The sequence below is a fragment of the Oncorhynchus masou genome, chromosome 8 (assembly GCF_036934945.1).
Source record: "Oncorhynchus masou masou isolate Uvic2021 chromosome 8, UVic_Omas_1.1, whole genome shotgun sequence".
In the NCBI taxonomy this organism is placed as follows: Eukaryota; Metazoa; Chordata; class Actinopteri; order Salmoniformes; family Salmonidae; genus Oncorhynchus; species Oncorhynchus masou.
The window spans coordinates 28379037-28500932 of NC_088219.1; the positions used below are offsets into that span (position 1 = coordinate 28379037).

The 121896-nt window shown below is 42.6% G+C and overlaps 5 protein-coding genes across 11 annotated transcripts; 3 read left to right on the forward strand and 2 right to left on the reverse strand.

The window, feature by feature from the left end:
- The first annotated feature begins 3916 nt into the window (after positions 1 to 3916).
- Positions 3917 to 7969, forward strand: LOC135544483 (B box and SPRY domain-containing protein-like). The gene is made up of 6 exons (XM_064972130.1): positions 3917 to 4489; positions 5165 to 5263; positions 5419 to 5649; positions 6337 to 6362; positions 6515 to 6639; positions 6843 to 7969. The coding sequence occupies exons 1-6, from the start codon at positions 4106 to 4108 to the stop codon at positions 7376 to 7378; spliced, it is 1401 nt and encodes a 466-aa protein (XP_064828202.1). The 5' UTR covers positions 3917 to 4105; the 3' UTR covers positions 7379 to 7969.
- A 50686-nt stretch (positions 7970 to 58655) lies between these two features.
- Positions 58656 to 85852, forward strand: LOC135544487 (TNF receptor-associated factor 2-like). 5 transcript variants are annotated; one of them, XM_064972134.1, is made up of 12 exons: positions 58656 to 58768; positions 60948 to 61156; positions 63670 to 63748; positions 63964 to 64062; positions 75507 to 75668; positions 75824 to 75898; positions 76667 to 76741; positions 78157 to 78396; positions 78659 to 78962; positions 79238 to 79386; positions 79638 to 79788; positions 85189 to 85852. In XM_064972134.1, exons 2-12 carry the CDS (start codon positions 60978 to 60980, stop codon positions 85251 to 85253), a joined length of 1578 nt encoding a protein of 525 aa, XP_064828206.1. In that variant the 5' UTR covers positions 58656 to 58768; positions 60948 to 60977; the 3' UTR covers positions 85254 to 85852. The 5 variants fall into 5 exon arrangements, with proteins under 5 accessions (XP_064828206.1, XP_064828209.1, XP_064828204.1 ...); XM_064972137.1 differs by having other exon boundaries at positions 79638 to 79700; XM_064972132.1 differs by having other exon boundaries at positions 79638 to 85852.
- A 1919-nt stretch (positions 85853 to 87771) lies between these two features.
- On the reverse strand, positions 87772 to 100620 carry LOC135544484 (F-box/WD repeat-containing protein 5-like). Its single transcript, XM_064972131.1, has 9 exons — positions 100310 to 100620; positions 99163 to 99358; positions 98646 to 98803; positions 97925 to 98108; positions 94866 to 95014; positions 94254 to 94565; positions 89527 to 89855; positions 89090 to 89302; positions 87772 to 88788 (listed from the first exon to the last, which is right to left on the reverse strand). Exons 2-9 carry the CDS (start codon positions 99347 to 99349, stop codon positions 88515 to 88517), a joined length of 1806 nt encoding a protein of 601 aa, XP_064828203.1. The 5' UTR covers positions 99350 to 99358; positions 100310 to 100620; the 3' UTR covers positions 87772 to 88514.
- A 12710-nt stretch (positions 100621 to 113330) lies between these two features.
- LOC135544488 (delta-aminolevulinic acid dehydratase-like) lies at positions 113331 to 118582 on the reverse strand. 3 transcript variants are annotated; one of them, XM_064972139.1, is made up of 12 exons: positions 118498 to 118582; positions 116838 to 116960; positions 116629 to 116679; positions 115752 to 115848; positions 115498 to 115633; positions 115310 to 115393; positions 115090 to 115178; positions 114876 to 114931; positions 114684 to 114771; positions 114485 to 114571; positions 114146 to 114275; positions 113331 to 113981 (listed from the first exon to the last, which is right to left on the reverse strand). In XM_064972139.1, the coding sequence occupies exons 2-12, from the start codon at positions 116951 to 116953 to the stop codon at positions 113923 to 113925; spliced, it is 993 nt and encodes a 330-aa protein (XP_064828211.1). In that variant the 5' UTR covers positions 116954 to 116960; positions 118498 to 118582; the 3' UTR covers positions 113331 to 113922. The 3 variants fall into 3 exon arrangements, with proteins under 3 accessions (XP_064828211.1, XP_064828210.1, XP_064828212.1); XM_064972138.1 differs by lacking the exon at positions 118498 to 118582 and adding an exon at positions 117507 to 117602; XM_064972140.1 differs by lacking the exons at positions 116838 to 116960; positions 118498 to 118582 and adding an exon at positions 117507 to 117590.
- Positions 117600 to 121612, forward strand: LOC135544490 (transmembrane protein 203-like). Its single transcript, XM_064972141.1, has 2 exons — positions 117600 to 117688; positions 119822 to 121612. The coding sequence occupies exon 2, from the start codon at positions 120122 to 120124 to the stop codon at positions 120536 to 120538; it is 417 nt and encodes a 138-aa protein (XP_064828213.1). The 5' UTR covers positions 117600 to 117688; positions 119822 to 120121; the 3' UTR covers positions 120539 to 121612.
- The last annotated feature ends 284 nt before the right edge of the window (positions 121613 to 121896 follow it).

Sequence of the window (121896 nt, forward strand, 5' to 3'; positions counted from 1 at the left end):
AAGGATCCCGGTGAGATCTATAAAACCTAGCGGTCAAACAATGAAATGGTTCCAATTGTTTTTCCACCATAATCGTTTTCCCCATAGGGGGCTTAGAAACCCTTCAAATAAGAGTTATGTTTCGTATATACTGTAATGACCTGACTAGATCATAAAGGAACAATTGTCCAGACAGAGGCTTGCGTGACATTTTGATAACCATGTGAATCTCGCTAGGATAAGGTTACTTATCAACATATTTGCCTATATTTACCCCCAAAAATGAAATACTGTTGCTATCATAAAAAACTACAAATGCTATGATGAACTGGACAAGACTGCCAAATCGAGGCAAAGGTGTGAATCTCTGGATTAATAATTGTTAGCTACATTTTGTAATTAATAAATTGGAAAAATGTCTTTCAATTGACAATGCTGTTTACGGTCTTGTGCAAGTTCACACAGTTGACACAATACCTGTTTTCAAAAGTTTCAGCTCGAGATGAGGTGCAGGATTTGTAATCTTGCATGATGTCTACTTTGATGCTAATTACAATTTTAGAATCTGAGAGTAAATAGAGCAGACTATATAATAAGTCACCTTGTCAGAGAGAGATTTACATGGTATCAAAACGTCATGCCAGGGTAAACCTACACAAAACACAGCCCTTATTTTAAGTGTTTCAAAAATTCCCTATGGTAAGACTAATTGGAACGATTTCCCTGTTTGACAGCTAGGTTTTATGGGTATTATGACACCTCCATTGTGGGGCTCTATTGCTTCTTCCTGTGTACTGGGGTGTTCAAGACAACTGGGAACTCGGAAAAAACGAGATCAGACTGAGAATTATCGTGACGTCAGTGTTCTTCAGATCGGAGAAGACGGATCTCTAGGCAGGATGATGTCAGAATTTCTGACTTGTATTTCCGAGTTGGATGACAGTTCAAACCGATTTTTCCCAGTCGGAGCTCTTAAATATTTTTACAATTATCTTTATTGTATTTGTATTTTTTTTTCAGGGGGTGGATGTTGCTTCCAAAAATGTAATTGTCTGCATAATTTACAAGTAATTTGTATGTTGGTTTTCCTGCTTACAAAGCATGTAGAGGTCTGTAATTTTTTGTCATAGGTACACTTCAACTGTGAGAGATGGAATCTAAAACAAAAATCCAAAAAATCACAGTGTATGATTTTTAAGTAATTAATTTGCACTTTATTGCATGACATAAGTATTTGATCACCTACCAACCAATAAAAATTCCGGCTCTCACAGATCTGTTCGTTTTTCTTTTAAGAAGCCCTCCTGTTCTCCACTCATTACCTGTATAAAAGACACCTGTCCAAACACTCAATCAAACAGACTCCAATCTCTCCACAATGGCCAAGAACAGAGAGCTGTGTAAGGACATCAAGGATAAAATTGTAGACCTGCACAAGGCTGGGATGGGCTACAGGACAATAGGCAAGCAGCTTGGTGAGAAGGCAACAATTGTTGGGGCAATTATTAGAAAATGGAAGAAGTTCAAGATGATGGTCAATAATCCTCTTTCTGGGGCTCCATGCAAGATCTCACCTCGTGGGGTATCAATGATCATGAGGAAGGTAAGGGATCAGCCCAGAACTACACGGCAGGACCTGGTCAATGACCTGAAGAGAGCTGGGACCACAGTCTCAAAGAAAACCATTAGTAACACACTACGCCGTCATGGATTAAAATCCTGCAGCGCACGCAAGGTCCCTCTGCTCAAGCCAGCGCATGTCCAGGCCCGTCTGAAGTTGGAATGGAAGAAGGTCATGTGGTCTGATGAGACAAAAATATAGCTTTTTGGTCTAAACTCCACTCGCCATGTTTGGAGGAAGAAGAAGGATGAGTACAACCCCAAGAACACCATCCCAACCGTGAAGCATGGAGGTGGAAACATCATTCTTTAGGGATGCTTTTCTGCAAAGGGGACAGGACGACTGCACCGTATTGAGGGGAGGATGGATGGGGCCATGTATCGCGAGATCTTTGAAGATGGGTCGTGCCTGGGTCTTCCAGCATGACAACAACCCAAAACACACAGCCAGGGCAACTGGCCTGAACCCAATAGAACATCTTTGGAGGGAGCTGAAAGTCCGTATTGCCCAGCGACAGCCCCGAAACCTGAAGGATCTGGAGAAGGTCTGTATGGAGGAGTGGGCCAAAATCCCTGCTGCAGTGTGTGCAAACCTGGTCAAGAACTACAGGAAACGTATGATCTCTGTAATTGCAAACAAAGTTTTCTGTACCAAATATTAAGTTCTGCTTTTCTGATGTATCAAAAAAATTAATCAAATTAATTACTTAACAATCAAATACTTGTTCTCCCCATTGTATGTGTGTGTGTATATGTATATATTTATATTCCTGTCTCTGATATTGCTCGTTCTGATATTTCTGAATATCAGAACAAATTAATACATTTTTATGGATTATGTTTGTATTGTTTCTTTTTTTATATTGCTAGGTATTACTGCACTGTTGGAGAAAGAAACACAACCATTTCGCTGCACCTGCGATAACATCTGTGTGCGCAACCAATAAACGTTGATTTTATTATTTATAAAGTTGTCTTTATCCTATTTTGTCTAACCGCCACCATGGGCTATGCTACATGTTAAAATATTTGTGTTGCTTTTTTTACTGCAAATATTCTTAGCCCCTTTCCCCTTTTTGTGTCTTATTTCTGTCAAGGGAAATATATTTGAAATTGCAATTTAAATACATTTGATATGTAATTTATTTAGGCCTAATTACCAAAAGTGCCAGTACAGTGCATTTGGAAAGTATTCAGATGCCTTGACTTTTTCCAAATGTTGTTTCGTAACAACCTTATTCTAAAATTGATTACATTGTTTTTCCCCCTCATCAATCTACACACTATCACATAATGACGAAGCAAAAACTGACATTTTGCACATTAATGTTTTTTTGTAAATATCACATTTACATAAATCTTCAGACCCTTTACTCAGTACTTTGTTGAAGCACCTTTGGCAGTGTATACATCCTATAATCTTCTTTGTTATGACGCTACAAACTTGGCACAGGGTTATTTGGGGAGTTTTTCCCATTCTTCTCTGCAGATCCTCTCAAACTCTGTCAGGTTGGATGGGGAGCGTTGCTGCACAGCTATTTTCAGGTGTCTCCAGAGATGTTAGATCGGGTTCAAGTCCGGGCTCTGGCTGGGCCACTCAAGGACATTCAGAGACTTGTCCCGAAGCCACTCCTGCGTTGTCTTGGCTGTGTGCTTAGGGTCATTGTCCTGATGGAAAGTGAACCTTCACCCCAGTCTGAGGTCCTGAGCACTCTAGAGCAGGTTTTCACCAAGGATCCCTTTGTACTTTGCTTCTTTCATCTTTCTCTCAATCCTGACCAGTTATGTAAATAAGGTATTTATGTTTTTAATATTTTATAAATTAGCAAATTTTTTAGATTTTTTTTTTTTCGCTTTGTCATTATTGGGTATTGTGTGTCGGTCGATGAGAGAAAAAAACAACATTTTAATCAATTTTGGAATTAGGCTGTAAGTTAACAAAATGTGGGAAAAGGGAAGGGGTCTGAATACTTTCCGAATGCACTGTATATACTCCAACACATTTAACATTACTGTGGGGTTTGCACAAAGGGATTTACCTCCAATATCATCAGTTATGTGCCTATGTCTCGAGAAATTGGCATCATTGTCATATAGGCCTATAGACTATATTTCAGTCTAACCTATAGGCTAAATGTATCCTACATTTTAAAATCCTGTTCTAGCCTATTCTAAACTATAATACATTTAGTCTAAAATTAGACAAGAGAGAGTCATTGATGGTTGAGGATGTTATGAGGTCAAATGACAATATGGAAACACTGTGTCATCTTACAGGCAAAGGAGGTCAAAACAATGGTAGGCTATAACAAGTACACGGGAACCAAAAACCTTAGAATTGAAACGGCCTTGTTGCTAAACTTGCTTTTCAGCTCTGACCTTTAGTGTCGGTGTTACTTCCGTGTTCATACCTTGATACACCTGTGTTATAGGTGCGGTAGATAGTGATACTTAAGCCACCTGCTACGTTCTATTGCTATTACTCTTGTAGACTATTTTATGTAACATGAGCGCGGAGCCAGGATCATGTCATTCAACACCTGGGTGCACTTTACAGGACGACCGAGACACTGAAGTAGAAGTCACAGAAAGTTCGAGAAACTTGACTATGGATTTACAACAGCCCATTTTATCCGCGTTGAATGTACTCCGGAATGAAATTCGATCAGCTAAAGAGGACTCCGGGTTGTCTGGAAAGGCTGCGGTGACCTCCTCCGACTCAGAATCGGGTATATTCTCCGGTGAATCGGAACTTTGCGTGGAACATGAATCAGACCTGGACTGGTTCTGCTGCTCCGAGCAGAAACTCATATGCTCGCACTGCACCATAGTGGGATCCTGCCAGGGACACACGGTGACAGCCCTGGCCAAAAGAGTGACAGCAGTCAGGGTGAGTGCCCCGACTTTTCCTGAAAGGAAATTATCTCTTGTATAGCAGCTTGTATAGCACTATATTAGAATAAACTCATATATATACTCATATTTGAGCAGTTACAAGCTGCTTGTGTGTCATATGGACCTTTGTCACAGTGAATGGGGCTTGGGGCCAGGAGATTGTTGACCTTCAGTTAGGAGTTAGAATTGACCAGGCAAACTGAGTTTACCTTTGGTCACCTGGGGTACTACAGTACAAAGGGCCAGCTGGTTTATGTTAGGAAAATGTGTGTTCACATGCCTGGTGGGTGTGTAGGGTGTGCCACACTTTTTCGACACCACACTGAGGAGTTTCCCCTGTTGATGTCTCATGGAATGTGAGGAGACAAGAATTTCAAGCTGTTGGGAAGATACGGGAAGCCTTTACATAAATAGTGTCCATTAAAAAAAATGCATTTAAAAAAATAAAGAAAAAATATAAAAGAAAATAAATTGTCATCAGTGCTCTTCCAAGTTATTATTATTTCAGGATACACAATGACATGTTGGTGATGGCAGTTCGACACTACAGAAATAGGCCTGTCAGGATAGTGCCCCTGCCTTTGAAACTGTACCTGATGAACTCTGTGGTTTTCAAGTCCAACACTGCTCTTCTTCATGCCAGTCACTGTGTGAGTGTTGTCCTGAACAGAACCACCTGGTTGACGTGTGTGAGAAAATGCAGCTGCAGGCCCTGCGCATCGAGCACTTTATCAACAAGACTCTGACTGCCAAAGAGCGGGCACTGCAGGTGAGCACACAGGCTCTGTGACACACACTCAGTCCCTTATGTGCTCTCACTCCACACAGCCTCGGAATCACAAGCTCTACACACAGATATGTAATGGAATCCATCATATGTCTTTTTGCTGTGACTTCTGCCCCCTCTGCCATGTGTCCATGCAGGTGGAGGCGAGCGGGGCTCGGGAGCGAGTGGTGGCACAGGTCAGTGTGGTGAAGGAGGCGGTGGAGGAGGAGGAGCAGCGTCTGCTAGAAGCCGTGCAGAGGGAGGAAGAGAGGGTGGAGCAGTGCCTCCTCACTCAGAGAGCCCACTGGGGCCAGGCCCTAGCTCTGCTCACACAGACACGCACACGCCTGGTGCACACTCTCACAAACACACCGGACATACAGCTGGCGGTGAGTAGGGGAAAGATGATGGGCACAGGGAGGGACAGAGGACGGGAAGTTGGAGAATACAGTGGTGGAAAGAAGACGAATGAATAGGGAGAGGGTCGAACAAGACTGAATGGGATGGTGCAAACGATGATGATGATTAACCATAACACTAACTTCATGTCCACACCCTGGCTCATCCTTAAGCCTAACTTCATGTTCACACCCTGGCTCAACCCTAACCCTAACTTCATGTTCACACCCTGGCTCAACCCTAACCCTAACTTCATGTTCACACCCTGGCTCAACCCTAACCCTAACTTCATGTCCACACCATGGCTCATCCCTAACCCTAACTTCATGTTCACACCCTGGCTCAACCCTAACCCTAACTTCATGTCCACACCCTGGCTCATCCCTAACCCTAACTTCATGTCCACACCCGGGCTCATCCCTAACCCTAACTTCATGTTCACACCCTGGCTCAACCCTAACCCTAACTTCATGTCCACACCCTGGCTCATCCCTAACCCTAACTTCATGTCCACACCCTGGCTCATCCCTAACCCTAACTTCATGTCCACACCCTGGCTCATCCCTAACCCTAGCAATAACCCTGATAATTCTGATGATGATGATGCTGATGATGATGTAATTAAGATCAATTTCATTCTCAGAAATTATTGTTGACTCTGTGTCCTGTGTTTTCAGACCTCTGGCCAAGAAATAGCTGACAGGTAAAAAAAAAAAAATGTTTAATCCATTTCTTAGTATTTTTTGCAAGTAGTAAGAATACATAGTTAAATAATTCACCCACTGAAGCAATCTTGCCGGTGAAGTTGTTCATTAGCCAGATTCACATGAGCTCTCTCTTGTGTGTGGCGATCAGGGTTGAGGATGCAGAGGGGGTGGGTGAACCCTGTGACACTGACCGGCTCAACCTAAATGCAGGTTGCAGTGACAGCAAACTCATGAGGGGCCTGTGGGCCAGCGCCATACTGCTGGGGCCAATTGGTAACTAGTACTACAGCTTTTATCCATTTCTCCATGATACAGGTCAGGACAACCTTAATTCGTTCAGGGTACTGTTGTTTCAAATAGTTGCAGTTATGCATTGTTGCCAGTTGTTCAGACACTATTACTATGTTATTAACAAAGCACAAGTGCTTAATTGGGGATGAATAACAATACATTATTCTCTTCCCTCGCCCCTTTAGCTCATGGTTCAGCACATCTGACATTTGACGAGCGCACCGTCAGCTCCCTACTGTCCCTCTCAGAAGACCTTTGCACTCTGACCTTCCTGCCTAAGAGGTCACGCCAGTCCCCGCCCTACGACCCGGCGCGCTTCGACAGCTGGCCCAATGCGCTGGGCACCCTGTCAATCTCCTCCGGCACCCACAGCTGGGTGATGAACGTGGGTGAAAGCGGGGCCTTCAAGGTGGGGGTATGCTACACCAGTATGGGGCGTAAGGGCTCGGGCAACAACTCCCGCCTGGGCTACAATGGCCAGTCCTGGGTCCTCTCCAAATATGATGGGGACTTCTCCTTCTGCCATGCGGGGAAGAACACACCCCTGCACGTGATCCACAAGCCCAAGAGTCTAGGGCTGCTCCTGGACTGGCCCAGTCAGACCCTGATATTTTATGACCCAGACTCCAGTGCCGTGTTGCACTCTGTCAGACACGCCTTCAGTGGCCCGCTGCTGCCTGCATTCGCCGTGGCTGACCGTAGTGTCACCATACTGCACTGACCTCCGAAGTAACCGTCTGTAGTGCCATTGATATAGAATTACGGATAACACGTTCAGAAGACATATCTTATGAGTTGATAATACAACATTGTAAGGGCCTATTAATGCTCATAACAAGTAATAATGCATTATACCTGCTGATAAAATCTTACTGAATTACTAATATTTGTATGTAATTCTAATAGAATAGAATACTAATCAAAGCTTCACAATGTATTTGAATGGAATCCAATTTCTGTCTGCATTGATGAGGTATGCAGCCAGTTCTCCTTTGTTAAGGAACATATTTCTAATTTATTCTTTGTTTATCTGAAGTACTGCTTCTGTATAGATTTCTGTAGATCAAATTATACTGTAGTCCTAATATGTCCGTGATTAATTTGTTGTGAAGTCTGTCCCAAACTCTTCATTTAAGTTTTAGAAGTATGCTATTTATATTTATTGTACTTTTATGATCTGATAATCATTTTTGATAACTTCAGTGAATGTTTTCTACCTTTTCGAGAGACACCTGTTTGCGGAACTGGTTGATCCAGAAGTTGCTCAGTGTGCTTGCTACCTGTCAAATGTATTAAAATATTTTTGATTGTCTGATATGCAACATATGCCTTTATTGAGTGAGTATGAACTCACATCCTGCTTTCCATCCATTCGTCATTGGAAAGAAAATTAATGAAATGCCCGACGCAATACAGACGACAATCTACAAATGAACAGCAGGGGGAAGTATAGTGTTTTTTTCCATCAATGGGGTCAAAAGTATAGCCTTTCTGCTCAATGTGGTGTCAAGCTTTTACCCTTGCATTCGCGCTGATTATACTGTTTAATTTTGGACCAATATACTGTGGGTGCCAAGTTATGGCAATGAATGATCAATGCCATAATATCACCAGTACTTTTGTTTTGACTGAGGTTCAGAGGGAACCAGGAGAGGGCAGCATAATTGCAAATATATTTATAACTAACCCAAGATAGTTCATCGCTGTCGTTTTCAATGGGAGCAAATGAAGTATAGTGGGCAGAACAAGGAAGGAGGTGAGCAACGGCAGAGCCGAGCGCGAGCTAACTATTTCTTATTGGCGTGTTAAATTATATATCTGCATATTCCCGTTAGGGAACGCCTTTTCTGTAAAGTGTGCTTGTGCAATTACTCAATTCGCCGTTGCACTCCTTGTAAACAATGCCTTTTTTTACTTTGGAAAGGGGTCACGTCTACTAAACTTAGTGGACTCTGTCCATAACATATTCTAGTTTTAGAGATCGGCCTTTTCTTCTATGAGAAAATCAGCAGAATGTCGACACAGTTCCATCTCGCTCCATACTCTCCCAATGTCCCACTGGTCTTCCTCTTCTTTTTTGAAACTTCTTTCTGAAGTAGGCCTTAGCTGTAATTTCATAGGGTTAAAGCTGCAATATGTAACTTTTGGGCGACCCAACAAAATTCAGATAGAAATGTGTGTTATAGATCTGTCATTTTCAGATCTGCTTCCGTAATGGGTCTGCGGTCAAGCGACCACCCCTCATCACTGTCAAACGCTCCCTAAAACACTTCAGCGAGCAGGATAATCCTGGAAGGATATTGACCTCATTACGTCAGTAGAGGACGCCTGCTTGTTCTTTAAAAGTGCTTTCCTCACCATTTTAAATAAGCATGCCCCATTCAAAAATGTATGAACCAGAAACAGATATAGCCCTTGGTTCACTCCAGACCTGACTGCCCTTGACCAGCACAAAGACATCATGTGGCGTACTGCATTAGCATCGAATAGCCCCTGTGATTTGCAACTTTTCAGGGAAGTTAGGAACCAATATACACAAGCAGTTAGGAAAGCAAAGGCTAGCTTTTTCAAACAGAAAGTTGCATCCTGTAACACTAACTCCAAAAAGTTCTGGGACACTGCAAAGTCCATGGAGAATAAGAGCACCTCCTCCCAGCTGCCCACTGCACTGAGGCTAGGAAACACTGTCACGACTGATAAATCTGCGTAATTGAGAATTTCAATAAGCATTTTTCTACGGCTGGCCATGCTTTCCACCTGGCTACCCCGACCCAGGTCAACAGCACTGCACCCCTCACTGCAACTTGCCCAAGCCTCCCCATTTCTCCTTCACCCAAATCCAGAGAGCTGATGTTCTGAAAGAGCTGCAAAATCTGGACCCCTACAAATCAGCAGGGCTAGACAATCTGGACCCTCTCTTCCTAAAATTGTCTGCTGAAATTGTTGCAACCCCTATTACTAGCTTGTTCAACATCTCGTACTGTCTGAGATTGTCTGATAACTACAAGTACCTAGATGTCTGGCTAGACCGTAAACTCTCCTTCCAGACTCACATTAAGCATCTCCAATCCAAAATTAAATCTAGAATCTGCGTCCTATTTCGCAACAAAGCCTCCTTCACTCATGCTGCCAAACATACCCTCGTAAAACGGACTATCCTACCAATCATTGACTTTGGGGATGTAATTTACAAAATAGCCTCCAACACTCTACTCTACTAAATTATTAAATTTAGTTTAGGCATTTTTACTTTCGGTTTTGTTCCAGCTTAATTAAGAACAGCTGAAAATACAATATTTTTGGTTATGGAAAATATATTTCACAGCAGTTTAGATGATACAATAATTCTCGACACTATACTTGCTTGTTTTGCCATATAAACAAAAATTAGGCAAACTATTAGGATTTTAGCAACCAGGAAATGGCGGAACGATTTCTGCATAGCACATCTTTAAATAGCTGACTAGGGGCGCTCAAATAAAATTGTATTTGTTACATACGCCAAATACAATGGGTGTAGATTTTACCATGAAATGCTTGCTTACGAGCACTTCCTAACGATGCAGAGTTAAAAAATGATAAAAAATAGAAATAGTAACAACAAGAGTACAAAACAATGGAGCTAAATACAGGGAGTACCAGTACCAGATCAATGTGAAGGGTTGCGAGGTATTTGAGGTAGATATCAAATACAATTTTATTGGTCACATACACATATTTAGCAGATGTAATTGCGGGTGTAGCGAAATGCACACACACAAAATATTTACAAGATGGCAGGGTAAGTGTTTGTGTGTGTGTATGTGTTGTGTTGGTATGTGTGTATGTGAACGTGTGTGGGTTTTGTGTGAGAGTGAGTGTGTACAGTATATAATGTGTATACTGTATATAGTCTTATGAGTGTGCATAGAGTCAATGCAAGACAGGGTCAGTGCAGATAGTCCGGGTAACCATTTAGTTAACTATTTTGCAGTCTTATGACTATTTAGCAATTTAATGGCTTGGAGGTAGAAGCTATCTCACCAATGCTTCGGTACTGTTTGCTGTACAGTAGCAGAGTGAACAGTCTATGACTTGGGTGGCTGGAGTCTTTGGTAATTTCTTGTGCCTTCCTCTGACACGGCCTGATATAGAGGTCCTGGATGGCAGGGAGTTCGGCCTCAGTTATGTACTGGACTTCCACACCACCTTCTGTAGAGCTTTGCGGTTGAGGGCGGTGTATTTGTCATACCAAGCGGTGATACAGCCAGTCAAGATGCTCTCGATGGTGCAGCTGTTGAACCGAGGGCCAATGTCAAATCTTTTCAGCCTGCTGAGCGGGAAGAGGTGCTGTTGTGCTCTGTTCAAGACTGTGCAGGTGTGGGTGGACCATGTTAGGTTCTTTGTGATGTGGATCGTAGAATGGGTGCCTGCTCTCCCCTCTCTTCTATAGTCCACAATCAACTCCTTTGTCCTGCTGATATTGACGGAGTCTCTGACCTCCTCCCTGTTGGCTGTTTCATCGCCGTCAGTGATCAAGCCTACTACCGTTGTGTCATTATCGAACTTGATGATGGTGTTGGAGTCGTGCGTGGCCAACGCAGTCGTGGGTGAACAGGGAGTACAGGATGAGACTAAGCACTCACCCCTGATAAGCCTCTGTGTTGAAGGTTAGCGTGGCGGAGGTGTTGTTGCCTACCATCACCACCTGGGGCTGATCCATCAGGAAGTCCAGGATACAGTTGCAGAGGGAGGTGCTTAGTCCCAGGGACCCCAGATTGGTGATGAGATTTGATGGGACTATGGTGTTGAACACTGAGCTGTAGTCTATGAACAGCATTCTCACGTAGTTATTTTCCCTCTTATCCAGGTGGGAGAGGAAAGTGTGAAGTGCAATTGAGATTGTGTCATCTGTTGGGTGTGGTATGCGAATTGGAGTGGGTCCAGGGTGATGGTGTTGATGTGTGTCATAACCAGCCTTTCAAAACACTTCCTATTTATAGATGTGAGTGCACAGGGCGATAGTCATTTAGCAAGAATTTTAGACCACCAATCTGTTGGAATATTAAATTAGGGATTATATTCCAAATGCAATTGTAATAAGGTCCTGTGTGTAGCTGGTGTAGAGAGTCAGGCGCAGGACAGTAATCAATATACTTTACTCAAAAGACAAAAAAAGAAGGCAAATTAATTTACAAGCCCACAAATAACAGACCGATATACAAAGAACAATCACTCACAAACAAACATGGGGAACAGAGGGTTAAATAATAAACAGGTAATTGGGTGGGTGAAACCAGGTGTGTAAGACTAAGACAAAACAAATAGAAAATCAAGAGTGGATAGGCGGTGGCTAGAAGGCCGGTGACGTCGACCGCAGAACGCCGCCCGAACAAGGAGAGGGACTGACTTCGGCGGAAGTTGTGACAGCAATCTTTATTTCTTAAATAGTGTTGTGTCCATTTGATTTAAATATTATATTAGAGATGTTGAAATCCAGAGTATTCAACCCCCCTCACTTTGGGTGCTACATATTACTGCTTTTCTTAAATAATGAGGTTTATTCCTCTGTCATGACGTTGGCCTGTTGGGGGAGGTTTATGACCCCCATAAATACCCCCAAAAATACCTTCTCTCTCTCTCTAATTTATAGAGTTGACTCTTGTAAAGACTTTGTAACATAGAGAGTCTGATAACATCAAAAGGTGGGAAACGGAACCATATTTCGGTAATCCAACCAGTTGAAAATATGCATTGGTACTTAATGAATATGATGTCAGATCAGTTGTTGTCTGAGACATTACTACTAATGATAGTATGACACAAACTGTATCTTGGAAAGTCTACACATTCTAGTTATCAGATTCACATGGAATTGTTGTGCAATTTAAATGTTTAAATATGAAACTATTTGTGAAAAGATTAAATGTAATTTTAGCTTCTTAATGAGAGAACAGTTTGTCATAGAGTAAACTCTGCTCACTCAGAGGCCTCGCCCAAGTGAACAGACATTGGTGGTAAACTATGAAACACGCCCTTCTCTTCACCACGATATAAGCCAGTTGACGAAAATCCAACTTTCTGTTCCAAGGACGTGGGGACTTGCGGTCCCTGCGTTTAAAAGGACAAGATCACCAGAACTAAGCCAACCTCAGTGTGAGCTCTGATTGAACGACAAGAACCTAACGAAATTAGCATCGAATTTCAACGTGAAGATGACGATCAACACGCCGAAAGGATTAATTTTGACTATACCAGCCAGAATATAGCATGAGCTTAAAGTATGGCAACTTGGTATGAACTTTGAACTCTTATTCACTAAAGAAGTGATGCCTCCTAACCGATTGAGTTAGCAACTGTAAATGTGGGCTAGGAGAGGACGGACAGAGTATCCATTCTACCACGCTCCAGTTCACCACGAGACATTCTTCAGAGGACAAGAGATCCATGCTGAAAACCCAGCCTCCTATCTATGACCAATCTACCCAAGCGCAGCTCAGAGTAAATATTTATTGCATTTTCCTTTTCCAAATGGGCGGTTATTTAGAATGCATAACATACCGTATTTACAATAGCATAGCTGCCTACGCCCCGATAGAGACACAAAACCTTTTTGTTCCTCAGTCTTCCCGCTCTTTCACTCAAACCCAACCCCCTCTCTTTGTGTAACCAGCCGTCATATCTGTTCCGTCCGCTAGGGACGTTTTCCTTTATGACATCATTTGTAATCTATGTATGATCCATTCTGTGTAGATGTAATTCTGTGTTATTTTTTAGGTATTTAGTAAATAAATAATTAAAACGTTTTTTTTATTGCTGATTCAACTTGTTAGCCAGGGTTCGGGAAGATAACAAAGAATATACAACTTTCAGATGAGACTGAATAAGGTGACGATTCATTTTTGACTGCTACTGATGTAAAAGACTACCAGGTCTTTAAGAGTTTATTCGGAAGAAAACAGCTCTATAAACATTATTTTGTGGTGCCCTGACTTTCTAGTTAATTACATTTACATGATTAGTTTAATCAGGTAATATTAATTACAGAGAAATGATTTTATAGAATGGCATGTCATATCACTTAATCCGGCATAGCCAAAAACACAACACCTCCAAATGAAGTTAATTTAGTATCAACCATATTAGTTACCAACAAAGGAACATCCAAGGCAAGGGAGGTATGAACTAATCTGGACAGACCTTCAGCTTTGGACAAAAGTACACATCCAGATAAAGAAAGATCTCTTAATAACCAGGAGTTAAATTTCTTTCCAATTTCCTTTACGTTTAAGTTGGCCCTTTCTCTCTGATCTTTGCTAACTTTAATACCAAGATATGTGATCACATCCTTTACAGGGATATTACATACTGAGTTTAAGTCACATCTTTTCAATACACATTTCCTAATATTCAGAGATAAACCAGATACATGTGAGAATGCATTACAGTTTTTTACAATCGCTTACACACTAAAAGTGGTACTTGAGGCACACTCAGTGAAACCATTAACTCATGTCCCTAATCTTCAGACCTGCAAGTCTGCAAAATTGCAAGCAGATGATCTGCTTTACACTCAGTTTGCAATTTAAAACACTTTTTGCAAAACACTAAATACAGTTCTCTACATTAGACTCATTATTCAAAACAAACAGGTCTTCTGTTTCATTAGGAAAACACTGCCATTCAAAATGCCACACTCATTTACCGATTACCTACACCCCGGGCTCCCGTGTGAAAAAACTTATAGCTAATTTCTTCACTTAGAAATCAGACCATGCGCACTATAAACAGGCTTCAGGTCGGCTTTCTTGGTTTGGACAACAATAGAGGCCAATATTGGAGAGAGAGTTAGAGGAAGAGGAGTGAGAGTAAGAGGGGGATGAGGACAAGGAGAAGGCCTGTGGTGACATAGACGAGGGGGCATGCCAGGGCTGGATATGCTACTCCAGATGCTACTTCCCCACTGTTTAGCCAGACAGAACACCGCTTGTGTTTGTTTTGTCTGTTACTGTTCATGCTGAAATCTGGATAAAAATACAATGTTTTGAGAAAGAAATACATTTTATTTTCCCCCACCTTGCATTTCTGTTTATAGTGTAAATATATAATGAATATGCATACATACTGCATATATTTGTGCACATACAGTTGAAGTCTTAAGTTTACATACACATTAGCCAAATACATTTAAACTCAGTTTTTCACAATTCCTGACATTTAATGCAAGTAAAAATCCCCTGTCTTAGGTCAGTTAGGATCACCACTGTCACGTTCTGACCTTTATTTCCTTTGTTTTGTCTTTGTTTAGTATGGTCAGGGCGTGAGTTGGGGTGGGCAGTCTATGTGTGTTTTTCTATGTTTTTCCATTTCTATGTTTGGCCTGATATGGTTCTCAATCAGAGGCAGCTGTTTATCGTTGTCCCTGATTGAGAACCATATTTAGGTATCCTGGGTTTCACTGTTGGTTTGTGGGTGTTTGTTTCCTGTGTCAATGCCACACGGGACTGTTTCGGTTATATTCACTTTGTTTGTTTGTTTGTTTGTTTGTTTGTTTGTTTGTTTGTTTGTTTGTTTGTTTGTTTGTTTGTATTGTGTCATGTTCAGTTTATACTATTAAAACATGGACACTTATCATGCTGCGTTTTGGTCCGATCCTTGCTACACCTCTTCAGAAGAGGAGGAAATCTGTCGTTACAACCACTTTATTTAAAAAATGTGAAATGTCAGAATAATAGTGGAGAGAACGATTTATTTAAGCTTTTATTTCTTTCATCACATTCCCAGTGGGTCAGAAGTTTACATACACTCAATTAGTTTGGTAGCATTGCCTTTAAATGGTTTAAATTGGGTCAAGTGTTTTGGGTAGCCTTCCACAAGCTTCCCACAATAAGTTGGGTGAATTATGGCCCATTCCTCCTGACAGAGCTGGTGTAACTGAGTCAGGTTTGTAGGCCTCCTTGGTCGCACACGCTTTCTCAGTTCTGTCCACAGATATCTATAGGATTGAGGTCAGTGCTTTTTGATGGCCACTCCAATACCTTGACTTTGTTGTCCTTAAGCCATTTTGACAACTTTGGAAGTATGCTTGGGGTCATTGTCCATTTGGGAGACCCATTTGCGACCAACCTTCCTCATTCCTGACTGATGTCATGAGATGTTGCTTCAATATGTCCACATAATTTTCCTACCTCATGATGCCATCTATTTTGTGAAATGCACCAGTCCCTCCTGCAGCAAAGCACCCTCACAACATGATGCTGCCACCCCCATGCTTCACGGTTGGGATGGTGTTCTTTGGCTTGCAAGCATCCCCCTTTTTCCTCCAAACATAACGATGGTCATTATGGCCAAACCGTTATTTTATTTTCATCAGACCAGAGGACATTTCTCCAAAAAGTATAATCTTTGTCCCCATGTGCAGTTGCAAATCGTAGTCTGGCTTTTTATGGCGGTTTTGGAGCAGTGGCTTCTTCCTTGCTGAGCGGTCTTTTAGGTTATGTCTATATAGGACTCGTTTTAGTGTGGATATAGATACTTTTGTACATGTTTCCTCCAGCATCTTCACAAGGTCCTTTGCTGTTGTTCTAGGATTGATTTGCACTTTTCGCACAAAGTACGTTCATCTCTAGGAGACAGAATGCATCTCCTTCCTGAGCAGTATGACGGCTGCGTGATCCCATGGTGTTTATACTTGCGTACTATTGTTTGTACAGATGAACATGGTACCTTCAGGCGTTTGGAAATTGCTCCCAAGGATGAATCAGACTTGTGGAGGTCTACAATTTTTTTTCTGTCTTGGCTGATTTCTTTTGATTTTCCCATGATGTAAAGCAAAGATGCACTGAGTGAGAAGGTAGGCCTTGGAATACATCCACAGGTACACCTCCAATTGACTCAAATGATGTCAATTAGCCTATCAGAAGCGTCTAAAGCCATGACATAATTTTCTGGAATTTTCCAAGCTGTTTAAAGGCACAGTCAATTTAGTGTAAACTTCTGACCCACTGGAATTGTGATACAGTGAATTATAAGTGAAATAATCTGTCTGTAAAACAATTGTTGGGAAAATTACTTGTGTCATGCACACAGTAGATGTCCTAACCGACTTGCCAAAACTACAGTTTGTTAGCAAGAAATTTGTGGAGTGGTTGAAAAACAAGTTTTAATAACTCCAACCTAAGTGTATGTGAACTTCAGACTTCAACTGTACATATAGTGTGAGTGCTATGACAAACTGCTGTGGACTCCACTGCACATGCAAAATACACAATATACACAGTAAAAAAATGACCCACGGGCTTAGTAAATCTTGCAAAAGAAAATCAATTATTCTTTCTTACATTAATAGGTTCCTGGTTTTTCTTACATTTTTGAATACAGTACTTCATTTATATTTGTTGAAAAAGACTGGCATTTGCAAATAAAAATCCAAGGTAATGTACTGCTAAATTTGAACGAATATTTGTAAGTAACAACTAACAACTTAAAAATATGATATTCAAATGATCATTATTGTGTTGGACTGACATGCCAGATCTCGTTATGAACGTCAATTGTGCTTGGAACATTTCAACGGACTTCGTCTTGATCTTTCTCCTCTGGAAAGGCCAAGCAGCAAGTAAGGACCAAATTATAACTTGGAATGTAGTGTAGCGACCCGCACAGACAGCTGTGTGTTATGTGTTAGGCTAGGAGGTGGTTGTGTTGTACTGACCAGTACCCGGTGTTCGCGGGGTCCGACATGTCAATCAACCTGCTATCTGCCAATCACGGGAATGCCTGGAATGTTCTGATGCCGGGCATCCTGGTGGTTGGCGGAGTGGCGTGGAGGGGGGGTGGAGCATTGGAAGTTAAGACCAGGTTCAGCTTTTTGTTCTCCCTCTCTTACGTCTGGGCTTCCCAAGAGAAGGTCACGATTGGCTTGTGGGTTATCTGTTATCTTTTTGGCGTGTGCTACGGCCCAAACAGTAGCCTGTGTAAAGTTGGTTTAATAAAACGTCAATTCGCAAACTCAAGCCTCTGTCTGGACAATTGCTCATTTATGATCTAGTCAGGTCATTACATTGGTGTCAGAAGTAAAAACGTTAATACAAGTTAGCCAGCTAGCTAGCTGACTTATGTGGCTAGCTACCGTAGGTGAGAACGGGGATTGAAAGTGAAGGTGGAGGTAGGGGACGATTATGGCCAAGGAGGTGCGTGTGAATGGACGTCGGGGTTCTGTCTGAGGAGATCGCCAGGGCGTCGGAGCGCAGAGGCCGCTTGAGGGAGGGACGTTAGAGCGATGGCGGCTGAAGCGGGCATGAGTGCTTCGTCGTCTGTATTTCGCGCGGATTCTGGTGGGCGGACCGAAGTGGCGACGTCGACGCGGCGTGACGAGGAATCTGGGGCTCAGGATGTAAACAAACATGGCGGCGCCCAGTTCCCGGCTGCGTCCGTATCTGTTAAGACCCCGAAGTATTCCGGTAAGGCGGATTGGGAAGCTTTTCATGCTCAGTTTGAACTGTTAGCTCATTTTAGGGGTGGTCGGATGAAGAAAGGGCACTGCAGTTGGCTTTATGCCTCACGGATGAAGCTCTGGCCTGTTTGATATTGATTAGCCCCGAGGACAGGCATGATTATGGTGCTTTAGTGGGAGCACTGAGGAGGCGCTATGGACAGTGTGTACAGCCCGGGCTACTGCGCTCCGAACTGAGTAATAGACGCAGACAGCCTGGAGAGCCTCTACGGGTGCTAGCTAATGACATTGAGAGCCTCTCTCGGCGGGCATATGCTCACATGCCCCCTCCGTGCAGAGCGAGCTAGCACGGGACCAGTTCATACAGGCGCTCTCTCCTACGGAGCTGCGCATACAGACCCAGCTGGCTCATCCTGAGTCATTGCAGACAGCCTTGGAGATGGCTTTGGAGAGGGAGCTGGTGTGGGCTGGGGCTTCAGCTGGGGCTTTGGTGGGGGTGCAGGGAGACACACCCTCTGTGCGAGCTGGGGGCAGAGCAGCCCGGAGCCGGAAAAGCCTGCTTGGGTGGCCGAAATGACAAAACTCATTCGGGCTGTGTCGCTACAGGCGGCACGAAACACAAGCCCTGGTCCCAGGGTCTGCTGGGGTTGTGGCCAGCCAGGCCATCTGCGCCGAGATTGCCCCATGTCCCCCAGAGCTCAGGGAAACGGCTCGGGGTCCGCATAGACCGGGTAGTGCGGACCCCTGGCTTTCTATCCCAACCACCATCATCTTCAGGAGGAGCCCACCGGCACAGACGGGGAAGCAAGGCTCCACTTCCCCCAGAAGCAGACGAGGGCAAGCGGATGGAGCCTGTTGTTGTGGTGGGCCGGACCTGTGTTGGGGACTTTTGTCATGTCCCTGTCACTGTGGAGGGGGTGCCCTGCTCCGCCCTGGTGGACAGATATTGTGCCAGGTTGGACTCAGTGTGAGCCTACAACTGTGCAGCTCCGCACAGTCACAGGTGAGCTGGCACCCATGAAAGGGAAGGGAATAATGACTCTGACAGTAGGGGGCAGGACTGTGCGTCATCCTGTGTGGGTGGCGGCTGTGCAGGACCCTTGTATCCTGGGGTTGGACTTTCTTAGGAGCACAGGCTGCCAGTTAGACCTTAATAGGGGCACACTGAGCTTCCAGGGAGGGACGGAAGTCACCATGGCTCCCCCTAATGTCACATTCACTCAACCCAACAAACCCTTTACTCCAACAGTTAAAGCAGCAGAGACTCATGGCTGCGCCCCTCCCCCACAGCTGTGTGTGACTTTTCCCCAGTCCCCCTGTCACCTACGGCGGTGTGTTACATTCCCCAGCTACCTCCATGACACAGCCCTCTGTGAGCCCGGGCCGCAACCCCCAGCCCAGCTACCCCAGATGGGAGAGGAGAGGACACTGTCTGCAGTGAGGGAGATATGGGGGAGGAACTGTGTTGGTCTTGACCCCGAGCAGCAGGAACGGTTGTGGCAGTTGCTGTTTGAATTCAGAGACAGCTTTGCGTTGAGTGAGGAAGAGGTGGGTCAGACTCATCTGGTGCAGCATGAGATCGACACAGGTGATGCTCGACCCATCAAGATGCATCCCCGCCGTATCCCGCTGGCACGCCAGGAGGCGGCAGACAAGGCTGTGTTGGAGATGCAGCGGGCAGACTTCATTGAGCCCTCAGACAGCCCCTGGGCGGCGCCAGTCGTCATGGTTCCGAAGAAGGGGGCAAGCTGAGGTTCTGTGTGGACTACAGGCGGCTGAATGAGGTAACCAGGAAGGACTCGTACCCCATACCACGTATCGATGAGTCGCTGGACCTGGTTAGGGGTCCTCCTGGTTCTCCTCACTAGACCTCCGCAGTGGCTACTGGCAGGTGCCCCTCTCCCCAGAGGCCAGAGCCAAAACTGCGTTCTCCACTAACAGAGGACACTGGCAGTTCAAGGTCCTGTGCTTTGGCCTGTGCAACGCTCCAGCTACTTTTGAGCGTTTGATGGACAGGGTGCTGGATGGCATCCCCGACAGCAGTGTCTGGTATACCTCGATGACATCCTGGCCCATGGCAGCTCCTTCCAGTCAGCCCTGGGGCGCTACGGCGTGTGCTGGAGAGGGTGGCTGCCGCAGGTCTGAAGCTCCACCCGAAGTGCCACTTCATGAGGAGAGAGGTGTCCTTCTTGGGCCACCGAGTGGGGAAGGAGGGGATCAGCACCATGGAGGACAAGGTAGGGGCTGTCAGAGACTGGCCCACCCCCACCGACCAGCGTCAGCTGAAGAGCTTCCTGGGCCTGGCCTCGTACTACAGGAGGTTTGTACGGGGCTTCTCAAGCGTTGCTGCTCCACTGAACCGCCTGCTGCCGAAGGACAAGGCTTTCACTTGGACAGTGGAGTGTGAGGAGGCGTTCAACACCCTCAAACGTGCACTGATCGAGGCCCCGTGCTCGCCCCTGACCTCACCTTGCCCTTTATCCTGGACACAGACGCGAGCAATGTGGGCATGGGTGGGGTGCTGGCCCAGGTGGGGCCAGTGGGGGAGAGAGTGGTGGCGTACTTCAGCAAAACATTTGACAAACATGAGCGCCGCTACTGTGTCACCCGGCGGGAGCTCTTGGCTGTTGTGGCTTCCGTCAAACACTTCAAGTACTACCTGGGTGGTCTGCCCTTTACTGTAAGGACTGACCACTCTGCTCTCCAGTGGCTCATGTCTTTCAGAGAGCCAGAGGGGCAGGTGGCACGCTGGTTGGAGGAGCTTCAGCCGTATGACTTCATGGTGGTGCACAGGGCAGGGGCACGCCACTCCAACGCCGACGCCATGTCCCGTCGGCCCTGTACTGCAGACGGCTGCCGCCACTGTGAACGGAGAGAGGGACGGGAGAGAGAGCTGCGGGCAGAGGAGGGTGTCTGTGCCACAGTGTGTCGGGCGGCGGGCCGGTCTGCTGCGAGCTGCAGACTGTCGACGTGGCTGAATGGCGGCAGCAGCAGGGACGGGACACAGACCTACAGCCAGTGCTACAGTGGGTAGAGGCGCAGGTGAGGCCACCATGGGAAGAGGTGACAGCGCTCTCACTCGCGATCAAAGGGTTGTGGTCGAAGTTTGAGAGACTGCGGCTGGCTGATGGCGTGCTACAGCGGGCATGGAAGGAGTCAGCTACGGGAGAGGAGAGGTGGCAGGTGGTGGTCCCAAAAGCATTGCGGGAGGCTGTGCTCCAGAGTACTCATGGAGGGGTGGGGACTGGACACTTTGGGGTCACAAAAACACTGCGCCGTCTCCGTCAGGGCTTCTACTGGGGGCAGCACAAGAGGGATGTGGAGGACTTTTGTCGCCGCTGTGACAACTGCACAGCGAGAAAGGGCCCCCCAGGCCGCTCTCATGCTCAGCTCCAACAGTTCCCAGTGGGGGCTCCCATGGGGGTGGGAGAGGGTGGGAGTGGATGTAGTTGGGCCGTTCCCCACCACAGACAGTGGAAACCGCTGGGTGCTCACGGCCATGGACTATTTCACAAAATGGCCCGAGGCCTATGCTCTGCCTGACCAGGAGGCAGAGACCATCGTCGACGCCCTGACAGCGGGGATGTTCAGCAGGTTTGGAGCTGCAGAGTCCATCCACAGCGACCAAGGCAGAAACTTTGAGTCCCGTGTGTTCGCCACCATGTGTGAGAGGCTGGGTATGCACAAGACCCGCACTACTCCTCTCCATCCTCAAAGTGATGGCCTTGTGGAGCGCTTCAACAAAACGCTTGGACAGCAGCTGGCCATCGTCTCTTCCAAACACCAGCGGGACTGGGACAAGCACCTGCCTATGGTCCTCATGGCATGCCGCTCCGCTGTCCATGACTCCACCTCCTGCACGCCTGCCCTCCTCATGCTGGGGAGAGATCCGCACCCCTGCGGAGATGGCGTTGGTCGGCCCCTGGATAGCCCTCATGTTCCTCCGGGGCCGGAGTATGCCCGGAGACTCCAGGACCGCCTGGAGACAGCCCACACCTTCGCCAGGGAGCAGCTGGTGAATGCAGGTGTGAGGCAGAAAAGGAACTATGACGTGCACACCCGGGGAAGGCACTTTGTGGCTGGGGAGCTGGTCTGGGTCTACAGCCCCCTAAGGAAAAAGGCAGATGCCCCAAGTTGGACAGTCACTGGGTGGGACCCTGCAGTGTCCTGGAGAGGGTAGGGAGGTTGTGTACCGGGTGCAGCTTCCTCCCAGGGGAGAAAGGTGGCACTGCACCGGGACAGGTTAGCCCCATACAGAGGGGCCTCTTTTCCCCAAACCCCAGGAACCCCCACAATTCCCCTCTCTGGCAATGACATTCTCCAGGCACCCACCCTCAGGTGCCGCAGACAAGGCTCCAGACAGCCCACTCCCCCTGTCTCCCCCCCTGTGTCACCGCGTGGTTCCCCAGAGCCACGGACTGTATTACCCATTCCCGCTTCCTTGTCCCCCATGCCTTCATCCCCTGATTCCCAGAGGGGCACTCTGCGACCATCACGGACACGCAGGCAAAGGAGACCTCCGGGTCGCTTCAGAGACTTTGTTTGTTCCCTCGGGGACGAGGGACTTTGTGGTGGGGGGGCTGTGTAGCGACCCGCACAGACAGCTGTGTGTTATGTGTTAGGCTAGGAGGTGGTTGTGTTGTACTGACCAGTACCCGGTGTTCGCGGGGTCCGACATGTCAATCAACCTGCTATCTGCCAATCACGGGAATGCCTGGAATGTTCTGATGCCGGGCATCCTGGTGGTTGGCGGAGTGGCGTGGAGGGGGGGTGGAGCATTGGAAGTTAAGACCAGGTTCAGCTTTTTGTTCTCCCTCTCTTACGTCTGGGCTTCCCAAGAGAAGGTCACGATTGGCTTGTGGGTTATCTGTTATCTTTTTGGCGTGTGCTACGGCCCAAACAGTAGCCTGTGTAAAGTTGGTTTAATAAAACGTCAATTCGCAAACTCAAGCCTCTGTCTGGACAATTGCTCATTTATGATCTAGTCAGGTCATTACAGTAGTTTGGATCTCTCTACACATATTTTCAACGAAATGTCAAAAATATTCGTTAAATAATATTATTCAAGTACAAAAAGCCTTTAACTAGTTATATTGCCAGAGTACGTTGACGTTATATATTTGCACGTTGATAAGTTAGCTAGTTAACGGCCATGATGTCTGTATAGTTAGCTAGTGGTGGGCATGCTACTAGCTAATACGTTTGCAGTACCTTTACGCACTGTTTATAACTTTTGTCATTTTTGTTTTATATTAACCGAAATAACTATTTAACATATTAGCTACCGAGCTTACCAAAAAAAATGCGTTGTCCGCAAACATTACAGTAGAACTGAACACAAGCTAACGTTACCCAGGATGAGACGGGTAGGAACAAATCGTAGCTAGCTAACTACATCTAGCTATCTAACTACACCTGTCCTTGCAGAAACCTTGTTGTTCACGTATTCACAACATGCTCAAGGCAGCACTGAAAACGTAGACCTTGTGCAGTTGTTATCTAGTCAATATCTAACGTTAATAGCCAAAATAGCTGAATGAAATAATTGGGCTGGTTAGTAAGATGGATAACAAGCAGCTCTTCCAAGTCAGCTTGGATTTCCGTTTTTTAGCTATCTAAACCTGATTTGAGTGTTATTTCCTGACATTGTCATAATGTTATTGCAACTTCTATTCTTTATGTATAATTCACGTATTCAGACGTTCCTGAGTACTGGACATACCATATTTTCCAGAATACATTGACAATGTATGTCAATATATTCAAATGCCTGTGTGTTTTCATTGTAACTCACATAAGGGCTTGTAGGGAAAACTCAGACGGAATCCAGAAATTTAAACAGAATACAGGTACCCCTCAGACAGGATACACAGGATATTTAAATTACAGTAACCCAACATTAGTGTGAATAATAGGTATTAAATATATACTGTATTTTTAAATCAACCAAATGGATTGAACACATTAGGCAACAAAAAGTTAACACAGAATTCTGGAAAATAAAACAGCATTTGGGGGAAGAAAAAATAATAATAAATTCATAGGGCCCTATGTGTTTAACACCAAAGCGATATTTTAACAGAAATGTAAATGAACGATTTGTCTTAATATACTTTCGCTCAAATACAACCTTATTCAAACTGTTTAAGATTAATCAAAACATGTTTTCAAAACATACATTGCAGATAGTTACAAAATATATGCCAAATTGTCCCTTAAACCTCACTCCATTTGCACTAGTGAAGCCCATATGGACATAATATTTTGACAGGTATAATCATTCTGGGTATAACTCCACCTTTCCTCCTTAGGTAAAGTTACATCCAGATAGCTTTCACCTGACTACAAATAATCTCAGAAACCCACCTGACTACAAATAATCTCAGAAATCCACTAGTGCATATGAAGTAAGTTTTAAAACAAATCTGAATTGACAATGTCTTATGATTTCACCTGAAAAAGAGCATCATTTAAATTGTAGCTCCTATACCACCTAGCAACTAGGTTTTCAGCTTACTGAGTATGCTCTAACCACTAGGCTACCGGCTGCCCCCATATGCTACCTCAATCTAAAATAAGGAAGTCACACATTGTCAATACCTGCCTGGGCGACAAATCATTGAGTTAAGGGGCACACAGACCACCAGAAAATGATTGCCAAAATGTACAAGATGTGAGGTCAAAGTGCTAATCCCAAACTATCACCTAAACTTTATGCAGTTGTGAAGATTTGAAATTATTTGTAGTCAGGTGCAAGCTATCTGGATGTAACTTTACCTAAGGAGGCAAGGTGGAGTTACACCCAGAATGCTTACAGATTACAAAATAATGAGCTCTTCACACATGCTTAAGGAGTAGGGTTTATAGGGAAATTTGAGATTGAAGTTTGAAGAAAACCTTTATTAAAAATAAAGGTGTTGAAGTTTGAAGTTGAACACTTGTTTCTTTTTTCATATTCCCTTGTATAGAAATTGTAATTTTTAGTAAATGATCCCAACTATATTGAGGTAACTATTTGCATCAGCTTTTTAAGTATAGTTGTGTGTAGTAGGAACCCAATTTAAATAGATTTTACTAACCTGAGTACCATAAGTAACTGAGCAAAAATAAAATTTGTAGATTAAACATAGAATATCAATTACGATACTGAGTAAATTCAGCAAATTAAATTAACAATATTAGTTCTGTAACTGATTACATTAAGTATATCAAATTTATATAACATTAGTTCTGGGACATGAAGGACTTAAGCAGGTAAAAAAAAAAAGTTGTAACGATCTGGGTGGAGTGGGTGCGAAGTCAGGCGGAGGAAGCAGAGAGTTCAGTGTAGTGCTATTTAATGCACAAATGGCGAACATAAGCCACCCCACGAAAACACAGGGCGCACACAAAAACAAATGCCCCAAACACAGGGACTAAAACAGTCCAGCAAAAAAAACCACGAACAGGGAAACCCACGTTAACCTGTAACGTGCACACTAGTCACACAAAGAACAGGCGGGCCGGCTGGCTAATAAAGCCCAACTAATCACCAAATAAACAACAGGTGTAACCAATAAACAGACAAGGAGGGGGAGGAAAGAATCAGTGGCAGCTAGTAGGCCGGTGACGACGACCGCCACCCGAACGGGAGCCACCTTCGGTAGGAGTCGTGACAACTGTTCTGAACCTGATAAAATTAAGTTGAATGAAAGGAATTTTTGAGATCCTGTTTGCACTTAATATATTTGAGTTTGTAATGCACTAAATTCGAAGTATATTATACTTAAATAATCCTCATTGTTGGATTTACTTAAGAGGCTGATGCAAATAGTTACCTCAATTTTTTAAAGTAAAAGGGGCACTATTTTTTACAGAGTAGTAGTCTTTTACATTTGTCACGTCCGTGTGTAGTTGACGTGTATAAGAGCTAATCATTTGATGGTTTGGTTGTATAGTTTTGATGCAAAAACACAATTTTGAGGAGAGTTAAAATAGTTTTGAATGAAGTGTTTGGTTTTGAAAGAGATGTGACGTTTTGCATGTTGTGTGTGTGTGTTTTGGGGTTTTGTGTGTAGAGTCTTGAGAAAAGGAGCCATAGTTTCAGAAATCATGTGGAAGCAATTGTCAAAACTAATACACTCTAGCTTTCCTGACTTCATTATGATCTTTCAAAAAAATGGTGGTGTCAGCCAATTGTTAACACTACCTCTATCTTCTGAATACCCCTAAAGCTAACCTTATTGAAGTGCAATAACTTGTGTGACAAAGAGAAATTGGGCATACTTTGGGCATTCCGAGCTTAATGTCGAATCTCTGTGAAGTTCCATGGGATCATTTAACAGAGCTGTTACTATTATTGTAAAGTGTCTTAACTGCACTTTGAAAATATTGACAAAAAATAAAGCTATCTTCCATTGTAATGAGTGTGCTGAGAGTCGGGAAGCAAGTTCAGGGAGTAAGTGTTTTAATAAATAAAAGCACCAATGAACACAAAACAAACAACGCACCAACATGAAAACAGAATCAATAACACCCGAGGAAAGAACCAAGGGGAGTGAAAGGTATAGCGAAGATAATCAAGGAGGTGATGGAGTCCAGGTGAGTGTCATGAGGCGCAGGTGCGTGAGACGATGGTGACAGGTGTGCGGAATAATCAGCAGCCTGATGACCTAGAGGCCAGAAAGGGAGTATACGTGACATCCATAACGTGCTCATTGTATAGTCTGTCAAGACCAATAATAGTCAAATATTATTATATATACTGTATGTCTTTATATTTTTCCCTTATTTAACTAGGCAAGTCAGTTAATAACAAATTATGATTTCCAATGACGGCCAACCAAAAGGCAAAAGGCCTCCTGCGGGTATGGGGGTTGTGATTAAAAATATCAAATTTAATAAAAATATCGGACAAAACACACATCATGACAAGAGAGAAACCACAACACTACATAAAGAGAGACCTAAGACAACAACATAGTATGCCTGACCTTCATAAAACCAGACTGGGTATCATCAATGATTTGGTCAAAATCTTTAAGTCTTTCTGCAAATATAGATGCAAGTAGCTTTCCATCATTGTTATTAACGTGATTGGTCTCCAATTTTCTAACATCATAGGATCTTTGTTTGGTTTGGAGCTTACAGAAAATAGGCATTGTATCATAGAAACAGGCAGGACCCCTAAATCATTTGATTCCTTAAAAACATTAAATAATAAATTCAACAATGTCCTCCTGAAAATATGCATCAAATTTACAAATAAAGCCATCATTCCCTGGAGATTTTTTCTCTTTTAACTTGCTGCTACATTTTTTTTAATTTAATGAATATAAATAAATACATCACGACTTTTGGAAGTCTTCATCTGTGAATTTTGCATAGTCTTTGACAGTGTCTAGAAAGGCAGATATGTCACTAGTAGGACAGGCATTGTTGGTGTAAAGATTACCATAGAATTCTGAAACATATTTTGAAATATCTTTGGGGTTTTCATTTTCTTTGCCATCTATATTATGCTTCTGAACAGAGGTAAATTCAGAATTTTTTTCTCTCTAATTGTAAAAGTATTTTATTTTTTTCACCTTCCTCCCACCATCTTAATCTGACAAATGCCCCATTTGCTCTCTCTTCATACATTCGGTCCATTTCTAGTTGTAAAGAAAATAACTGAACCTTCCCTTCTTCATCAAGGACCTCCACTGAGATTAGAGAATTTATTTCCATAATAAGTTTATTCACAAAAAAAAAATTCAGCCATTTGTTTAATTCTCTTCATGGCTGTTTATCTTATTTCATACTTCATTAATTCCCAATATATTCCATAAGTCTTAAATAGTTGGGCTTTCCTACAATTTTCCTTTATAATATCTTTGACATCCATCTTGAAATTATCATCTGCCAACAGTCTACTATTGAGTTTTCAAATAACTCAGATTCAATGTATTAACTTCAGAGCCATTAATGTTTAAAGATAAGAATATAACTATGATCAGTAAGAATTGATGGTTCAATGGACTTTGACTACAGTGTTATCTGATTAATTAGAAATCAACCAGAAGTAAATTCTTGACTGTCTGGACATGTCCTTGTTACTCCAAGTGAAGTCCCTTTTTTATCAGGATATTTAGATATTCAAATATCGACTAATCCAAGACCAAGACAGGTTATTAAACTCAGGATTAACAATGCTGGATCTGTTAGGAGGGGGGTATCTGTCAATCATCACATTAGATACAGAATTAAAATATCAATCTAAGATAATTTTGATATCCTGAAATACACCTATAACTCTATTAATCTATTCTTGAAATAATATCCTGTTGTTTTGTTTGTTGTTGGATGCATATATATTCCCTAATAAAAAAATGTCACATTTCAAATTCACTGTTAAAATGAACCAACATCCAGAGTGGTGAGTCTTACTACTTTAAATGCACCTCTTAAAACTGCTACACCTGCAGAGTGGTTGTTGCCATATGATAACCAGATATCGTTATCCCATAGATTTTTCCAAAAAGCTAGATGGGAAGAACAAGCATGAGTCTCTTGTAGAAAGTAAAAGTCTGCATCAAACTGTTTGCAATACAGGAAAATAGCCTTATGCTTGAGTAAATTACGAATACCCCCGACATGAATTGAACGAAGAGATAAAGACAAACCTCCACCAACAACCTTGTTATGCTAATATAAGCTTTTCCGAAGGATATGTAACTCATCCCATTATCAACCCCTCCAACAAAAAACGAAGAAATACTGGTCATAAAGTTAAATTATTCTTCCTCCCACAAGGGGGAGACATTGTGTAGACCTTACAATAAGCAGTTATTCACCCATAGTGTTTAGTTTACCAGTTTTAGGGTCAGCCTTTTCTCATTCAAGTGTTTGTGTAAATTCTTTACAATAAAAGGCTGCTTTTCACCTGACAATTAGGCAGTGATTAGGCCTACCAGTTCTGTCCGAGTTAGACTCTGACTCTCTCTCAAATGTTCTGATTCGGCCGCATTTCTTTCCCATCGATGATCACTCTTGCACCGACAAAAATGCTGTTTTCCCTGCCTTTTGAGCTGCAGCCACCATCGGCCACAGTTTCTCTCGTGTCACTTTGTCTGCTGAGGTCAGATCCTCTGTGAACCTCTAATTCTTGCCTGATGAGGAACTCAGTTTTTCGCTCGCCTTCAGAGAAAATCCGTGTAGATCTGTTGATGAACCGGATGATGGTTGTCCTCGGTCTCTTGTCTTGATCCTGAAGTTTCGGCTTTTGACTAGGGAATGACAGCTCCACAGATGTCAACAACTCTGCATTTGATGTCCTCACCCGCCTGCTCTAGAATTCCAAGGAGCCTCAGGTTCCACCTGCGCTGGTATCTCCATCTCATTCATCTTTTGCTCGAGTTCAGTCACCTTTTTATTTTCCTGGCAAGTAACTTCCACTTTCTTCATGTCACTTTTGAGGGTTTTCACTTATACATAGATAAAGTCAACTGATTTTTATGGCCTCAATTTTCATTGTATTCTCCCTAAGCCATTTGCCCTTTCACCTATCTTTGCTGTCAAAAGCATCACAATATTGTTTCACATCTCAAGAAGTGACATACCCTATTGCCCTCATCTTTTTCCCCTGGGGCTTGACTGGAGTGCCGGGGTCGTAAGGTAACAGCCCGAGCTTGGGACTGGATGGGCGCCTTCGTTGTCCGTGTTCACAGAATTTATCACACATAGCAGTATTTCTCCTCTATAGAGGAGTACCCAAAACCATTCCATCTTTTGCTGTTAATTGTCCATCTGATGATTTCTCCTCCATTTCTTTTCATTTGGTTTTGGTCGTGGAAGTTTACGGTTTTTGAGCTAGCTAGCTGATCTGGCTACCTAGTGTTGTTGCTAACTTAATAGTTTGAGGGGAATACATTTAAGAGAGTAATCAATTACTTTGGCTTGGCCTCCCGGGTGGCGCAGTGGTTAAGGGCGCCGTACTGCAGCGCCAGCTGTGCCATCAGACACATTGGTGCGGCTGGCTTCCGGGTTGGATGCGCGCTGTGTTAAGAAGCAGTACGGCTGGTTGGGTTGTGTATCGGAGGACGCATGACTTTCAACCTTCGTCTCTCCCGAGCCCATACGGGAGTTGTAGCGATGAGACAAGATAGTAGCTACTACAACAATTGGATACCACGAAATTGGGGGGGGGGGGGGGGGAAAGGGGTAAAAATGTACACAAAAAAATTACTTTGGCCTTAGAAATGACCAAATGGTCATATTTGGGTGAGGAAATCCAATTATTCCTTTAGTTACACATCTGCACTGACCTCCATCTTGCGTGCACCCCAGTTCATTAGTTACCAGCCTCAGAAGTTGCAGCCCAAAAAATGCTTCAGAGTTCGAGTAACAGACACATCTCAACATCAACTGTTCAGAGGAGACTGCATGAATCAGGCCTTCATGGTCGAATTGCTGCAAATAAACCACTACTAAAGGACACCAATAATAAGAAGAGACTTGCTTGATCCAAGAACACGATCAATGGACATTAGAAAGGTGGAAATCTGTCCTTTGGTCTGAGGAGTCCAAATGTGAGATTTTTTGCTATTTGACCAAGAAGGAGAGTGATGGAGTGCTACATCAGATGACCTGGCCTCCACAATCACCTGACCTCAACCCAATTGAGATTGCTTGGGATGAGTTGGATTGCAGAGTGAAGGAAAAGCAGCCAACAAGTGCTCAGCATATGTGGGAACTCTTTCAAAACTGGAAAAGCATTCCAGGTGAAGCGGGTTGAGAGAATGCCAAGAGTGTGCAAAACTATCATCAAGGCAAAGGGTGGTTACTTTGAAGAATATAAAATATATTTTGATTTGTTTAATACTTTTTTGGTTACTACATGATTCCATGTGTTATTTCATAGAATGTAGAAAATAGTAAAATAGAAAAATAAAGAAAAACCCTGAAATGAGTAGTTGTACAAACTTTTGATTGGTACTGTGTATATATAAACAAAGTTTACATTCTACAAGTAAAAAATTATTAAATAAAAAATAAACTTTTACTGTATCAACCACATGGTATGAGGTACTATTAATGGATGTTTCTTTGTGGATAAGAAAAACCTTCCTTCCTAGAGAAAGAAGAAAATACAGAAAACTCCCCACAATGATAATCAAAGATCGTTCTGTATAAGTGAGAAGTAGTTTGGAAAACTTAAGGGGCTTCACAGAATGCTCCCATCTTAGTGACACATTGCTGTTGACATTGTCAGTTCCGACTTCAAACAAACTGGAAAAAAACATCCAAGCAAACTTCAGCTCCAGCTGACTGAGCAACAAGTTAGACTAGTAGTAATTTGGATAATACAGTACTGTACTAATTATCGAAAAAGGTTTCAACAAAGTGCAAACAATTTATTGATAAGTGACATCTCACACCAGAGATACATGAACAGTGCTGTGCTTGTCATGAACACACACATTGTCAATCATTGACTGTGTTTTATTTGACAGTCATTACAGTACCAGGTGGGTGATGTACCTTGAGTTATAAGAGAAGGAAATGTCAGATAGAACCAGTCTCAGCGTCTGAATGATACCAGACATGACTCAGCCACCACTGGTGTAACCAGCAGCAACAGGCTCTTGCATGTCCTTGGTTTGTCCAACCTAGGTAATGACTTGTCGCTTGAAGAATGGCAGTGGGTAATACAAGACCCTCAACAAGGTTTTGTTCCAAAAATGTCCCTTCTACTCAATGTCAGGTCATAATGTACTTAACCATTGTCAAGGGGAAATGATCTCAACCTTGGTAAGGGGGTAACAATCTCTCTCTGGTAATGCCTCTGGAAATCCCCTGCCCCCATTTTGAATATAGACCTTTCCTTCCTTCACCATTATTCACTTTGAAACATGGGGAAGCTTGACACAATTGCCATAATATATTCAGCCCACAAAATTCCAACATTACATCACTCCAAAGAGTTCCTGCATCCTCTACCATCTGGTTGCACAGTGTGACCAGACACAGTGTGACATCAGAGGTCAGTGCTATGGGTCTGATGTGGTCTCTGGCTGGAAGCTGTGAGGGTCAGCAGGAGGGGCTCCATGTTCAGGTCCAGTCTTAGGTCCTACAGACTCTGCTCCCAGCATCGCTCGTAGAAGATGCTGTGGACACAGCGAGCCTGTCGGCCATTCCTCACAGCCCACGTCCCCAGGGACGTCACCAGGGATTCCAGACAACTGTGGGAGAGTCACAAGGAAACAGTCATGCCGAAATAATCACATTACTTTACAAATACCAGACTGATGCCAATAGTTATTGTACAACAGAGAAGGAAGCATTTACAGCTGATGTTAATACTCAGACAATACCCCCTTTAAATTCATTGAAACTTTCAGGAAATTCATTTTCAGGAAGTATTTAATTTTCATACGCAATTTGATTTAAATTCTAAAAACCTACGAAGCGATGTGTCATTGACGGGACTGAAAGTCCCACCTAATATTCTCGGAAATCCTAGCACTAGGTCAGGGGATCGTGTGAGATTCTCTTGGCTACTTTGAAAAGGGAGAAAGAAAAGTTCCAGGGAGGGTGCTCTTCAGACAGACAACTCCCAAAAAATCATGAATTTAGGTAGACAGGGCTTAAAAGTTGTGCTCATAAAAAAGAATCCCCTCGGAAACATGACAGAAGCGGACCCAATGCAGACGCAGATAGCTAGGCTAAGCCACAGCCGATACATAAGAGGTTATGGAGCACCATCCTCCCACACAAAATTGGTCAACTACAGTACGCCCTCAAAAATGTGTGTAGAGTGTATGGGGAGAGCTTTCCCACAAGCAATGACAAGCACCATTTGTTTGTGGAAAGTGTCAGCAGGCCCGACTACACTTTGTCATTAGAAATTAAGTCCAGGGGCCTCCCAAGTGGCACAGCGGTCTAAAGAACTATATCGCAGTGCTGGAGGCGTCACTAGAGACCCGGGTTTGATCCCGGGCTGTATCACAATCGGCCGTGATCGGGAGTCCCATAGGGCGGCGCACAATTGGCCCAGCGTCATCTGGGTTCGGGGAGGGTTTGGCCGGGGGGCTTTACTTGGCTCATTTCACCTCGGTCATCAGTTGAACAGTGCTTCCTCTGACTCATTGGTGTGGCTGGGTTAAGCGGGTGGGTGTCAAGAAGTGCGGTATGGAATATTGTTAACATTGTGGGAAGCAACAGTTAACTTAATAGTTATAAGATACTGTATCTAGCTGTCAAACATTTAGTTGTGAATTTTATACTGTACTTAGATCACCTGGCGCATACTGCACCAACAGTGAGGGACTCACAAGGTTCCGGTCTCTCATGTTGTGTTCCAGTAAGCAAACACCACGTGACATGTGACTGGGGACTACGCTAAGCTACATAAATATTGTAACAGGTGAAATGAAGAACGCAATGTTTTTTTTCTGCTAAAGTATCGCACAAGTTGGCTGCATGTATTTATTTACTTAAAGTATCTACAAATATTCAACTGTATTAAAACATTTTTTTTAGTTTCAACGGCATTGATGGTGTTGAAAAACCATCCTGTGGCTTTTTCCAAATACCCCGATTTATGGTATACCGCCCAAGACTAGTATCATCCACATTATTGTAGAAGTGTTTAAAAACATATTCTATTCTTATTTACAATACAAGTGACGCCAAAATGACACAATACATTTTTATTTTTTATATATATATAGAATTATATATACCATTTAGCATACACCCCTCCAACCAGACATGCTTTATCTACTCATTTGCTGGATGCAGAGTTCAAGTGAAGGTCAAGCAAATCTTAGAGAAAGCAGACTGTATTGCAATCATCTCTGATGGGTGGTTGAATGTTCGTGGGCAAGGAATAATTAACAACATCATCTCCACCCCTCAACCAGTATTCTAGAAAAGCACGGCCACAAGGGACAACAGACACACCGGTCTCTACATTGCAGATGAGCTGAAGGCAGTCATCAATGACCTTGGACCACATAAGGTATTTGCAAATGTGATAGACAATGCTGTGAACAATGAAGGCTGCTTGATCTAAAGTGGAGTCCTACCCTCACATCACACCCATTGGCTGTGCTGCTCATGCATTGAATCTACTCCTCAAGGACATCATGGCACTGAAAACTATGGATACACTGTATAAGAGAGCCAATGAAATGGTTAGGTATGTGAAGGGTCATCTTCAGCAATCTACCTCACCAAGCAAAGTGAGAAGAATAAGAGCACCACATTGAAGCTGCCCAGCAACACCCTTTGGGGTGGTGTTGTCATGTTTGACAGTCTCCTGGAGGGGAAAGAGTCTCTCCAAGAAATGGCCATATCACAGACTCACCAAGAAGATCCTCCTGGATGATGTATTTTGGGAGAGAGTGGTAAGCAGTCTGAAACTCTTGAAACCTATAGCAGTAGCCATTGCACAAATTAAGGGAGACAATTCTATCCTGTCTGATGTTCAGACTCTGCTTGCAGATGTAAGAAAATAGATCCGTACTGCTCTGCCCACTTCACTGTTGCTCCAAGCAGAGGAAACTGCAGTTCTGAAATACATCAAAAAGCATGAAGACTTCTGCCTGAAGCCCATACACACCGCAGCGTACATGTTGAACCCCAAGTATGCTGGCAAGAGCATCCTGTCTGGATCAACAAGGCCTATGGTGTCATCACTACCGTGTCTTGCCACCTTGGCCTGGAGGAGAGCAAGGTTCTTGGCAGTCTCACGAAGTACACTTCCAAACAAGGGCTTTGGGATGGAGATGCAATATGGCAGTTGTGCAAACATATCTCAATCGGCCACCTGGTGGAAGGGACTTTGGATCTGAAGCTCTTTCCCCTGTTGCTTCCATCATCCTCCAAATCTTCCTGAGAGGAAGACAACCAAAGCTTTAGTTTCTAGACTATCCAAATCAAAAAACATCTACATTTAAATGGTATTAATATTAATTTGCATATTTCTGTTAATTCCCATATTCCCGTTAATTCCAACTGACAATTTACACCTCTGAATATTCCCCAAAATGTGCAACCTTAGTGCTACTTTAAAGAATCTCAATTTAAATACTTTTTGGTTACTACATGATTCCATATGTTTTATTTCAAAGTTTTGATGTCTTCCCTATTATTCTACAATGTAGAAAATAGTTTTACAGTAAAGAAAAACCCTGGAATGAGTAGGTGTGTCCAAACTTTTGACAGGTATTTTTTCTTCTCGCCTTTTTTTCGTGATATGCAATTGCTAGTTACAGTCTTGTCTCATCACTGTAACTCCCGTCAGGACTCGGGAGAGGCGAAGGTCGAGAGCTGTGCGTCCCCCGAAACAAAACTTCGCCAAGCTTCTTGACACAATGCACGTTTAACCTGGAAGCCAGCCTCACCAATGTGTTGGAGGAAACACTGTACACCTGGTGAACTTGTCAGTGTGCATGCGCCCAGCCCGCCACAGGAGTCTTAGACCGCTGCACCACTCGGGAGGCCCATTGAATATCACTTTGAGCATGGTGAAGTTATTAATGACACAGTACACCCAGTCACAACAAAGATACAGGTGTCTTTCCTGCCGGACAGGAAGGAAACCACTCAGGGAGTTCACCATGAGGCCAATGGTGACTTTAAAACAGAGTTTAATGGTTGTGATAAGAGACAGCGGAGGATGGATCAACGACCTTGTAGTTACTCCAGAAAACGAACATAAACGACAGAGTGAAAAGAAGGAAGCCTGTACAGAATACAAATATTCCAAAACATGCACCCTGTTTGTAACAAGGCACTAAAGTAAAAGTGCAAACAATTTGGCAAAGAAATAAACTTTATATCCGGAATAAAAAGCGTTATGTTTGGGGCAAATCCAACACAACACATCACTGAGTACCACTCTTCATATTTTCAAGCATGGTGGTGGCTGTATCATGTTATGGGTATGCTTGTCATCGGCAAGGACTACGGAGTTTTGTTAGAATAAGAATAAACGGAATAAAGCTAAGCACAAGCAAAATCCTAGAGGAAAACCTGGTTCAGTCTGCTTTCCAACAGACACTGGGAGTCAAATTTATCTTTCAGCAGGACAATAACCTAAAACACAAAGCCAAATATACACTAGAGTTTCTTACCAAGACAATAATGAATGTTCCTGAGTGGCCTAGTTAGATTTTGTAGCAGATTTAAATAAAAAAAAACTATGGCAATATTTGAAAATGGCTGTCTAGCAATGATCAACAACCAACTTGACAGAGCTTTAATAATATATATATTTTTTTTAAAGTGCACATATTGTACAATCCAGGTGTGCAAAGCTCTGTGACCTTACCAAGAAAATCTCACAGCTGTAATCGCTGCCAAAGGGTATTCTAACACTTATCGACTCAGGGGTGTGAATACTTATGTAAATTAAATGTGTTTCATTTTCAACTAATGTTTTCACTTTGTCATTATGGGGTATTGTGTGTAGATAGGTAAGAAAAACATCTATTTAATCCATTTTGAATTCAGGCTGTAACAAAAAAATGTGAAATAAGTCATGAGGTACAGTTGAAGTCAGAAGTTTACATACACCTTAGCCAAATACATTTAAACTCAGTTTTTCCACAATTCCGGACATTTAATGAAAATAGAAATTCCCTGTCTTATGTCAGTTAGGATCATCACTTTATTTTAAGAATGTGAAATGTCAGAATAATAGTAGAGAGAATGATTTCGTTCAGCTTTTATATCTTTCATCACATTCCCAGTGGGTCAGAAGTTTACATAGACTCAATTAGTGTTTGGTAGCATTGCCTTTAAACTGTTTAACTTGGATCAAACGTTTCGGGTAGCCATCCACAAGCTTCCCACAGTAAGTTGGGTGAATTTTCGCCCATTCCTCCTGACAGAGCTGGTGTAACTGAGTCAGGTTTGTAGGCCTCCTTGCTCGCACACACTTTCTCAGTTCTTTCCACAAATTTTCTATAGGATTGAGGTCAGTGCTTTGTGATGGCCACTCCAATACCTTGACTTTGTTGTCCTTAAGCCATTTTGAAAGAACTTTGGAAGTATGCTTGGGGGTCATTGTCCATTCGGAAGACCCATTTGCGACCAAGCTTTAACTTCCTGACTGATGTCTTGAGATGTTGCTTCAATATATCCACATAATTTTCCTATCTTGCTGCCAACCCCGTGCTTCACGGTTGGGATGGTGTTCTTCGGCTTGCAAGCATCCCCCTTTTTCCTCCAAACATAATGATGTTCATTATGGCCAAACAGTTCTATTTTTGTTTCATCAGACCAGAGGACATTTCTCCAAAAAGTACAATCTTTATCTCTATGTGCTGTTGCAAACCATAGTCTGGCTTTGTTTATGGTGGTTTTGGAGCAGTGGCTTCTTCCTTGCTGAGCAGCCTTTCAGGTTATGTCGATATAGGACTCGTTTTACTGTGGATATAGATACTTTGTACCTGTTTCCTCCAGCATCTTCACAAGGTCCTTTGCTGTTGTTCTGGGATAGATATGTACATTTCACACCAAAGTACTTTCATATCTAGGAGACAGAACACATCTCGTTCCTGAGTGGTATGATGGCTGCGTGGTCCCATGGTATATTACACTCAACGACTCGATTAGTGTAGTGTTAGCTAGCTACATAGTTGTCTTTGCTGATCGTATTTTGTCGTCCTAACGTAGTCTACACTGCTTTCTGCCCAGCAGCTAGCTAACGTCCACTAGCACAGCAGCTAGCTAACGTCCACTAGCACTGTAGAAACTATTACACTCAATGACTCGATTAGTGTAGTGTTAGCTAGCTACATAGTTGTCTTTGCTGTCTTCGTATCCAAGGTAATTGTGTAGCTTAGAGTGTGTAGACTTAGAGTGATTATCTTAATTTACCGAGGTTAGCTAGCCAGCTATTTGTCGTCCTCAACGTAGGAGTCACTGCTAGCTAGCTAGCCAACAGCTAGCCAACGTCTTCCGAATTGAACTTCAACAACCCGGTCAACATTCCGCCTCGCTCCACAGGTAGTATCACATTTTCATTTCACTTCATTACAGTACAACGGTTTGATTTGTTTGATCGTAGCTAGCTAGCTACTTAGCCGTCTTTGTATCTAAGACAATTGTGTAGTCTGGAGCGATTTTCTAGGTTAGCTAGCCAGCTATTGTCGTTCTTTTAACGTAACGTTACGTAATCAACACTGCTAGCTAGCCAGCTAGCCCCCGAATAGCAGCACTGTAGAAACTATTACACTCGACGGAACGACTTGATTAGTGTAGTGTCAACAACGTAGCCACTGCCAGCTAGCCTACTCCAGCAGTACTGTATCATTTCAATCATTTTAGTCAATAAGATTCTTGCTACGTAAGCTTAACGTTCTGAACATTCGATAAGTGTAGTCCACTTGTCATTCCAATCTCCTTTGCATTGGCGTAGCCTCTTCTGTAGCCTGTCAACTATGTGTCTATCTATCCCTGTTCTCTCCTCTCTGCACAGACCATACAAACGCTCCACACCGCGTGGCCGCGGCCACACTAATCTGGTGCTCCCAGCGCGCACGACCCACGTGGAGTTCCAGGTCTCCGGTAGCCTCTGGAACTGCCGATCTGCGGCCAACAAGGCAGAGTTCATCTCAGCCTATGCCTCCTCCAGTCCCTCGACTTCTTGGCACTGACGGAAACATGGATCACCACAGACAACACTGCTACTCCTACTGCTCTCTCTTCGTCCGCCCACGTGTTCTCGCACACCCCGAGAGCTTCTGGTCAGCGGGGTGGTGGCACCGGGATCCTCATCTCTCCCAAGTGGTCATTCTCTCTTTCTCCCCTTACCCATCTGTCTATCGCCTCCTTTGAATTCCATGCTGTCACAGTTACCAGCCCTTTCAAGCTTAACATCCTTATCATTTATCGCCCTCCAGGTTCCCTCGGAGAGTTCATCAATGAGCTTGATGCCTTGATAAGCTCCTTTCCTGAGGACGGCTCACCTCTCACAGTCCTGGGCGACTTTAACCTCCCCACGTCTACCTTTGACTCATTCCTCTCTGCCTCCTTCTTTCCACTCCTCTCTTCTTTTGACCTCACCCTCTCACCTTCCCCCTACTCACAAGGCAGGCAATACGCTCGACCTCATCTTTACTAGATGCTGTTCTTCCACTAACCTCATTGCAACTCCCCTCCAAGTCTCCGACCACTACCTTGTATCCTTTTCCCTCTCGCTCTCATCCAACACTTCCCACACTGCCCCTACTCGGATGGTATCGCGCCGTCCCAACCTTCGCTCTCTCTCCCCCGCTACTCTCTCCTCTTCCATCCTATCATCTCTTCCCTCTGCTCATACCTTCTCCAACCTATCTCCTGATTCTGCCTCCTCAACCCTCCTCTCTTCCCTTTCTGCATCCTTTGACTCTCTATGTCCCCTATCCTCCAGGCCAGCTCGGTCCTCCCCTCCCGCTCCGTGGCTCGACGACTCACTGCGAGCTCACAGAACAGTGCTCCGGGCAGCCGAGCGGAAATGGAGGAAAACTCGCCTCCCTGCGGACCTGGCATCCTTTCACTCCCTCCTCTCTACATTTTCCTCCTCTGTCTCTGCTGCTAAAGCCACTTTCTTCCACTCTAAATTCCAAGCATCTGCCTCTAACCCTAGGAAGCTCTTTGCCACCTTCTCCTCCCTCCTGAATCCTCCTCCCCTCCCCCCTCCTCCCTCTCTGCAGATGACTTCGTCAACCATTTTGAAAAGAAGGTCGACGACATCCGATCCTCGTTTGCTAAGTCAAACGACACCGCTGGTTCTGCTCACACTGCCCTACCCTGTGCTCTGACCTCTTTCTCCCTCTCTCTCCAGATGAAATCTCGCTTCTTGTGACGGCCGGCCGCCCAACAACCTGCCCGCTTGACCCTATCCCCTCCTCTCTTCTCCAGACCATTTCCGGAGACCTTCTCCCTTACCTCACCTCGCTCATCAACTCATCCCTGACCGCTGGCTACGTCCCTTCCGTCTTCAAGAGAGCGAGAGTTGCACCCCTTCTGAAAAAACCTACACTCGATCCCTCCGATGTCAACAACTACAGACCAGTATCCCTTCTTTCTTTTCTCTCCAAAACTCTTGAACGTGCCGTCCTTGGCCAGCTCTCCCGCTATCTCTCTCAGAATGACCTTCTTGATCCAAATCAGTCAGGTTTCAAGACTAGTCATTCAACTGAGACTGCTCTTCTCTGTATCACGGAGGCGCTCCGCACTGCTAAAGCTAACTCTCTCTCCTCTGCTCTCATCCTTCTAGACCTATCGGCTGCCTTCGACACTGTGAACCATCAGATCCTCCTCTCCACCCTCTCCGAGTTGGGCATCTCCGGCGCGGCCCACGCTTGGATTGCGTCCTACCTGACAGGTCGCTCCTACCAGGTGGCGTGGCGAGAATCTGTCTCCTCGCCACGCGCTCTCACCACTGGTGTCCCCCAGGGCTCTGTTCTAGGCCCTCTCCTATTCTCGCTATACACCAAGTCACTTGGCTCTGTCATAACCTCACATGGTCTCTCCTATCATTGCTATGCAGACGACACACAATTAATCTTCTCCTTTCCCCCTTCTGATGACCAGGTGGCGACCGCATCTCTGCATGTCTGGCAGACATATCAGTGTGGATGACGGATCACCACCTCAAGCTGAACCTCGGCAAGACGGAGCTGCTCTTCCTCCCGGGGAAGGACTGCCCGTTCCATGATCTTGCCATCACGGTTGACAACTCCATTGTTTCCTCCTCCCAGAGCGCTAAGAACCTTGGCGTGATCCTGGACAACACCCTGTCGTTCTCAACTAACATCAAGGCGGTGGCCCGTTCCTGTAGGTTCATGCTCTACAACATCCGCAGAGTACGCCCCTGCCTCACACAGGAAGCGGCGCAGGTCCTAATCCAGGCACTTGTCATCTCCCGTCTGGATTACTGCAACTTGCTGTTGGCTGGGCTCCCTGCCTGTGCCATCAAACCCCTACAACTCATCCAGAACGCCGCAGCCCGTCTGGTGTTCAACCTTCCCAAGTTCTCTCACGTCACCCCGCTCCTCCGCTCTCTCCACTGGCTTCCAGTTGAAGCTCGCATCCGCTACAAGACCATGGTGCTTGCCTACGGAGCTGTGAGGGGAACGGCACCGCAGTACCTCCAGGCTCTGATCAGGCCCTACACCCAAACAAGGGCACTGCGTTCATCCACCTCTGGCCTGCTCGCCTCCCTACCACTGAGGAAGTACAGTTCCCGCTCAGCCCAGTCAAAACTGTTCGCTGCTCTGGCCCCCCAATGGTGGAACAAACTCCCTCACGACGCCAGGACAGCGGAGTCAATCACCACCTTCCGGAGACACCTGAAACCCCACCTCTTCAAGGAATACCTAGGATAGGATAAGTAATCCTTCTCACCCCCCTCCCCCTTAATGATTTAGATGCACTATTGTAAAGTGGCTGTTCCACTGGATGTCAGAAGGTGAATTCACCAATTTGTAAGTCGCTCTGGATAAGAGCGTCTGCTAAATGACTTAAATGTAATGTAAATGTAAATGAGTACTATTGTTTGTACAGATGAACATGGTACCTTCAGGCGTTGGAAAATTGCTCCCAAGGATGAATCAGACTTGTTGAGGTCTACAATTTTTTTTCGGAAGTCTTGGCTGACTTCTTTTGGTTTTCCCATGATGTCAAGCAAAGAGGCACTGAGTTTGAAGGTCGGCCTTGAAATACATCCACAGGTACACCTCCAATTGACTCAAATGATGTCAATTAGCCTATCAGAAGCTTCTAAAGCCATGACATTTTCTGGAATTTTCCAAGCTGTTTAAAGGCACAGTCAACTTAGTGAATTATAAATGAAATAATCTGTAAACAATTGTTGGAAAAATGATGTGCTAACCGACTTGCCAAAACAATAGTTTGTTAACAAGAAATTTGTGGAGTGGTTGAAAAACTAGTTTTAATGACTCCAACCTAAGTGTATGTAAACTTCCGATTTCAACTGTATGAATGCAATAAGGCACTGTATGTACAAAGTGCTGTCATTTCTACATTTCTAAACGGTTCACCCGATATGGATGAAAATACTCTCAAATTAAAGCTGACTGACTGCATTTTAATGGCGTGGCCATTGTATCTGGGTAGAAAAATAACAAAAAAGTTCTCAGTTCCAATACTTTTGGCACTCACTGTATGTAATTGATGAATCCTACTTCTATGGTGGCAGACTCACCTAGCATGTTAGTGGGCAAGCCTAGTAAGCTGTGCAGTAAATCGTGGACCTCTCTGTATCTCTGCATAGCATACGCCAACTCTACATTATCCACAAACTTCACATCTGCCCTTGAGTCAGGGGTCACCCTCTGAGAAAGAGAGGGAAAGAGAAAGAGAAAGTAGAGCGATATGAGGATAAGCTACAAAAACCACTACACTCCCTCTGCAAAGAGATCAGTCCTTCACAAACTCACATTGTCCTCAAGGAAGCGCAAGTACTCTCTCCCTGAGGATCCATCTGGAAGGAAGGCCATCTTGGACAGATCCAATGTGGATAGCCTAATCCGTGGGCGCTCTCTAACACCAATAGATGAAACCGACACACAAGAGTAGTAATGGACATCTATGTTCCCACAGAACTTAACCCAATCATGGAGATGTGTATTTCAGGAATCAGGACGGACATAAACACTGAGTAGGACAGACAGCAGAGTTTGTGCCATACATTAGAATGGTATGGCCCTCAGTGTCAGGAACCTGGGTCTCCGGAGTGAGAAACAATCACTTAACCAACTGAGCCACGAATAGTCAGCAGAACCCAGAAGATGAGGCAGACACAGCAGTACTTAAGACGGTGTATTTAATAAAGAAAAAATCCTTAAATACAAAAAATGGCAAATCCAAAAGGTGGTAGGAAAAGCACAAAAAGGCCTCAAAAGAAACTCACAAAAAATAAACAAAAACAAAAAACAGAATACCACAAGAGCGTCACCCGGAATCGACAAGAGTACACAGAACACTAGGGCAGGGTGCTAACATACAAACACAGAGCACAGAACTGAGGGAAACTAAGGGTTTAAATACAATTAGAGGAAACGAGGCACAGGTGCAAATAATAATGGGGATCAAGGAAAACATAAGGACAAAAAGCACAATGGGGGCATCTACTGACCAAAACCCGGAACAACCCTGGCCAAATCCTGACAGAATCCCCCCTAGGAACGGCTCCTGACGTTCCTACCAGCTCTCTCAGGGTGGAGGACCCTGAACTGACGAATGAGGTCAGGGTCCAGGATGTCTTTGGCAGGAACCCAGGAGCGCTCCTCAGGACCGTAGCCTTCCCAGTCCACCAGATACTGCCAGGACCGCTGCACCCGGCGGGAATCCAGTATCCGGTGGACGGTATAAGCCGGCTGGCCTCCAATGACACGAGGCGGAGGGGAGGTCTGTCTGCCGGGACAAGGGGAGAAAAAACAACAGGTTTTAACAATGAAACATGAAATGTGGGATTAATCTTAAGGGATCTGGGTAAGTGTAGGCGATAAGAAACTGGGTTAACTCTCCTGGCAACCTTGAAGGGACCGATGTATTTTTGGGACAGCTTGCGAGACTCCACCCGTAGAGGTAAGTCTCTTGTGGAGAGCCAGACTCTCTGGCCGGGGCGCAGGGTAGGCCCGGGACGGCGACGTCTGTTGGCTTGTTGTTGATACCTCTGTGAGGAACGCATAAGATTAAGACGGGTCTTCCTCCACATAAGCCGACAGCGTCTGACGAACTTCAAGGCTGAAGGCACTCTGACTTCTGCCTCCTGGTCCGGGAACAATGGAGGAGCATAGCCAAACTGACACTCGTGCGGGGACATACCAGTGGAGGAGGAGCGCAAGGTGTTGTGCGCGTATTCGGCCCAAACAATAAAGGATGACCATGTGGACGGGTTGTCACGAGTCATACATCGGAGGGTGGTTTCCAGCTCTTGATTCATCCTCTCTGTTTGGCCGTTGGACTCGGATGGTACCCTGAAGATAGACTGGCAGAAGCCCCCATGAGTTGGCAGAAGGCCTTCCAAAACCTTGAGGCGAACTGGGGACCTCTGTCAGAAACCACATCTTGAGGAATGCCGAAGACTCGGAACACATGATTAATTACCAACTCAGCCGTTTCCTTGGCAGAAGGTAACTTAGTCAGAGGGACGAACCTGGCCGCCTTTGAAAACCTGTCGATTATGACTAGGATAGTAGTATTGCCATGGGATGGAGGAAGTCCAGTAATAAAGTCCAATGAGATATGGGACCAGGGTCTCTGGGGAACAGGTAAAGGGTGAAGGAGTCCTTGAGGGCGGAGGTGAGAAGATTTGCCCTGGCAGCACACGGGGCAGGCATTGACGAAAGTGGCAACGTCTTCTCTTATGGTAGGCCACCAGAACTTACGCTGGATGAACTCCAAGGTTCGACCTACGCCCGGATGACAGGTGAGGCGAGAGGAGTGCCCCCACAGAAGGACCTGAGTCCTCACTGCCTTGGGGACAAACAACCGATTGGCAGGGCCTCCTTTCGGGTCCGGTTCGCTAGCTTGAGCACGTCTCACGGTATCCTCAACTTGCCACGAGATCGGAGCCACAATCTTAGCAGCAGGAGGGACAGGCATGTCCGTGTCATCTCGAATTGCAGGAGCGTAGACTCGGGACAGGGCATCCGGTTTGAGATTCTTCGACCCGGGCCGATAGGTGAGGATAAACTGGAATCGATTGAAGAAAAGAGACCATCTAGCTTGTCTAGAGTTCAATCGCTCGCCTGCTGGATATACTCCAGATTTTTGTGGTCCGTAAGCACTTGAAACGGGTGAGAAGCCCCTCGAGCCAGTGTCTCCATTCCTTCAATGCCATCTTAACCGCTAGGAGTTCACGATCCCCACATCGTAGTTCCTCTCAGTCGGGGTAAGCCGGTGTGAGAAGAAAGCGCACGGATGAAGCTTCTTGTCTTCACCCCTCTGAGACAGGACAGCTCCAACACCAACCTCTGATGCGTCTACCTCCACCACAAATGGTTCATCCGTAGTCGGTAGTATCAGGATGGGAGCAGAGAGGACGCGCTGCTTGAGTCCTTGGAAGGCCGTCTCAGCTTCTCTTCCCTACAAAAACCTTGTATTGCCACCTTTGGTTAAAGCTGAGAGAGGAGTTGCCACCAAACTGAAGTTCTTGATGAACTTGCGGTAAAAGTTTGTGAAGCCCAGGAAACGCTGAACATCCTTAACGGATTTGGGGGTGGGCCAATCCGCTACCGCCCCTACCTTCCTAGGGTCCATTTGGACTCGACCGGGTTCCACTACAAATCCCAGGAATTGTACTCGGGATGAATGGAATTCACATTTTTCCGGCTTAACGTACAGATGGCTGTCTAGGAGGCGTTTGAGTACTTGTCTGACATGCTTAGTGTGTTCTTGAAGGGAGCTCGAAAAGATGAGGATGTCATCCAAGTAAACGAACACAAATATGTTAAGCATATCCCTAAGCACATCGTTTATGAGCGCTTGGAACACCGCTGGGGCGTTGGTCAGGCCGAAGGGCATCACCAAGTATTCATAGTGACCAGTAGGCGTGTTGAAAGCGGTCTTCCACTCGTCACCAGGTCTGATCCGCACAAGATGGTATGCGTTCCGCAGGTCAAGCTTAGTGAAAACAACTGCTTCCTGGAGCAGCTCGAAGGCTGTGGCCATAAGGGGTAGCGGGTAACGGTTACGGACGGTTATGGCATTGAGTCCCCGGTAGTCGATGCAAGGACGTAATCCACCGTCTTTCTTGGCCACAAAGAAAAACCCTGCTCCCGCCGGGAGGTGGATGGACGCATGAGGCCTGCTTCCAGAGCGTCCTTGATGTAGGTATCCATAGCAGCTCGTTCGGGTGGAGATAGGGAAAAGATCCGACCCCTGGGGGCAAGTGCCCGGAAACAGGTCGATGGGGCAATCATAAGGTCTATGGGGTGGTAGCATGGTGGCCCTCTGTTTGCTAAACACCAGTTTGAGGTCATGGTAACACTCGGGAACTCGGGTCAGGTCGATGGATTCTAAAGACTCGGGAGTAGAACTCGGGGAATTCTGGAAAATACAAGTAGCTTGGCACGTAGGACCCCACTGCTTGATAGTGCCCACAGACCAGTCGATGTGAGGGTTATGGCTGTGAAGCCAGGGGTATCCAAGGACGAGAGGGAACTCGGAACAGGAGATCAAATGAAAGTTCATCAATTCCTGGTGTTGTGAAACTGAAAGTCGCAAGGAGGTAGTGACATGAGTGACAAGTCCAGATCCCAAAGGGCTTCCATCCAATGTAGTAACCCTCATGGGGTCACTTAGAGGTTCAGAGGGAACGCCATTCTCCTTCGCCCAGACACCATCCATGAAGTTACCTGCGGCTCCAGAGTCTACCAAGGCTTGAAGGTGAAGCTTGTGGTTGTCCCAGGAGAGGGTGACTGGAATGAGCAGACGGGAGTTGGACGGATGGGAGGAGGTTATGTTTCCCGTTACAGTTCCCCCGGTCTGTACGGGACAGAGCGTTTCCCTGGAGCCCGGGACACGTGGAACGGAAATGGCCCGGTTTGCCGCAATATAGACAGCGTCGCTCCCTCATCCGGCGGTCTCTCTCAGCCTGGGAGATGCGTCCAATCTGCATGGGTTTCGGTGGAGCCAGCGAGGATAAAGGTGGGGACTCGGAGCTGGGACTGATAGGGGCTAGAGGTCTACGATTGAGTTCTCTCTCTCTCAGACGCTGGTCAATGCGTGAGGCCAACTTGATCAGGGACTCGATATTGTCCGGTGGTTCCCGAGTGGCCAGTTCATCTTGGATAGTGTCGGAAAGGCCTTTCAGAAAGCACACCGTGAGCGCCTCGTTGTTCCAGCCACTCGCTGCTGCCACCGTGCGGAACTGGATGGCATAGTCCGTCACGCTGCGCCAACCTTGATGGAGAGTCAGGAGCTGTTTGGCTGAGTCAGAACCACTGCTTGGGCCTTGAAACACTCGTTTGAATTCCTCAGCAAAGGCAGAGTAGCTGGCACAGCAGGAACTATGGGCATCCCACACAGCAGTAGCCCAGGCCAGGGCTTTTTCCGACAGCAGGGTGATGATATATGCGATCTTAGACCGGTCGGTGGGAAACGATGAGGGTTGCAGCTCAAAGGAGAGAGAACATTGAGTGAGAAACCCTTTACAAGCACTTGGATCACCTGAGAACCGTTGGGGAGGTGGAAGACGAGGTTCAGCCAGGGGGTTAACTGCCATGGGTACGTGAACCTGAGGTACTGGGACGGGAACTGTTGCCGAGGTAAGTCGATCAGATATTTGCTTAATGGAAGTCAGCATCTCCGACAGAAGATGAGAATGTCTAGCCATTAAGGCCTCTTGCTGAACCAGGGCGGCTTCGTGGCGTTGGACAGTCTCCTGGTGGTGGGACAGCGTGGTAAAAGGTCCTGGGAACTGGCTGCCTCTGGGTTCATTCTTGGCTCCGTGTTTCTGTCAGGACCCGGTTTCGAACCTGGGTCTCCGGAGTGAGAAACAGTCACTTAACCAACTGAGCCACGAATAGTCAGCAGAACCCAGAAGATGAGGCAGACACAGCAGTACTTAAGACGGTGTATTTAATAAAGAAAAAATCCTTAAATACAAAAAATGGCAAATCCAAAAGGTGGTAGGAAAAGCACAAAAAGGCCTCAAAAGAAACTCACAAAAAATAAACAAAAACAAAAAAGAATACCACAAGAGCGTCACCCGGAATCGACAAGAGTACACAGAACACTAGGGCAGGGTGCTAACATACAAACACAGAGCACAGAACTGAGGGAAACTAAGGGTTTAAATACAATTAGAGGAAACGAGGCACAGGTGCAAATAATAATGGGGATCAAGGGAAAAACATAAGGACAAAAAGCACAATGGGGGCATCTACTGACCAAAACCCGGAACAACCCTGGCCAAATCCTGACACTCAGGGTCTCCTCTTGTTCTGTCCCAGAGCGTAATGAGGGCCAGGTGTTCTGTAGTCTCGCCGAGAACGGACCACCATGTCTACAATACATGGGGAACAGGGATCACAGTGACAAAAATATGGTCCTTTTTATTGAGAAAAATGCAGTGTAGTATGTTACACCAAAAGAGAAACTTAAGTTATTTCTCACCCTTTCAAATAATTTATATTTCAATTACTTGTTTTAAATCAAGCTTTTCATCTAATTTCACTAAGACTGTTTCACAGTTTTTGATCTTGTTTTACCAGACCTGGTAACAAAGGATCTATATGACACAGGAAAACCACTAAATAACCCTGCTTGGTATCGATTACTGAGTAATGAAACTTAATCACCTACTTTGAATTTTCAATGCAGACAGGAAAACGAAACAGGGAACACCCCACCCACACCAAACTCATTATAGTCATTCCATGAAATAAGTGCCTTTTGCATCCCTTTGATATTTTAGTTAGAAATTGTGCACCAGTATTGAATTTAAAATCCTGTTATAATTTTTTCTATGAATAAAGAGTTGTTTTGAGAAAGTACATTCTGATTATTATAATTTATTTAATGTGATTAGTTATTCATTTTAAGATAAATCTGTCCCTTATTTTAAAGGTCAACCCTGTTACAAAAACTGAACTCTCGTTTTAATATGGTGAACCTATTCCTTTTAAAACATTCTTTTCAAAAGAAACATTGAACATCTAATAGTAATGTCTAGTGTAAAAGCAGGTGAGCTGGTTCTACTCTTTTTGTAAATTCTCTGGTGTTTTGTGGTGGAAAACTGAGTAGGCTGAGCATAACAAGTTAGCCAACCCTATTACCCATAGATAGGCAGGCTAGAAATATTTCAATTTCATTTTTTTCCATTCACTTGCCCCTCCCTGTTGTACACAATAAACTTCCATTTCCCCTGTCACAAGGGGATTTATTGCTGATTTAAGATGAACTTGTCAACCCTGTTACTTGGCACTTACTATGGTTATTTTTATTATTTTACATCTTATTAAGTTGAACATGTGCTCTTTATGACAGAATATTAAAATGGTGAAATCAAAAGTTTTCCCCCACCAAAACATCTTAAAAGCACCGAATTGGTAGAACAACCCATTGCCTGCTCTGGGGTTAATATCAGAGTCAAACAAACTGAGTACCATTATATTCAGCCAAACTCTTGGTACTATACACCTATGGCTTTGGTTAATAAGGAGTTTGTCAGTGCTAAATACTCTTGATGATGTCTAAAAACTTCCTACACATGTAAATGTCCATGTGAACATATCACAACTGGAAGTGGGCATCCTTCTCACCGTGTCTGTAGGGGTCCTGCAGCAGTGCTTTCTGGATGACGTTGGTAGGGATGTGGCACGGGTGGCTGTCTGCAGAGTCTAGACCACTATGCTGCTGCCAGACACGGCTGTGGGGGAGAGCAAACACCATCAGACATGATAATGCAGAACACCTGTCTCTGAAGCAGTCATTCATCCCATCCACAATGGTTCATCAATTATCACTGCTCAGATGGGGCCACTGGTAGTTTCCAGTGCTCTAGTTTACTGTCAAATAGTGATGAATTGTCCTAGTAAATGAGTAGTACATGAGACCAGCAAGGAAATGAGTGTGATGGGAATCTTGGAACGCATTTTGAGTTTCACATTAACTGTATGTTTACAAAGCACACATGACACAAAAGCATTTTACAAACAGGACATTATCAGTGTTGGGTAGTAGTGAACTATATGTAGTTCAATTAGTGATTTAACAAAATGTTGCTTTAGCTTAGTGGTAGTTGAACTAAATTCAAATCTTGGTAGTGTTTTCAGTAGTTAATAGGTTTCTTACTGTGTAATTTACTACTGGAACGACACACTACTTTTTTGGCTAAAATAAAATATGGGTGAAGAACGCAATAATTTCCTTTATTGTTCAGCATAGGACATGCCAAATTCCCACTTGAAACATATTATAAATTATGACCCCAAAGTAATCTGTCTTGCAATTTGTAGTCTGACATTTCAGATTTACATATGATAATTTTTCAAAGACTAGTCTCAGACTAGGACACTGACATTAGTATGATATGTTACGTTTGGTATGGTTACATAAGATAGAAGGTTACTTAAAGCAAAAACCAAATGTCTAGCATGGTTGCGTGTTCTAATTTCATCAAGGAAAACGTCAACATTTTGGCAACTTTGCAACTACTTACCATGTTAGCTAAATGAATGGGGGAAAGAAATGTGAATTGTTTCCCTCTCAAGAAAAGGGTGCCATTGAAAGGAGTGATTACTGGGGTTGACCAACTGAAGGGGAAGATTCCCGGTGTATGTGATGCTCGTCGCTTGGTGCGACGCAGACAGGGTGGCGAGAGTGGTGAAACAGAAGAGTCATTGTCTGTTCTTCTGAGTTTTGATGTTGAGTCTTTGCCCGACAAAGTGATGTTTAGGATATATAAATGATCCTGTACAGCTTTTGTGCTGAATACATTACGTTGTTACAGGTGTCCAGCTTATAGTCATGTGGCAGCAGTGTGTAGGAGGGAGGTTCCTAGGTGTGAGAACTGTGCAGAAGGGCATGATACAAAGAGATGTGTAGCATTGGGGAATGGAGTGGTATGTGTTAATTGTGGGGGTGCCAATGGGGCTGGGGATCAGAAATGTCTGTCCGAGAGAGCCAGGTTGAGGTTTCCAGGGTTAGAGTAGTGCAGAAGTTGTCATATGCTGAGGCAGTGAAGAAAGTAGAGAAAGGTCAAGGGGGAGGGATCCTGAGAGGAGTCGTGTGAGTAGTAGATCTGTACCAGTACAGAGGGATAGGCCAACAAGTGATATATGTTTCAGTAAGACTGGATTTTTAGCAATGGTTATCAACTGTACTGCAGCGATGGAACAGAAGTTGCAAAAAATTGAGGTTGTGGTGGCAGTTGCAGAGAGGTATTTGGGTGTGCGAGACTTGAGATCAGAAGAGTTACAGGGTGTGTTAAGTGGTGATGTCCCATCCTTTCAGGTTGTTGGCATGAGGTAGGACTAAATATATTTAAATAGTAGGGTAGGCTAGTCTAGTTGGTGGCGGTAATGCAACATATTGGATTTCAACTGCCGAATAAACATCTTCAAAGAAGAAGAACTTTCTCCACGCTGTACAATGTGCAAACGTAAATTGAAGGACATGTCACGGATTTTGTGACCACACAGCAAGAGGTTACACAGAAACACACAAGAAAATACACAGTTCTGCGCATGCTCTGGTGTTCTCTGTACTCACTACATAGAATGTCACTTCTATGCGTACTCGACTGCCAGGGCCTGTTTGTGGGACTTGTACCCTTGTGTGTGTATGGATAAGAAGTCCCTGAAGGAGGACTATCTACTTTTGTCTGCCAATGTCGTTTTAGTTTGACTAGCTCTCTGTGTGTCGATGAAGTCTTCCAACTTCACCTACAACCCACAGCTGTCTCGTTGAAATTCCTTATTTAGCCTGTACTCGTGGTTGTCCAGCTTTTATTTATTTTTCTAAACCCCATAACGCGGTCTCAACCCGTCAATATTTATATAAAACACCACCTAGACAAGGCCATGCTTGACTCGTTTTATCTCACCCCAACCACCTAACTTTTTGTGCCCGGTATTTTTGAATGCCTATGCTATAATAATGTTTGCGAAGCTCGTCTAGTTTACCAAGCTACCAATTCATTCAAATAAAATGTTATTGGTCACATACATGTGTTTAACAGATGTTATTGTGGGTGTAGCAAAATTCTTGTGTTTCTAGCTCCTACAGTGCAGTAATATATAACAAGTAATATCTAATAATTTCACAACATATACACAATAAACACAAATCTAAGTATTGTCACAGTGGCATATATTAAGATACAATAGAATATAATACAGTAATTCACACTAAAGCTACCCTTAAGAAAAATATAGTTTACTTAACTAAAGTTACTTTAAAAAGGTATTTCACTACATTCAAAATACTTTGAAACAATATGGTCACAGAGCATTTCATATTAATCTGTATGTAACTCTGAGATACAGTGCCTTGCGAAAGTATTCGGCCCCCTTGAACTTTGCAACCTTTTGCCACATTTCAGGCTTCAAACATAAAGATATAAAACTGTATTTTTTTGTGAAGAATCAACAACAAGTGGGACACAATCATTTGCAGTGGTCTGATACTCCTTCCATTTTAATATTATCGCTTGCACAGAGCTCCTTGGGATGTTTAAAGCTTGGGAAATCTTTTTGTATCCAAATCCGGCTTTAAACGTCTTCACAACAGTATCTCGGACCTGCCTGGTGTGTTCCTTGTTCTTCATGATGCTCTCTGCGCTTTTAACGGACCTCTGAGACTATCACAGTGCAGGTGCATTTATACGGAGACTTGATTACACACAGGTGGATTGTATTTATCATCATTAGTCATTTAGGTCAACATTGGATTATTCAGAGATCCTCACTGTACTTCTGGAGAGAGTTTGCTGCACTGAAAGTAAAGGGGCTGAATAATTTTGCACGCCCAATTTTTCAGTTTTTGATTTGTTAAAAAAGTTTGAAATATCCAATAAATGTCGTTCCACTTCATGATTGTGTCCCACTTGTTGTTGATTCTTCACAAAAAAATACAGTTTTATATCTTTATGTTTGAAGCCTGAAATGTGGCAAAAGGTTGCAAAGTTCAAGGGGGCCGAATACTTTCGCAAGGCACTGTACTCCCATTTGGTATGAAATATTACATTTTGTATGGTATGTATTAATTTGTGGATGTCCATCCATTCCGTATGATATGTTACGAATTACAATCCGTATGATATGTTATGAATTACAATTTGTAGAATATGATACAAATTGCAATTCGTACAGTATGTTACAAATTTGCAAAATGTATGATCTTCTCAGAATTTACATTTGTTTTGGCTTAGGTTATCTAGGTGGCTAGGTTGCCAATTCTAGCTAATGTTAACGAGGTTTGGGGTAAGGATTTAGGTTAAAGGGTTAGGAAAAGGTTTAGCTGAAAGGGTTAGGGAAAGGATTAATTAAGCGGCTAGGTGTTCCGCTAGTGTTCCACTACGACAACATCCGGTGAAATTCTTCTTTAACAAACCATCTCCCCTTTTCCCGCCATTTTTACTGACTGAAGCTCAGTCTTCCTACCTCTCTCTCTTAGAACTCATTTAAAAAAAATATATATTTTTCGTGGTATCCAATTGTTAGTAGTTACTATGTTGTCTCATCGCTACAACTCCCGTACAGGCTCGGGAGAGACAAAGGTCGAGAGCCATGCGTCCTCTGAAACACAACCCAACCAAGCCGCACTGCTTCTTAACACAGCGCGCATCCAACCCGGAAACCAGCCGCACCAATGTGTCGGAGGAAACACCTTGCACTTGGCGACCTGGTTGGCCATAGGAGTCACTAGTGCGCGATGGGACAAGGATATCCCTACCGGCCAAGCCCTCCCTAACCCGGACGATGCTAGGCCAATTGTGTGTCGCCGCCGGCTACGACAGAGCCTGGTTGTGTTTCGGAGGACGCATGGCTTTCGACCTTCGTCTCTCCCGAGCCCGTAGCGATGAGACAAGATAGTAACTACTAACAATTGGATACCACGAAATTGGCGAGAAAAGGGGGTCAAATTCAAAAAAAAAAAAATCAATACACAGAAGTATATATTTTTTTAAACCTGCATATTTAGCTAAAAGAAATCCAGGTTAGAAGGTAATATTAACCAGGTGAAATTGTGTCACTTCTCTTGCGTTCATTGCACGCAGTCAGGGTATATGCAACCATTTGGGCCGCCTGGCTCATTGCTAACTAATTTGCCAGAATTTTATGTAAGTATGACATAACATTGAAGGTTGTGCAATGTAACAGGAATATTTAGACTGATGGATGCCACCCGTTAGATAAAATACATAACGGTTCCGTATTTCACTGAAAGAATAAACGTCTTGTTTTCGAGATGATAGTTTCCGGATTCGACCATATTAATGACCTAAGGCTCGCATTTGTGTGTTATTATGTTATAACTAAGTCTATGATTTGATAGAGCAGTCTGACTGAGCGGTGGTAGGCAGCAGCAGGCTCGTAAGCATTCATTCAAACAGCACTTTTGTGTATTTTGCCAGCAGCTCTGCTGTTTATGACTTCAAGTCTATCAACTCCCGAGATTATGCTGGTGTAACGATGTGATGTGAAATGGCTAGCTAGTTAGCGGGTTGCGCGCTAATAGCGTTTCAAACATCACTCGCTCTGAGACTTGGAGTAGTTGTTCCCCTTGCTCTGCATGGGTAACGCTGCTTCGAGAGTGGTTGTTGTCGTTGTGTTCTTGGTTTGAGACCAGGTAGGAGCGAGGAGAGGTACGGAAGCTATACTGTTACACTGGCAATACTAAAGTGCCTATAAGAACATCCAATAGTCAAAGGTATATGAAATACAAATGGTATAGAGAGAAATAGTCCAATAATTCCTATAATATCTACAACCTAAAACTTTTTACCTGGGAATATTGAAGACTCATGTTAAAAGGAACCACCAGATTTCATATGTTCTCATGTTTTGAACAAGGAACGTAAACGTTAGCTTTCTTACATGGCACATATTGCACTTTTACTTTCTTCTCCAACACTTTGTTTTTGCATTATTTAAACCAAATTGAACATGTTTCATTATTTGAGGCTAAATTGATTTTATTGATGTATTATATTAAGTGTTCATTCAGTATTGTTGTAATTGTCATTATTACAAATACATTTAAAAAATCTGCCGATTTAATCAGTATCGGCTTTTTTAGTCCTCCAATAATCGGTATCGATGTTGGGGGAGAAAGGTGGCACTGCACCGGGACAGGTTAGCCCAATACAGAGGGGATTCCTCTCTCCAAACCCCAGGGACCCCCACACCCAGGCACCGCAGACCAGGCTCCAGACAGCCCATCATTACAATACATTTCGAAAATGTAAAAAATAACGAATGTATTATTAGCTAAGTAGCTACAGTGCAGACTAACTCAAATGAGATGCTATCGAGCCAACTTTACATTCTCTTTAGCTAGCTAGCTAAGTGAATTAAATATCACCAGCTACCTAACTTCATATTAGCTCGCTATCTTGATGTATTTATCATTGTAAAAAAAACACAAAAAAACAACTTCAAATGCATTTTTAGGTAGCTACCTAACAGCCATGGAGGAGGGTGAAGGGATAGCAGCCCCAACTGTCAGTGAGAGTAGGCTATTCTGGATAAGGCAGGTACTTTTGTGTGGTTCCTGTCCCTAGAAGTGAGGACAGAGATGGTAACATAATATTCACCCATATTGAAAAAATGTAAAACAATTAGACACCCTAAAACCCACACCTACACACTCTTGTATGAATCGGATTGATCAATTGTGTTGTACAGATAGCAGGCTCAGGTGTAACTGTGGCTCCTTTCACCTTCAAAGAATAGGCAAAAGGACCAACCATGGAGAATAACTACGCTATATTGTATATAACTACGCTATATTGTTTGTTCTCCTGTGTCTGCATGTTTTTCGGTATAAAGTACTAGAGTGGACACCAGGTGAGGCCACATACAGATTCCTGTTGAACGCTGTCTCTTTAAACTACCTTATTTTCTCAATAAGTCACACCTTCACTTCATCCCTCTCCTCCCTTCTCCCTAAATCCTCTAGGTTATATCAGCTGTGTCGGTGAACCCCTCCCGCATCTGAACTGGCTACATTTAGGGCACAGCATGATGAGAGGTAAGAGGTCACTTGGTCAGGTCAACAGGAAGTGTTATGCTTAACATTGAAATACAGATAGAGATGTAGTAGTCCCAGAGTTAATGATACAAGGTCAGTTTAGCATGTCACCTCCTTATGATGACTGACAGTGTTAGAATAAAAAAAAACCACAAGGCTTAATAATGCGATCTCGCTCTTTATTCGCCAAGGTAGAGTACATGATCAGTGAATATAACTACATGTATTTACAACTTGCATCCTTGGCACAATAAAGTTATTTTATACTCTATCCAAAGGCTTTATTAATGCCATTAATGTTTTAAGTCGATACAACCGGCTATGATAGCTAGGTTCTGGCCTAATATTTAAGGTTCCCTCCACAGATCAGCTACATAGCTAGCTATACATCCACAGGCATACAGGTATTTTTTATCCTCCACTACACAATAAGCAAGAAAATAGTTAGCTACGTTACTCCAGCTGCATTGCATGGCAACTATCAGCAAGTCAAGCTTCCAAAATTATACATTAAAATTATCAGTAAATGCTTAAGCTAGCTAGATTCTTTACATCCACTGTTTCACAAGACTACAGCCTGGTTTGCTGGTTCTCTCAGGAGTCCGTAAAACATTAAACACTAATTACAATTCTATGTAGCCAGTTCAGATGCAGGAGGGGTTCACTGACACAGCTGATATAACCTAGAGGATTTGTGGAGATAGGGATGAAGTGAAGAGAGACTGATTGTGAAAATAAGGTAGTTAAACAGTGTTGAACAGTAATCTGTGTGTGTGGCCTCACCTGGTGTCCACACCACACTAAGCGGCTGCAGAGTACTTTATGCTGAAAAAGATGAACGGACACACGAGGACAAACAATATAGCGTAGTTATAGAAATAATGAAGTGTCTTGCTATTCTCCATGGTTGGCCATCTTGCCTATTCTTTCCAAGGTGGAAGGAGCCAGTTATACACCTGACCAACACAATCAATCAGATTGATACATGTGTGTAGGTGTGGGTTATGGGGTGTCTAATTGTTCTACATATTTTCAATGAGTGATTTGAAATGGCTGTTTTATATTTATACAGACATCACACCCTTACCTAAACAGCACCCTCACCCGAGAAGTAGAAATCAAAGGGAGAGAAACTGGGAATTGAATAACTGCAGTAAGTAAATGGAAGAACACTTTTATTGCAATGTGAATGACTCTTAAAAGAGCATTTGGTTGTGCATAGTCTATGGAGTTGCCAGGGAACAGCACCCTCTTCGAAGAACTAGGAGATGAAGATCTCCGTCTTGCTGCGTTGCTGGACCTCATCCTTGAAACATCCTGCAGAGCCTCGTGTCCATCCTCATTAAGTTATTTTGTTATCGAACCTTTATTTAACTAGGCAAGCCAGTTAAGAACAAATTATTATTTATAATGATGGCCTAGGAACAGTGGGTAACTGCCTTGTTCAGGGGCAGCACAAGGGTTGATAGCAACCTTTTGGTTACTGGCCCAATGCTCTAACCACTAGGCTACCTGCCACCCCAAAGTTATGCAGGACACAGGTAGCCTTTCACCCAACTGAATTCCTCCAGCAGGCAGTCCTAGATGGCCCTGGTCACCCATCCTTGCAGTGCATTACACATTAACTGTAGGCAATAATTTTGAATGAATCTCCAGTTACAAAGCATCTGTAGGAATATGGAAGACAATCTAATTATTAGACTTTTACATCACCAGGTCATCCATGGGCACACATATGTAGCATGTGACAATAACAGGGTCATATTAAGGATAGCATCACAAATGAATACATAAGTACCACTTGAAGCTTGATGATGAGTTGATCATTTGAATCAGCTGTGCAGTGCTAAGGCAATAATAAAAATGTGCACCCCTTTTGAGTCCCCAGGACCAGGACTGTGAACCACTGCTCTTCATTGGGACCTCTTCATATGTAGACAGGTTTCATAGCTCTTTATTTGAGGAAACCTCACAAGAAACAGACTTCATTATAGTCAAATTACACCGCACTGAATATTGTTACTATTATCTCCATCCTCACTTCTCGGGACAGGAACCACACAAAAGTACCTGCCCTATCCAGAATAGCCTACTCTCTCACTGACAGTTGGCCAGGTCCTAGTTGTAAATGAGAACTTGTTCTCAATTAGCATACCTGGTTAAATAAAGGTGAAATAAAATTTAAAAAGTCGGGCTGCTATCCTTTCACCCTCCTCCATGGCTGTTAACTAGCTAACGTTACCTACAAATGCATTTGGTGTTTATCACTGTAAAAAACACAAAGATAGCTAACTAATATGAAGTTAGGCAGATGGTGAGATTTAATTAACTTAGCTAGCCATCTAGAGTATTTGAAGTTGGCTAGACAGCTAGCTAGCCAACTAAGTTAGCTCATTTAGCAGCTCATGAGTTAGCCTGCACTACAGCTAACGTTAGTTAGCTAATAATACGACGCCAGGACAGCGGAGTCAATCACCACCTTCCGGAGACACCTGAAACCCCACCTCTTCAAGGAATACCTAGGATAGGATAAAGCAATCCTTCTCAACCCCCCCCTTAAATGATTTTAGATGCACTATTGTAAAGTGGCTGTTCCACTGATGTCAGAAGGTGAATTCACCAATTTGTAAGTCGCTCTGGATAAGAGCGTCTGCTAAATGACGTAAATGTAATGTAAATGTAAATACGTGTTTTTTTTTTTTTTTTTACATTTTCAAAATGTATTTACTTACTTGAACAGGTTCTCCCAGCCATGTGGACAATTGGAAACAGGGCGTTTTAGAGGATAATTACTATTTGACTATGTACCCATTTCATAACCAGACCTTCATACAAGTTACCAACACGCCTACAAGCCAGTCACAATATGGGCGCAGCAATTTACTGCTATCTAGTGTACAGTCACCGCAATAAGTCACGTGGGCTGGTGTTGCAAAGCAACAGAAAAAGTACAGCACAAAAAGCTGTAGTACATTGGGCCTTAATTTGGTAAGTACAACACTTCCTTATTTTTTGTAGGTTGGATGAATGGCCATGATATTGGGACTCGCTCACCCCGAAAACCTTTTCAGTATGCAGGTAGTGCACTGCTGAGAAGAAAGTCATCGTTAACGTTATGCCGTAAATGCTTGGCTCCATAGCTAAGCCTAGTACGACAGTTGAGCAAGATGTCCAATGGCAAGGAAAAAAGGAAATTGACAGACCTACTTAGAAAATGTTTTCTGTACCTTGGCTGCATCTCCACGGTACATGCAGTTTAAAGTCGTTTTTCTGGATCAGCGTGCGTTTGCAGTTGTCCAAACAAGAACATTGTTTCAGCTAGATTTCTCAAATTGTCTGGGGGGGGGGGGGGGGAGTTGGACGTTGACGCTGGAGCTCATTTACTGCATTGCCATACAATGTATTAAAGGTGCAATATGCAGAAATCGCTCTGCCATTTACTGGTTGCTAAAATAGTTTGCCTAATTTCAGTTTTTATGACAAAACAAGGAGTAATTGTGTAGAGCATCATTGTACCATCTAAACCACAGTGAAATATATTTTCCACAACCAAGAATATTGTATGTTCAGTTATTTGAAGCTTGTATACAATACCGAAAGTAAAAGATTGAAAAAACAACTTAAGAATGGAAGCATAGGAATAGCGCACATAGAACATATCTACCATGTCTTAGACTAGCTTTCAAAAACTCATATACAATACAATTTCAAGCACTACTAATTTACTTGTGTAACAACATCACCTTTTAAACCTCTTTTGTCTTTCTCTTGGTGACTTCACTTTACAATTTCATTACAATAATTACAAGAATTACATATTACAAGAATCCTCTCTCTCTGAGACTAAAATTCAATCTGTCCATACTAGAGGTCGACCGATTATGATTTTTCAATACCGATACCGATTATTGGAGAACAAAAAAGCCGATACCGATTAATCGTCCAATTTTTATAGATATATTTGTAATAATGACAACAATACTGAATGAACAATGAACACTTTTATTTTAACTTAATATAATACTTAAATAACATCTATTTAGTCTCAAATAAATAATGAAACATGTTCAATTTGGTTTAAATAATGCAAAAACACAGTGTTGGAGAAGAAAGTTAAAAGTGCAATATGTGCCATATAAAAAAAGCTAACGTTTAAGTTCCTTGCTCAGAACATGAGAACATATGAAAGCTGGTGGTTCAATATTCCTAGTTCTTCAATATTCCCAGTTAAGATGTTTTAGGTTGTAGTTATTATAGGAATTATGACGATTTGACTATTTCTCTATACCATTTGTATTTCATATAGCTTTGACTATTAGATGTTCTTATGGGCACTTTAGTTTTGCAAGCCTAATCTCGGGAGTTGATAGGCTTGAAGTCATAAACAGCGATGTACTTCAAGCATTGCTAAGAGCTGCTGGCAAACGAAGTACAGTGCTGTAAAATTCTGGCTAATTAATTATGGTCACACAGTTCACAACGAGCCAGGCGGCCTAAACTGTTGTATATACCCTGACACTGCTTGCACTGAATGCAAGAGAAGTGACACAATTTATGATTATTTATGATTATGTGAAGATTGATTGTTTTTTATAAGATACATTTAATGCTAGCTAGCAACTTACCGTGGCTCATTGCAGCCACAGGGTCCTTTTGAAGCTGCACTCGCGTAACAGGTGGTAAGCCTGCTACGCAGTTTTCTCTTGGATTGCAATGTAATCGGCCATAATCGGCGTCCAAAAAGGCAGATTATCGATTGTTCAAAACTTGAAATCGTCCCTAAATAATCGGTCATGTCGATTAATTGATCGACCTCTAGTCCATACTGCAGGTCTGCCTGCCAAGCCACTCCTGTCCTGAATCTTTTTGAATTATCTGTTGATTACTAAGTACTGCTACATTATATTGCATTTATTTGTTGTTTTGACCTGAGGTGAAAGGTTGAATGACAGAAAAGTGCTTAGATGACATACAGCGAAGTTGGCTTTTAGACACGCTTAACTGTATGCATCCCATGTGCAACAGCTACAAATAAACAAACAGAACAGCTGGCTCTACCCCATATCTCCTGTGAGTTATGTAGGTAACCTATCATTGCAGTGGCCTGGGACATAGGGTGTGGTTAATCCATTCGCTAAATATTAAGGTTTGATATTTGTTTACACAGGAAAGCTGTATGAGACGTTGATGGAGAGGCATGGCCCGCATATCTCTACCCTCTTTGGACTCCTCCCTTCCAGGGATACCCCAGAGTGTCCTGGCTGTTTCCATGGAAGCTAAGTACCAATGCCAGCAGTGTCACCAGGTCCTGAGGAAGCCAGTCCAGGCTCAGTGTGGACATCGTTTCTGTGTCCATTGTTTCAAACTGCTCACCAGGTAGACTACTGTAGCTCTTCACCTCTTACCCACCAGGCTCTGCAACCCCCCACCCTTCCTCAAGTTCCCCTTACTTTAATTAACCCTTTCTCACTGGGCATGATGCTCCACCCCACAAAGTCCTACTGTAGCTATTCCACTGCAGTGTCTCTCTGTGGTGGTGGTGGTGGTGGTGGTGGTGTTGTTGGTTCCTTGGCTCCCATCAGCATCTTGCCCTTCCACTTACCTCAGCCCCTGTCTGGATGAGTCAGCACGGGATTCTGTGTCGGTCTGCGGTATGTGTGTGGTAGGGTTGGGCAGTATACACATTTCCATCCCTCCATACCATGCCCATGGCATCCAAATATTATCTTAATCCAGGAGTAGATTGTCTCTGCTGCTGTTACCAAGAAGCTTGATCTTGCAACCTAATGTTAACCACTTAACTAACATTAGCAAGTTAGCAAAACCCCGCTGGAGAGAATTTATTTGGCACATCTTAGATGGTTAACTTAATAGTTAAAAGATATATATATAGCTGGCAAACATTTAGTAGTTAATTTCATACAAGAGTAACTTGATCACCTCACTTAAGTTGCGCTGTAGAGATGACTCCCCTCACAAAGCTCCCATTTTGCTCCTTGTGCTTCTTTATAAACAAACGCACATGATTGGCTCAAACCGCTGTTTTGGGAAACTAGTTCCGGTAAGCTTCATAATGAAAAATTATGAAGCGCGTGCTGCACGACAGTGAGTGACTCACAAGGCTCTGGTCTCTCATCGTTGTGTTCTTGTAAACAAACACCATGTGACTGGGGACTACCGTAAACTGAAATGAAGAACGCAATGTTCTTTATCTCCTAACATATTGCACAAGTAGGTACAAATACTGAAATGTATAAAAAAATACGTAAAATAAATAGTTTCAACGGTTTTGAAAAATCATCCTGTGGCTTTTTCCAAATACCCCGGTATACGGTATACCGCCCAGGTTCTAAATACCCTGGTATACGGTATACCGCCCAAGCCTAGTGTGTGGTAGCCAGTCAGATTAACACCAATACTGGTCCAGCCTCGACTGGAACTATCTGGAATGGATCTTACCTCTGGTGGTGCAACTGGACCAAGCTGCTCTTGCTGATTCTTACTAAATATGTCTTCTCACTGGGAGTTTAACCATGTCACCATCTCACACTGCAGCTAAATCTGTTTATTTGTGTTTTGTTCATTTCATTATAAAACATTGTAGCTCTAACTTTGGGCACATTTTTTCTTCTGTGATTATGGAAAATATATTTCACAGTGGTTTAGATGGTACGAGGATGCTCTACACAATTGCTTCTTGTTTTCACACCTTTAAAGAGAAGTGGAACCATGTACGTTTTTATACTTCACCTGCTGCTAGAAATTTAGATATTTTTGCCGCTTCATTTCTTAACATGAGTAAAAAATGGTGCAGTGGAATGTGAAAGAAGATAGAGTGACGCTTCAGCTTTTCTTAGTTCCAGGATGTCCTGATTATCATCTGATTATAATCGGAGTATGTTCAAGACGATGTGCATTTTTTAACTTGCAAAGTGATATTGTCAGAGATCAGACTACGTAGAATCTGCACGGGAAAGAACAACAATAAGTTAAAGTGTGTGTGGATGCCTGGAAGATAATTGTAAATACTGGATGGGTGATTAGTTGTTTAATAAGGAGAAACAGACGTTCAACTACGAATCCTCACTGTCAGAGTCTTAACTAATTTAATATGATATATTTCACTACAATTCAGGTCAAATACATTGTACTTGAAGTGCTATATTGGTGCTGATGTTGAAATTCATGGGACAGTAATTTGGTAATTCCAGGAATTTGTACAATTTGTAATCCTGTTTCGCTTTAAACTCACAAGAAACTCCAGTTGCCACATGTCATTTTCTAAGAATTGAAAGGGGAGCGGTTTCAACATGGAGCTAGCTGGTCATGGTTGGTTATCTAAATGCATTCCACATAGTTAGTGGTTTCTAGTGGGACTACAGTATATGTCTGAGTCATGAACCCACACAGAAAACTCATAGGGGAACTATTATCTTCATTCACAGCCCTCCTCCATCTACTGGTGGTCTGACTCCTCCTTCACACTAAAGACTCTCAATCTGTGGATTTAAACATCAACCTTTTAATTTGTTTGCATCTTTGTGTTGCCTTGCATACTGATGCGCCTGTTGTTGTATGTCTTGTCCGTGCCCACTAATTATAGTATTCTTAATACCTATTATTACAATGTCTTTGCAATGGATCTCGTTGGGCAAGTTTTGAAGTGACTTGCCCATTTGTGTTTATATATGTTTATCTGTATACTCCAAAGTGCTATATATGCTACGTAATTACATGATTCATCTTTCTAGTTTAACCCTGTACTCTGTAGCCTACTGGTAATCATTGTAAATGTGGGTAGTGGTTCAGGCGAGGCTAAGACCCCTCTAGTTGTTGGCCAGAAATCATTTTGTACTGTAAAATCACATGACGTGTGTCTCCATCATCAGCTCTGGCCCAAAGCCCTGTGAAGCCTGTCGACAGGAGGAGATATATGAGGAGCCACAGTCCATTCTCAATAGTAATGAGGTAAGGCTCCGTTCCATGAATTTAACTTCGAACTGCATCTCTGGTGAATCATGTTGCTCCTGGCGAATAAAGGATATGGATTTCATTCATCTAAAGTATTTATTACAGTTCAATGTTTAAGACAACCCCCCCCCCAGTCTGGTTGAACAGTAGCAGTGAATGTGACAACTACTGTGTGTAATTAGTGTACTCTTTGTTCTTTTCACCTCCCTCAGGCTTTTCCAGACAATGCAGCTGGTAGAGAAATCGCCAGCCTGCCTGCCAAATGTATCAGTGAGGGATGCTCTTGGACTGGTTGCATAAAAGAATATGAGGTATAGTATGGAGTTAATGCTTATGTTTTACTGGGTTGTCATTGGGTGATTCAAATGAGAATATCTTGTGCATGTTTTGAATTTGAGTTGAAACTGATTGGACATCCCTCATGTCTCTCGTGTTGAGAGCCAATAGCAAAGGCACACAGTAGCAATCTGACATGCTGACCAGACTGCCCCCATTGTGTGTGCGACCTTTTATCTGTGAATAAATTGTCAGAGAACACATGATTTTGTGTGACTCAGAATGGGTCAAAATTCTGCAAAGATCCAGCACAAAAAAAGGGAGCATGTGTATTTCAGGTAAAACATCAACCCATGTTTATCTCCCTGGACAAATGAGCTAGCAATTCAAGCTAGCTAAATGTACATGAATGTTTCATAGAGTATGCCCCTAAATTAATATATTTGGTTCACAGTTGGTTTTAGTATTTTAACCTGCGTGTCATGAAGGCGTCTGGTGGGGATAGACAAAATCAACACGTGGAACGGGTTTGGTTGTCATGTGAGAGTGAAACAGGATCTGCCTTTGTTATATGACTTGGAAAGTCCCGTGAGTTTTTTTTAATGTGTCCTGTTAGGCGGAGAGTGGAAAGTACCCAAGACCTGCAGGCTTAGATTTACTTTCTGTTTACCATCTGTCTTGAGTAGTCTGAGAAATTCATAATAATACTGATAAACTGCAAATTATTGTATTGTTGTTAAGACTAATTTAACTGAAATCCATTTGTCCATCGATTGTAGAGACTGAAAACAGGAAGAGAGGGGAGTTTTATGAGGAAGCAAACTTTGGCCTTCTGCCTGCCAAGAGTTAAACTAACATGTACTGTTGTATAACAGGGAATGTTAGGGAGGGGAAAGTTTTAAGTTCATTGCTCTTTTATTTCTTCAGTTTGAGCACATTTGTATCTAATCGTAGGTTATAACTGTGTGTTTTGTGGGGGATGTTAAAAGACTGTCAACTGTAAATATGTCTGGTTATTCAGTAATACGTTTTTTGGGGGGTTAATGTGCTTCCTCATAACTGTGGATAGAATTGTATTTACTTTCACAATGGGGAAGAAAAGAAGTGAGACTGTCTATGCGACATTTCTAGGGCCGATTCAGCAGAAAGTTTTTGTGTTCATGCAGATTGTGCAGTTAAATGTCATGCTGACAACCAACTTGATGATTAGCACAACTTGTGCTAAAAACGTTTTATCATGTAGGCGTTTCGTGTTGGTTCAGTGGCCTTTTAATGTTGTCGTTGTCTGTGGGAGATTGTGTGATTTGGAGTCAGTAACAGGTATTCAGTGGACTATTTAAAAAAAAACAACAGTGTTTTACTGTAGGATTCACTGGTAAGTGGAAAGACAAACAGTGTTGCTAATCATATATTTGTTTTAAATTTCAGCTTTATTTAACCAGGTAGGCTAGTTGAGAACAAGTTCTCATTTACAACTGCGACCTGGCCAAGATGAAGCAAAACAGTGCGACACAAACAACAACACATGGAATAAACAAGCATACAGTCAATAACACAATAGGAAAAAAAGAAAGTCTATATATAGCGTGTGCAAATGGTGTGAGGAGGTAAGGCAATAAATAGGCCATAGTAGCAAGTAATTACAATTTAGCAAATTAACACTGGAGTGATATATGTGCAGATGGTGATGTGCAAGTAGAAATACTGGTGTGCAAAAGCGCAGAAAAGTAAATAAAAACAATATGGGGATGAGGTAGGTAGATTGGGTGGGCTATTTACAGATGGGCTATGTATAGCTGCAGCGATTGGTTAGCTGCTCAGATAAGCTGATGTTTAAAGTTAGTGAGGGAAATATAAGTCTCCAGCTTCAGCGATATTTGCAATTCGTTCCAGTCATTGGCAGCAGAGAACTAGAAGGAAAGGCGGCCAAAGGAGGTGTTTGCTTTGGGAATGACCAGTGAGATATACCTGCTGGAGCACGTGCTACGTGTGGGTGCTGTTATGGCGGAGATTTACCTAGCATAGACTTATAGATTACTTGGAGCCAGTGGGTCTGGCGACGAATATGTAGCGAAGGCCAGCCGACTAGAGCATACAGGTCGCTGTGGTGGGTGGTATAAGGGGCTTTGGTGACAAAACGGATGGCACTGTGATAGACTGCATCCAGTTTGCTGAGTAGTGTATTGGAAGCTATTTTGTAAATGACATCACCGAAATCGAGGATCGGTAGGATAGTCAGTTTTATGAGGGTATGTTTGGCTGTGTGAGTGCTTTGTTTGCGAAATAGGAAGCCAATTCTAGATTTAATTTTGGATTGGATATGTTTAATATGAGTCTGGAATGAGAGTTTACAGTCTAGCCAGACACCTAAGTATTTGTAGTTGTCCACATGTTCTAAGTCAGAACTGTCCAGAGTAGTGATGCTAGTCGGGCGGGCAGGTGCAGGCATCGAACGGTTGAAAAGCATGCATTTTGTTTTACTAGCATCTAAGAGCAGTTGGAGGCCACGGAAGGAGTGTTGTATGGCATTGAAGCTTGTTTGGAGGTTTGTTAACACAGTGTCCAAAGAAGGGCCAGATGTATACAGAATGGCCTCATCTGCGTAGAGGTGAATCAGAGAATCACCCGCAGCAAGAGCAACATCGTTGGTATATACAGAGAAAAGAGTCGGCCTGAGAATTGAACCCTGTGGCACCCCCATAGAGACTGCCAGAGCTCCGGACAACAGGCCCTCCGATTTGACACACTGAACTCTATCAGAGAAGTAGTTGGTGAACCAGGCGAGGCAGTCATTTGAGAAACTAAGGCTGTTGAGTCTGCCGATAAGAATATGGTGATTGACAGAGTCGAAAACCTTGGTCAGGTCGATGAAGACTGCTGCGAGTACCGTCTTTTATCGATGGCGGTTATGATATCGTTTAGTACCTTGAGCATGGCCGAGGTGCACCCGTGACCAGCTCGAAAACCAGATTGCACAGCGGAGAATGTACGGTGGGGATTCGAAATGGTCCTGTGATCTCTTTATTAACTTAGAAAGGCAGGGCAGGATGGATATAGGTCTATAGCAGTTTGGATCTAGAGTGTCACCCCCTTTTGAAGAGGGGGATGACCGCGGCAGCTTTCCAATCTTTGGGGATCTAGGACGATAAGAAAGAGAGGTTGAACAGACTGGTAATAGGGGTTGCAACAGTGGCGGCATATAATTTTAGAAAGAAAGGGTCCAGATTGTCTAGCCCAGCTGATTTGTACGGGTCCAGGTTTTGCAGCTCTTTCTGAACATCTGCTATCTGGATTTTGGTTAAGGAGAAGCTGGGGAGGCTTGGGCATGTCGCTGCGGGGAGTGCGGAGCTGTTAGCCGGGGTTGGGGTAGCCAGGAGGAAAGCATGGCCAGCCGTAGAGAAATGCTTATTGAAATTCTCGATTGTCATGGATTTATTGGTGGTGACAGTTTTACCTAGCCTCAGTGCAGTGGGTAGCTGGGAGGAGGTGATCTTATTCTCCATGGACACTACAGTGTCCCAAAACTTTTTGGAGTTAGAGCTACAGGATGAAAATTTCTGTTTGAAAAAGCTAGTCTTTGCTTTCCTGACTGACTGCGTGTATTGGTTCCTGACTACCCTGAAAAGTTGAATATCACGGGGACTATTCGACGCTACTGCAGTCCACCACAGGATGTTTTTGTATTTGGAGGGCAAGTTGGTCTGGATAATATCTATGAGGGTGCCCATGTTTACGGATTTACATTGACATAGTCTGAACCATTTCGCGAGTTTCCAAATTAGGAAAATACTTTAGACAAGTTGTTATTGTTTTTAGTTAAGGTTGGCTTGGGGATATTTTAGAGAAGGGTTGGTAAGGGTATTTGGAAAAACATGCTCACTTACCTGCTCTGCTGCTGCCTTGAGACTGAATGAGAAAAGACGTGGGAAAGATGTCAACACCCTTCTCTCCCCCCACCCCCCTCTCCTCCCACCTGCTTGAAAAAAATTTGGCTAGAGCAGGACTGACATTTACTGTAACGATTCAAGTAGATTGATTAATTTGTATTTGACTGTGTATTTTAACTGTTGTAGTTGTGAGGCACAATTAATTCAACCCTTGACACAGTGGTTGAATAAGCAATTTTGAGTTCTTGTTGCACAACCGCAAGCAGTATGAATGTGCAGTTTCATGCAACACCCAAAACAACCACAATAGGCCATACTCTCACAAACACATACATTGTTTCCCATCTCACACAACACCTTTTCCTATACATGAACAATATTTAAATAGAGCAGTGTTTCATATATGAATATGTTGTGTCAGTTTAGTTTACAACCATAAAGAGTTTCACACTTTAAAAGTCAATTGTGGCATCTACTGCAGTTCTCTGTGATGTGTAAGGTCACCACGTTCTAACCATACATCCTGCTCCATTGTGGCCGTTTTCAGTTATACTAGATGTACCTCTTCTAACTGCCATAACTGGCTGCTTATAAACTCGTATGCAGCAGACTGGTTAACCATCAACCCAACTGTTATTTTAATCTTGCATAGAGCTGTGTTTACTGAATAGACAGGTTGCCCCTCTTAAGCCAAGGGAGTATGAGTAGGCTATAAAACAGCTATTGTTTTGGCTTATCGTTGATTTTAAAGGATGATTTATTACTGAGAACAGTGTAGCTCAGTCGGTAGAGCATGGCTTTTGCAGCGACAGGGTTGTGGGTTTGATTCCCACGAGGGACCAGTTTGAAAAATAAGTATTAAAATATATTTACTCACTACTGTAAGTCACTCTGGATAAGAGCGTCTGCTAAATGTTTAAAATGTAAAACATGTTGCAGTCATGCCAAGTCTGCTTCTTTCATAACACAATGCTTTTTAAAGGTCTTTTAACTGTAAATACATGTTCAGAATGGAAACGCCACATTGAAATATTTATAACCATTTATTAAGCAATGAATAATGCAAGTCTTGGATCTATAGGCTCTGCTCCTTCAGGTTAGCTCACTGCCCAAGCAAAGCGTCAATATATAATATAGCCTATGGACAGTGAGTGTGGTAAGCTATACCAATCCCCCGACAGAAACACAGAACCTGGTGGTGCGAGCAAGAAGCAGGCGCATAGTTGAAGTAACAGCATGATGAGTGAGGGGACCTGGTCAGCTTAAAATAGACCACCAAATAATGTAGGTGTGATTGATACTAGCCTCTTTGGTACCATCTCAGCATGTGTGTCAGCTGAGACTGGGCAATCAGGTTTCCTTTCTGAACTGGCTCCGCTTAATTTCAGAAAGAAAGCACCACGAAGAAACATGTTTAACCATTTATTAAAGATGCACTATGCAGAATTTGCTCTGCCATTTTCTGTTTGGAAAAATGTTAATAGTTCTGCCAGTTACTGTTTGTGACTAAACAACTGCATAGTGTAGAGAATCATTGTACTGTCTAAACTGCTGTGAAATATATTTTCCATAACCATGAATATTGTATTATCAGCTGTTTGAATCTGGTGTACAAAACTGAAAGTAAAAGATGCAAAAACTAAAATTAAGACTGGGAAACAGAACATATTTACCACTTCTTAGACTTGCTTTCAATGAGAATGACAGATTTATAACTAACAATTCTATGTGAATTTGGTCAGGTCGCCCAAAAAGTTACATATTGCCGCTTTTAAGCAATGAATAATGCAAGTTTTGGCGATTAGGCTCTGCTCCTCCAGGGTAGCTCAATGCCTAAGCAAAGCGTCAATATACAGTATAATATAGCCTATGGGCAGTAAGCACAGTAAGCTATACCAATCCCCCAAAACAGCAGAACCTTACACCAGACGACTCTGTAGCTACGGCAGAAGCGCCATTTAGATATTATCGAATAGACCAGTTAAGTAATCTTACCATCGCAACAATGAATCCTATGTGAGAATCTTAACCACGTGTGGCATAAACTGAGCAACATGCGACTTCTATCCCTGGTGACGTACTGCTGGGTACCCTCGCTTGAGGCATGATGATCTTCATCTTGGCACGTGAACTATCTGCCTATCTTGCCAACACACACTGAACAAAAATATAAACGCAACGATTTTACTGAGTTACAGTTCAGATAAGGAAATCAGTCAATTGAAATAAATAAATTAGTCTCTCATGGCCCTCTATGGATTTCACATGACTGAGCAGGGGCGCAGCCATGAGTGGGCATGGCTTCCACCCACTGGGAAGCCATGCCCAGACTATCATAATTAGTTTTCCACCACAAAAAGGCTTTAATACAGATAGAAATACTCCCCAATCTCATCAGCTGTCTGGATAGCTGGTCTTAGATGATCACGTAGGTGAAGAAGCCGGATGTGGAGGTCCTGGGCTGGTGTGGTTACACGTGGTCTGCAGTTGTGAGGCTGGTTGAACATACTGCCAAATTCTCTAAAACAATGTTTATGGTAGAGAAATTAACATTAAATTATTTGGTAACAGCTCTGGTAGACATTCCCGCAGTCAACATGCCAGTTGCACGCTCCCTCAACTTGAGACATCTGTAGCTGTCACGTTCTGTTGTTATGTCTTTGTTTTGGAATGGTCAGGGCGTGAGTTGGGTGGGTTGTCTATGTTAGTTTTTCTATGATTTGCTATTTCTGTGTTTGGCCTGGTATGGTTCTCAATCAGAGGCAGCTGTCAATTGTTGTCCCTGATTGAGAACCATATTTAGGGAGCCTGTTTTCTATTGTGTTTTGTGGGTGATTATTTTCTGTTGTCTGCTCCAGCCAGAACTGTTTTCGGTCGTTTCTCTTTGGTATTTTTGTTATTTCCGTGTTCATTTTAATAAATATGGACACATACCACGCTGCACCTTGGTCCTCACCTTCTTCCACCAACAACGGCCGTTACAGTGGCATTGTGTTGTGACAAAACTGCACATTTTAGTAGCCTTTTATTGTCACCAGCCCAATAATGATCATGCGGTTTAATCAGCTTCTTGATATACCCCACCTGTTAGCTGGATGGATCATCTTGGCAAAGGAGAAATGCTCACTAACAGGGATATAAACAAATTTGTGCACAGACATTTCGTACATATTGAGCATTTCTGGGATTCTTTTATTTCAGTTCATGGACCATGGGACCAACGCTATACATATTGCGTTTCCATGTTTGTTCAGTGTGTGTGTGTACGGTACCTGTTAGATATTGGGGGCATCCTGGGATGTGCTTTTGTATGTTATTGCTGTAAGAGTGAGTTAGCTAGCATGCTCTATAATGGTCGCATTAGCCCCTGCTATTTCAGTTATTTCCATGCTGACAGACAAATCACGAATCTATAGCCATCAACATACTATTGTCCTGCACATCTAATGTGCTTCCTTGTGTCTATTGTTGGAATAAACACCAATCAACTGGGATCGCTGGCTGGACAGTTCTTTCTTTAAAAACACAACGGAAGAGTTACGAAGTATGAACACAATCTTTTACACGGGGCCGAGACCAGTCTTCTTGTCTTTGCTGGACATCTGTTGCATGAGTGATAAACAATGGATCGACCAGCGTGGAGAGTGGTCAGCATTGCAGATAGCGTAACATGGAAGAGGAACATGGAACATAGTTTGAGCAATGACAACTGGAGTACCTTTACCCTTCTTATTAGTTTTAGAATGAGTTAATAATTGGTTACATAGACTTTTGGCCTCTCATCCCATTCTAAACACCCATTGCCGACTTTGTATTCATGTTACCTGATAAAATTGCTGTACAATATGACCTTGTTGCCATCTGATGCACATTCAGATGTCATAAATCAGCACTGTAGAGCTCTCCCTGTACTATGCCGTGCCTTGATTGTATTACTGTTGATGATATCTGGAAATATGCATGTACACCCTGGCCCATCTACTGTTGCTCGCCCCAATTTTGACTTGTACTCTATCTGCTTCACTGATTTCTGCTCCCGTAAAAGCCTGGGATTTCTGCACGTTAACACTAGAAGCTTATTACCAAAAATGGATCAATTGAAAATGCGGGTTCAGAGCTCCAATCCAGATGTGTTGGTCACTGAGACGTGGTTAATGAAGAGTGTTTTGAATACTGATGTTAAACTTTTTGGTTATAACCTTTTTCGGAAAGCCAGATCTTCCAAAGGTGGGGGAGTGGCAATCTTTACCAAGGATCACCTTCAGTGCTCGGTTGTCTCCACAAAGCCTGTCCCCAAAAATTTGATTTGCTGGTTTTAAGTATTCAACTTTAAAATAGCGCTTTGTTGCTGGGTGCTATCGTCCTCCATCAGCACCGGCCTGTACCCTACCTGCCCTAAGCTCTCTCCTGGCCCCTTACACCAAGTCTGAATTTGTCCTGCTAGGTGACCTAAACTGGGACATGCTTAAACCACCTGACCAAGTCCTAAAGCAATGGGATTCCCTAAATCTTTCTCATATTATCACCAATCCCACTAGGTATGACTCCAACACCCAGAAAAGGCTACTCTTCTTGATGTTATCCTCACAAATAATCCTGGAATCAGTCTGGTGCTTTCTGTTAAAACCTTAGGGATCACTGTTTTACAGCCTGTGTTCGTAATGGCTGCACAGTGAAACAACCTTTCCTGATTTGTCATAGATGCTTGCTAAAAAACTTTCATGAGCAAGCCTTCCTTCATGACCTGGCCTCTGTAAAATAGTATAGAATCAGCTTGATCCCCTCTGTCAAAGACACTTGGACCTTCTTTTTTTAATATTTTCAGTGGTATTATTAACAAACACGACCCCATAAAGAAAATTAAAAAGAGATTCGGGCCCTGGTTCGACCGTGATCTTGCATAGTTACTCCACCTCAAGAATTGCATTTGGCGAAAGGCTCGGCACACGCATACTCGGGCTGACTGGCTCTCGTTTAGGCAAATGAGAAATAAGTGAACTCAGGCTGTCCGTAAGGCTGAAGTTAGTTACTTTAAAGAGCAGTTCTTTCTCTGTGGGTCTAACCCCAAGAAGTTCTGGAAAACTGTTAAAGACCTGGAGAATAAACCCTCCTCCCCACAGCTGCCCATGTCCCTTAAAGTTGATGATGTGGTTGTTACTGACCTGAGTTCTTTAATCCCCACTTCATTAAGTCAGGATTTCTATTTGACTCAGCCATGCCTCCTTGCCCGTTCAACATTTCCTCATCTCCCACCCCTTTTAATACGACTATCCCTGATGCTTCTCCCTCTTTTCCCCCTGCCCTGCTGAATGTTGCACATTTATTACAAATAAAAAAACAGAAATACCTTATTTATATAAAGTATTCAAACCCTTTGCTATGAGACTCAAAATTTTGCTCAGATGCATCATGCTTCCATTGATCGTCCTTGAGATGTTTCTACAACTTGATTGGAGTCCACCTGTGGTAAATTCAATTGATTGGAGAGGATTTAAAAAGAGACACACCTGTCTATATAAGATCCCACAGTTGACAGTGCATGTCAGAGCAAAAACCAAGCCATGAGGTCGAAGGAATTGTCCATAGAGATCCGAGACAGGGTTGTGTCAAGGCACAGATCTGGGGAAGGGTACCAAAACATTTCTGAAGCATTGAAGGTCCCCAAGAACACGGTGGCCTCCATCATTCTTAAATGGAAGAAGTTTGGAACCACAAGGCTCACTGATGAAACCAAGATTGAACTCTTAGGCCTGAATGTCAAGTGTCACATCTGTAAGAAAGCTGGCACCATACCGACAGTGAAGCATGGTGGTGGCAGCATCATGCTGTGGGGATGTTTTTCAGCGGCAAGGATTGGGAGACTAGTCAGGATCGAGGAAAAGATGAACAGAGCAAACTACAGAGAGATCAGTGATGAAAACCTGCTCCAGAGTGCTCAGGACCTTAAAGTTGGACGAATGTTCGCCTTCCAACAGGACAACAACCCTAAGCACACAGCCAAGACAACGCTGGAGTGGCTTCGGGACAAGTCTCTGAATGTCCTTGAGTGACACAGCCAGAGCCCGGACTTAAACCCGATCGAATATCTCTGGAGAGACCTGAAAATAGCTGTGCATATACTTTCTGAATGCACTGTGTATCATGAGCGTAGAGGACCACTAGGATTCTGGCCAATTCTGAATAGAGGGCATAGGTTGTTTAGTCAACCTCAAGATCCGATAAGGCGCGGTGATATCTGGGAAAGCTCTGGATAGGCATGATTGATACTCACCTCTAATTGGTACCATCTCAGCTGATGTGTCAGCTGAGGCGGGGCACTCTGGTTTTCTTTCTGAACTGGCTCAGCTTAATTACTTCTAAATGGCATTTGCTTTAAAGCCACTCTTTTTGTGTCAGGAATTTCCATTGACATTAAGTTTGACAAGAAAATGTATATATTGCACGCTCAATCTTAAAACATGCAAATGCATGCAGGGATAAAGATTAACACAGACTACAGTGGCTGGTTTTGGTTGTCCTTTCTTAAAACCTCTTCAGTCCCGAGATCCCAACAAAAATAGGCTTTTCAATTATCTGACCTTCATTTATCTACATGTCCAACCCTTATATTTAGCTTCACAATGAAGTGTTTTACTATTTTATTTTCAGGACAACAAGTAGAAAACAAAAGAATTTGACATAAACAGTTGCATTCATGAGTTTTATAGACAAATGTCAATATAATAATAAGGTCCGTCAAAGCAAAAACATGCTAAAAATTAATTTATATGAATGCTGTAAGTACAGAAATCACTGGGAATTGAATGTCCAACTAGTCAGTGACAAGTGTTTGGAGTTTGACAGCAACTATGTGAGCTAATCACAGTGCTATAGACACTATGTCCTGGGATTTCCTATGATCTACAGTGAGGAGAACAAGTATTTGATACACTGCTGATTTTGCAGGTTTTCCTGCTTACAAAGCATGTAGAGGTCTGTAATTTTTATCATAGGTACACTTCAACTGTGAGAGACGGAATCTAAAACAAAAATCCAGAAAATCACATTGCATGATTTTTAAGTAATTAATTTACATTTCCACCCAACACATTCTAAAGCCATCTGTCTTTCTACAGAGACCCATTATCTTTCACTCCTTATACACTATGTGTCTGATTTATCATGTCTTTAATATCAAATTTTACCCCGAATCCAACACCACTCTGGTGTAGCTTGTGCGCATCATAGAGCAGAACATGTTGCATGTCAGTGAGAGTCTCAGCTTTTCATAGATATCTTTTAGTAGTTTGTAGCTCAAACCATTAGGACTCTACAGACGTTTTTTTGTGGAAAAAAAGACCTGGCCCGGGCCCCTTCAGGATCCGTCATTGTCTCAAAAACACTGGTCTCGTTTAGCCCCTGTTAATCCCACAGATTAATGGTTGGTATCTATGGATGCAGAAGAAATCCAATGGTACAACCCAAACGTCTGTAGCTCAAACACTATGTTTAAAAGGGGTTAAAGTCAAAAACTTGGTGGGACTCATTGGGTTAATACTGCTACACGTTTCTGCAAATGGTCAGTGGTAAAACTCTTTGTTTTTGTTTCCCAGGCACAACACGAGGGCAAGTGTGAGTATGAGCGAGTACCATGTGAAACCTGCCAGGTCCTTATCCTGCGCAGTGAAAAAGAGAGGCATAATGAGAGAGAATGTGAAGCAAGGACATTGAACTGCAAGTACTGCAAAGTCTCCTTCAACTTCAAGGAAATCAAGGTGAGACGCATATCTGGAAAACACCAATGGCCAACACATGTACAAGTGGACACAGTACTCCAGACAGTCAGATTCTGATGAGATGGTTATGGAATGTGTGGATTCTGAGATGAACTGATATTCTCATACCAACTCCCACTCCTTATCTATTACAGGCTCATGATGAAATCTGCCAGAAGTTTCCCTTGCAGTGCAAGGACTGTGGAAAGAAAAAGATCCCACGGGAAAAGGTCTGTCCTCTACTGTGTCTTTTAAAAGTCTTCATTTGGCTTGCTTTCTAGGTCAATTAATCTTATCTTATCAGCCGTGGTCCTATACAGTTTCTGCTTTCAATAAATATACATTGTTGCCTAGTCAAGTGGAGTAGGCCAGAGCATGAACAGACTCATTTACCACTCTTTAATAGAAGTAGGTCTCACTATGAAGTCTTCTCATAAAAGAACTAAGAAGGTAGTTGCACTTTGTTTGAGTTAGCCCTTTGAACTGAGAATAAAATAACCTCAACAGTCATCTACTTTCACACTTGAAATAATTGTAATGCGGTGCGTGCTGGTGACAGGGAAGTCAGGCACAGGAGAATGAACTTGGTAAAAATGGAGCTGTTTTAATAAACATTCAAAAATCTCAGAAAACCAAAGTATACAAAAATAACATAATAGGGTGCAAAACCCATCACACACCAGAACAAATAACACACCTATATACAACAAACAATCTCTGACAAGGACATGAGGGGAAACAGAGGGTTAAATACACAACATGTAATGAATGGGATTGGAACCAGGTGTGTAGGAAGATGAGACAAAACCAATGGAAAATTAAAAATGGATCAATGATGGCTAGAAGGTCGGTGACGTCAACCGCTGAACACCACCCAAAGAAGGAGAGGGACCGACTTTGGCGGAAGTCGTGACAATAATGCCGGTTATTTTCAGGGTTAAGCCCCAATTTAATCTCCATAACCCCCTGATCTTTCTCTTTCTGTTCTCTCCCTGCAGTTTCTAGATCACAGCAGATCCTGTGCCAAGTCTAAGACTGCATGTCCGTTCAGTGAGGTCGGCTGCAAGGTTGTGGTGTGTATAGAAGATAAATTATATCTATTCAGATAAGGTTTTATCTACAGTATATGATGATGGCATTCTTAGATATTTAAAAAATGCATATCTTTGATTGTAATGTCCCAGACAGCTCTTGAATACGGTTTCCTGTTTGTCAGAGGAAACTGGTTTGTTTTTCTCAGTTTTCTCCTATGACTTGCCCTCATCTGACAGTCAAATAAATCTGGCTCAATTTGTAGTCGTTTGGATCAAGAAAAATCCCCCTTTCCTCTTGTTTTCTGAGTCACCTTGACTACTCCATGGCATGCAGACAGTGAACAATGTTCTGTTGATTGTTTGGTTTATAGTTAGACCTTTATAATTAGACACTTGTGGCAACTTCTTGGTTGAAGCACAAGTAGTATCCAACCTAGTAGTACGTACAGCATGATCTGACATCTACCTGGCCATTGTTGTGGTGCAAAAATGGTCTGTCCTCGGTTGTAACACTCACCCTAACCCTACTGCGTTCCAAACTGCCTCTGGAAGCAACATCAGCACAATAATTGTTTGTTGGTGTAAAGCTTGTTCCCATTGGACTCTGTAGCAGTGGAAACGCGTTCTCTGGAGTGTTGATTCACACTTCACCGTTGTGGCAGTCCAACAGACGGATCTGCGTTTGGTGGATGCCAAGAGAATGCTACCTGCCCGAATGCAACTGTAAATATAGGTGGAGGAGGAATAATGGTCTGGGGATGTTTTTCATGGTTCGGGCTAGGCCCCTTAGTTCAAGTGAAGGGAAATCTTAATGCTACATCATACAATGACATTCTAGATGATTCTGTGCTTCCAATTTTGTGGCAACAACAGTTTGGGGAAGGCCCTTTACTGTTTCAGCATGACAATGCCGGCGTTCACAAAGCGATGTCCATACAGAAATGGTTTGTCGAGATCGGTGTGGAAGAAATTGACTGGCCTGCACAGAGCCCTGACATCAATCCCATCGAACACTTTTGGGATGAATTGGAACGCCGACTGCGAAGCCAGTCCTAATCTTCTAACACCTCATTAATGCTCTTGTGGCTGAATGGAAGCAAGTCCCCGCAGCAATGTTCCAACATCTATTGGAAAGCCTTCCCAGAAGAGTGGAGTTTGTTATAGCAGCAAAGGGGGGACCAACTCCATATTAATGCCCATGATTCTGGAATGAGATGTTTGACGAGCAGGTGTCCACATATTTTCTTGGGTATTAGACACACCCTCAACAGAGAGACGTCTCAAAAGAGACATCTAGTGTTTGAGAGTAAATGTTCTGAACTTTATGTGCAGTCCCCTACAATTGAACTCCAGCTTGAATCTCAATATTGAAGGGCATCTAAAATTGACACTGAACAGTATGATACAGACTAGTTAACTCAATATGCTTAACGCCTTGTGTTGTGTCAACACAGATTGATAATGGGAAACACAGTGACCACGAGCAGACTAGTGTCATGGAGCACATGCGTCTGATCTTGGCGACGATGTCTCTGGTGCGGCTTCAGCGTCCAGAGGCCCCAGGGCTGGGGGAGTGGCAGGAGGACTCTGGGCTGGGCCTGTACCGCGCTCCCGAGGATGGAGCCACAGCTACTGCAGCCACAGATGGGGGAGGAGCCGCTGCCTCTGTCCAGACTTTTGGTCTTGACCACAAGGTTGGCTTAATTTGGTCTGATGCATTTGATGAATAGGAACTACTACGGAAGCTATTGTTGTCTTATATATTGTTTTAAAGCTTCCCTTGTTTAACATGACAATGTCAACCAAGCTGTTAAATGATAAATTGGATTGGCATCCTACTTGTTATTGTACTCTTACAGATGGCCTGAATACTAATCCATACAGAGATGTTGCAGATGCAGTAGCACATAATGAAGGACTTGTCTTCATTGTATTCTCTGTGTTATGGTCCTGCAGGTGAGAGCACTGGAGAATATAGTGTGTGTACTGAACAGGGAAGTGGAGAGGAGTTCTCTCACTTTAGAGGCCTTCTCACGGCAACATCGTCTAGACCAAGACAAGATTGAGAACCTCGGCAACAAGGTACGTCAACTAGAGCGTACTCTCACCATGCGGGACCTACAACTGGCTGAGACAGACCAGACTCTGAGAGAACTCCAGTTTTGCACCTTTGATGGTGTCTTTGTCTGGAAGATCGCCGACTTCTCACGGCGCCGCCAGGATGCTGTGGCCGGGCGAACACCCGCTATGTTCTCACCAGGTTAGATCTGCCCTGATTATTTTATTCTTATGTTATTCACCGGACCTTAAGGCCTGCAGTTACAAGTTGACTGGCTTTAACTTGAAAATCCTTCTATCTTTATTTAGGAAAATCTGATTTGATATCTTTCTTTTTATGTATCATAAGTATACCATACACTATGTACATTTATGGCAATGTAATTCCACAATCATGCACTCATTTTTACCACAAGTGACTCAATAAGTCACAGATGCACATACTGTGATTCTAATATAGTTCCTCTTATCCCGTAGCATTCTACTCAAGTAAATATGGCTATAAGATGTGTCTGAGACTGTATCTGAATGGGGACGGAACGGGTCGAGGGACTCACCTTTCTCTTTTCTTCGTGGTGATGAGGGGCAAGTGTGACGCTCTGCTCAAATGGCCCTTCAGTCAGAAGGTAAGACTTGAGTAAATAAGGGATACGAAGTATATTGAAAGCATGAGCTTTCCAATAGAATTCCAGGCACTGGAATCTATGCCAAGGTACATTGAAGCTGTTCTGGCTCGTAGTAGCCCAACACCTTATTAAGACACTTTCCTTTATTTTGTCTGTTACCTGTGTCTAACATTAGTAACTACAACAAAATGCATTATAGTAAAAACTAAATATTAAATCTCCGTCCTCTTTCCTCGTTCTCTTCCCTGCAGGTGACACTGATGCTGCTGGATCAGAATAACAGGGAGCATATCATTGATGCCTTCCGGCCTGATGTAAGCTCCACCTCTTTCCAGCGGCCAATCAGTGAGATGAACATAGCCAGTGGCTGCCCACTCTTCTGCCCATTGGCTAAACTGGCAGGCAAGAGCTCCTACCTTAGGGATGACACCATTTTCATCAAGGCCATTGTAGACCTCACAGGCCTGTAGTGACTGTGGAAGTCAAAGGCTTGTAGAAGTGGTGGTCAAAGGTCTGTAGAAACAGGAAGGGGTAGTTAAAGGCCAAAAAATGCACAGCAGAAGAACACACAATGATCACTTATGACCATAAAATACATTAAATTATAAATATATTAAATAATATAATATAATTATAAGCATAATCTAGGCAGTGTCTATTTAGCCAGCTAACAGCATTTGAATGAAAACTCAGGTGGGTCAGAAATTCTCTCAGGGAGAGCGCTATCTCAAGCGTTCGGTCCATTCGTCAGATCTGCAGGATTATATAGATATTGTGAATTGCATTCATTGAAGGCACTGGGAGTCACATTTGTGGAACCATCAAGTGTGCAGGATGCACCACCAGTTGCATGATAAGGCATTTACAGGGGATTTCCAACATATTGTTAATCAGACTGCAATGGAGGGTCTAGCCCACCCCATATGGGCCATCTGCAAGTGACGTATTGTTCACCATAGTTCACACTGTAATATTTAAAGTAATAGTTACAGAGTCTTATAGTGGATGTCAGAAATAGATCTCGCATATGGGACAATGGAGCGCCCTTCACTGGTAACGAAAAGAGAGATCAGTAGATTGGACACCATTGCCTTGAATTAATAAGTCTCAACATCCTTTACATAAACATGCAAATTGTGGTGGACTGAACCAATGCTTGAATAGAGGACCACAGTATGAGTCATAATACCCATAAAACCTAGCAGTCAAACAGGGAAATGGTTCCAATCATTTTTTCACCATTAATTTTTCCCATAGGGGATTTTAGAAACACTTAAAATAAGGGGTTTGTTTCATGTAGGCTTACCCTGGCGTGACATTTTGATAACTGTGTAAATCTCTCTCTAGGACAAGGTGACTTTTATAAATATACTCACCTGTATTTACCCCCATATTCAATGCTAATTAGCTGCTAATGTGGCTATCATAAAGGACTACAAATGCCATGATGATCTGGGTGAGACTGCCGAATCGAGGCAAAGGTAATAATGTCTGGATTAACTAATGTTAGCGGAATGTAATAATTAATAAATTGGCTACATTTCTCTAAATGGACAATTCAGTGAACTGTCTTGTGCAAGTTTTAAATTGACACAATAGCTGTTAGCAAAGGTGTCGGCTAGAGATGACGTGCAGGAGCTTACAGGGATTTGTTGTTTTGCATCATGTCTACGAGAGATTAATGTGGTTGTCAAAATGTCCCGACAGGGTGTGCCTCCACGAATCATCCCTGAGTTTAAGGGTGTCTAAAATCCCCTATAAGGAAAAAAGAATAGTGTGAAAATGATTGGAACCATTTCCCTGTTTGACCGCTATGTTTTATGGGTATTATGACACCTTCGCTGTGGGGTTCTTTTGGCCCTCTTGCTCAGCCTATTTCTCACTGATTGTAAAAGATCCGTAGTGTTATTTGCTAATGTTTTATAAAAATGTTTATAAAAATGTTTGCTAAAGTATTTTTCACTAGAAAATGAGTAACCTTACCGGCAAAATATACTTTTAACATCTAATTCTGTTAGCCGGCTAGATAACCACTGCCTCTAAATAATATATACATCTCACACACAGTGCATTCGTAAAGTATTCAGACCACTTCACTTTCCACATTTTGTTACGTTACAGCCTTATTCTAAAACTGATTAAATTGTTGTTTTTTCTTCATCAATCGACACACAATACCTGAATAATGACAAAGGAAAAACTGTTTTTTAGAAATGTTTGCAAATGTATTAAAAATAAAACTTAAATATTACATTTACATTAGTATTCAGACCCTTTACTCAGTACTTAGTTGAAGCACCTTTTTGCAGCGATTACAGCCTTGAGTCTTCTTGGTTATGACTCTTACAAGCTTGGCACACCTGTATTCGGTGAGTTTCTCCTATTCTTCTGTGCAGATCCTCTCAAGCTCTATCAGGTTGGATGGGGAGTGTTGTTGAACAGCTAATTTCAGGTTTCTCCAAAGATGTTCAAGTCTGGGCTCTGGCTGGGCCACTCAAGGAAATTCAGAGACTTGTCCCGAAGCCAGTCCTGCTTTGTCTTGACTGTGTGCTTAAGGTTGTTGTCCTGTTGGAAGATGAACCTTTGCCCCAGTCTGAGGTCCTAAGCACTCTGGAGCAGGTTTTCATCAAGGATCTCTCTGTACTTTGCTCCGTTCATCTTTTCCTCAATCCTGACTAGTCTCCCAGTCCCTGCCAATGAAAGAGCAGATGCAGCATGATGCTGTAGTGCCAGGTTTCCTCCAGACGTAACGCTTGGCACTCAGGCCAAAGAGTTCAATCTTGGTTTCATCAGACCAGAGAATCTTGGTCAGAGTCCTTTAGGTGCATTTTAGCTAACTCCAAGCAGGCAGTGGGACCTTACCAAATCATGTCCAATCGAGATGTAGGAACATCTCAAGGATGATCAATGGAAGCAAGATGCAGCTGAGCTAAATTTCAAATCTCATAGCAAAGGGTCTGAATATTTATGTAAATCAGTTGTTTCTGTTTTTCATTTTTTATAACTATGTTTTAAAAAAAAATATCTAAAAACATGTTTGTCATTATGGGGTATTGTGTGTAGATTTAATCAATTTTAGAACAAGGCTGTAACGTAACAAAATGTGGAAAAAGGGAAGGGGTCTTAATACCTTCCGAATTCACTGTATATACACTACTATATGGTGTGCATAAGTACACCACAGCATAGACATATAAAGTAAAGATATGATTCAATACATTATCATATTATAAATGAATTATATAAGATAACTGTTATAAAGTGATAAGCTGAGGAAGCTCCTTCTCTTTTCAAATACTAAATGCATCTTTACTTTCAAATAACAAGCTTATTTCTAGATAGTGAGCTCACTCATAAATACCCTTTAGCAAGCTATTATATATGGCAGGGATGGGCAACTGGTGGCCCGCGGCCCCCTTTTGTAGGCCTGTGGACCAATAAAGAAAAAAATAGGTTTGGGTTGATGTATGAATGTGGGTACGCTGAGTCACAAGGAAACTGTGGACCCTCATTAGTTCTGTTTTTTTTGTTGGCCTCATCCAAGTTGCCAATCCCTGATATAAGCAATTGTATTGAATATAACAATGGAGTGTTTCTGAATGTTATTTACTTGTGACGGGCTCTCTTTCTTGTGTAAAGTGAAGAAAGACTATAGATCTAACATTAACACATGCTACAAGTAGATCGCCTTCACATTATTCTGGGTCATTCATTATCTATGTGTGTTTTACTGAAGCATTTATGGTTTAGCTTTTATGATTAAGTTTCTGCATGTGTTCATGTAGATCTAGTATGAATCTTTAATTATCACATCCATTAAATTGAAATTCACTACTTTTCCTTTTTTTGAGAGGTATTGACATGTTGAATGCACCAAGCTGTCTGTCTAAACTACTGGCACACAGCTCGGACACCCATGCATACCCCACAAGACATGCCACCAGAGGTCTCTTCACAGTCCCCAAGTCCAGAACAGACTATGGGAGGCACACGGTACTACATAGAGCCATGACTACATGGAACTCTATTCCACATCAAGTAACTGACGCAAGCATTAAAATTTGATTTAAAAAAACAGATAAAAATACACCTTGTGTGAAGCAACACAAACATAGGCACAGACACATACACACACACACAATAACACACGCACTGTACGTACACATGGATTTAGTACTGTAGATATGTGGTCGTGGTGGATTAGGGGCCTGAAGGCACACAGTGTGTTGTAAATGTATTGTAATGTTTTTAAAATTGCATAAACTGCCTTAATTTTGCTGGACCCCAGGAAGAGTAATTGGGATCCATAATAAATACAAATACAAATAACCTCTCACATTGGAACCACACGAGGGAAGATGATGATGTGCAGGCTCTCAGAAAGAATCATGCTGTTTTGGGATATTGATTAGCGATTGTCAAGGAAGCACAGAAATTCCAAAATATGTGTGGAGATTTTAGTTCAGATTATTTATTTGCAATATGTGATCTATAAAGAGAGCTACATAAGCTGCTTTATTCATTTGTGGGGTTTGAATAGTGTGAGAAGACAACATATTTGGTGAGAATCACAACATCAGATACAAAATCAATTCTAGCTCTTAAAGGGACAGTAGCCTATGGGTGTACAACTTTCAATTTAATCTGCAGTTATTCTTTTGCTATGCATTCTGTTACTATTAACATGTAAATATTATTGTTATCTTCTGATTGCATTTAGTTAAAAGATTAAACATAATTGTAATCTATTAGCTTCCAAAATGTTGTTTTCAAGGTAACAACACTGCCATCACGCACAGATGCGCGCGACTCTTGGCGGAAGTAAGAAAGCCATCGCCATCTGCACCCATTCAACAGTCTTGATTTATTACTTCTAAACAAAGTCACTTTTTGTGGTTTTTATACGCTTCCAATGATTTTTTAAAATTCTTGCTTGAACAGTCGGTAAGGTTATATTTGGTTATGATCTTTGCAAAATAACTATTCTGGATGCAGCGGTTGTTAGCTAGAATGCTAAAGCTCATTGATATAGGCTGTAGCAAAAGCTTGCCAAAGAGCCATGTTACTGGTTGAGTTTTTTTAAGTATAATGTACACAGCAAAAAAAGAAATGTCCCTTTTTCAGGACCCTGTCTTTCAAAGATAATTCGTAAAAATCCAAGTTCATACACTGTTTCCCATGCTTGTTCAATGAACCATAAACAATTAATGAACATGCACCTGTGGAACGGTCGTCAAGACACTGACAGATTACAGACGGTAGGCAATTGAGGTCACAGTTATGAAAACTTAGGACACTAAAGAGGCCTTTCTACTGACTCTGAAAAACACCAAAAGAAAAATGCCCAGGGTCCCAACAAGCCCTCAGTCCAGCCTCTCTCAGACTATTGCGGACAGTCTGAGCACTGATGGAGGGATTGTGCATTCCTGGTGTAACTCGGGCAGTTGCTGTTGCAATCCTGTACCTGTCCCGCAGGTGTGATGTTCGGATGTACGGATCCTGTGCAGGTGTTGTTACACATTGCAATTTATTGCCCTGGCCTCATCTGCGTGAACGTGCCATAGGCATGCTGCAAGGAGGCATGAGGACTGCAGGAATGCACAATCCCTCCATCAGTGCTCAGACTGTCCGCAATAGTCTGAGAGAGGCTGGACTGAGGGCTTGTTGGCCTGTTGTAAGGCAGGTCCTCACCAGACATCACCGGCAACAACACCGCCTATGGGCACAAACCCACTGTCTCTGGACCAGACAGGACTGGCAAAAAGTGCTCTTCACTGACGAGTCGCGGTTTTGTTTCACCAGGGGTGATGGTCGGATTCGCGTTTATCATCGAAGGAATGAGCGTTACACCGAGGCCTGTACTCTAGAGCGGGATCGATTTGGAGGTGTAGTGTCCATCATCGTCTGGGGCGGTGTGTCACAGCATCATCGGACTGAGCTTGTCATTGCAGGCTGGTCGTTACAGGGAAGACATCCTCCTCATGTGGTACCCTTCCTGCAGGCTCATCCTGACATGACCCTCCAGCATGACAATGTCAGCAGCCATACTGCTCGTTTTGTCTGTGATTTCCTGCAAGACAGGAATGTCAGTGTTCAGCCATGGCCAGCGAAGAACCTGGATCTCAATCCCATTGAGCACGTCTGGGACCTGTTGGATCGTAGGGTGAGGGAACTTGCAGGTGCCTTGGTGGAAGAGTGGGGTAACATCTCACAGCAAGAACGGGCAAATCTGGTGCAGTCCATGAGGAGATGCATTGCAGTACTTAATGCAGCTAGTGGCCACATCAGATACTGACTGTTACTTTTGATTTTGACCCCCCCCCCCCTTTGTTCAGGGACACATTATTCCATTTCTGTTTGTCACATCTGTGGGACTTGTTCAGTTTGTCTCAGTTGTTGAATCTTCTTATGTTCATACAAATATTTACATGTTAAGTTTGCTGAAAATAAACGCAGTTGACAGTGAGAGGATGTTTCTTTTTTTTGCTGAGTAGTTGATTTGCGATATGCAGCAATATTTGTAAACACAGGAAGGGGTATACTGTAGCTGTCCAATAACATGTTCTGCTGGAATGACTTGTCCTGCACTTAGTAAAAACCCAGAGTGCATTAAGTGAATGTTGGAAAAAGATGTTGGTCCCTTAACATAGCAATATGAATGCAAAGAGCACTCGGAGCACAAAATAGATGAAGTGACCTGGTAAGAGTTTAAAGTCAAGGGGAGTGTGAATATGAAAAGAACAGAGTTCTTTAGCTTTTCTTTTTACCCCTGAGTTCGGTTCATTTTTTTAACCTTTATTTAACTAGGCAAGTCAGTTAAGAACAAATTCTTAACAATAACGGACTACCAGGAACAGTGGGCTAATTGCCCTTTGTTGAGGTGCATAATGACATATTTTTAACTTGTCAGCTCGGGGATTTGATCTAGCAAGTTTTTGGTTACTGGCCCAATGCTCTAACCACTAGGCTACCTGCTGCCCCATTTAAAGAGGACTATATGTGAAGATACCCTTAATCTCTTCTTATGCACTCTGGACATGTTGTTAGTACGCAACTCACTTAAGACCGTTGTAGTGGAAGAGTGAGAGAAGGTGATATACTTGCGACGTGCACTGAGACCCAGCATGATGACTCAATATAGCCACTATATGTATCTCTTAATAACTGCATAATGGTGCAAGTTAGACATGCTCATTATAGTCATACTGAGATGTGATGTAAGGCTCACTAGATTGCTCCAGAGATGTACAGGGCCTGTTGCATGTATTTACATATTGGAGTCAGATTGAGACATTTAGTTTATTATATTCTACATAATGGTTGGATAATTTCCACACATCTACAGAATGATGACCCCCTCATTCTCAGTGATGGGGAATTCCACCAACACAAGATGCCATTATACAAGTGATAGCCTACCTCACAGTACACAGTACAAATTTAAGATGTCTTTGGTTCATACTTTGTCTAACCTATACTCAAATGAAACAAATTCTAGTAATCACCTTTGAGTGTGGACTGTTATGATGCATACTGGATGAACTGGTTACCTTATGCTACGCTCCAAACGTTCTATCCATGAGTCTGGGAGAGAGCATGTAGGCCTAAGTGATGTTGGTTCATTGACTGTGCAGGGAGGCTTAGTTAGCCTACAATTATAGTAAATTAGTATTTGATTTTGAATAGCTCAGTAATAGAGAATTATATTTAAGACATTTTAAGTTTTGTATCATTCACAACTCAATCTAGTGTGTAGGACATGTTTCAAAAAATCATTTTCACACTCAACATTGCCACTTCATATGCACACTCGCTCTGGAATGGGAAAAATATTCTTTATTTTATTCAGCTAAGTTCAATTATATTCTTACGATAAAATAATGGCATGGAACTTCAGCATATCCTTTCTGCTAAATCAACTAGCCTACATCACATAGCCAAATAACCCAGTAGGCCAACTCATTCTGTCCTTCTGAAATATACATTTTAGACAGGTCTAAAGAAAATGTATTGTGGTGTATTAAATGGATTTGTTACTTTTTTTAAACGTAGATGTCCCAAAGGCTTGCATCAGCGGCTTGTAGCAGGTTGTTTTCATGGAGATGGTAAACGTGTTTTCTAATTAACAGGCCATTACCATGAGAACAGCAGTCATTTGCATGACAACCAGCTGACTAAATTTCATGACTGCCACAGTCCTATAGCTGATACAGCTAAATAACTGACTGTGGAGAAAATACAAACTACCTGAAACATAATGGATCTTTTGACAAAACTTATTTTGCATCTGTCCTAAATAAATTGTGGTAACTTAATATGTTAACTGTCTTTGGTTGAGTACTTGCGTGTTTGGCTCTGATCATAACTGAAGACAAGGAACTCAGATTGAACCTATCATGAAAGTGATAGAAATTTCTTATTTATTTTTTAAAAAGTCACTCAAAGCTGGCGTAAAGTTGCAGAATAGCCAGTGAAAACAAAACAAAAAGCAGACATTTAAAAACAAACTTTTACAACACGTTTTTATGCATGACGAGAGCTGGGATAGGTCTCTCCAATCAGAGGTCATTTCAGATGTCATGATTGCAGATCTGCGGACATCACTAATGTGATGGTACAACCCAACATAAAAAAAACGTGAAAGAATATATATAATTACTCGTATTGACAGAGCGAAATACTTAAAAACCAAAGACAAGAAATGGGGTGATCTTTGACCATATTTTAGTGTCTCCTTTTCCTTTAGTGACCAAACAATCATTTTCTCTCCTGAAGTCCTCTCCAATGTTTCTTCTCCAGTAGTTCATTCAATAATTGGAAACATGATCGTTAAATAAAATGAATGTCACCCCCCAGACTTTGCAAAGGTCCAGGAGGAACTTGTCTGATCTTCACTGTAGGAGCAATTCACCTTGCTAGGTGTCACCTTAAATAATGACATTTATGGAAAGGACTGTTGCACCTCCTTCTGGCTTACCCCAGCTCTCACATGTACCACAATGTGTAGGCAGCCATAACACAGTGAGTTCAAGGTAAAAGTGTGATTTGCCCACACTGAAGATAACTACTGGAGAGTGCGTCACCCATGAGTCTTTTCCCCCACTATCTCCAGTCCCCTTCCGCCTGTCTCAGGGTTTCCCGTTGACAGAGGTGGTCTTCTTGTTGCGGCCCAGCCAGGAGAGGAGGCTGCGTGGCCGTGGGGGGCGGGCGGGCGTCTGGGCCAGGCGGACCATGCGTGGCGAGCGCCAAACCTTGATGGTGGAGTCGTCGCTGGCGGAGAGCAGCAGCTCCTGGTCGGCCGGGCTGAAGGCTACAGAGTTGACCACGTCGTCGTGCTGCAGCCGCGCCAGGCAGATGTTGTAGTGGCGGTCCCAGATGTAACCGTGTTTGTCCTCTGCACCACTAAGGGGAGAGCGATAGACCAGTCACTGGTGAATGACTAAAGTAGTTGATTTCTGTGCTCAGTTCAACTTCATAAAACTAATTCTGAACAGGATTATGGTGTTATCAAATCAGAAAATCTGCATATGGTAAAACATGTCCTTCATATAATCCACACAATTTCTCCCCATTAGTATCGGACACAAACGCCCAATACCTTTACACAGACAACTTTTAAAAAGGGATCCGAAATTCTTTATAAAACACCACCATAGCGACCCCATACTGCTTGTAAATGTTAGAGCAGACTTGACATACGTACCTGGCCACAAAGTCTCTGCTGACGTCCAGGAAGATGAAGAAGCACTCGTCGTTGGGCGTGAAGGCTCGGTGGGCCCTCAGGCTCCGTCTCTCCTCCCGCAGGCTTTTCAGGTCAATAACGTGCAGGTCGATCTCCTCGGCAATGGGGGGCGGAGACATGGGGTCAGAGATCACGCAGCCCGCCGGCCAAGCACGACTGTTCACATACAGATACCTGGACAGACGGACAACAGCATGGACATACTTGTTCAAGGTGTACTTGTTCAGCATTATAAACAAAGTGAGGAAAGCAAGGTGATTTGCAAAACAAATAGTTACTATGACAGTCATTCAAGGGGTTTCAGGTACACTCCTCCTGCAACATCTTTGCTCCTGTAGCAATGCCAACCAAGTTATCCAGCCTCTTCACACTACTACTCATGACTAACACTCACTCACCTGTGGTCTGGAGACAGACCCATGCCGATGATGTGGCCATGAATGTCGATCACATGGTCCAGAGAGTCAAAGAACTCGTCAGTGCTGCGCTCCTCCCCCAAAACAGGCCCAGACGTGGTCATCTGGTCAGGCATGATCCGCTTGATGCCGATCTGGTGGGGGGAGTAGGTAAGGCTGCCGGTGGTGAAGAGCAGGTAGGTCTTATCCTCTTCGTCCCCAGGGGCCGAGGAGAGCACGTTGGGGTCTGGGGCCTTGGTGTGGGTTCTAGCCATGAGCCGGGCCCACTTGGTCTCCAGCTCCCTCGCCTCTGAGGCCTCACTGTGACAACCCTGAGGGCACCAGAGGGAGAGGGGAGAAAGGATCAGCGAATACCAAATCAAGGTTAGGGATGGGCACAGTTAATCGAATATCTGAACAGATGTTACTATTCGATTACTTGAGTTGGTCATTTTTTTTTATGTATATTTTTTTGGCCTATTTTGACAATAAAAAAGTTGTTACAAATGTAATTATCCTTGTGACATTGTTACCTAAAAGGATATACCATGACATTTTAAATACTTAAATGGCTGCATCTCACTTTTTATCTCAAAGTCAAATAATTTCTGGATAAAAATTAAAAGGGGAAATCAGGAGTTGCTACATCCATTTTTGGACTTATGAATTAATTGTACTCATTGATTTTTAAAAGAATATATAAAACGCATAAATGTCTCATGAGCTTAGTTCCACTGTCATTACCCATCAGAACCCAAAATATAAGCCTGTTTTACTCCAATGTTTGTTTACAATTTCTTACAAACTATAGCCTCAAAACATGGTTAAAACTATAGTTTTGATATAATGGATTGTCAGTCCTTGCATCCATAGCACTCTATGAACTTGAGTGGTTAAATTTCTCCAGGCCCAGCCATCAGCTTTTTACTGAACCAGGGAGACAGCTTTGTTATCGTTTCTACTGCAGATTGCCGCGTCAAGTACCTTACTGTGATTTTGACCATTTCAATTGAAAACAAAAGAAACACAATTAGCTTCTTAGCAAAGAGCAATATCTCAAGCATGAATTTTGCTAGGACTGTCAGAGTGGTCTGTGTGGGGAGGGGGAAACTGAAAATTAGATGTTATTGGCAGAGAGGTTTGGAACTCTTTCTTTTCGGCCTATTAATGAATTTACCGCCTGGTGACATCATAAGACAGGCAAAACAGGCTAAAATTTCAAGCAGCATTTTCAAACAGCTCTTTCACCAAAAGGGGATCATTATCGCAGTATTTTTCAAACCTCATTGTGTAAATACACACAGTGTACAAAACATCAGGAACAACATGCTCTTTGCATAACAGCTTTCACCTGGTCAGTCTATGATCCCTTATTAAATCCACTTCAAATCAGTGTAGGGGGGGAGGAGTTAGCCTCCAACTACTCTTAAACGCAAGTAAAACTAAATGCATGCTAGTCAACCGATCACTGCCCGCACCTGCTCGCCCGTCCAGCATCACTACTCTGGACGGCTCGGACTCGGAATACGAGGACAACTACAAATACCTAGGTGTCTGGTTAGACTGTAAACTCTCCTTCCAGACTCACATTAAGCATCTCCAATCCAAAATTAAATCTAGAATTGGCTTCCTATATCGCAACAAAGCATCCTTCAATCATGCTGTCAAACATACCCTCATAAACCTGACCATCCTACCGATCCTTGACTTCAGTGATGTCATCTATAACATAGCCTCCAACACTCTACTCAGCAAACTGGATGCAGTCTATCACAGTGCCATCAGTTTTGTCACCAAAGCCCCATATACTACCCACCATTGCGACCTGTACGCTCTCGTTGGCTCGACCTCGCTTCATACTCGTTGCCAAACCCACTGGCTCCAGGTCATCTATAAGGCTCTGCTAGGTAAAACCCCACTATCTCAGCTCACTGGTCACCATAGCAGCACCCACTCGTAGCAAATGCTCCAGCAGGTATATTTCACTGGTCACCCCCAAAGCCAAATTCCTCCTTTGGTCGTCTTTCCTTCCAGTTCTCTGCTGCCAATGACTGGAACGAACTGTAAAAAATCTCTGAAGCTGGAGACTCATATCATATCACTAGCTTTAAGCAACAGCTGTCAGAGCAGCTCACAGATCACTGCACCTGTACATAGCCCATCTGTAAACAGCCTCTATCTACTTACCTCATCCCCATACAGTATTTATTTAGCTCCTTTGCACCCCAGTATCTCTACTTGCACATTCATCTGCACATCTACCATTCCAGTGTTTAATTGCTATATTGTAATTACTTCGCCACCATGGCTTATTTATTGCCTTAACTGCCTTATCTTACCTCATTTGCACTCACTGTATATAGACCTTTTGTTTTATTTTGTTCTACTGTATTATTGACTGTATGTTTTGTGTATTCCATGTGTAACTCTATATTGTTGTATGTGTTGAATTGCTATGTTTTATCTTGGCCAGGTCGCAGTTGCAAATGAGAACTTGTTCTCAACTAGCCTACCTGCTAGCGTCCCACCTGGCCACCATCCAGTGAGATTGCAGAGCGCCAAATTCAAATACAGAAATACTCATTATAAAAATTCAGAAAAGATACAACTATTTTACATAGGTTTAAAGATGAACTTCTTGTGAATCCAACCACTGTCAGATTTCAAAAATGCTTTACAGCGAAAGCATACCTTACGATTATTTGAGAACATAGCTCAGCAGACAAATTATTACAAACAGTAACCAGCCAAGTAGAAGAGTTACACAAGTCAGAAGTAGAGATCAAATTAATAACTTACATTTAATGATCGTCACATGTTTGCACTCAGAAGATATTAATTTGTTCCTTTTGTTTGATGAAGTCTCTTTATATCCGAAAACCTCAGTTTTGTTTGCGAGTTTTCTTCAGTAATCCACAGGCTCAAACGCAGTCACAACAGGCAGACAAAAAATTTCAAATGGTATCCGTAAAGTTCATAGAAACATGTCAAACGATGTTTATATTCAATCCTCAGGTTCTTTTTAGCCTAAATAATCGATAACATTTCAACCGGACAATAACGTCGTCAATATAAAAGGTAAACAAGAAGGGCACTCTTGGTCGCGCGCATGAAAAAGCTCTGACACGGCAGGGTCCACTCATTCAGACTGCTCTTACTCCCTCATTTTTCAGAATACAAGCCTGAAACAATTTCTAAAGACTTGACATCTAGTGGAAGGCATAGGAACTGCAATTTGAGTCCTAAGTCAATGGATACTGTAATGGCATTGAATAGAAAACTACACACAAAAAAAATCCTTCCTGAATGGATTTCTCTCAGGTTTTCACCTGCCAAATCAGTTATGTTAATACTCACAGACATTTTAACAGTTATGGTAACTTTAGAGTGTTTTCTATCCAAATCTAGTAATTATATGCATATCCTATCTTCTGGGCCTGAGTAGAAGGCAGTTTAATTTGGGCATGTTTTTCATCCAAAATTCCAAATGCTGCCGCCTACCCTAGAGAAGTTAAATAAAGGTGAAAAAAAAAAACAGGTTAAAGAAGGATTTTTAAGCCACGAGACACAGATTGTATACGTGTGCCATTCATTGATTGAATGGTCAAGACAAAAGATTGAGTATCAAGACTGGTCCACCATCCAAAGGACATCCAGCCAACTTGACACAACCTTGGGAAGCATTGGAGTCAACATGGGCGAGCATCCCTGTGGAACGCATTTGATACTTTGTAAAGTCCATGCCCCAACGAATTGAGGCTGTTCTGAGGGCAAAAGGGGATGCAACTCAATACTAATGTTTTGTACACTCAGTGTATAGAAAAGACAGTAAGTCACATTTGACTGCACTGGGCCTTTAATAAAAAAAAATTGAATGTAGTTTTTATAACGTGCGTTGAGCTACTGCTGCGCATTTATTTCACGTTCACATGCTATCGGAGTTATCAGAAATTCCTAGTTCCAACAGGGAAGTTTCACTTGAACGACTCTCCAAATTAGAATTATAAGTGGACCCAATTGCTACGTTTCACCACCGACTTTTTCAACCAAAAGAAATGAAACATTTGACTGCTACAACCTAATCAATATGGATAACGTAGCTAGTTTGACCATATTGTCACTGTGAAGCAAGCTAACTTTATTATTAGAAATGTTACCTAGCTTATCAAGTTTGTTAGAATCTTATTGGTTGAAGAATTGTTCCTGACAAAAAGCATATGAATGAAACAAAATCACATTTCCGACATCACAACTAGAAAATGGGAAGTTCGGACGAGCACGTGAACGCGGCATTAGCCCCCCAGTCTGCCCTGACTTTGGTATGCTATTTTGCCAGTTCCATATGGCAATTACAGACGTGCAAACTCTGTTAGGTGCGCAAGACTTGAGACCCGATCAATGCAAAACACTCACCAGAAAACCTTGACTGAATCAGTTCCATCATGGCAAAAATCAGACATTTCACTAGCGGAGAAAAGCAGCCTGTTCTCTGCCATGTGCGTCATTTTGATTGGTCAAGAGAGTCCAGAGCATTTATTTCAATGACATTTTTTGTAATTTCAACTATCTGGATAGTGAAATAATGTCAAATGCCCATTCCTCATCAGGATGAAGTTATAAAGTGCATGTGGACAAATTACTATTTCGCAAACTTTCCATTTGTTACATAGAAATACATGTTTTCATACTGGCCTTCTCTACTGTAACACACAACCTTTGGGAGTGCTCACCTGTATGACATGCTCCAGCCCAGAGGGTGTGAGCTGAGGGAGATGGGCTGTTGACAGACCCTGCAGTCTCATCTCCCGCCGGCGCTCTTCGTCGTCCTCCTCATCCTCCTCACTGTCAGTGGTGCCCAGGTCAAAAAGCAGGGGTTGGTGACTCAGGGGCTGGCTCTGACCCTGGGCCTCGTAGTCCAGCAGCAGGTCTGGGGAGTCGTGGCGCCGGCAGTGGGCCACCATCACGGTGCGGATAGTGCTGGCGTTGATGTTCTGGATCTTAAAGAGCCGCTTGACCACGTTGACATTTTCAGACTCCACATCCTGTGGAGAGAAAGGCTCATGCATGAACACACATGGCACAGTGACGTACATACAGGTCATTAGACTGGAAGGAACTTAAGCAAATATACTTAGGGGGCTGATAGCTCTGACTAGGGGAGAGCTGACATGGACCAAAGACAAAGAAACTGAATAATTCACATTAATTCTGTGCGAGACATCCACAACTTAGCTCAGTTTGACCAGTCCTACAATGATCCAGTCAAAATGGTCACTATATAAATTGTTCAAGAACTGTTGTCCTCTACCAACCATAACATTTTGACCATGTAGCGGGCTGACCTGAAAGGCTTTGTTGAGCCAGAGCACAGAGCAGGAGGTCATGTTGCCGATCCAGTGCAGGTTGCCAGAGATGAGGTGAGTCTCGTTCAGCCAGCAGCCAAACACATCATAGGGCTTGTTCCTCACACGTGACAGGAGGGTGTAGTTCTCTGGAGGAGGACAAGACAGTTATGGTTCTCCATGTTTTCCACATCGGATAATGATCACTTAAACTTGATCACCGCATTAGCCATACTGAAAAAACAAGAACTAATTTACGGGCCAGACAGACTGTTTACAACTGCAACACAAACTGGACATTGTTTAACTAATATATATATATATCCCTTTGTAAAATGTCCACTTATGTACATAGGACGTTGTATATAGCATTAACAAATAATAAAAAATAGCCTACCGTAAAACTTCCATTTATAGCCCCAGCACTTATTTACTTAAATCACTGAACACAACAGGCGCTTAGACAGGTTTTTACTTGAGACAGGCAACCATTTCCTTAATGCACACAGCTTTCCTAATTAGCATAGTTAATTGTTTAATTTCAGCATTTTAAATCAATTTCTTCATTTCCTGCACCAATGTGTCACGCTTATTTGGTCTTTGTATGCCTTTAATTATTCTGTCAAGGAATAAGTCCTCCGATTTTGGCTTTTTGGCCAGTTTTTACTTTTGCCTCTAGAGGGCGATCAGACAATTTATACGGGTTTGTACCAGACATGCCATGTCCGCAGTTTTTCGGCCAAATAGGGCGACTTTGAAAACGAAGTTGCGGGTAAAAATGTATTGCTCGCGGGTTTCGGGTTTTTGAGCTACTTCTAAATTGCATCGCGGCCGCCATGGCATTTCTCATTATTATATTTCACTGTGACCTGCTGCTGCTGACTATCAGGCAGTGAGAAGGCTGTTACTGAATGAGTGAACGAGTGGTGGGGAAGGCCGGAAGGGTGTGTGTTGAGGTCACTGGTCGAGAAAGCGCTGTAGCAAAGTCACGGAGACCGAGCAGCACGCGAGCATGTCGTGACAACTTTTTACCATTTGTAGGTAGGCTATTTAGATTGTCATTATGGAGACACCTATTACCAACCATTTTTCCAGAAAACATTAACGCGGTAGAACTGATATAGCAGCGACAAAGCACTGGAGAATGACTTTAGGCTCACTAGAGCGCTTTAGATACATTCGCTCTGTGGTGGTGGTTTAAAGTAAACTGCATTTTAATGTCGCCTTTTCTGATGGAAAACCGTATCAAGCGAAGGGTTTTATGTGTGCTCACGAGTTCTAAGGTCTCAAGAGCTGCGCGAGTGGAAACTTGAAATGAAAGTTATGGAATTCCCTCTTGAGCTTCTGTTATGGGGAATGACATTGATTAGAATTTGGAGAATGATACATTTGCATCTGTTGGCCATCAAGTCGGCTATTTATTTATATGCCATTGTAGACTACTGTAGTCTACCATTTGATACTAATAAATGTTGAAATTACAATATGCTGGAGTCATTGCAAATCCATTTCTGCCACTTGTGTAGCCTACATGGAGCAGGAGAACGGATTTAATAAATAGTCTATAACTTCAGTTTGTTGTTGTAGGCTTGTGTTATTATGCAGTTATGAAATGGTCATGTTTAATTAAATTGGAAGTTATCCATTGTGATCATGGTGACAGATCTATCGCAAATGTATAATTCTCCACATTTAATGTCAGTTTCGTTGTGGATTTTCCCCTGAAATAGATGTTGGCCTATAGGCTACCTGCATCTAGCGCAGCAAACCACGGCAAAGCTGAATTGCAATTATAAAGCCAGATTTTAGTCAGTAGCTTATGCCTATTGAAATAAATCTAACAAACAGGCCATTTATAATGGTTTGTAGTCTTAACATCTGACTGCAAGAAAATAGCCTAACAATCAATCATCCAAGTGATTTTTTATTATTATTATTATTATTATTTTATTTATTTTCTTGCTCAGAGGTTGACATTCTCTGTCCAACTTTCATCACTCAATTTCTCCTGTTGGATTTACCTATAGTAATGTACGTGTAAACAGGATTATCAACGTAATTAGAGCAGTAAAAATAAGTTGTGTCATACCCGTGGTATACGGTCTGATATACCATGGCTGTCAGCCAATCAGCATTCAGGGATCGAACCACCCAGTTTACATTTATGAATGCTGATTGGCTGACAGCCGTGGTATATCAGACCGTATACCATAGGTGTGACAGATCAAATATTAAAGATGCACTATGCAGAAATCACACCGCCATTTCCTGATTGCAAAAATGCTAATAAGTTTGCCTTATTTTAGTCTGTGACATAATCAAGTATTGTGTTGAGAATCATTGCACAACGTAGTGATAATTTACCCATGTGTGAATCCTTTATGAAATAATTTTGACAACCAAGATGACATTCTCTGTAGGCTACAGCAATGACTGTTGCAACTGAAACTTGGCATCTACATTTAGCCTACAACACATTTCAACTCCTCTATAAGAGGACAGGCTCATTGTAATGGCTGGATGGAATAAATGAAACAGTATCAAACATATGCAAACCACGTTTGACTCCGTTCCATTTATGTCATTACAATGAGCCTGTCCTCCTATAGCTTCTCCCACCAGCCTCCACTGGTAGTAGTAGCTATGGTCTGGCTTGGGTGTGTCAGAGCAAATATGTAACTTTAAAGACCTGCATTGCATGTAAAAAGACAGTGTGAGGAAATGTTTGTTGCCTAACTGTTAGGGTGAAAATTAAGGTGCGCCTGCGTATGTCATTTAGTGCGCCTGGGTATATGTAATTTCTTCCACATCTATGTCTCACATGAGTCACAATGTCAGTGTGTCGTAACGGCATTGTTAGTCCCAAAACATTTATAATGAGGATAACTTGCGTTTTGAATTAAGTCATTGGTCTTTAAAAAAAAGAAATTGGGGTTTGTGATGCACATTCCAGAAAAATGACCAATGAAAGCACAAGAGAAAGAGCGAATAGAGGAAGAGAGACAAGGAAGGAGACAAAAGCGAGTGAGAAACAGAAGGTGAGTGTGTGTGTGTCCTACCCAAGCTGATGACAGCGATCTCCCCAGAGGAGGAGTGATGAGAGCCCAGGTAGACTCCAGACACCAGTAGCAGGGTGTCGTCAGCGTTGAACTGGGAGAACTGGGTGTAGCCCCAGTTGAACTGGCGCATGCTGGAGCTGTGCACCATGGTGATGGTGCCATCGGGCCGCTCTGTGTCCCAAAGCTGACCAGCACAGGCAGGGAGAGGAGGATGTTAGATAATGAGAAAAGCAGTATATTGGGGTTGTTAACTGGATTCATCCTGACATTCGTGATTTATAGTTGTTGATTATTATTAATGTACTTATTTGACATTTTTACTGCACTGCTAGGAGCTAGTAACAAGTATGTCGCTGCACCCACTATAACAAGTGCTAAACTGTGTTCGCGACCAATAACCTTTGCTTTGAGATGTCAAATCTACAGCTACGATGTGCAAATCTCAACAATTACATTTGTTTCCCCTACATCCCATTTCTGGGCACTACAAACTTGAAACTAAGGTCCACAATGGCTCCTGTGCTGTAATATTGACAAATAGCTATATTTTAGTTTTTGCATTACCGCAGACAATGATCCATTTGGGCCATTATGCTAACATTGGTCTTGGGGCAAAAATGTATCCTTGCAACTGTTGTTGTGGAATACAACATCTTTATTTGGCTTATCCCTGGCACTAGGCTAAAGCTACGGTCTTCTCCAGTCCTATAATGTGACGGACCTTGACGGTGCAGTCTTTGGAGCAGGAGGAAAAGCGGTGTCCGCGATGGGAGAAGGCCAGGTGGAGGACCTGGTCATGGTGCTCTTTCAGAGTCTGGACCTCCACACAGGGGATACAGTCAAACAGACGCTTGAACTCCCTGTACCATGACAGAGAAGCTAGGGACAGAGATAGGAGGAAGAAGTCAAACATCTATGCAAATCGGCAACAACAGTACTTCAAGCCACTGAGCAAAAATAAGCAACAGTTAACACGAGAACACAAGATAGTGACTCAGTACTGCAATAATTCATACCTCAAGTAGGAGCTGGACAAGGGCACTGTGTGCTGGCCTGGCACATTCATTTTTACAGTACAATACTTTCCTTCTTTATAAGTTGAAATATGTCCATCTTTTCCTATGATGGAACAATTAATTTGCTGAAATCAACATAATTTCCTGTATTGTTGGGTGTTGGGTGTTGGGTTTAAAATGGAATTAACCCAACCCTACTGCCTGGTGATCTATGTGACCTACCAGGGTGTCTGGGCACAGAGCGGGGGATCCTATAGTAGCTGTAGAACAGCTCCCTCCACAGGAACTCATCTTTGGACACTGCCAACCACTGTCTGCAGGCCAGGCCAGCACTCAGCACAGTGTCATGAGGGAGACGCAGGAAGATCTCAAGCACCAAGCTGTCTGGCAGGGCTGGGCCATCATCCATCCTGACATCCTGCATGGGAACAGCACAGGTAAAAGTGTTCTTCTGATACACACTTTAGGTCAAAGTATTGTTATTAGGCTATACTGTAACACATGCATGACCGCAGCACTCTAAATGTGTAAGACCCTGCCACACAAAATAACCCTACCTCCCACTCTCTCTCATTCTATATTAAGTATGACAGCTGAGAGTTTGACAGGAGATCACCACATGGCATGTTTTCCCACTGAGGCCCAACAACCACTTCACTGGACTGGTTGCATGATATCATGAGTTGATTCAATGAAGTGGAATGAACCCGTCATGTTTATCATTAATATGGAAATAATGACAACAATGAATGGGGGCTATATCTATAAATTTGTCATTTCCTGAAGAGCTGCTAGCTAACGTTATCTTGCATTCGCAAGTCAAATAACACCCTTCCTGTAACGTTAAACAATATCTAGATACTGTAGCTAACTACATTGCCAACAACAGACAGCAATTTTCAATGTAGCTAGCTAGTTAGCTAGCGAGGCTAGTTGAGAATTATCAGTTGCATATCGTCCGAGTTCAGAATTATCAGCGATGATGTTAGCTAACTCGCTACATAGGCTAGCTAAAAGGAACAGTCACATTAACACTGACAACACCGTTACTGTTTGTTTCGGAATATGTTAGGAATAATACATAACATAAAAGGTAACGTTACCTCGCCAGCTTAGCTACTGGTTAACGCTACGTCACGGGATGTAAAACGGTCACCTCACCAGTTAGCTAACGTTAGCGACCTAACGCAAAAGCTAACTTAGCTAGCAAATAGCTAATTAACGTTACAAGCTAGCTGTCATTCGTTCCTAAATGTTACTTTGCCAGTTTGTAACGTTATCTTTCCATTACCATATTATTTCAATATAAACTATTCTGGTTTTATTTCCACAAAATAAATTCGAACAATAATATAAAATCGTGACCCACCTGCCCTTTGACAATCTGTATGGAGACAAATCAAATGGCCAGCCGAGGATAGCTAGTGAGAAGCGAGAAAAAAAATTCAACAACAATCTTCCGCCCCCGGCGAGACGTCTGGTCGCTCATTAAAATAACCAACAAGTCAATTTCAGAACCCTCGCTCCGTCATAGGAAGGGTAACTCAATCAAATACAGAGCGACAGCCTGCTAGTTCCACTCTGTGGACAACGAATCCCATTGTTCAGATGGAGACATAGTGCCTTTAGAAAGTATTCATAACCCTTGGTTTATTCCACGTTTTGTTGTGTTACAGCCCGAATTCAAAATGTAATCACAGTTTAAAAGCGAGATTGGGCAATAGGATCCACATTGGGGCGGCAGGGTAGCCTAGTGGTTAGAGTGTTGGTCTAGTAACCGGAAGGTTGCAAGTTCAAACCCCCGAGCTGACAAGGTGCAAATCTGTCGTTCTGCCCCTGAACAGGCCGTTAACCCACTGTTCCTAGGCTGTCATTGAAAATAAGAATTTGTTCTTAACTGACTTGCCTAGTTAAATAAAAGGTACAATTCCAGAGGGTATTTGTTTTTCTTTAATGAAATTGAAACCTGATAAAGACTAGGCGGTAACTTTGAAGTATTAAGGCACTCTGCAAATAGTCGAGACAAAAATGGGCAAAGCAGACCAGAAAACGTCCTGTAAAATTCGGTTGGAAAGCCATCCGGACCTGGTGATTTACCACTTTTCATTGCAGACACTGCTGTTGCAATCTCCTCAAGCGTAAATTCTTCAAGACAGTCATAGGAGTCTGTATCAATTGAAGGCAAATTCAAGCCATTAAAGAAGGAATCAATCAGCAAAGGGTCTTGAGGGGATTCAGAGGTGTATAGCGCAGAGTAAAATTGTTTGAATTGATCATTGATCTCTTTATGTATAACTGTGGTGGCACCAGACGGGGTCCTTATTTGTGGGATTAAACGTGAGGCCTCAGATTTACGGATCTGATGTGAAAGGAGTTTACTGGCCTTGTCGCCTTGTTCATAGACTTTGTATCGAGCTCGCAAGAGTAACTGTTCAGCTTGCCTGGTAGAAAGCGCATCAAATTCAGATTCGAGTAGTTGGCGTTCTTTATGCAGATCAGAGGAAGGATCCGTAGCATACTTCTCATCCAATGTGGCTATGGACTTGCTCAGGTCCCGAAGTCGCTGAGAGCGAACTCTGTTTTGGTTGGCTGTATAAGAAATAATTTGGCCACGTAGGTATGCTTTGAGAGACTCCCATATGGTAGAGATGGACATACCTGGTGTTGAATTAGTTTCTAGGAATAAGGTGATTTCAACAAACTCCTTATCTGAGAGTAAAATGGGGTTGAGACGCCATTGATAACACATAGGAGGTCGCATAGGAGGGGAACTCTAGTTCAAGCACTAATGGTTAATGGTCAGAAATAACAATACTCTCGTAAGTACACTGCCGAAGGTTAGGCAGAAGTTTTTTGTCCAAAAAGAAGTAATCAATCCGGGAGTATGTTTGATGAACATGAGAATAAAAGGAATACTGTCTATCTGTTGAAATCCCCCCTAAAATCAACAAATGAGAATCTAAATTGGGAATAGCAGACAGAAAGGAAGAAATGAAACTTGTCATCCCAAATCAAATCAAATTTTATTTGTCACATACACATGGTTAGCAGATGTTAATGCGAGTGTAGCGAAATGCTTGTGCTTCTAGTTCCGACAATGCAGTAATAACCAACAAGTAATCTAACTAACAATTCCTAATCTACTGTCTTATACACAGTGTAAGGGGATAAAGAATATGTACATAAGGATATATGAATGAGTGATGGTACAGAGCAGCATAGGCAAGATACAGTAGATGGTATCGAGTACAGTATATACATGTGAGATGAGTATGTAAACAAAGTGGCATAGTTAAAGTGGCTAGTGATACATGTATTACATAAGGATGCAGTCGATGATATAGAGTACAGTATATACGTATGCATATGAGATGAATGTAGGGTAAGTAACATTATATAAGGTAGCATTGTTTAAAGTGGCTAGTGATATATTTACATCATTTCCCATCAATTCCCATTATTAAAGTGGCTGGAGTTGAGTCAGTGTCAGTGTGTAGGCAGCAGCCACTCAATGTTAGTGGTTGCTGTTTAACAGTCTGATGGCCTTGAGATAGAAGCTGTTTTTCAGTCTCTCGGTCCCAGCTTTGATGCACCTGTACTGACCTCGCCTTCTGGATGATAGCGGGGTGAACAGGCAGTGGCTCGGGTGGTAGATGTCCTTGATGATCTTTATGGCCTTCCTGTAACATCGGGTGGTGTAGGTGTCCTGGAGGGCAGGTAGTTTGCCCCCGATGATGCGTTGTGCAGACCTCACTACCCTCTGGAGAGCCTTACGGTTGAGGGCGGAGCAGTTGCCGTACCAGGCGGTGATACAGCCCGCCAGGATGCTCTCGATTGTGCATCTGTAGAAGTTGTGAGTGCTTTTGGTGACAAGCCGAATTTCTTCAGCCTCCTGAGGTTGAAGAGGAGCTGCTGCGCCTTCTTCACGATGCTGTCTGTGTGAGCGGACCAATTCAGTTTGTCTGTGATGTGTATGCCGAGGAACTTAAAACTTGCTACTCTCTCCACTACTGTTCCATCGATGTGGATAGGGGGGTGTTCCCTCTGCTGTTTCCTGAAGTCCACAATCATCTCCTTAGTTTTGTTGAGCACAAACACTAGCCAAAACAAGAGGGGTAGAAAACAGTTCACCGGTGTCATGGAAATTTCCTGTATTTACCAAATCATGAGAGCTAAACACACACAAGTCAGAGTTTGTGATAAAGTCGATCTTTAATTATATGAGCTCCATCACAACCCTGTGACTCTCAGATCAATTCAGTGTCTATAAAATGAATTCTCTGAGAGTCCCTTTCACATTGCAACTGAGATCCTTTATAGCAAAGACACATAGCCAGACAGCATTGGCATAATTTATTGTTCAGCTTTGTCTCCTAAACTATGTTCTTTTCTCAAACTCAGAACCTAAACAAATCTTCACAACAGGCATATATCAAATCCGTCCTATCTTGACAAGATCACAGAGACACATTGACTGGCACACAGACATTGTGGAGCCAAGAGATACACGCATGACCTCTCCCCTCTCTCCGGCCCAAGCAACTTAGTCTTGACAGAGAACAGATACTGCAACCCCGCCACAGTATTATACAAAAATAAACATTCTGATGAGAAGTAACTTACAAACATATGATGAATATAAAACATCTTACCTATGTTACCAACAAATTCAGATTATTCCCCAACACCGGCTACTATGACGTATCGTCCCTTAGGATTAGCAATAACCTCAGAAGCTACACAGGGAGTAGCTTTAATCAACCAGAATAGCAGCACCTCTTGATTTACTATGAAAGTGTGAGTGGAATACTGGACCCAGTCCTTACACATCCTAAAATGCTCACCAGTCCTCATGTGAGTCTCTTGTAGAAATGCAATATTTGCATTCAAACCCTTTAAGTGTGTCAACACCCTCTTACGCTTCACCGGGTTATTAACCCCTTTGGTGTTCCATGAAATGTACTTGATCACATTATTTTGGCCCCTCTGGGCATTCCCGTTATTCAACCCTGTCATTAGAGCATAGAATGGAAAAGCAATGAGCGCCCAAAACCCCCAGAATAACTTGTCTCAGAGTAATAATGTACGGTGGTAGATGTTTGGAAAAAGTACAGAAAAAAAAAAGACAGAATGACAACATTAGAACTGAACAATTCAACCTCCCCCATCCCAGACAATACCTCCCCAAACGAGGTACAGGCCTAAATAGAACATGTTCTCTTCGCATAGTATGTCTGTGAGAGTGCGGTCTTAAACCTAAACCCACAGTCCCGCTCTTTAAAGTCGCGTTTTGTTAGTGGATCAAGCAACAAAAAGGATTATTATGTATTTTTTTCACACAAAAAAAGACGAATCCCTTGTGCAAACGGAATGACAAAAGCACCACTTGTAGATGTATATAATTATATTCCCAGTCTTATAACAGGCATTGAGAGAGAAAAATAAAATGTATAAAGGCTCTCAGCCAAAAATCTAATTTGAAGTAAGGAAATCATAGTAAGACAATTAAAAATAATAGTAATTATAATAGTAGTCTAGTTGACGCTGAGACAGCTTACAACCAATACCAAAAAACTGTGTGTGCGCAACGTTGAACGTTTGCTGGGCATAAATGACGCTCAAAACTTTTAAAATTGAAGTGAGACCCCAAAAACCGTGTAGCCTCGGGAGACATTTACTGTTTACTGGGTCAATGCAAACGGATGCAGTAAACAAATAACCAAAAATATTTTGAGTCACTGAGAGACTGTGTAAACAAACTGAATAGGTGAGGGAGACAGCCTAGAAACACAGGAGTTAAGTAAAACCTTAATACAATTAAATTAGTGACTGAATGCTTGTAAGGCACGCACACTAGATGATCAAAACATTAGATCACATCAAATAAGCCTGAATGGGTTCGCCAACTATACAAGACTAGCCTGTTATATCTAAACATAATTGCACCACAGGTGGGTTACTTACTATCCACAGTTCGCAAGCAACAGTTGCTGAACTGTGAGTATGTTCAAGACTTTGATGTGACGTTGAATATGAGCCATAGCCTCATCCGGAGATTCAAATGTGTAGTCTTTACCCTCATAAGATAGCCATAAACGGGCTGGGAATCGCAGTCCATACTTCACACGTGGATGGTCCCGAAGTACTCGCCAACCACACCAGCATAAGGGGTCTGAGGATCTCATCTCGGTACCTAATGGCAGTCAGGCTACCTCTGGCGAGCACATGGAGGGCTGTGCGGCCCCCCAAAGCAATGCCACCCCACACCATGACTGACCCACCGCCAAACCGGTCATGCTCGAGGATGTTGCAGGCAGCAGAACGTTCCCCATGGCGTCTCCAGACTCTGTCACGTCTGTCACATGTGCTCAGTGTGAACCTGCTTTCATCTGGGCGCCAGTGTCGAATTTGCCAATCTTGGTGTTCTCTGGCAAATGCCAAACGTCCTGTACGGTGTTGGGCTGTAAGCACAACCCCCACCTGTGGACGTCGGGCCCTCATGGAATCGGTTTCTGACCGTTTGAGCAGACACATGCACATTTGTGGCCCGCTGGAGGTAATTTTGCAGGGCTCTGGCAGTGCTCCTCCTGCTCGTCCTTGCACAAAGGCAGAGGTAGCGGTCCTGCTGCTGGGTTGTTGCCCTCCTACGGCCTCATCCACGTCTCCTGGTAGCGCCTCCATGCTCTGGACACTATGCTGATAGACACAGCAAACCTTCTTGCCACAGCTCACATTGATGTGCCATCCTGGTTGAGCTGCACGACCTGAGCCACTTGTGTGGGTTGTAGAGTCCGTCTCATGCTACCACTAGAGTGAAAGCACCGCCAGCATCCAAAAGTGACCAGAACATTAGCCAGGAAGCATAGGAACTGAGAAGTGGTCTGTGGTCACCACCTGCAGAACCACTCCTTTATTGGGGGTGTCTTGCTAATTGCCTATAATTTCCAACTGTTGTCAATTCCATTTGCACAACAGCATGTGAAATGTATTGTCAATCAGTGTTGCTTCCTAAGGGGACAGTTTGATTTCACAGAAGTGTGATTGACTTGGAGCAACATTGTGTTGTTTAAGTGTTCCCTTTATTTTTTTGAGCAGTGTATATAGATTAAAAGCAGAAGGAGCCTTTATTTAGATCTAGGAAAGAAATGGATTGAGGAGGGAGAACAGAATTCATCCTATTTCTTTAGACATGAGAAATTTCACTCTACAAATAACACTATCCATAAGTTAAACATTGATGGTGTTATTACAGATGACCAAAAATGAATCGCTAAATACTGTAGCAATTTTTATAGGAAATTGTATAGCTCTACATACTGTCAAGAATCCACATATATGTTTTTTGACTCACTGAATAATGTTCACTCTATCAGTGATATAGAATCTAAACAGTGTTATGAACCCATCAAGGTTGAAGAGATTATAGAGTCTGTCAAACATCTGAAGAACAATAAATCACCAGGTGTTGATGGAATTACATCAGAATTTGACAAATTATTTTCTGAACAAGTAGATCCCTTCCTATTTGAAGTTGAGAGTATTAAAAATAATGTACTCCCTCATACAATGAGTCAGGGGTTATTAACACTGATACATAAGCCTAAAAAATAAGTTCTACTCATTGATAACAGGCGTCCAATTTGTCTTCTTCATAATGACGATAAGATATTAGCCTTAAAAAGAATTAAAGAAGTCCTGGAAGCAATTCATTGATGAAACACAGTCTGGCTTTATGAGGAACAGACATATTTCTAACAATGTCAGACTAGTATTAGACATACGTGACTACTCAGACCTAATAACCGAGGATAGCTTCATATTATTTTTTAGATTTTTAAAAAGCATTTGACACAGTAGAGCATCAGTTATTCTTACACTCCCTTGAGAGACTTGGCTTTGGGGATTTTTTTCTGTAAGGCTATTAAAGACTCTCTATACAAATGGTAACAGCTCTATCAAATTGAAATATGGCACCTCACCTAGATTTGAGTTAAAGAAAGGAATTAGGCAAGGTTGTCCTCTCTCCGTACCTGTTTTTATTAATCACCCAACTTCTTACAAATTCTGTAAATAATAGTCCTGTTCAAGGTATTTCCATAGCTGGTAGAGAAATTATTATAAGCGATACTACACTTTTTCTTAAAGATGCTAATCAAATTCGCATGTCGATCAATGTGATACAATCCTTTTCTAAAGTGTCTGGTCTATATCTTAACATTAATAAATGTGAACTCATGGCTGTCAAAGATTGTGTGACACCTTCATATTATGGTATTCCAGTAAAAGAAGAACATACATATTTAGGCATAACCATTAAAGAATCAGAAGTCTAGAGGCTTACTAAATTTTAACCCTCTTAAATTAAACCCAGAAGAAGCTAAATCAATGGCTACAGAGGGACTTATCTTTAAAAGGTAGAGTCCTAATAACCAAGGCTGAAGGTATCTCTAGACTAACATCTGGCGCTCTCTTTATATCTTGACGGTAAAATAAGGATAGACCAGATGCTTTTCAACTTTCTGTGGAGAAACCATACCCATTACATTAGGAACACTGTTGTAATGAACACTTATGAGAATGATGGGCTGAATTTTCTGGACTTTACTACCTTAAATAATACGTTTAAGATCAACTGGATAAAACAATTCCTAAGAAGACCCACTTCTATGTGGAATTTTATTCCTCCATCATGTCTTCTCTACTTTTGGTGGCCTTAACTTCATGTTGGTTTGCAATTACATAATATTGACAAAGTTCCAGTGAAACTTTCTGCTTTTCATAGGCAGGTTCTCTTGTCACGGTCCTTAATTTATAAGCAGAATTTTTCTCCACACAGATATTATATATGGAATAATCAGGATATATTTTATAAAAATACTTCTTTGTTTTTGAATATTGGTTCTGAAATAATATCCTATTGGTGAGCCAACTGGTAAATGCAGAGGGTCTTTTACTCAGTTATAATGAATTCTTATCACTTTGCAAAGTCCCTATAACACCTAAAGATTTTGCAATTGTTTTAGATGCCATTCCCTCAGGTGTGGCTTTATTATTCAGGAATGTGTCAAGACCTGACCCTCAGAGCCTACCTTCCATTGACCCTGTTGATTTATCAGTAGGATAGATTTAATTATTTTTTGGTCCATTCAACAACAGAGCGATACGAACCTTGTGTCAGCAGGATGTTGTATTTATATATACACCTTATGTCATGCCTTATTGGAATGGATTTATTGATAATTGGTTGGAAAAAAGTTTGGATGTTGCCACACACATACGTACTTGTTAACAAAAGGAAGTTTCCTTTAAAATTATTCATAAATATTATCCTGCCAACCATTATATGAAGGAGTTTAAGGAAAACAACTCAAATTACTCCTTTTGTAATGACCACCCAGAAACAGTGTTACATGAATACAATGCCAAAAAAGATGTAAGAAAACTGTGACAAGACATCAATAGATTTATAATTGAACACATTTATGAAGATCTTCTACACTATTGTGGAGAGATGTACTGCTTGGATTCTTTACCTATGATAGAAATAAGCTGAAACATTATATAATTAATTTCATTCTTCTTTTGGACAAATTTCATATTCACAAATGTAAATTTACTAACACCACATTTTCTTACCTTATAAAAATAAATTTAACTGTAATTAAGACAATTAAATAAGCTAACAAAAAAGCTGTTATGTCCCTTAAGGTCCTTGTGTAATGTGATATTGTAACCCCTCGCCCCACCCCCAGCCCAATCGTACATATACACACACTTGTGTTCCCACCTGTACTTCCTGTATTGATTTGTTAATTTAAAAAAAAAAAAAGATGCAATGCTACTATATGCATAGCCATCTTGAGATAACTCCGATGTAAAAGTTGTTTTTTCTCCCAAAGTTTCTAGGCTATTACTTTTTTGTTTTTGACCAAATTCGACACTTAATGACCGCCACACATAAACTCCTCGCTTGGTGACGGAAAAGAAACATCGCCACCTGCTGGCGAAGACAGTTTTTTGGCCAAATTACCCCTCCCGCGTCGCCTCTTCCTCTCTGGGTTGAGCGGGAGCAGAAAAACGAACTTGACGGGAGAATGTGCGGTCCTCCACGGATACTTTGACCCACAGGTACGCACATAAATTGGAGAAAGTATAACCTGCGACTCCGATGGCAGAAGGATGAAACTCGAGAAACGATTCGAAATTGATACCATTGTGTAAAATAAATCGAAATTTTACATATGAGTTCCCTGGCGAGCACACAAAAAACATAACTAATGTTTTCGCAAAATAACCCCTCAAATATGTTGTACAGTTTAATCGGGAATCATATTTAATTGGCTCTATAATTATTAAACCATACTTGAATGTTATGAAATGTATTCTCATAAATAATAAGGTGAACAGTAGAACAAATTACGTTTAAACTGATGCCGTTTTCAATGCCTCAGTCGGGCAGATATCTCACATGTTCGTTGTGCAGAACTGTCAATGTGATAATGGCCCTGTCATTGTCAGTTACAATCAGAGTAATTACCACACCTGACGGTGTTACGCAATTGGGTAGCTTTGACAATCAAATGGGTGGGTATAACAAGGCATGCAATTACAATGCGTAATGACGCACAATGGCTGTATTAGCACTGTCAAAAGATTTGGCGAATGGAAGATTTACTGGCCAATGAGTGGCTTATGAACCGGTTCCAATTACCAAGAGCTGTTCTCTTGGATCTTCTGTGCTGTACTGGGCCCAGCTTTACAGAGAAGCACCCATGTAACAGTGTGGCTTCCGTCCCTCTCCTCGCCCCAACCTGGGCTCGAACCATGGACCCTCTGCAACTACTTCAAGGTCTCAGAGCGAGTGACGTCATCGATTGAAACGCAGTTAGCGCGCACCCCTCTAACAATTTTACATCGGTTACACCCGCAGAAACCAAGCCGTGCCTGTCCCACTTCAATTCCTTCGCAACCTCGTTAATAGCGTCGATGGTGTCTCTGGGTTTGCAGTGGAGACGCCAGGGCTGGGCGCACTCAGCTCTTACTCAGCTGCAGCACCACCGGGCACTCAGCTCTTACTCAGCTGCAGCACCACCGGGCACTAAGCTTTTACTCAGCTGCAGCACCCCCGGCCCCGCTGGAACGCTCAGGGACTAGAAACAAAGTCACAATTGTTTGTGTAAATAAAATGTTTAAACAACTTGAATGCATTTGGTTTACTCTTTTCAAACGAGGGGATACTAGTTACATACCTGGGTCATCCGGTACGTCCTGCATGTCCGTGTCCTCCTCCGTCGCTACTCCACTCAGGTGGGATTCCCCTATTAAACTGGCAAGTCGCCCATCAAGGGGGTTGAGCTCCGGTGTCCCCTTTCCCCCGCTCGTGGCACAAACACGGTCTGTGTCACTTTTGTCGGACCCGTCTTTTTACCTTCTGCATTCACAGCGTCCGCCACATGCTGCCACTAATGCTTTTTGGCATTTATAATGCCCACACTGTGTCCACCAAACAATATATTTGTTCTTGCTTCAACCTCCCCTTCAAGAACTTCAATTTCACATTGTGTGAAATTGCTTTTTTTAGCCTTTTTGCCGTGCTTTGCCGTCATGAAAGTCAGTATGGCTGAATATTAATTAGGGGCGTTTCACTGACTATTTATAGGCAACTATGAGAGTTAAAAGGGTGGGACAAGACGCTCGCTCACGTGCGCCAAATTTCGAATTGATTGTGATTTGTGAAGGGAAACCAGCGTGGGACATGCGTGCGCACTGTGTTATAAATCAGAATATTTTTTGTGCGTAAGCACTTTCTGTGTTTCGTCCGTACGCCACCTATTGAGTGAATCCTCCGCAGTTTTATGAGGGCCCAGAGGTGGCAGAACAGAGTACTCGGGTCGTGGAGTAAACGGTCTATAACCCATACAGTCTATGACCAAAACCATCTTCTGAAGCCAAGCCATGTTGTGACTCAGCAAAATTACGATTATACAGCAAACAAGTGTAATATACCAGTTCGGTTTAATCAATATTTAACCAAAATAAGAGTTATGCAATATTAAATGAATTCAGTAATTTAACAGTCTTCTATGCTCATTAAAACAAGACACCTATAAAGAGAATGGTTTGTATTTTTTTTCTCCATTGGCCAAGGAGTTACAACCTAAAACGTGATCGAAGTGGTATCTTACCAGGCTGTCATATAGCTATGCTGGTTGTCCTTCTAGGTAGACAAATTTGCTGGATTGTGTTAATAATCTGAACTGTGATCTACTGTAAAGGTCTACTACACAATTTTGTGTATGAAAATGTAGAAGGGGCAATTATAAATGACAAATAGAGCTTTGAATTTCACTGGGTGCAAAATAAACATATTTGCTGTCCTAGTGAAGGGCCCAAGTATATATGCTATAATAATGTCAAACATAGAAAGATGAGCTTAAAACTGTTTAGGGCTGCAATCCCCTTAACAGGATTGATATGACAACAGCCAGTGAAAGTGCAGGGGCCAAATTCAAAACAACAGAAATCTCAATTAAAATTCCTCAAACATACATGTATTTTATACCGTTTTAAATGTAATCTTGTTGTTAATCCCACCACAGTGTACGATTTCAAATAGGCTGTACAGCGAAAGCACCACAAACGATTGTTAGGCCACCACTAACTCACAGAAAAACACAGCCATTTTTCCAGCCAAAAAGAGGAATCACAAAAAGCACAAAGAGAGAAAATGAATCACTAACCTTTGATGATCTTCATCAGATGACACTCATAGGACTTCATGTTACACAATATATGTATGTTTTGTTTGATTAAGTTCATATTTCTATTTAAAAAAATCTGAGTTTACATTGGCACGTTACGTTCACTAGTTCCAAAAACATCCAGTGATTTTGCATAGTCACATCAAATTTACAGAAATAGTCAAGTCATAAATGTTGATGAAAAAGTGTTACACATGGAATTATAGATATACCTCTCCTTAATGCAACCGCTGTTTCATATTTTTTTTAAACTTTACGGAATAAGCAAAACATGCAATAATCTGAGAATGGCGCTCAGAATTGAGTTTTTATCCACCATGTTTGAGTCAACAGAAATAATATTATAAATATTCCCTTACCTTTGATCTTCATCAGAATGCACTCCCAGGAATCCTCCTCGCTCTTTGCTAAGAGTCGAGGAGAGACTGACTTTTATTTATTTTTTAATAAGAAATTTTTAATAAGAAATTGTTTGCATACTCAATTTACACACAGCTCTGACACACACACATACCCCACATGCCACCAGGGGTATTTTCACAGTCCCCAAATCCAGAACAAATTCAAAAAAGTGTACTGTATTATATAAAGCCATTATTGCTCAAATGAACAGAATCTGGTTTAAAAAAAACATATAGCAACACCTTACGGCACAACGCCTCTCCCCTATTTGACCAAGATATTTTATATGTATTTATATGTGGACTATGTGTGCCGTTTTGAAACGTATGTAGTTCTGTTGTCTATGTCATGTTACTTGTTTTGTGTGGACCCCAGGGACAGGAGCTGCTTTCACAACAGCTAATGGGGATCCTAATAAAATACAAAATCATTATGCTTGCTAATGACTCCTGGTGGTAGGCCTGATCACTGACGACGATCAGGGCCTATAAGGAGCAGGTCCTGTCATGGTCCAAACACAGCCGTAAAGAAGGCATGACAATGCCTCTTCCCCCTCAGAAGGCTGTAAAGATGGGCTCTCAGACTCTCAAAGTCATACAGCTGCACAATTGAGAGCATCTTGACTGGCTACATCACTGCTTGGTATGGCAATTGCTTGGCATCTGACCGTAAGGTGCTACAGAGGGTAGTGCGTGCACACGTTCCAGTACATCACTAAGGCCTAGCTCCCTGCCATCCAGGACCTTTATAACAGGCGGTGTCCGAGGAAGACGCTTAAAATTGTAGTCATAGACTGTTGTCTCTGCTACCACATGGAAAGTGGTACCAGAGAGCCAAGTCTAGGCCCAATAGGCTTCTAAAACAGCTTCTACCCTCAAGCCACAACACTGCTGAACAGTTAATCAAATGGCTACCCAGACTATTTACATTGATCCCCTATTTATTTAGCACTAGCTCTATGCACTCAATGGACACTCAAACACACACACTTTTACATACGCTACTTATACTCTTTATCTGTCCTGATTGCCTAGTCCCTTTTACCCCTACCTACATGTACATATTACCCCAATTACATCAACTACAAAAGTATATATATATATATATATATATATATCCTATATACTGTAGCCTCATTATTGTATTATTTCCTTTAAGTAAACATTTAATGGTAAAAAATTGAACAAAGTTATATGTAATAAAACAAAAGAAAGTCTATGGACCATATTTCAAACTCGATTGTAGCTTTATTGTTGTTATCCCAAAAAATGAGGACATTGGATAGGTCCATATACCCTGGTCAATAAGAGCTTTACAGGTTTCTTAACCCAACCTTACAAACACTAGTAAATATCAGTGCTGAAGCCAGAGTGGCTATTACAGAAGACACAGAATAAAATAGAAGTAAAACAAAAGTCCATAATTACTCAATTTGGAAAACTATAGAATAGTAAAAAAATACCCATAAACCCACCAAGACAATCAACAGATAGCTTTTACAGTCCCATTTTTTTCATCTAACATTAGGCTAACCCTTCAAACCTTATTTGATATGCTGTGGTTACGAGCTAGAAGAATACCATATTTGGTGAGAATTTGTGGTTGCTGCACATGATAAAAATAAAAAAAAGAGTCCCAGAACAAAATATCAATGTTATATAGAAAAAGAAACTGTAAATTAATGTATGAAGATAGATTGCCTGTTCTCACATGTCAGTTTGGCTTCAGTAGACCCCATTTGTCAGTGTAGTTCAGCATTGAACAGCTTGGTAAAAAGGAGCTAATCGCATGTCAATCCGTAAGTCCATCCTTCTGTCTGTTACTCTTTCAGCCAGGTGAGCAGTTGAGGTGCGTAGTAGGTGATGATGATGTCAGCACCTAAAGGGAAGAATATTTGTAAGTCGCTCTGGATAAGAGCGTCTGCTAAATGACTTAAATGTAATGTAAATGTAAATATAAAACTAGAGCAGTAGAACTCATTCTTTCCCTATAGAGAACAGAGCACTGTTCCTCCAGACCCAATGACTTCCTTCCCCTCTCACCTGCCCTGCGGAAGGCGGTCATAGACTCCAGTACAGCGGTGCGCAGGTCAAAGGCTCCAGCCTGAGCTCCATGCCACAGCATGGCAAACTCCCCTGACACATTATACACCGCCAGTGGGTGATTGGGGTGCTGGAAGGGAGCAGAGGAGGGTGGTGAGAAAAATATGGAGCAGGTAAAAGCAGAAGGGTTTTGGAGTCTTCATAACAACTAATGATAGGCTTGTGTGTGTACCCTTGGATGTGAACTTAATGTTTGGTTATTTAGCTGAAACTATCGATACTGATCCTGAAGCCTGAAACTCTAACCATGCAGAGAGAAATTAGTCAGAACATACTAACCTTGTCTTTGACCTCCCTCACTATGTCCAGATAGGGCAGTCCTGGCTTCACCATCAGCATATCTGCCCCCTCCTTGACATCTCTGTCCTGAGAGAAAAACATAAACAAAACCTCAACCAGCTGGGTAAATTGACTAGCTCTGACAAAAACACACTCTCTCTACCTTTCATACACATGCATGCAAGTCAGACACTCTTACCACAGCTCGCAGTGCCAGGCCCCTTGCACCAGGTGGCAGCTGATAACAACGCCGGTCTCCAAATGCTGGTGTGGACTGTGCTGCATCTCTACACACACACAAAAAAAGAGCTTCCTTAGAGCATCCTGTCAAATAATAACTGGTAAGTAAATGCCTTTTCTGTCCATACTTGGTTTTACAATCATTAGTTACCTGAAGGGACCATAGTAACAGGAAGCAAATTTAGCACTGTAGCTTAGTACAGAAACCTGGGGGGGAAGGAGGAAAAACATTACTTTTTTCCCCCAGGAGATTCAGCCTTTAATGGCTTCTTTACTAAGGGTTTCCTTATGGCAAATGCTTTCCTTTCCTTATTGAGTTCATATGAATATAAGGTTATGTACAAACTAGTGCTCCCATCTGTTACCTTGTTACCCATGTCATTGGACATCAGTGATTGTTTGATGGCTCCCACTCGCCCATCCATCATATCAGAGGGTGCAATGATGTGACAGCCTGTACGAGACGAACAAGAGATCCCATTGACATGGGTGTGGTGCCCCATTGAGCAGTATCAACATCGGTCCAGTACCCTATTTTTAGAAGTGAGAGTAGATAACAGAGGGGGGAGGAGTGACCAGACTCACCAGCACGGGCGTAGGCCAATGCCACTTCTGCCAGACGCTGGCAACTGGCACCATTGTCCAGAGTGCCATCCTCCCGCAAGATTCCTGAGGATGAATCAGAGTGCAGTCTTATAACACTGTAGTGTTAATCAAAGGAAGTTAGATTTGCATTTGTTGTAGGCGAAAAGATGTGATAGAGAGTGACTGACCACAGTGTCCATGTGAGGTGTAGGGACAGAGGCAGACGTCACAGGCCATCAGCAGGTCAGGGAACAGAGAGCTTATCTTCTTCACAGCCAATACTGCCGGAGTATCACCTGTGTCTGCACCCGAACCCCTCTCATCCTGAGAAGAAAGGTCAAAGTTATGACAGTGTGCAAGGTTGCAGTCATAAGCCCTTCGGGAGTTGATGTGGTGGCAAAACAAAAATACACATTTTACGAGTGCATATACTTTACTGTACCTTAGCGATTTTGGCAGGCACGCCGAAAATCAGCACACACTTCAAGCCATTCTCCACAAGGGGGCGTAGCATGCCTTCCAGTTTATTCACTCCATATCTGTTGGGAGAAAAAGAGATTGAGGGGGACACAGGGAATGGACAAGCTAAAGTGCTAATTCAATACCACTGAGGCAAGCAATTACAAAGTGGCACTTCATTATCAATGCACTGGGACGCATTTGATCTCTATAGCCTAAAATAACATTTGTTTTGGTCAACAAACCAAATCAGACTGAGTGAGAGAACTATTAACAGTCATTTCAACACTGACACATAATAGTTTAACCTTTATTTAACTAGGCAAGTCAGTTAAGAACAAATTCTTATTTTCAATGACGGCCTAGGAACAGTGGGTTAACTGCTTGATTTGTACCTTGTCAGCTCAGGGATTTGAACTTGCAACCTTGCTTTTATTAGTCCAACGATCTAACCACTAGGCTACCCTGCCACCCCTAATACCAAGGCTTAAGACTCAGTATTATATTACAGCCTATTTTATTGTAACCAAATGGTGCATGAGCAGGGAGGGTTGTGTGGGACGAACAGCTAACGGATTCTCTCCTTATCTGGATCCACCCTGCCTCACAGTACTTATCTGGATGTCACAGCCTTGATCTCAATGGTTCCCACCCCCACTCATTCCCACTCTCAGATCACTTTGAAACAAAGACTTTGAATAAAAATGATCTTTCAAAGTCATTTATGTATTAAAATTTGATTACAACAAATGACACATTAACAGGACATTATGGGTATTCAACTACTGTACCTAGTGTAGATAAGCAATTACCATAGATGAGATAATCAACCACATGAACAGGTTATCTGGAGTCATTACCTGGCCTGGCCTGGTAGACTAGCGATGGGCTCCACAGCATCAGGACTGTCACTGTTGGAGAAAAGAACAAGAAAGCTGCCATGTCATAAAAACACATAGCCACTCAGATATAGCCCACAGTATAACTGACTTTGACACGGGGGAATCTGGCATTTGTATCACAACATCAAGACGACATCCTAGTGTCTGCGTGGGAGAGGAGACATTACGTGACGAAGATGGGGTAAATAAGATTCTCAGGTCTCAAGTCTGAGGCGCAGCTCTGCCAGCATCTGAGTGTTGCGTGAAAATAGCCACTGTGGAGGAGAGAATCTACCGGCTGCATCTTTGCGCTGAGAGAAAGAGAGAGGTTTGACAGTGTCACCTTTATTCACCCCCACATTTCTGAGATGCATTGGAATGAGAGAGTAGTTTAGGCTATAACCTGACTTAAACTAAACAATTGGATGACCCTGAGTGACAGAAGTGATAATGCTTGCTTTCACACAGCTGGGGGCAGAATAATTGCTCACATTTATGAAAGCCCATTGCAGATCCCTTTAATTCTATAATTTCAAGATCATTGACATTCAAGGTCTACATTTATGAGAACTAAGCAAAATCCGATGTAAAACAACAGTTTTATATCGGGATGTGACGAACGACAGATTTAATGAACGACAGAAAGCTAACTTTGACTATCAACAATCATGTGCTCAAATGGGCCAATGATATGCTCCATGCACCACACGACTAGAAAACACACTTGCAACTCCTCCTGGTCATATTCCGCAGATTTGTAAACCTTGCAACATAAAAAAACGTAACTTGTTGGCATTAATTCACATACAACAATGTTTACTCTACTAAAATAAATACATGGATTTCGGTGTTCTTGCCTTGTACGTACGTACGTCCGTCCGTCCTCCTTGGCTTGCACTAGACGCAGACACTAACCGGCCACCTCACTGCACAAATTGTTCCGTAAACGTGCAAGTTCCCGCGATAGTACACGGTAGATTTAAGTGACGGAATGAAAACATTATGAAAAGGCTAACCTGACACTTGAATCGGAATTGAGGTAAAAAAAAAATATATATATGAAAAAAAGCTAAACCTTGTCATGTCCTATAATAACCCATATTACTTGACACATGAACAGATGGATAGCGTATCTGTAGCTAGTATGAGATGGTAAGGGCTACGAGGTAACTTTAGCTAGCTAGTTGTTGATTGTGCGAGCACTGTAACCACGTACTTTGCTGTAACGTTACTGTAGCTCAGCTAACGTCAGTCTAATGATCTGACATTACATTACATTTAAGTCATTTGGCAGACGCTCTTATCCAGAGCGACTTACAAATTGGTGAATTCACCTTATGACATCCACTGACAATACAGCATTTTACCAACTAGCTAGACTGTAACATTATCGGGAATCGTTTGTGAGCGATTGTTGTCAGTTAAAACCATGAATGTAGCCAGGCAGTTAGCTAGCTGGCGAACGATTTCAACTGTCACCATAGTACAGTAGTCTTTGATCACGACACAGTCCCATTACATTACACATAAGTAATTGGACAAAGTCGTCTTGTAGGGGGGAGTTTTGTGAAGATCCCCGATGCTCGGTCTGAACATTAACATGCATTGCTTGCGGTACGGATTTGGACGCATAAGGACTTATCTTTCATATCAGCAAGAAAAAAAAGGTTAGAGTGTTGGGCCAGTAATCAATAGGTTGCTAGGTCGAATCCCCGAGCTGATAAGGTAAAAATCTGTCGTTCTGCCCCTGAGCAAGGCAGTTAACCCACTGTTCCCCAGTAGACCGCCATTGTAAATAAGAATTTGTATTAACTGACTTGCCTAGTAAAATAAATAAAAAATACACACCTTGATAGGGTTAGTGTTCCCACGTGACCGTATCTCCACGTTACAGCGCTTGTTTACGGAAGACAGGAGGCGAACGCCTGCGCTAAATTAGCTATCTAGCATGCTCCGAACAGCTGTGTAAGCATTGGGCCGTATGTCCACCAGATGCACATGTATTTTGCCATGTGTTGTTTTTGCCAGATGACTAGCCCACATTTTCCGTACTTGATGCACATGTGCTTCGCAAGGCTGGAGAATGGTTTTCAGCAGGGAGCACATCTTCGACCAAATCTAGCTAATAATTAGAACAGATTAAAGTTATTCTCCTATTGACCTACTGGTTTCATTGGCTGGCAGAGCTGCCGACTGATTGGGGCGCACAAAGGCTCATTACGACAGTTAATCTCGTTCGTTTCTATTCTTCTGTCACATTCATCTCCAGCAACAGCAATACATTTAACTGGTTGATCCCAAATAGAGTATTACTGATTTCACTAGTTTACCCTCACATTTCTATGTGAATTTGGTCGGTTCGTCCAAAAAATTACATATTGCAGCGTTAAATTAAGACCTGTTTTCATGAATTTTTACAATATAACGGCAGCAATATATATTTTTTAATAGAATTCCCATCTGATGTTGACATTAGGATAATATTTGAGAGCACTAGTTTGCTCTAAAGTGGTTATAGCTTTGACTGCATGCTGACAGTGAATTCAGTGGCTAACTACACTACTAACATAATTTTGCCAGGCTCCTGTGAAGCAATTGTAATGTCCATCACAACGTACGCAAGAGTTTCCTGATGAGCAAGGGGTAGTCTGTTTTTAATTTAATTTTGTATTAGAAACATTGTTTCGGATCATTTTGAGGGGATTTCACTAGTTATTTAATGGGGAATTGGGCTTACCTGGAAAATCTTTTCCGAGTGTTTATTGAGAATCGATTCACGTTTAGATGGAGTATTTGGCTGTTTTGGTTGCCAGAACCAATTAGATTCTAACAGAACATGTAAGGTCCTTGGACTATAAGGAGTAACGATAGGTTCCTTTAGTCCATTATTGGGATACTGTCATCAACCTTTGATATATTGTAGGCTATTTGTGAAGGACACATACTACTAGACTAACATTAGTCTAGAAGACAGAATGAGATTGTAACAACGTTTGCAACTTTTGGTAGTTTTTCCAATCAACTTCACGCGTGTTACAATATAGCTTGGTAAGAGGGAAGTGAAGTAAATACTGTCACTTTGTTGATGTTTACAGTGTAACATTAGGTCAATTTCAATACATTGTAAACTGTTGTCATGCTCTGAATAAAATGTCTATGTTTCTAAATAAAGGCAGAACAACTTGATTCCATGAAGACATCCTCCACATGTGAAGCTCTTCATTGGCTCACAGCAGAGATGCCCCCACTGTCTTCAATGGTGTGCTTGATCGTCTGTGCAGCAGTTCCTTGTTAAGGGCCATTTCCTATTGCCTTCTGTGGATTTCTGCCCAGACCTCAATGTCTCCCTTCCCTCACACTTTACCACCCTGAGTCTGGAAACGTCACATCTCCTGAGTAGAACCAGTGAGTCTGCCCCATTCAGTCCCTGGTTGAACAGTCCACCTGAATCCAGTCCCTCCGCCCTAAGGCCATGCTGTTCTCCCTGCAGGAGCTAGTCCAATGGCTGGGCTTTGCCACGTTCGAGCTCTTCCTCCACCTGGGGGCTCTGCTGGTCTTCAGTGTGCTAGTAGTGCTGCGGGCTGACCTGTTTGCCCCTGGCATGAGCTGGTGGCTGGTCTTCGTCCCTCTGTTTGCCGCTGATGGCCTCAGCACCTACTTCACGGCTATTGTATCCATCCGGCTGTACCAGGAGAATGAGAAAAGGCTAGCAGTGCTGAGGCTGCTGTGGGTGCTGATGGTGCTCTGCCTCAAGCTGGTGTGTGAGGTGCTGCTGTGCCAGAAGTTGGTTGAGCAGGAACAGGCACGCGACCTGTGGTTTGGTCCTATCGTCTCACCGCTCTTCATCCTCCTGCAGCTACTGATGATCCGCGCCTGCCGTGTCAACTGATTCCAAGGGCGGTGTGATGAGGGCAGGAGTCGTTTATCATCCATAGAAGATCCAGGTTTATTCATACTAGGTGACTGTTTTAATTAACTGACTATTGAGAAATATTTTTTGGACTAAAGGCTGGAGAGATGAGGGTCACAGGCTTCCCCTCCATTTCTAACCTTGTCTGAGGATGTGTTTTCCATGAGCAATCCTTTGTCAGTATGGCTCTCCTGGACATTGCTTCCTGTGGATACCTTTTTTTGTATTTGATCTGTTATGGACCTCTTGCTCAAGCATGTATTGATGGCCTCATTTTATCCTTCGTTGTAATTTATTTCCTGATGTGATGCGGGAGAGGGACATTTGAGAATTTAAGTAATCAGTCTTTTGAATTTGGTAAGACTGTCTGCAGCTTTGTTTGTTTTAGCCCATTTATTATGTTCTTGTTTTTGTTACCCTTGTTGTATTTCTCTATACAGTACCAATCAAAGTACCTTATCCTCTGCAGCAGATGTAACTCTGGGTCTTCCTTTCCTTTGGCGGTCCTCATGAGAGCGCTTGATGGTTTTTGCGACTGCACTTGAAGAAGCTTTTCCGGATTGACTGACCTTCATATCTTAAAGTAATGATGGACTGTCGTTTTTCTTTGCTTATTTGAGCTGTTCTTGCCATTATATGAACTTGGTATTTTACCAAATAGGGCTATCATCTGTATACCACACCCCCTACCTTGTCACAACACAACTGATTGCCTCAAACGAATGAACTTTTAACAAGGTACACCTGTTAATTGAAATGCATTCCAGGTGACTACCTCATGAAGCTGGTTGAGAGAATGCCAAGAGTGTGCAAAGCTGTCAAGTGTGGCTACTTAGAAGAATCTCAAAAATGAATTGTTTAACACTTGTTTAGGTTACTACATGATTCCAAATGTGTTATTTCATAGCTTTGATGTCTTCACTATTATTCTAGAATGTAGAAGATAGTAAAAATAAAGATAAACCCTTGAATGATTAGGTGTGTCAATTTTTGATTGGCACTGTATGTGTAAATAAACATTTGAACTGGCAAAGTTTATCATGCAATATTATTTCAGCTCCTCAAAAATCTATGAAACATTAATCAGTCAACTTTGGATCAATTCTGAACAGACACAATACCGTTGTGTCTTTTGTAGACTTGGATATTTGGTACAGTATGTTCACTGTTATCCCTTGTGATGACGAAGTGTGACCACGGTGTGTCGCTATTTACATTGAAGATGGGAGTGGTGACCGACTCATCAATTTCCGATGCCCAAGTCAACATTGGGAAGGACATTCAAGTTATAAAACTAAAGCAAAGTTCACATGGGCGTGAGTTCATGGAAGGAAAAG

Excerpts from the sequence above, each read along its gene's own strand:
- LOC135544484 (XM_064972131.1), bottom strand. The coding sequence starts at position 99,349 with ATGGATGATGGCCCAGCCCTGCCAGACAGCTTGGTGCTTGAGATCTTC. Across the intron at positions 94,566-94,865 it reads GGCTCAACAAAGCCTTTCAG|GATGTGGAGTCTGAAAATGT; the intron begins GTCAGCCCGCTA and ends TTCTCTCCACAG. Across the intron at positions 89,856-94,253 it reads GGCTGGAGCATGTCATACAG|GGTTGTCACAGTGAGGCCTC; the intron begins GTGAGCACTCCC and ends TGGTGCCCTCAG.
- LOC135544490 (XM_064972141.1), top strand. The coding sequence starts at position 120,122 with ATGCTGTTCTCCCTGCAGGAGCTAGTCCAATGGCTGGGCTTTGCCACG.
- LOC135544483 (XM_064972130.1), top strand. The coding sequence starts at position 4,106 with ATGAGCGCGGAGCCAGGATCATGTCATTCAACACCTGGGTGCACTTTA. Across the intron at positions 5,264-5,418 it reads CCAAAGAGCGGGCACTGCAG|GTGGAGGCGAGCGGGGCTCG; the intron begins GTGAGCACACAG and ends GTGTCCATGCAG. Across the intron at positions 5,650-6,336 it reads CACCGGACATACAGCTGGCG|ACCTCTGGCCAAGAAATAGC; the intron begins GTGAGTAGGGGA and ends CTGTGTTTTCAG.
- LOC135544488 (XM_064972139.1), bottom strand. The coding sequence starts at position 116,953 with ATGCAGCCGGTAGATTCTCTCCTCCACAGTGGCTATTTTCACGCAACA. Across the intron at positions 115,179-115,309 it reads ATTGGCCTACGCCCGTGCTG|GCTGTCACATCATTGCACCC; the intron begins GTGAGTCTGGTC and ends CGTCTCGTACAG. Across the intron at positions 114,772-114,875 it reads TGTTACTATGGTCCCTTCAG|AGATGCAGCACAGTCCACAC; the intron begins GTAACTAATGAT and ends GTGTGTGTGTAG.
- LOC135544487 (XM_064972132.1), top strand. The coding sequence starts at position 60,978 with ATGGCCCGCATATCTCTACCCTCTTTGGACTCCTCCCTTCCAGGGATA. Across the intron at positions 75,899-76,666 it reads AAAAGATCCCACGGGAAAAG|TTTCTAGATCACAGCAGATC; the intron begins GTCTGTCCTCTA and ends CTCTCCCTGCAG. Across the intron at positions 78,397-78,658 it reads CTTTTGGTCTTGACCACAAG|GTGAGAGCACTGGAGAATAT; the intron begins GTTGGCTTAATT and ends ATGGTCCTGCAG.